This window comes from Nuphar pumila, chromosome 10 (genome assembly GCF_984573655.1).
Source record: "Nuphar pumila chromosome 10, dmNupPumi1.hap1.1, whole genome shotgun sequence".
Classification (NCBI taxonomy): domain Eukaryota; kingdom Viridiplantae; phylum Streptophyta; class Magnoliopsida; order Nymphaeales; family Nymphaeaceae; genus Nuphar; species Nuphar pumila.
The window spans coordinates 27,586,193-27,730,371 of NC_143258.1; positions in this window are offsets into that span (position 1 = coordinate 27,586,193).

Below are 144,179 nucleotides of genomic sequence, written 5' to 3' on the forward strand. Positions count from 1 at the left end.
ACCAGTTGAATGACATAATAATGTCCGTTGATGGAACGATGCCAGATCGGCTCGTATCCTTGTGCCTACTAGGGCACCTTGCTCGTAAGGGCCGTTGAGCCGGAGTAGAGGTTGCGCCTTGACTAGGTTTGGACTCGTTGCGTAAAAATACGCCGAGTAGCTGATCTATTTAGATCGAGTCATATGCATGCTCATTGAGAACGGTTATGCAACCAGACTCGTAAGGGTCGAAGAGCCAGAGTGTGTTGTTTCCACCCAAAGAGGTGTGATGCTCGTGGTGGCCGAAGTGCCAAGAGCGGTGTTCTGCATGCATATGAATAAGACTTAAGGTCGCACATGCCCCGCGTTTGAAAATCATGTTAGGGGTACCCCCTCAGTAATGACTGTGTTGGGGCGGACTGAATGGGGTCGGGTACATACTCCCGTAGTGCTGAGGCACGGGCTGCCTAAATGGCATGCAGATTCTGTCCAAGTAATTGTAAGACTGGCAGACCCCTTCAGGAATTATGCTCACTGTGGAATGACAGTGATGGTACAACCTTCAGTGACACGTATTTTACTTTAAATCTGATAGAGTCCACGATGGCCTCAGTCACTCATGGGTTTTGGGGTCCTGGTTATCCTTAAGATCTAAGGATTGAACCCAACTACTGCAAGTAGAAGATGCATCCGAATATGGGCCTAGTAGGGTTCTCCCAGTTGAAACACACTGCCCTACTATGGATAGGGTCAACAGGCCTCTGGGGTATCTAAAATACATAGAATAATCAACCCCCAGAACGTCGCGTTGATGCCCGGACAATAGCTCTACCTGCATACCAAAGGCGGGAGCGGTTAATTATCAAAACAATGCATTAGTTCTAGGTACAACGATGTTTTGAATGTATGAGTGGATGACGTGTTGAGTCAATTTTGCATAACCTTTGTGAAGGTGTCATGTTCGGTATACTACTGGACCGACTGGGCAAAGACCCGTGTTGTATCCGCACGACTAAGCGAAGCTCGAGGAGCTGTCCTTAGATGCGTGGGATACGGATGTGCCTAGTATGAAGCCTTGAGCTAGACATCACTTTGAGACTCGGAAGAGGTCAAGGCTAAGTCGTGAAGACTTGAGCGAATGTTTAACTCATAGCCCTGAGGAGGCTCTTGTGATATACGCTAAGTCTTGGAGGCTTGAGCGTCGTTATTACGAACTGCGACCCTAAGTGGTCATCGTATGTGCTTGAGTTGAATGGATGTATGATTGCTTGCTTACCAGACCATCAATGGTTCTGACCCCGTTTAATGGGGATTTCAGGTGTTGGACCTGCGTGGCGATATGCGGAGCATGGCGGCATCGAGTCCCAGGGTTTCTCTAGACAGAGTTGTATTACTTCCTTTTATTGAACCTACATTGCTTTTCCAAGCAGTAGTGTTGTAATAAACATGTGGTTTTCGATAAAATGGAACACTTTGGTGGTCAATGAGTTGCTTGGCCACATACCTGCAACGTGCTCAGAGTTTTCTAAAACTGACGACTCATTATCGTCTTATTCTGCTGCTAAAAGCTTTTGTAAGTTCCGCTGCAAAGAAAAAAAAAAGAAATTCATGAAAATTTTAACTTAGCTTTGTTTTGGAAATCCGGGGCGTTACAGAATTGGTATCAGAGCCTGTGTCTGAGAAACCTGGTTCAAGATCCGTCTTGTCACGATATCGCACTGTAAGTATATTTTATACTTGTGTTCTAATCTGGGTGCATCTTTGTATAGATGGCAACTCACGACTCCCGAGGGTACTGCTATCGTTGCGGGATCATGCACGATGAGTGGGTATGCCCATATGAGGTCCAAGACTGCCAGTTTTGTGGCGAAGAAGGGCATTCCGCCAACGAATGCCAAATGAAACATACCGCCGATATGGGTCGGCGGGGATCGCTTGGTCTTAGGGATGAGACCTCGCGTGTTAGTGGGCCACATTACTCCAGTAGAGGGAGTAGCCGTACCCCAGCAACTTCTGATGAACTACCGTCTCTGGTAGGTTTTGACTTGAACTTCCTTGAGGGATTCGGTCAATCGCAAGGCCATCAACAGGCATCATACAGATGATCGACAATGGTGGTAGGTCTTGCTTCTCTTGCCCCTCCCCTTGAGAGTTGCTGGAAAGCGATGAAGTGAAGGAGATGGATTGCAAAATGGATGTCCTGGAAAAAAAAAATGGATGGCCAGAAGACAGGAGCTGGCCTCTTCTTAAAGAGGAAATGGAAGCTTCGAGAGGGGAAAACCCGTTGAGGATTAAAAGTGGAGATGAAGGTAGGCTGTTGTAGATCGAACGGTGGTGAGAGAAGAAGAGGGAAGCGCGGGAGGAGTCCGTTGCAGCTTTTCCCTTTTTCAAAAAGGTGGTTCTCCTTTTAAGAATTTTCTGAAAATGGTTAAGGAGTGAGGTTTTTGGTAAAAATGGCTTCAAAAAGCTTGAAAATCATCTGTTTTCTTTGTAGCTTTCCTCGATTTTTTTGGTTTTTATGTTATTTTTCCATTTTTTGTAGTTTTAGAATAAGATCCTAAAGTTTTACGAGAAATCAAGGGTTAAAACTAATTTTTTTGTGTTTTTGCAAAAATATTTACAAAAGGGAATTTTTCTGAGGAGTTAAAAGCTATTTTGAGAAAATTTCTTCAGAAATGGGTTTGAATCCAGATTTCGAGGAAATATGGATTTAAAACACTAGGTTCAGACCCGGAGTTGAATTTGAATATATCAATGTGGAATTTAATTCAGAAAATCTGAAGAATGATCAAAATTTAGCTTTGGTTTTCTCAGAAAATGAAACCAGGGGCAAAAAGGTCATTTTTACAAATTTTTGAAAAATTTAGGGTGTTCACAGATGCCCCTCTTTGCTATTAAACCGGTTGAAAGCCGAGCTTAGTGGCAAAGATAACACTCCAAATTTTGAAAATGCCCCAGTCAGCAGATCTGAACTGGATGTGAAAGAATTTATTTGGAAAACATGGCTTCTCAGGCTTTGAAACCTTATCCTGAATGGTTTTGGGGAGACCAAATCCTCGAGGATGGTGTGATCAAATGATAGAAATGAGGAAATCGTGATGGGACTTTGGGTGAAAATCTCGAAATGGTGGGAAATGAGAATTTTGATCAGGTCTCATGGATGAGACAAGATACTCTTTTTGGAATGATTCAGGTTTAGCCCTTAACTTGGATGGGACGAAGATATATCAAAAAGTGTTTTGAATGAGGAAAGGAGTACATGAGAACCTTGATGGGACATTTTGAAAAATGCCTCGTGAAATGAAGCTCAAGTAGGAATCCTATACTGGATGGATATACAAAGCATGGATTCCTTGATGGGAAGAGTCATGATGGGACTGGAAGAAATCATCTCGTCCAACGAGGAATCTCGTTGGAACGAGACTCAGGTTTAACCCAAACCTGTAAGGAAGATACCTCGCGAAGCGAGGTTCCGGGTTAACTTTTAACCTGGATAGGAAATCTACCATACGGATTTCTCAAATGGAGAAACCATAATGGGACCTTCGGAATTTGGACGAACAAATCCGAAAGGGGGTTTGCGAAAGGAGGAAAATATAGGGTTCCCTAAAGCTTTCGAAAAAGAAATGATTTTGGGTGTCTCATTTGCTGAGATTGAAATAGTTTTTTGAAATCAATGACCTCTCGCAGAAAATTCAGGTTTTGACCCTTAACCTGAGTGGGAACACCATATGGAATCCTTGACTGAAGAAGCCGTGATGGGACAGGAAGAGATACTTCAACTGAATGAGACAACTCTTCTAGAAGATATAAACAATGCTAGGTTGCATCAGAATAGATATCGAATGTTTATTTCATTCTTGGAATAGCTAGAAAATTTTGCCAATAAGATAAAATTATAGCTGATTCAAATGCTTGAAAATGTGCACGTATGTGCGAAGATATTCCCTCTTTTACCTAGAGTATTTCCTCCAATGAGGTTAACTCCTCAGTTTTAAGAGTTAAATTCAAAATTTTAGCGCTGATGATTTTCTTCAAGGAAGCTATTTATTTCCTTGATATGAGAATAGAAGAAATATTCTTAATTTCATAATAGCAAGTAATGAAAAGATACTGATAAAAGAATTTTGCATGAGAAAAGATGACTTTTGGCAACTTTGGCAGTTTGATATCTGGGTGTTTTCCCTACGATGATCTTTTTGCACTCTTTTTGAGTCATTGCACTTTCTCGGGCTCTTACACCATCCTTCATTTGTATGTCCTGACTTTTCTCTCTTTTTCAGAGAAGGGTACGTCACAAACTCCTTCATCTTGGAGATGTTTCGATCCTTCTTTTATCTCAGGGATTCTATATGATATTGGCTCAAAAAGGTCTTTAGATGTAGCTGAAATCAAATATCTTTTAGGGTTTGTCGGTAGGTTCATCCCATCTGCCTTCATCTCGACAGTGATCCAAACTTTCCCTAGAAGGATCTGTCACAAACTCCGTCATCTTGGAGATGTTTCAAATCTTCTTTGGCCCCGAGGATCTACTCGCTTAATTCGCCTTCATCTTGACGACAATTGAGAGATCCCTTTTGCGGATATTTGATTGCAACTTTTAAACGAAAATGAGAAGAGATGGGTTGAGTGGATTCTTTTTATAGCTCAAGATATTTTCACTGCCTGATTGCCAGAAAGTTATTTAAAACATGCGCCATAGCCAAGATCAATATCAATTCGCTTCTGGCTTTTCAACATCATTGAAGATTTCTTTCATTGATCATATCGAGGACATTTCTTACATCCTTTTGGTTGATCAATCAGGCAAAGACTTGAATTTTACCTCTCTTTCGCAAAAAGTTTCACCTTTTTGGAAAGAAATACTGGAGGTAGTGTGAGGAAATCCTTTTGTGTAATCAGATTTTTAGAATCAACAAGTGTTTTTAGCAAATTGGCAAAATTTTCATGAATTCTGTGTGAAATACTCACTTGATATAGATTTTGATGTGACCTTCTGCTGTATCTTCAATTTTGGAAATACATGACCAGCAAAAGCTGGGACTTTTTGAAATACATGACCAGCGGAGGCTGAAACCTTTGAAATACATGACCAGCAGAAGTTGGAACATTTGTTTTTGAAATACATGACCAGTGAAAGCTGGAACCTTTGAAATACCTGACCAATAGATGTTTGAAATATTTAAAAATACCTGTCCAGCGAAAGCTGGAATGTTCGAAATACATGACCAGCAAAAAGCTGGAACCTTTGAAATACTTGACCAGCAAAACTGGGACGTTTGAAATACATGACCAGCGAAATGCTGGAACATTTTGGAAATACCTGACCAATGAGTGTTGGATCTTTTGGAAAATACATGACTGGTTATGAAAAACTGAATTTTAATAAAAAGGTTCTGCAGGTTTTGAGAATGATTGAAATTGAGAGATTATAACCCGAGGGTTGAGAAAATGGTGAATTTTTTGAAAACATTGTACCCAGAGGTTTGAAGAATTGAGAGATTTAGAGATATGAAGGTTTTGGAAATGATAGATTTTGAGAGATTGAAACCCGTAGGTTTGGTAATAAGAGAATGGAGAAATCACAACCTGAAGGTTTGATTTATGGAAATAGGTTGATTTTGGGAGCTCGACAATTGTGAGCTGGGACTTTTTGAAATACATGACCAGTGAGAATTGGGTCTTTTGGAAATACACGACCAAAAGCTGAGTCCTTTTTGGGAATGCATGACCAGCAAAGCTGGAACATTTGAAATGCATGACCAGCGAAAAGCTGGAACGTTTGAAATACCTGACCAGCGAAAAGCTGGAACGTTTGAAATACATGATCAACGAGTGTTGGATCTTTTTTTTTTTTTTTGAAATACCTGACCAGCAAAAGCTGGAACGTTCGAAATACATGACCAGCGAAATGCTGGAACATTTAGAATACATGCCCAACGAGTGTTGGATCTTTTGAAATACCTGACCAGCAAAAGCTGGGACGTTTGAAATACCTGACCAGCGAGAAGCCGGAACGTTTGAAATACATAACCAACGAGTGTTGGATCTGACCAGCAAAAAGCTGGAACGTTCGAAACATATGACCAACAAGGAGCTGGATAGCTTGAAATACATGCCCAACGAGTGTTGGATCTTTTGAAATACCTGACCAGCAAAAGCTGGGACGTTTGAAATACCTGACCAGCGAGAAGCTGGAACGTTTGAAATATATGACCAACGAGTGTTGGATCTTTTCGGAAATACCTGACCAGTAAAAAGCTGGAACGTTTGAAATACCTGACCAGCAAGAAGCTGGAACGTTTGAAATACATGCCCAACGAGTGTTGGATCTTTTGAAATACCTGACCAGCAAAAGCTGGGACGTTTGAAATACCTGACCAGCGAGAAGCTGGAATGTTTGAAATATATGACCAACGAGTGTTGAATCTTTTCGGAAATACCTGACCAGTAAAAAGCTGGAACGTTTGAAGTACCTGACCAGTAAAAACTGGGACGTTTGAAATACCTGACCAGTAAAACTAGGACGTTTGAAATACCTGACCAGTAAAACTGGGATGTTTGAAATACATCAGCTTCTGGGAGATTTTAAATCAGAACTTGAATTTTGTAGAAGAAAAGATTTTGATCAAAAGATTGAATGTATGTTTGAAGATTTTGGGAAATACCCTAGTGCGAGGACTGGGTTATAAAGATGAGCTAAACAAAGTGATTTTTTTCACAAAATAAAGATTCTTTGGTAAAAATTAATGGACCATTATAATTTAATTGCATGTGGTCGACTTTCAGGATTTTGTCCCCTTGTCCTGAACGGGGGAAATAAAAAGAGAATACCTCATTGACAGGAGGCATCAGGTTTATCCCTTAACCTAAAAGGGGTACATTTTAAAGATAAAGGTAGATGGAAATTTTAATAAGATTGAAAAATTTGTTAAAACTTGAGAGAGATGAGCAATAGCTTGATGAAAATTCGGTCAAACAACAAAGTAAACCAAATGAAATGAAAGGACCACAAGATCAATTGAGAATTAACAGAATTTGAGGAAAAGAGCTTTCGTCTAATCTTGCCTGCATATGATGAAAGAAGATGATTATAGATCAAAATAAAATGCCCCAATATCATGGAGAAGAATGTAAGAATTGATAGAAGATCATTATTTTATTGAAATGGCTCTTTTGAAGAGTACAAAGGCCTTAGAATGAACATTTCAGGTATAAAACTTCTTCAAATACAGAGCATTGATGGGATCTGGCATTTCCACTCCATCTGCGTTGATTAGACGATACGAATTGCGTGGAAGTGCTTCCTTAACCACATAAGGGCCTTCCCAATTGGGTGACCACTTGCCCCGTGGTCGATGCTTGAGATGAGCCATTGATCTGAGTACCAAATCGTTAACTCGAAATTTTCTCTCAATGACAGACTTGGCATAATGTCGAGCTATCCTCTGCCGATAAGCTTGAGCGTACTCTGCTGCTTTGAGCCTTTTTTCATCCAGTAAATCTAGCTGCACCAATCTCTGCTGCTGATACTGATCAAGTGGCAATTCTATAAGAGAAGCAAATTTGAGAGCGGGCTTTTGGACATGGAGAGGCAATACTACTTCAGTTCCGTAAACAAGTTCTGAAGGAATGGCATTAGTCGGAGTCCGAATGGTGGTCGGATATGCCCAAAGTGTGTCATGAATTTTCTCATGCCAATCTCGACCCGTCTTCACAGTCCTTTCCAAAATACGAATCAAGATCTTATTGGTAGCCTCTGCTTGGCCGTTCCCTTGAGGATAATAGGGAGCTGAGAAATGATGGAAAATTCTGAATTTAGAACAAAATGTTTTCATCCTCTCATTTTTAAAGTGGGTTCCATTGTCTGAGACAATATCATGTGGTATGCCGAAGCGACAAAGAATGTTCTTGTGAATGAAAGAAACCACATGGCGGCCTTCTACTGTGCGTAGAGTAACAGCTTCAACCCATTTTGTGAAATACTCTGTCGCAGCTAGGAAGTATTTGTGGCCGTTGGAAGCAGAAGGGGTAATTGGGCCGACGACATCAAAAGCCCACATAGAAAATGGCCAAGGAGAAACAACTGATTGTAGATATGCGGCCGGAGCATGAATGTAAGGCGCGTGTAATTGGCAGTTGATGCACTTCTTCACAAATCGATGACAGTCCTGTTGCATGGTATTCCAATAGTACCTTGCTCGAATGATCTGCTTGACGAGAGTCTGATAACCGACATGACCACCACAAATCCCTTCATGTGCCTCTTGGATAACTTCCATAGCTTCTTCTTTGTCTAAGCACCTTGAATACTCAGAACTGAACCCACGGCCGTAGAGGACATTGGCAAGAATGAAATATCGGGTAGACATACGCTGAATTGCACGTTGCTCCCTTTTTGGCATCTCTTGTGGAAATTCACCAGACTCAATGAAATTTTTGATACCAAGGCTTCTCCTTCTGATCGACCTGGTTTACTTGCATAACTAAAGCAAAAGCAGGTTGCTCAAGTCTGCCAACTTCGAAAGAACGACATGATTTGCTGCCCTTGAAGGATAAAATGGAGCCCAAGTTGGCTAAGCCATCAGCTATCTGATTGTGCTCTCTTCTTATGTGACTGAGCTGAAATTCTTCGAAGTTGTCCACAAGAGATAGGACGATCTTCTGATGCAGAATTAATTTGGAATCTTTCACTTGCCATTCAGTGTTAACTTGACTGACAACAAGTAAAGAGTCACCAAAGGCATGCACTCTCTTGACATTTAAACTTTGCAGAATTTTGAGGCCTTGTATTAAAGCTTCATACTCGGCCATGTTATGAGTGCACTGAAAACCAAGCTTGAGGGAATAAGGGATCATTTCTTTTTCTGGAGTGATTAACAAGACTCCCATCCCGATGCCAGACATATTTTTAGAACCATCGAAGAAAAGATTCCAAACTGGGGTCTGTTGGATATTACAGATGTGCTCATCAGGAAAATCATCTTCTGTTTAATTTCTTCCATCAAAGGGAAATCTGCCAACTGATCTGCGATCACTTGGCCTTTAATCGACTTTTGAGAAACATACTCTAAGTCATATTGCATCAGAAGGACTTGTCACTTCGCAATCCATCCATTAAGAAATGGTTACTCAAGGATATATCTGAACGGATTAAGTTTCGATAGGAACTTGATTTCAGAAGCTAACAAGTAATGTCTCAATTTCTGGCACATCCAGACCAGGGCTAGACAAGTTTTTTCCATTTGAGAATATTTTTTTTCATAATCAATGAAAGTTTTGCTGACGTAGTAAATGGCGTGCTCTATCAGGATGTCTTCTTCATACTGCACGAGGAATCCACCACAGGCATTCTGATTGACTAAAATATATAATAAGAGAGGCTTTCCTAGCTTTGGCGGCTTCAAAACTGGTGGATTAAGGAGACACTGCTTGATGCGCTCAAATGAGAGCTGACATTCTGATCCCCATTCAAATTTAACTCCTTTCCTTAGCAAATGATTAAAAGGCTCGCATCTCATGGCCAGATTAGAGATGAACCTGCGAATAGACTGAATACACCCTTGAAGACTTCGCAGTTCCCTGAGATTAGTTGGAGGCGGCATATCAATAATGGCTTTTGCCTTGGCCGGTTCCACCTCGATCCCTTTCTTGCTGATAATGAAGCCGAGTAATTTTCCAGACTCAACTCCGAAAACACATTTTTGAGGGTTAAGTCTTAATTTGTAAAGAATAAGTCTTTCAAAAACTTGACTAAGAGCATCGAGATTATCCTCTTCTTCTTTAGACTTAACCAGAATGTCATCCACATATGCATCCATATTTTTGTGCATTTGATCGTGGAAAATAACGGCCATTGCCCTCTGATAAGTTGCCCCGGCATTCTTGAGCCCAAATGGCATCACAGTATAGCAAAAGGTTCCCCATGGGGTAGTAAATGAAGTCTTCGACTGATCACGAACGGCCAATTTAATCTGATTATAACCTGAATATTCGTCCATGAAGGAAAACATGGCATGACCCGCTGTGCTATCGATCAACAGGTCCATATTGGGAAGCGACTAATCATCTTTCGGGGTGGCCTTATTGAGATCCCTGAAATCGATGCAAATCTGAACTTTTCCATTCTTTTTAGGGACTGCCACGATATTTGCTAACCAATTTGGGTAATCAATAGCCCGGACAAAGCCTGCTTTTAGCAAATCTTCAAGTCCTTCCTTGACTTGCTGCTCAATTCGAGGGTCTAACTTCCTCAGTTTCTGCTTGATTGGTCTGGCTTCTGGTTTCAACTTGAGTCGATGCTCAACCAGCTTGATATCCAATCCTGGCATATCTTCGTAAGTCCAGGCAAATACTTTTTGATGGTTTTCGAGGAATTGGATGAGTCTAGCTTTGTCAATTTTGCTTAGACTCGACCCGATTTTGAGAATTTTCGGATCATCTTCCGACCCAATGTTGATATCCTTGGTTGGATCTTGAACCAAAGATGAGGGTTTATCTTGCTTCTGAATGTGAGCAAATTCTGGCAATTCCTGAATGGTGGAATCAAACTCGGCTGACTCTTCGATCTGTTCTACTGCCTGACTGACCTCTGCTCTTTCTTTCATCTTAGAAAACCTTGCCAATTTCAGATATTTGGGATTGATAACGAATCTTGTCATTGATTCAGGAGTTAATAGTCCTAAAAATGTAAGAGAGGTTGTTTAAGAGAAAGTACGAGCCAAATCAAATTTTTGTATAAAGCAAAGAACAATGACATAGACAAAGTATAAGAAGGAAATGATAGATGCCCGAATATGAAGAAAAAGCTTGATCTTTCATTGATTGAAGTAAAGTATTTATAAGACTCTGACAAAAGATGGGACTGTATTGTCCCTACAAGATTTAAACAAAGAAATGAGAACAGAAAAGCAGGAAAAACTAAGGCATCATCTCTTCATTGGCTTCCTCTGACAAAAACTGTCTTGTTGCTGGAATCCTGACTGGTGAACCCCAACCCTGAACTGTCCGCATGCCGAACTGGAATGATGGGCTCTATCATGTCGTCTTCATCTTTCCCCATGCCTCGGAATGGCTGATATCCATGTTTGATCAACAGATCGAATCCCTTTCTTGCTTTAGAAAACTGAGAAAATAAGGGATGATCTTTGAAGGAAGTGTAATTAATGCATCCTCCTAGCTTGAAGAAACAAGGTCCCTGCCATTGGACCGTAGCTGCAACATTATCTTCGTCCATGACATCTTTTAATTTCACCATCTCTAGGCTGTCATGGAGATTGATTTCCTCTGCCTCTCGGATGCTGGGAATATCTGCTGTAAATGTCGGACGAGGAATCATAGGCTGCGGTAGCCTCTCTTCAGGGTCTTCGCCCAAAATAGTAGTAATCATTCCGCCCTTGGACCACTTTATGCATTGATGGAGGGTTGATGGGACGACATTGGCATTGTGAATCCATGTTCATCCCAACAACAAGTTGTAAGTAGGCGGTACGTTGACGACATGGAATAGCACCGTATGTACTGAGTAGTTAATGAAAATCTCTAAAAAGATTTTGCCTTTGGCAGTCTGCCCTTGATTATTAAAACCGTAAATGGTGATGGGATCAAGCACATATTCTTCCTCTTTCAATCCTAGTGCTTTCGCTGTCATCTCTGGGCAAATATTGAGGCTGCTGCCTCCATCAACGAGCACATGCGGGACAGTCATGCCCCTGGTCCTGACTATGATGTACAGTGCATTGTTGTGGAATGAATGAGTCTTAGGCAAGTCCTCATCAGAGAAGGTAATAGGTGCGTTAGTCATCGCCTGGTTCACAATCTGCGCCATATCTTCGAGCGTGGTGCCCGGCTTCACCTTGATCTTCCTCAATAAGTCATCTAACTTTTCTTGATGTTTAGGAGAATCATGGGTTAATTCAAAAATAGAGATATTATAGAGCATTGTAATAGGCTTTTGAAGGCTTTTGGCCCACTCTTCTGCTGCTTCTGAGGTTTCTGCTTCCTCTGTGCAGGCTTCCCTTTTCAAAAATCTCTTTGGAAAAACTTGGGTTTTTCCACTCTCAACTGACATGTTTCTTATGTTCAAAAATGAGAGAATATCCCCTCTCTGAGATGCAGGCTGATCCTGACGTAGAACCATTACCTGATGCTGCAAACTTATTTCCTCGCTGGAACAAGGATGTATGTGACTCTGTGGGAGGAGAGAATCTTCCGAAATGGTTGATGTTGAATGCTTTGGAAATGGGGCGGACAGGATGTCCATTTTGCCCTCTTCTTCATCCTCAATGAGGATGCTTTTATCAATGCAGTCCTGGATCAGATGCTTCAGGACGAAGCAATATTCAGTGTCATGGCCCATTGCTCTGTGGAACTTGCAATATTGTTCCTTAAATCTTCCCATGAGCACTGGCGGATCTGCAACTTTGGGAATTCTCACCATTCCGTGAGATAGCAAATATTCGAGAATTTTCTCCAGGGGCTGGTCGAGGGGACTGAATTTCCGATCCCTGTTCCAGTTTATATGTTTGGGTTTCTCTTGAAGGTCCCCTTTTTGTTGAGGACCGGTCGGGAGAGGTTTATCATTGTTTTTGAAGAATTTGCCCTTTCTGCCTCTATTCTGCTCAGGCTTCGTACCACTGCCGCTGCCCTGCTTGCTGCTACTGCCATGACTATCTTCGGAAACCTCGGCTGAGTAAGTAAAGTGTGTCTTCTTCTTCGAGTCTTGTACATTTTTGGCCAGAGTGACACCCTCATACATCCCGTTTTCCACCCCCATCTCGAGCCATTCTGCTCGCTCTGTCAGTTCGATAAAGGATTTGGAGTGGTATGGGAAGAGGAGGCTTTTTAAGGGCTGGGAGAAGTTATTGAGAATGACTTGAAGGGCATGCTCCTTAGAAATAGGGTTTCCATTTTGTTGCAAAGGCTCCTCCATTTGTGAATGAAGTCCCTCGCTTTCTCATTGGGCTCCTGCTTCAGGTTACACAGGTGGTTCAGGGTGGGCAGAGCTTCCGTGTTGAATAGGAAGCGTTCAAGTAAAACAAACATTTTTGGAAAGAGTTGGCCCCGTAGGGCGATTTTGTAAAAGGAAGATAGTTGAAATAGCTGACAAAAGGGCAAAATTTGAGATAAGGTGGCTGAAATCCATATTGAAAACTATCCAGACTTTTTCTTGAGGAAATATTTTGAAATTCAGAGTCCTGGGGGTAAAATGGGAAGAATTGATAATTTTAAAGACCCAGGGTTTTGAAATCAATTTTGAAAGTAGTTGAAATTCGAATCTGGATTGAAAATTTTGAAATCAAGAGTTCTGGACCTCGAAATGACATGCTGTGCAGTGCAGTGATATGAAATGCTCATGCAATGCTATGAAATGACATGTCATAAGAAATGTAATCCTGAATTGGGCTTTGGAGATTTCTGTCTCCTGTCAGGAGTAAAATTTTGAACATCTGAGCTAAAAACTAGAGAAATTTTGAAAGTTGCAGATGCAATTTAGACTTCTGCAAGGTCCGGGCTCAGAAAATGACCATTTTGCCCTCCGGCGATTTCAAAGGCTGGATGATGATGTTTGGTGAAAATGTCGGGGAGGTGAGTGAAAATTTGGGGTGTTTACAAGTGCCTATGTCAGGTAAGTGCGAAAGTGACAAGTACTAGTCAATTGAGAAGTAACATATATTAGAACACATAAATGGTTGTTTCAGTGTGACCGAATGGGCATGCTACACTCCTGTGTCCCGTCCAAATATTTCTCCAGATGATGTTACACTCTGAACTGAGTATAAATTTCCATAGTGTTATTCTACATTCGTTTTGTTATTGGTTTGTTTCGGGTGTAAGCCCCACTGTTTTTATGAAGAATTTTAAATGATATATACTTCATTGTTGGGAAAATTTCTTGTTTTGGCACGAGCAATACTCATAATTTTGGCAATTATTGCTTTCTGAGGTTCTGAATCGCGTAGATTTGCTCTACGAGGCGATTCAGGGCAAACCACGACAAATCAAACCTCAATATTTGTAGATTATATTTATATTGTATTCACATGGGTTCGCTCCGGATTTGGAGCCTAAACGAGAACAATATCTCATTATTTCATGAATTTTTGCGAAATAGGGGTATATCGCTAATTATGAGTCATACCGAGGCCCAATTTCGCCGTAATTGGGAAATTAAATATACTTTATGAAAGTTTAAATCTTAATTCACATAATGTAATTTAAAATTTTGATTTTTAAATTAGTTTAGATGAGTCCTTTTTAAATACTCATTATATTGAGTTTTTACAAAAAAAAAAGAAGTAAATTGCAAAATCCTCAAAACCTAGAATAGGGTTTTCGAAAACACTTTTACATGGGGTGGGTTTTGGTATTTAGAAAAGGTTTGGCATGAGCCCCACCTCAGCCCATGTCCTTTTTAGAGTTATGAAAAACATAATTTGCAAAAAACTCACCTTTCATAGACATTTTTGAAAAGTTTCAAAAACAACTAAATTTGGGTCTCAAAATGGAATTTTTATAAGTGGGTGGGCTCAGCCCACGTTTTGGGGAGAGTAGGCTGGGCACCCCTTAGGGGGTAGCCCCTAAACATTTCAAAAAAAAAAAGGAGGGGCGATTTTCTTGGGTGGCTTGACCTTGACCTTGAGAGGTCAAGGCCAACCACTCCCCTTAGATTAAGGGGAGTGGTTGGGAGGTACCTTGTACCTTAGACCCCCCCCCCCCCCCCCAAAAGGCTTTTAGAGTAGGGTGGGGCGTGGGAGAGGGAGACCACACATCTCCCCTCCTACACTCCCCACCATCCATCTCTCAACCCCCTCTTTTTAAGCAAGGGAAGGGAAGAGAGAGAGGGTCAACACCCTCTCTCTCCTTCCTCTCTTCTCTCTCTCTTCTTCCTCTTCTACTCTCTCTCCCTCCCCCTTGTGATGCTGCTTCAGCTAGGCCAACCTAGCACCAAGGTGAGCTCCTCCTTCCCTTTTTATTTTAGCTTTGGTTTCAAAAAAAAAAAATTCATGTCCATGCTCATTTTTTTTTTCAATAGTGGCGGAACGCCCCTTTGGGGCTGGTGCTTGGTAGGGCGCTGGGCTGGGCCTTTCCATGGCCAGCTCAGGTCCTTTTGATGACCTTGCTGAGCCCACAGCTGGTGGGCTGGGCCGTTGCAGGCCCTGCAATGAGCCCCGGACTGACCCAAAGTTGGTCAGTCCGACTCTTTCTCTTTTGGCTGGGCTGGCTGCAGCTCGTGCTGCAGCCCACGGTTGGCAGGGTGGTCTGGGCCATCCTGGACCTCGACCCACCCGACGTGGACCCATCCATGGGTGAGCCCACCAAGGGTGAGCCCCCCCCCCCCCTTTCCTTGGTTAGCCCCAAACGCACCACCCGGGTGCCTTAGCACCCGTAGGTGTTGGTTTAGGGTTTGACCTGCTTGGTCAAGGGCTACAGCCTCGGTTCGAGCCACCATTTGGCTCGAACCAGGGGCATGTATGGGCCCCTTTTTCTTTTTGTTTTGCCTCTGGCTAGCTGCCTAAAGGCAGCGGGAGGCTTGGTGCGCGTGGCACCCGGGCCACCTCCTTAACGCCCCCCCCCCCCCCCCCCCCCTCTTTTGCTAGGCGTGCCAGGTAGGTGCGGCCTGGCTCAGCCCAGAGTTGGGTTGAGCCAGATGCTATAGACCTAGGGTCTGTAGCAAGTGGCTAACCCCCCCCCCCCCCCCTTGACCTGGTTGGCTGCAGTGTAGCTTGGGGCCAGGTGCTTAGAGCACCCGGGCTTGATGCTGGGTGCGCCAGTTGGTGGCGCGCTGGCCCCTTGTGGGCCTGGTCTTGACCCATGGCTGGGTCAGACCAGGCGTGGCCTGCCCCCAGCAACCTCAGTTGCTGGGGTAGTCAGGCTGGGTCTGGACCCTCGGTGGTCCAGACCACCACCTTGGTATGGCGCCACCTAACCCGGGTGGGCACCCCACCATAGTCCTTCCTTTGGCGCCCCTTGAGGGCTGCTGCGCACCCAGCGGGTGCCTTGGTCTGGACCCACTTTTGGGCCAGACCAAGGGTGCCTGTGGGGCACGTCCCCTTGTGCCCTTGCCCCCTTGCAGTCGGCTGAGCCTGGGCCAATAGGGCCCAAGCCAGATCAGTGGGTCTGACCCACTTGGTGGTGTGGTTGGGTTAGCCGTACTCTCAAGGGTGTGGGCTAAGGCCCAACACTCTGGTCCGAACCCACGGTTGTGTTCAGACCAGGGGTTTTTGTGACCCAGCTAGGTCTGGTCACGTGTGGACCAGACCTCGCTTGAGGTCTTGGTTGGCCGTTGGGCCCTGGGCTAAGCCTAGCACCCTTGAAGGCGCTCTAGGCTTAGCCGGGTGTCGTCACACCCGGGGTTGCCAGCATGGGCTGAGGCCATTGTGGCTGTCAGCCCCACTTGGACTGCAGTTGGGCTTAGACAAGGATGGCAGAGCCCCCGTGGTCTGGCCACTTGTTCAGCCCCTTCGGGTTTTTGGTCCCCTGTTGGCGCCAAATCGGCACCGGGTGCCAAGACACCCGGCCACCTTGCCGCCAGTGTGAGTAGCCCTTGTTGGACTCCGGCATGGGGCCCGGACCATTGGCAGGCTTCGGCAAGATGGGCACGACCCCGTGGTGACGTTGGCTCATCCGTGCCGATAGGAAATGTTCGAGCCTTATAGCGGAACGCGTCGCTTGTTAGCAACGTACTTGCCACTTCAGGTTTTGGTTTCTCGTATCCCGCATCCCTGTAGGGGTGGCCATGCGGTTGAGCTCGCAAGCGGTGTCGTGACACGCGCTCGCGTGAGGTTGTCCGGTTCTATGGACCTTTCAGGTTGCGGTTTTGTTCGTGCCCCAGTCGTGCAGCCGCGCATCTGGATATGCCAATGTTATTCCCATTAGCATGGGATTAGGTTGGATTCTATCCCTTGACACTCGTGAGTGTCGGACTCACGAAGATCCCTGGCGGATGGCTTCGCTACGCGGGATTCTGCCGCGTTATGATAATTGTACGCGTTTTTGGACGAATTTACACCTGTGTGGGTTGTCCGGGTTTCGTACGTGCGAGCCGACCCGTTTTGACAAGTATGTCACTGGCCCAGATGTCGAGTGCATCCCTGTTTGACTTCTGTTCGTATATCAACGAACGTACACTGCACCAGAGGCGTGCTTTACACTCGACATGGCATATACTTGGAAAAGAAACTGGAATTATTGTAGGGTTTGACACTTTTGACCTATTGAGGTCTTGAGACTCGGATGGAGTCAACGGGCAATGGCCCGGGTTAGTGAGAATGTGCTCATCTGTTCGTGTCGCCCTAGGCATAAATAAAATGTTATATTATCGTCGTCAAGGCAATGTGCTCGTGGTGGCCGTGTGAGGCTGAGCAAGTGAATGGGCAGGCCAAGTCCTCGTTTGCGTACCCCACGGGGACCATGAGGCGCGACTACCTCGAGAGGAGGTATGACTGAAAGTTGAACCTAAATAAGATAAACCTGTCGCGCCCCATTCACAATTTGGTCACCCAGGGAGAGGGTGAATGGTACAGCCTCGAGTGACGTGTCGTTACTACGACTTTTTCTTTTGAGGAGCCGATGTGCCCTTTGACCTCCAGTCACTCGAAGTTAGGGAGATCAAGGTCGCCCTCTACAGGGACCTTTACTACTGCAGTAGTACAGATTGCAATCCTTTACCCCTGCGAAAGGTTTTTCCTGGTTGCGTATCGCCCGCAGGTGGTTTTCTCGTCCTGTAGCATCCCCGGTTACCACATTAGAAATTGAATAACAGACGCCGGGTGCATGTCTCAGAGAACTCGAGGGTTTTCCTTCGCGTACCCGAAGGAGGTAAAAAGATGAACATAAGGACTAACCAATCACACTGACTTACTGTAGTTGTTACTCCAGAGCCGTATGTACTTGTGTTCAGTTGCTACTTTCTGTTGGTTAGTTCCTACTCTGTTACTTTAGCTGCTACTTTCTGTTGTTCAATTCTTCTTTGTTACTTTAGTGGCTGCACTGTTAGTTACTTGTAGTTTTACAGTCTTGTGGCACGTGCACTTACCTGACACGCACTTGTACTTTTATTTCAAATGCTTCTAACTGTTCCATCATGATAGTTATAGTCTGATAGTTAGCATACTTGTATCATGCTGCCTACTTTCTATTTTTCCTTTAAAATGAAAATGTATGGATGGTTTGTCTCACCAGCTCGCAAGAGTACTGACCCCATTTTATGGGGATACATGTGACGAGTAGATGCAGCGCAATGCGACGGCGCACAGCAGGAGCCTTGAGACCCACACTTTGCAGCAGATTCTGGCTTCTTCTGGTTTTTGGGTTTGAGGGGTTGTACCTCTCCTTTTTGTGAGACTGTTCCCTTTTGTACCCAGTCTCGTTTTTGTATCATTGCAACTATTGTGGAAATGAAAAATATTTTACTTAGCTTGTGGTTGGTTTTCTCACTGTGGCTCGCTAGGACTTGCGGCCTTTGCTTTGCCCCTGTTTCCCTCCTTTTACTTCCGCTAGTGTTTTTCACCATGTATATCCCTTCAAAAAAAAATCCTCAAAAACCAAAGGTTTTTACAAGGTCGGGGTTTGGGGCGTCACAGAGATTGGTATCAGAGCTGCAGTTTATAAGTGTGGTCCAAGACTTCTGCGTGCATTGGCCATCGCACTGTAAGTATGTTCTGAATTATTACTTTCATTTGCTTCTTAATGATTTCTGTTGTATGTAGCTTTACATGCTTGATTAGTTACATAAATTGTTAGATGCCTGCTGATTCGAGAAATGAGCGAATGCTCGGAGCTCTTATTGACTTGATTCGAGGCACGGAGGCCCTCGATCAAGCGGTTCAGCGGATTGTGCGGAGTGCGCGGATACTTGCACAGCTGGCACCTCCTTGTGGGAGATGTGACCAGTATCACGCAGAACAGATTTGTCCTCGTGCCTTGAGCATATGCCCCTACTGTGGCTTTAGGGGGCATATTGAGATCGAGTGTCAGCGTAAGTTGAGCGACGAACTCATAATGGGTAACGCTGAGACCGAGGAGAATGAGGCTCCTGAGGGCGGTCAGACACAGTCAGTAGTTGACCCAGTGGGAGATGCACCAGTTGCACCAGGTTCTCCCGAGTACATGCCAGCTTCCTACTCACGCTCTGTTTCTCCCGAGTACATGCCAGCTTCACCTCCGTGGTCTCAGGCAGTGAGTCCCCTAAGTACACACCTTCTTCTCCTCCTCGTCCGATGTAGAGACGATACGGGAATCAGAACACCTACCGCAACTACTACACTCGTAGGCAGCGATGATTGTGTTTGTTCATATGTGAACATGTCTGGCTGGAACACTGAGTCAGTGTTCATTTTGTAGACTTGCTTTGTTTTTGCTTTTGTTGCAGAGGTTTATGTATGGTAACCCTGTTATAGAGGGTAATTTTGGCTTGTACTAAGAATATGTATGCATCTGCTTTTTAAGTAATGAAATTATGCTTTGACTTGTCTCATCGCTTACATGTATCTTCTTTTTGCACAAGATGGCTTGGCGCGAGCGATGTGACCGTATTATGGACACCGTGAGCAACCTGACTGAGGTTGTAGGCAGGCAGGCCGAGGCCATGCGTGCTATGGGAGAGAACATGCGGACCTCTCAGGAGCGAGAGACCCCAGTTCCTACTCCCTCTCCAGTTCCAGCGACAGCCGTGCCCTATAAGCAGTTCATGGTTATGAACCCTCCCTCCTTCGACGGAAAGTCTACACCTGAGGCAGCCAAGGATTAGATACGGGAGATCAAGTGGATCTTTCGTGTGCTGCAGGTCAGTGATGACAGGAAAGTAGACTTTGGCTCGTATCGGCTCCGGAAGGATGCCGAGAGGTGGTGGGCGACCACCTGGGATGTCAAGTTTGGAGGTGGAGCAGTTACGTGGGAGCAGTTCATGGAGGTCTTCTACGCGGCCTATTTTCCGACCCACGAGCGCAGCCGAAAGATGCAGGAGTTCCTCGACCTTCAGTAGGGGAACTCTACCTTGGCAGAGTACATCATGAAGTTCAGAAGCCTGGAGCGCTTCTGCCCTCATGTCTACATGACCGAGAAGGAACGAGCGATGAAGTTCGCTCGTGGATTGAAGTTAGCCCTACCCCTGAGAGTGTTCACGCGTTCTCCCTCGACTCTAGAGGAGGCCCTGGAGACGGCTACACTTCTGGAGCAGGAATAGACTGAATCCCAGAAGACCCCGCAGTCCAAAGGAAACCAGCAGCAAGGCCAAAAGAGTTGGCCTAAGAAGCGTTCATTTTAGCAGAATTCGGGTGGAAAGAAGTCCGCCCCGCCAGCAAAGAGGAATCACAACAACAACAACCGGCAGCGACAGAATTGCCAGCCCCAGCAGCAGCAGAGACAGATGGTGGCAACATCGTGTTGCCCAAAATGTCGGATGGATCATCCTAGCCGACCGTGTCCACGGGATCTCGGAGGATGTATCTATTGTGGCAAGATGGGCCACTACATCAAGGATTGTCGGAAGAAGCACTCCGACGATCTAACGAAGAAAACGCCAGGAACATCGCAGCCAGCACCTCAGCGACTTCCTCAGCAGCAGCAGCCGCAGCAGCAGCAGTCGTACCTGTCGCAACAATCTTCCCAGCAGAAGACGGGTAACCAGAGGACGGTGGCAGAGCGTGCCTACGCAGCCACTTTCGAGCAAGTGACCAAGGGAGAGTTGGTCCAAGGTACTATTTCAGTCGCGGGTCATGCAGCTTTTACCTTGTTTGACTGTGGTGCTTCGCATTCTTTCATAGCTTCAAGATTTGCTAGTTCTTTGCCTATGTCTACCGTGTTATTGAATTATCCGTTGGAAGTTCGTACGCCGACTGGTGATCAGTCCATGTGTACTTTATACATCCCAAGAGTAGTAGTGTCGGTGGCAAGTTAGAACTTGCCAGCGGACTTGATCCTGCTAGATATGACAGAGTTTGATGTCATTCTAGGCATGGATTGGTTATTTGAGTATCATGCTCAAGTTCTCTGCAGAGAAGGCAAAGTGGTTTTATACCCTCCTGGTCGTCCGGTTTTGGAGATCAGCCTAGCTCGACCTATTCGAGACAGTCGTATGATTTCGTCGTTTAAAGTTCAGAAGTATCTGCGGAATGGGGGTACTGCTTTCTTGGTCAGTATCGCCCCAGTTGACTCGGTGTTGACCCCTATAGAGGATCTTGAAGTAGTTCGGGAGTTTCTCGATGTGTTTCTTGAGGAACTACTTGGATTACCTCTGAAGCGTGAGATCGAGTTTTGTATTGAGTTGTTACCTGGAACAACTCCGATCTCAAAGGCACCGTATCGTATGGCTCCGGCAGAACTCGAAGAACTGAAGCGTCAGTTGGAAGAGTTGATGGAGCAAGGGTTTATTAGAAACAGTGCATCTCCGTGGGGTGCACCTGTTTTGTTCGTGAAGAAGAAAGACGGATCCCTGAGGTTGTGCATAGACTACAGAATGCTCAACCAAGCGACGATTAAGAACAAGTATCCTTTGCCGAGAATAGAAGATCTCTTTGATCAGTTGCAGAGAGCGAAGATATTCTCGAAGATCGACCTCAGATCGGGTTATCATCAACTCCGGATCAGAGAAGCAGATGTCTCGAAGATGGCTTTTCGAACTAGGTACGGATTGTACGAGTTCGTTGTGATGCCTTTTGGGCTCACAAATGCACCAGCAGCATTCATGGATTTGATGAATCGCATTTTTCGTCCGTTCGTGGATACGTTCGTGATCGTATTCATCGATGACATCTTGATCTACTCAGAGAACCCTGAGCAGCACCGAGAGCATCTGCGTATTGTGTTGGGAGTACTTCGGGAGCACAGACTGTTCGCCAAGTTCTCTAAGTGCGAGTTTTGGCTTCGACGCGTTATGTTTTTGGGTCATGTGATATCCAGTGATGGTGTGTCAGTTGATCCAGCAAAGGTCGAAGCGGTGCAGGACTGGAAGCAACCTCAGTCTGTTACCGATATTCGCAGTTTTCTCGGGTTAGCTGGTTACTACTGGCGTTTTATTCAGGACTTCTCCAGGATTGCGCTTCCTTTGACGAAGCTTCTGCGTAAGGGAGTCAAGTTCGAGTGGACCGACTCTTGCGAAGAGAGTTTCCAGATCCTAAAAACGAAGCTGACTACCTCTCCAGTGTTAGCTTTACCTTCTGGTAGAGGCGGTTTTGTAGTGTACACAGATGCCTCAGGTACAGGATTGGGATGCGTGCTCATGCAGCACGGTCGTGTCATTGCGTATGCTTCACGACAGTTGAAGATTCACGAAAGGAATTACCCGACTCATGACTTGGAGTTAGCGGCTGTGGTGTTCGCCTTGAAGTCCTGGCGACATTATATCTACGGAGATACATTCAAGGTCTTTTCTGACCACAAGAGTCTCAAGTATTTATTTTCCCAGAAGGAATTGAATATGAGACAACGTCGTTGGATCGAGTTTATCAAAGATTATGAGTTTACGTTGTCTTACCACCCTGGTAAGGCGAACGTCGTTGCAGATGTGCTTAGTCACAAATCGAGCAGTGTTCTGGCTAGTCTTGTGTGGGGCCAGAGGTTGATCGAAGATTTCGTGGCTTGGAAGCCATTCGTGATCGGAGGTGGAACGATCAGATTGTCTGGGTTGGCCATTCAATCAGAATTCTTACCTAAGGTTATCGAGGCGCAGAAGCGAAACGCTCAATATCAGAAGTTTGTTGACCGAGCTCGTGAAGAGGGCTCAGTCTTTCGCATAGACGATAGCTGTTGTATCCGCATGAAGGATCGAGTTTGGGTGCCAAATGACCCCGAGTTGAGGAAGGAGATTCTTGATGAGGCACATCTGTCGAAGTACACCGTCCATCCTGGTGGTACTAAGATGTTTAAGGACCTTCAGCGAAGGTATTGGTGGAACGGGATGAAGCGTGAAGTCGCAGCATATGTTTCGAGGTGTTTGACTTGTCAGCAAATCAAGATCGAGCACCAACGTCCCGGTGGTTTCATGCAGAGGATTGAGATTCCTGAGTGGAAATGGGAGGATATCACGATGGATTTTGTGGTAGGTTTTTTGCAAACCAGGCGAAAGCACAATGCGATATGGGTGATTCTGGACAGACTCACCAAGTCTGCTCACTTCTTACCTATCCGGATCAGTCAACCGCTTGAGAGCTTAGCAGACTTGTATATCCGAGTGATCGTACAATTACATGGTGTACCTACATCTATCATCTCGGATCGTGATCCCAGATTCACGTCGCGATTGTGGGGACAGTTGCAGTCAGCTTTGGGAACAAAGCTGAAGTTTAGTACAACTTTTCACCCTCAGACTGATGGCCAGTCGGAGAGGATGATTCAGACATTAGAAGATATGTTGCGGGCTTGTATGCTCGACTGGAAGGGTGAATGGGATTCACACTTGTGTCTGGTCGAGTTCGCCTACAACAACAGTTATCACGCTAGCATCGGTATGGCTCCATACGAAGCTTTGTACGGGAGGCCTTGCCGATCACCGTCATATTCGGACGATATCAGCGATCGATCCAATGAATCGCCGATTGTTCTTCAGCACTACACCCAGCAAGTGCAGAAGATTCGAGAGCGTCTGAAGGTAGCTCAAGACAGACAGAAGAGTTACGCTGATAAGAGGCGGCGAGAACTTCAGTTTGATGTTGACGACATGGTTTTCGTGAAAGTATCACCGACGAAGAGCGTCTTCCGTTTCGGAAAGAAAGGAAAGTTGAGTCCTAGATACGTTGGGCCGTTCAGGATTTTTGAGAGGATCGGTGGAGCAGCCTATCGAATTGAGCTACCGCAGCAGTATGCTCAAATTCATAATGTTTTTCACGTATCGATGCTGAGGAAGTCCATTCCGGACCCATCGCACGTCATCCGATACGAAGATGTCGAAGTACAAGAGAACTTAACGGTGACCGAAAGACCTGTTGAGATTGTCGATCATCGTGATCAAGTTCTGCATACAAGACCATTCCATTGGTTAAGGTACGGTGGCAACAACATGGCATCGAAGAATGCACATGGGAGCCAGAGGCCAGTAGGAGAGAGAAATACCCTGACCTTTTTGTGGCCTAGCATTCGTGATTTCGCAGACGAAATCCCTTTTTAGGAGGGAAGGATGTAAGCCCCACTGTTTTTCTGAAGAATTTTAAATGATATATACTTTATTGTTGGAAAAATTTCTTGTTTTGGCACGATCAATACTCATAATATTGGCAATTATCGTTTTCTGAGGTTCTGAATCGCGTAGATTTGCTCTACGAGGCGATTCGGGGCAAACCACGATGAATCAAACCTCAATATTTGTAGATTATATTTATATTGTATTCACATGGGTTCACTCCAGATTTGGAGCCTAAACGAGAACAATATCTCGTTATTTCACGAATTTTGGCGAAATAGGGGTATATCGGTAATTATGAGTCATACCGAGGCCCAATTTTGCCGTAATTGGGAAATTAAATATACTTTATGAAAGCTTAAATCTTAATTCACATAATGTAATTTAAAATTTTGATTTTTAAATTAGTTTAGATGAGTCCTTTTTAAATACTCATTATATTGAGTTTTTACAAAAAAGAAGAAGTAAATTGCAAAATCCTCAAAACCTAGAATAGGGTTTTCGAAAACACTTTTACATGGGGTGGGTTTTGGTATTTAGAAAAGGTTTGGCATGGGCCCCACCTCAGCCCATGTCCTTTTTAGAGTTATGAAAAACATAATTTGCAAAAAACTCACCATTCATAGACATTTTTGAAAAGTTTCAAAAACAACTAAATTGGGGTCTCAAAATGGAATTTTCATAAGTGGGTGGGCTCAGCCCACGTTTTGGGGAGAGTAGGCTGGGCGCCCCTTAGGGGGTAGCCCGTAAACATTTCAAAAAAAAAAAAGGAGGGGCGATTTTCTTGGGTGGCTTGACCTTGACCTTGAATGGTCAAGGCCAACCACTCCCCTTAGATTAAGGGGAGTGGTTGGGAGGTACCTTGTACCTTATACCCCCCCCCCCCCCCCAAAGGCTTTTAGAGTAGGGTGGGGCATGGGAGAAGGAGACCACACATCTCCCCTCCTACACTCCCCACCATCCATCTCTCAACCCCCTCTTTTTAAGCAAGGGAAGGGAAGAGAGAGAGAGTTGACACCCTCTCTCTCCTTCCTCTCTTCTCTCTCTCTTCTTCCTCTTCTACTCTCTCTCCCTCCCCCTTGTGCTGTTGCTTCAGCTTGGCCAACCTAGCACCAAGGTGAGCTCCTCCTTCCCTTTTCATTTTAGCTTTGGTTTAAAAAAAAAAAATCATGTCCATGCTCATTTTTTTTTTCAATAGTGGTGGAACGCCCCTTTGGGGCTGGTGCTTGGTAGGGCGCTGGGCTGGGCCTTTCCATGGCCAGCTCAGGTCTTTTTGATGACCTTGCTGAGCCCACAGCTGGTGGGCTGGGCCGTTGCAGGCCCTGCAATGAGCCCCGGACTGACCCAAAGTTGGTCAATCCGGCTCTATCTCTTTTGGCTGGGCTGGCTGCAGCCCACGGTTGGCAAGGTGGTCTAGGCCATCCTGGACCCCGACCCACCCGACGTGGACCCATCCATGGGTGAGCCCACCACGGGTGAGCCCCCCCCCCTCCCCCCCTTTCCTTGGTTAGCCCCAAATGCACCACCCGGGTGCCTTAGCACCCGGGGGTGTTGGTTTAGGGTTTGACATGCTTGGTCAAGGGCTACAACCCTGGTTCGAGCCACCATTTGGCTCGAACTAGGGGCCTGTATGGGCCTTTTTTTCTTTTTGTTTTGCCCCTGGCTAGCTGCCTAAAGGCAGCGGGAGGCCTGGTGCGCGTGGCACCCGTGCCACCTCCTTAGCGCCCCCCCCCCCTTTTTTTGCTATGCGTGCCAAGTATGTGCGGCCTGGCTCAGCCCAGGGTTGTGTTGAGAGATGCTACAGACCTAGGGTCTATACCAGGTGGCTCAACCCCCCCCCCCCTGACCTGGTTGGCTGCTGTGCAGCTTGCGGCCGGGTGCTTAGAGCACCCGGGCTTGATGCTAGGCGCGCTGGCCCCTTATGGGCCTCGTGTGGACCCTTGGTTGGGTCAGACCAGGCGTGGCCTGCCCCCAGCAACCTCAGTTGCTGGGGTAGTCAGGCTGGGTCTCGACCCTCGGTGGTCCAGACCACCACCTTGGTATGGCGCTAATTAACCCGGGTGGGTGCCCCACCATAGTCCCCCCTTTGGCGCCCCTTGAGGGTTGCTGCGCACCCAGCGGGTGCCTTGGTCTGGACCCACTCTTAGGCCAGACTAGGGGTGCTTGTGGGGCACGTCCCCTTGTGCCCCTGCCCCCTTGCAGTCGGCTGAGCCTGGGCCAACAGGTCCCAGGCCAGATCAGTGGGTCTGACCCACTTGGTGGTGTGGTTGGGTTAGCTGTACTCTCAAGGGTGTGGGCTAAGGCCCAACACTCTGGTCCGAACCCACGGTTGGGTTCAGACCAGGGATTTTCGTGACCCAGCTAGGTCTGGTCACGTGTGGACCAGACCTCGCTTGTGGTCTTGGTTGGCCGTTGGGCCCTGGGCTAAGCCTCGCACCCTTGCGGGTGCTCTAGGCTTAGCCGGGTGTTGTCACACCCGGAGTTGCCATCGTGGGCTGAGGCCATTGTGGCTGTCAGCCCCACTTGGACTGCCGCTGGGCTTAGACAAGGATGGCAAGGCCCCCGTGGCCTGGCCACTTGTTCAGCCCCTTCGGGTTTTTGGTCTCCTGTTGGCGCCAAATCGGCACCGGGTGCCAAGGCACCCGGCCACCTTCCCGCCAGTGTGAGCAGACCTTGTTGGACTCCGGCATGGGGCCTGAACCATTGGCAGGCTTCGACAAGATGGGCACGACCCCGTGGTGACGTTGGCTCATCCGTGCCGATAGGAAATGTTCGAGCCTTATAGCAGAACACATCGCTTGTTAGCAATGTACTTGCCGCTTCAGGTTTTGGTTTCTCGTATCCCACATCCCCGTAGGGGTGGCCATGCGGTTGAGCTCGCAAGCGGTGTCGTGACACGCGCTTGCGTGAGGTTGTCTGGTTCTACGGACCTTTCAGGTTGCGGTCTTGTTCGTGTCCCAGTCGTGCAGCCGTGCATCTGGATATGCCAATGTTATTCCGATTAGCATGGGATTAGGTTGGATTCTATCCCTTGACACTTGTGAGTGTCGGACTCGCGAAGATCCCTGGCGGATGGCTTAGCTACACGAGATTCTGCCGCGTTATGATAATTATACATGTTTTTGGACGAATTTACACCTGTGTGGGTTGTCCGAGTTTCGTACGTGCAAGCCGACACGTTTTGACAAGTATGTCACTGGCCCAGATGTCGAGTGCTTCCCTGTTTGACTTCCGTTCGTATATCGACAAACGTACACTGCACCAGAGGCGTGCTTTACACTCGACATGGCATACACTTGGAAAAGAAACTGGAATTATTGTAGGGTTTGACACTTTTGACCTATTGAGGTCTTGAGACTCGGATGGAGTCAATGGGCAATGGCTCGGGTTAGTGAGAATGTGCTCACCTATTCATGTCGCCCTAGGCATAAATAAAATGTTATATTATCATCGTCACAGGCGATGTGCTCGTGGTGGCCGTGTGAGGCAGAGCACGTGAATGGGCAGGCCAAGTCCTCCTTTGCGTACCCCGCGGGGACCATGAGGCGCGACTACCTCGAGAGGAGGTATGAGTGAAAGTTGAACCTAAATAAGATAAACTTGCCATGCCCCATTCACAATTTGGTCACCCAGGGAGAGGGTGAATGGTACAGCCTCGAGTAACGTGTCGTTACTACGACTTTTTCTTTTAAGGAGCCGATGTGCCCTCTGACATCCAGTCACTCGGAGTTAGGGAGGTCAAGGTCACCCTCTACATGGACCTTTACTACTGCAGTAGTACGGATTGCAATCCTTTACCCCTGCGAAAGGTTTCTCCTGGCTGCGTGTCGCCCGCGGGTGGTTTTCTTGTCCTGTAGCATCCCCGGTTACCACATTAGAAATTGAATAACAGACGTCGGGTGCATGTCTCACAGATCTCGAGGGTTTTCCTTTGCGTACCCGAAGGAGGTAAAAAGATGAACATAAAGACTAACCAATCACACTGACTTACTGTAGTTGTTACTCCAGAGTCGTATGTATTTGTGTTCAGTTGCTACTTTCTGTTGGTTAGTTCCTACTCTGTTACTTTAGCTGCTACTTTCTGTTGTTCAGTTCTGCTTTGTTACTTTAGTGGCTGCATTGTTACTTACTTGTAGTTTTACAGTCTTGTTGCACGTGCACCTACCTGACACACACTTGTACTTTTATTTCAAATGCTTCTAACTGTTCGATCATGATAGTTATAGTCTGATACTTAGCATACTTGTATCATGCTGCCTACTTTCTGTTTTTCCTTTAAAATGAAAATGTATAGATGGTTTGTCTCCCCAGCTCGCAAGAGTACTGACCCCGTTTTATGGGGATACAGGTGACGAGTAGATGCAGCGCGATGCGACGGCGCACAGCAGGAGCCTTGAGACCCACACTTTACAGCAAATTTTGGCTTCTTCTGGTTTTGGGGTTTGAGGGGTTGTACCTCTCCTATTTGTGAGACTGTTCCCTTTTGTACCCAGTCTCATTTTTGTATCATTGCAACTATTGTGGAAATAAAAAATATTTTACTTAGCTTGTGGTTGGTTTTCTCACTGTGGCTCGCTCAGACTTGCGGCCTTTGCTTTGCCCCTGTTTCCCTCCTTTTACTGCCGCTAGTGTTTTTCACTCTGTATATCTCTTAAAAAAAAAATTCCTCAAAAACCAAAGGTTTTTACAAGGTCGGGGTTTGGGGCGTCACATCGGGTCCGCAGTCGCGACACCCCGAATTGTGGTAATGCCAATGTAATACCCATTAAATGGGTTAATTTCAGAAATAACCTTCGACACGTGTGTGTGTCGTACTACGTAAGGAAAACCCTTATGCCTTGGGTTATGTTCGACAGAATAGTAAAATAAACAGACGAACACTATTGCAAATCTATATACTTAGAAACTACGTTGAATCACAAGTGTTGTTCAGTATCTCTGTTTCAGGTCCGCAGGCGGGAATATCCCAGATTTCACCATAAACATGTAAGTATGTTAAACCACGTATGAGAACATCGTTAAATGAAATCTTAACACTTAAGTAAGCAAATTAATGCATTTATAATGTGAGAATTATTGCATGTTATGAAAAGTAATTTAGAGACAGCTTCTTGAATGATAGAAATTAATGAGATGTCACATGTATGAGAATGTGTATTTGATGGCACGTTTACTTGTCTCTCAGAAATAAATTCATGCAATGCCTCTGTTGTTTATACTTATGCAAAAGTTAGTAAACATGAGGTACTTTTACACTTTGCACGTGGCACATCCTGACATTGTTACTGAGTAGTGCGTACCTTGAGGAGGTACATTGCTTGAGGTATTGGTGAGCGCACCAGGTGCACTTACTCCAAGAAAGAAAAGAATGAAATTTGAACACCATAGGGTATGAATAAATATGACCTGTTTTGGGCTCAGTTGGAGTCCTTGGGCAGTGTCCCTTGTGTTGTGGATGGACTCTTATGTGATATACCCTGAATCAGAAATTAATAATATGATGTTGTGACTGCTTTCACGAGCAATGTGCTCTGTTGGCCGCGTGAGGCTGAGCACGTGAATGGGCAGGCCAAGTCCTCATTTTGCATACCCCACGGGGACCACGAGGTAAATTCTTCGTTGAGAGGTATGACTGAACATGAGCCTAAGAAAGATAAACCTGCTTCGCCCCATTCACAAAATGATTCACCTTGGAGAGGGTGGATGGTACAACCCTGAGTGACTTGTCGTTACTACGACACGTGTTTTGACAGGAGCTGTAGCATCCTTTGGCCTCCATTCACTCAAAGTCACGGAGGTCGAGGTTACCTTTTTAGGACCTCACTACTGCAGTAGTATGGATTGCAATCCTTGCCTATGCGAGTGTTTTCTCTCAGTTGTGTGCTGCTTGCATAAAACTGACTCGGTCTGTAGCTTCCTCGGTTACCACACTAGAACTTGAATAACAGACGCCGGGTGCATGTCTCACAGAATGCGAGGTTCCTTCGCGTACTCGAAGAAGTAATCAGAAGAACTTAAAGACTAACCAAATAGCTGACTTACTGTAGTTGCTACTTTACTAGTTCAGTAGTTTTTACTTCAGTTACTGTACTTGTTTCGGCTGCTAGTTAGTTACTTTACTGGCTCAGCACTTGTTATCGTCTGTTACTGCTTTGAGTGCTTGCTTTATTGTTACTTCAGCTTGTTATAGTTCACAGTACTTTACCGATCCTGGATGATATTGGTTTGTTATGTTCTTTGATGCATACCTCTATATAAATGTTATAAATTGTGCAAATGGACTGTTTGGTTGATTTCTCACCAGCTCGAAAGAGTACTGACCCCATTTTATGGGGATACAGGTGTTTGCTTAAGCGTGCGATGGAGCTCGATGTGCGGCAGTGGACATGAACCCACACTTCTGAACCTTCAAGGATCTTGGCAGTGTTTTTGTAAAGAGATTGGTTGTACGATTTGTAATTTATAAATAATAAAAGTTGTTTCTTTCACTGTTGTTTCACTCCTGCGACTCGCCCCGGGGTTCGCCGCTTGTTTTCCTTTTCAGTACTTCCGAACTTGCGCAATGGATTTCAAAAAAAAAAAATTACTGCTAAATCCAAAGGATTTCAAAGGATTTTACAAGTCGGGAATTCTGGGGGATCACACCACCTCTCTCTATTTAAGCTTGAAGAAGAGAGGAGAGAGACAGGGCTGACCCTTTCTTCTCCCTCTCTCTTTCTTCCCTCTTCTTCCCCTCCTTCCTCACTGAGTGAGTGTGTGGCAGCCCCTTGCAGCTGAGAAGAACTCCAGCTGAGCAGCCCCTCCATCCTCTCCAACTGCAGCCAGGTGAGACACACCCATTCCCTTCATTCGTTTTATGGGAATAGCATGGGCTTCAAGCTATGGGGTTCAAAAACATTTTATGAACGGTTTGCACTTGTGAGTGCCAGCCATTTCAAAATGGTTGCAAGTGCAAACCATTTCGAAATGGAGATGCTATAACTCTTTTCCTAATTTCATGTTATGATGCTCATTTTTTTTAACTTGGTACGAGTGGTGGTTCATCTCTCTTTAAATCGTCATATTCTCGTTTTTCCGAGTTGTCAGGAAACCCTTCGAAAAATGAGCGTATCTCCCTGGATACGAGTTGGATTGGAGAGTTCTTAGGCATTTCAGAAAGCCCAGACAGAGATCCACAACTTAGTGGTTGCTCATTTTTTATGATTCGGCATGAAAAGCAGACAAAACCCGTGTCATTGGCTGACACGTTTTTCCGTCAGCAACCCAGGAACGTCTCAAGGGACGACTGGTTTTTCGGTAATATCTCCCGAACCGTTTGTCGGATCTCGAATTTATTGGTTTCTGTGGAGAGATAACAAAACTCTCTATGAGTTTCATGTTTGAAATTTTGGCCGGTACAACTCAAAGACTGCCAGAAAATGGCAGCCTCTCCGCTGTGATTTTTTAAAAAAAATAGTTATAAAAATATATATATAAGTACATCAGCATGTTTCGTTTTAGCAGCGCCCCTTGAGGTAGGCTGGGCTTGGCTCTTCCACAGCCAGCCCAGGACCTTGTGGGGTCATCCCCCCCCCCCCCCCGAAGGTCGTTGTGTCACTTAGGCAAACCGGGTGCTTTTGGCACCCGGGTCCAGTTTTGGTGCACCCACTTGGTGGGGCGCGGGTCAGCCATGACCTGGTTTGGACCCAGGATCTGGGTCATACCAGGGGGTACAGACCAACGTCTGTAGCCCCTCTCCATCCCTTTTGGTCCTCTGGTGCTGGACAGCACCTTTGAACCGAGTGCTCAAGGCACCCGGGTAGGTCGGGTTGGGCGCACCAACTTGGTGGTGCTCTGGGCCCCATTCGAGCCTAGTCTGGACCCACTGCTGGGTCAGACCAGGGGACTACAGACCTTTGGTCTGTAGCCCTCCCTTGACTCTGCATGGTCTGGACCTGTATGGTCCAAACCATGCAGTTTGGTCGGCATCACCCAATCGGGCGATGCCCCAAACCGTGGGCGCCCTTGATGCAGGGGTGAGCCCAGCTGGCTCCCTGGTCTGGGTTCAGACCAAGGGCTCTCCCGTGATCCTAGTTGGGTCTGGCCCCTGTTGGATCAGACCCGCTGAGCGGTCTTGGCCCGGCCCATTGGACCTAGTTTCGCCGAGCCCGTTAAGGGGGTTCCCTTGGCGCTTAGCCGGGTGCGGGTGCACCCGGGTGAGCTCGGTGCTGGCCTTGGCCAGTGCTGCAGCCTAGAAGCACATGGTCTGAACATAGGGTGCAGACCATGGTGGTTATGGGGCCAAGTGGCCCGTTGGCAGCGGGCCCCTATGGGCTCGGTTTTCCCTTAGGCGCCAAGTTCGGCACCGTGCGCTAAGGCACCCGGTCACCTTGGCACCTTTGGGCAGCCTTGGTGCTGGACCCCGGCTCCTGGTCCAAGTTGTGGCGGGCCCCATATGGATCATCAGGACGCCCATTAGAGTTCCCCACAGAAGTCCTTCAGTGGCGACAATCGTTTTTCTCATCGCCGCCAAGCAAAATTTAGCCGTTTAGCGAGAGTGTGCGGTTTCGAGCAACGATGTCATTGCGGTCACACACTTTGCATGCTCACACTTCGCTGACCACTTTGGCAGTGAGGTGATTGGGTTGTGACTTACATGATGGTACATGATTGCGTGTACCTCGCTTGTTTTCGTCAGACGCTTCCGGTGATTTGCATTTTCGTGCCTCGATTTCGCGGGCAAAGTGCGACTACGTTTTTGGAGCGACAAGGTAATTCTCAGTCGGATGGGATTGAGTTAGATCTCACTCTCGACACACTTGGGTGTCGATTCCATGATAGTCCTTCGCCGAAGGCTTCGCTATGCGAGATTTGTCATAATGTGAGGATTGAAATACGAGTATTAGAAAAATACATACGCCAAGCCCTGATCACTCCTCGCTTATATAGTGAGCATCGTATATGCATTCTGAGCCTTGTGTCACTCAAATTTAGTGGTTTGTGTCATCTTATATATATTATTGTATCGTTGTGCATTTTACGATATGTGTGCGAGTTTGAGACTTTGCAAGTTTTCCTTGTTCTCGCACGTACACTGTGGCACATCCTGACACATAGGTCACTAGTTTTGATTTATCGAGTACTGTTGGTTTAGCTTACTTTTTCATATTGATGAATATGTGATGCACCAAAGGCCTGCTATACACTCGATGTGACCTACACTTAGAAAAAAATGAAACACCATAGGGTATGACACATTTGACCTGTTGAGGTTTTGGGACTCAGTTGTTGTCTTCAAGCAATGGCCCGTGTTCATGAGAGGGAGTGCTCACGTGTTGTGTTACCCTAGGCATAAAATGAAAATGGTGTTGGATATCGTCTTCACAGGCGATGTGCTCTTACGGTCGGGTGAGGCTGAGCACGTGAATGGGCAGGCCAAGTCCTCGTTTGCGTACCCGCTGGGACCACAAGGCACAGTACCTTGGGAGGAGGTACGACATGAAAACTAAGCCTAAATAAGAAAAACCCGTCGCGCCCCATTCACAAATTTGGCCACCTAGGGAGAGGGTGGACAGTACAACCCCGAGTGACATGTCATTATTACGACCCGTTCGTTGAGGAGCCACAGATTCCTCTGACCTCCAGTCACTCGGAGTTAGGGAGGTCGAGGTTGCCGTCTTCAGGGACCTCTGCTACTACAGTAGTACATATTGCAATCCTTTGCCTCTGTGCGAGATTTCTCTTAGCTGCGCACTACCCACATGTGGTTTTTTCGGTCTGTAGCATCCCCAGTTACCACACTAGAAATTAAATAACAGACGTCGGGTGCATGTCTCACAAAACTCAAGGGTCTTTCCTTCGCGTACCTGAATGAGGTTAAAAAGAAGAACATAAAGACTAACCAAACATACTAACATGTTGTAGCTATTACTTGTTACTTTAGCATTGCCTGTACTTTTATAGTTGTTGCACCCTACTGCTTAGTTTTAGTTCTGTTGTTCTGTACTTGCACTTGTTACCTCTTCGTAGTTGCACAGTCTTGTAGCACATGCACTTACCTGACACACACATATACTGTTATTTAAATGTTTCTAATTGCTCCATCATGCTAATTGTAGTTGCTACTTAGTATAGCTGTGACATGTTGTTACCTTCTGCTTTTCCATAGAAATGATTATGCATGAATGGTTTGTCTCACCAACTCGCAAGAGTACTGACCCTGTTTTATGGGGATACAGGTGACGAGTAGACGCAGCACGATGCGACGGCGCACAACAGGAGCCTTGAGACCCACACTTTGCAGCAGATCCTGGCTTCTTCTGGTTTTAGGGTTTGAGGGATTGTTCCTCTCCTTTTTGTGAGACTGTTCCTTTTTGTACTCAGTCTCCTTTTTGTATCATTGTAAATATTGTGGAAATAAAAAGTACTTTACTTGTTTTGTGGTTTGGTTTTCTCACTGTGGCTCACTCAGACTTGTGGCCTTTGTGTTACCCCTGCTTTCAAAAAACCCTTTACTTTTGCTAGTTGCTTTTCACTCTGTATATCCTTTCAAAAAAAAAATTTCTCAAAAACCAAGGGTTTTTACAAGGTCGGGGTTTGGGGCGTCACACAGTTGGTCGCATTAGGACTTGAGAGATGAGAATAGATTAAGGTTGTTCAGGACGAAGAGTCTGTTAGAATGGTGATTCTCTAACATTTGTCATCTAGAACGGTGATTTTCTAGCGATAGAGGCCTTGTATGGTGTCGCTTGAGTCCGTTCGTGGAACGTGCTTATTTGTCGTGTTGTTGCTGCACGATTGAGCTGTGAAGTGGTTTTTGTCTGAATTATGTATTCTTATGATTTTTGTTTGATTGTTGAGATTATCGTTTACCGAGCATGGTTGTCAGACCTATCGATTGATTATTGTGTCTTTTTGTCATGATAGATGACTTGTAAGACTAGATGCAACGATATTATGGGGGTTGTGAACAACCTTGCAGAGGTTGTGCAACAGCAAGCTGTTGCAATGCAACAGATGGGAGTGAATCTTCAACACGTAGCCCAAGGTGGGCATATCACGAGCACAGTTACCTATAAGCGATTCATGGAATTGGATCCTCCTGCTTTTAAGGGTAAGACAGACCCTGAGACTGCCAAATCGTGGATATGTGAGAGAGAGCGGAAGCGTCAGAAAGTATCTCAGCACCGCCAGCAAAGGCGATCCCAGCGATCGAATGTCCAGCGAAAGTGTCGACGATGCGACGAAGATCATGCTTTTGGAGCTTGTCCTCGTTACGATGACAAGTGTTTCAAGTGTGGACAACCAGGGCATATTGACAAGTTTTGTCCAAAGAAGTCTACGGGAGACTTAGTTGTGGCCAATTAGGCATTGTCAAACGAGATCTGACCATTTTGTTGTTGTTTGATGTTTTGTGATGTCGCGGACAAAATCCCTTTTAAGGAGGGTAGGATGTAAGACCCATGAAATTTTTTGAGGAATTACTGCTTACTTTGAGTTGATATGTATGCTTTCATATGGTTATGAGGTTGAATCGCGTAATTAGCCATAAACTGACTATGTTTTATACTTTAGCTTTGTGCGCGTGACTCAAAAATTGCGTAAATACACTGTGTAAGTAAGAAGAGCCTAATTCTGGATGAATTAGCTTCTAAAAATTTAAGGGTAAATTTATAATGTATTCGTATAGCTTGTCCCCAAATTTGGGACCCATACGACAGTGCATGTTAATTACGAGATTTGCTTAACGATTGTACGCGAGTCGTGATAAGCCTATTTCTTGCAAACGAAGGAGAATTTTCTTAAGAAGCATTGAGCATTCCATGTTAATTGAGATTATGAAAATAACTAAATGGTTTATTGAAGTCGAATTTTATTTTGAAAGCATTAAATAAGCATTATTTTAAAAGCATTGCAATTGGCGATTTTGGATTTGGATCTGGGTCAACTAGAGGTGTCCCAAACCCAATGTGCGCCCCTCTAGGGGGACGATTTTGGTCATGGTGGACCAGCTGGTCAGCAGTTGACCAGATGGATGGCATTGTTGCAAGGTTTTGCATGGCTTGAGAAAAGAGGGCCATGATTGGCCATTCTCTAGTCTCAAGGCCTCATGATGAGGCTTGGAGCTCATCATGAGGGACGTTTTTCCATAAAGGGGAGCATGGGGCTGGCGCCCCATGGTCTTTTTGAAACTAATTTGAAAGTTTTCAAATGATAAAAAAATGATAGGATGAGTTGGGCAGCTAGCCTTGGGCAGCCCATGTAATTTCTACAAACTTTAATGGCTTTTGTAAAACCAACTCAATGGCATTTTTGTAAACCTTTTTAAAAGTTTCAAAAGAGAGACATGCATTGGACATGGAGGGGCGTGTTTCACCCCAGCCCTCCATCTCCTCTCTTTAAATCTCCACCATCCATTCTCTTTAACCTAGATATTTAAACTTTCAAAGAAGGAGAGAGAAGGCATTCTTGAGGGGCGATTTTCTTGTAGACTCTCTTTCCTCTCTTGTTCTTCTCTCCCTCTCATTCCCTTCTTCTCCAAACCGGGTATGTGTTGTGGTGTGGGTGTCTAGCTGAAAAACCGTAGCTTCCATCTTCTTCCATTGATCAAAGCCTCGAAGGTGAGACACTCCTACACAAGACCATGAACATGGGTTACGGTTGAGCATTTCAATCTTTTTTATTTCTAATTTATGTATTTAACGAAACGGGCTGCATGCATTGTGAATGAGCTTTCGGTTGAGCATGCCATCACCAAATGGTTTTCCTACGTTAAGCAAGTAGTTGCACAAAGGGTTGAGACCCTTCCATATTTTTGTGTTTTCCTTGGTGTGATTGCATGTTCTTCTTTATTGGTGGCTTGATGCATGATATCCAAGATTTTTCCAAGGCTTGGTTCGGTTGGCAAGGAGGCCACGTTTTGGCACAAGCCCAGCAAACCTTTTTACTTGGGTTAGCCCCTCTTTGGGTGTTGTTGGCATAGGCTAAACGGGACGAGCCACAGTGGGAGGCATCAGTCTCCCCTTGTTTTGATCTCTCGTTTCAGTTTGGGTCGGCCATGAATCCATGGCCTTTTTTTATTTCCTGTTTTGCTCGGCCCTTATTTCTACTTGTTGTTCGGTTGGACTAGTCCAACCAGCTGGAAGTGTCCAGCAGGGTGCGTCCCAGGTCGACCACAAATGGGTCAGCCTGGGCGCTGTAAACACCCCAAATTTTCACTCACCTCCCTGACATCGCCATCAATCATAACATTTTGGTTCCCCGAGATGAGTAAAGGGCAAAATGGTTATTTTTTTTAGATTGAACCTTGCAGAAAGTCCTAAATTCCATTCTTGAGTCTCAAAATTTCTATATTCAGGCTCAGAAATACCTTCAAAACTGCAAACTTTCAAAATTTTACTCTCGACAAAAAACTAGTATTTCTCATTTCTGATTCAGAGTAGTATTTCTTGAAACATGTCCTTGCATAGCATTGCATAGCATTGCATAGCATTGCATGAGCATTTCATATCATTTCATTGCACAACATGTCACTTTGAGGTCCAGAACTCTCGATTTCAAATATGTCAATCCAGATTTGAGTTTTAAACTTTTCAAAATTGATTTCAAAACCCTGGGTTTTCTAAATTGCCAATTCTTCCCATTTTACCCCCAGGACTCTGAATTACAAAAAGTTTTTCTCAGGAAAACAATCTGGATATTTTAATATTGATTTTCAAATTTCGTCAGGAGACACAATTTTATATTTAGAAGATTTTATCTCAAAAACTTTTTTTTTTTGCAAAAAGACATTAAATCTCTTTACAAAAATTTTTGTATTTTCTTTATACATATTTTGCTCTGAAAACCCATTTTCTTCCAAATTCTTGAAAAAAAAAGACATAGTTTTATCTCATATTATAAAATTCCAAAAAGAAGTTATTTCTTCTGCTTTTTATTTTCAAATAAATGGTGTTGGACTTGCCTTTGAACTAGCATCACACTCAGATTCTCAAGTAAGTTTCTTATTCTCAAGCGAGACCCACCCGAAGATGGCACCAATTTTGCAAAATGCTATTTATATTTGTTTTTTATGTTAGTCATCTTATAAAACAGTTAGTGGGCCCACACACAGGTGGCGCCCCACTGGAGCTCCCTGCAGGAAAATTTAGGAAAATTTTTCAATCAAAAACGAAACTTATGTCAAAAAGATTTTAAAACTGATTATGGTAGAATTACCATAAAAAAAAAACTCTCGTTTATCTTATTTTTATAACAGCAGCCTTAGATGGCGCCGTAGACAAACATTACTAAAAAAAAAAATCATTTTACCTAAACCTTAGGTAAATGAACCCAAATTTTTTTAAAAACCTAAGATTTCGTCCCCCTCCAAAACAGTCGATTTTCAAAATTTCAGTTTCAAAAGTTTCAAAAACTGTAACGGAACTCCTAAAGGAAAATGCGATTTTGTAGAAAGAGGTTCAAAAATCTTTAAAAAAGGGATTTGGGTATGGAAAGGAGGGAGGCCGATTGAAAATTTTCTTTTGTTCTTATCACAGGGGATTCACAGAGAGTTTTGGACCCATTTTCCTTCAGCCCAAGAGAAGAGGAAACTACTCTGTCGTGGAGCTCTTTCCCCTTTGGGGATTTCATCTCCTCTATCTAGCGTGAAGAGGATCTTCCTTCAACCCATCAACAGAAAATCGACCTGCTGTAGTGCATTTGACGCAAAAAATCCAACAGGCTGCCCATCTTCCTTCAGCTCAGCAGCAGGGAATCGATCCTTGCTTGTTGGATACAAGGGCATTCGGTGCAGAGAAGGGAGCAGGTTCCTTTCTCCATCTTCCTTCAGCCCAACAACAGAAATCGACCCCTTTTCTGCTGTATATAAGTCGTGTGGTGCAGGGGATCCACAAGGTAATAGGAGGTGGCATTATGTTATTTTTTTTTAGCTTCATTAAATCAAACCTTGTTGTAATCTGAATCAATATAAGATAAAGATATATCTATGGCTTCATTTCAGCCTAGTGGATGGGTTTTGAAATGGTCATTTAAAAAGATTTCATATGAAGACTGAATGGATGAGACGGTTCATCCTTTTCATGGACTGAACCCCATTTCAGTAGCCTACACACATTCAGCCATGGTTATTAGTTTTCTCTCTTTTGTCATGCATTTCAGCTGCATCATATCTATTGTTACATACATTTCATTTATTAATTTGTTGTAGCCTATGTGTTCATGTCCTGCTACTTGCATATCCATTGCAGCAATCATAGTAATTGGATCTGGAAATGAAATAGCAGATTGATCATTTTCCTACACTTGTAAAACAAATAGCAGAAGTTGTATGACATAGGCTCTGCATATTGTCACCTCATTTTGCATCGTTATTGCATATCCTCATGACAAAACTCCATTATTGCACATGATTTGCCATTTCTTTTATTATTTTCTTTTTTTTAACACTTTCGTGTCACCATACACATTCATTTAGCTCCCAAACCACTTGTTGTATACATGCCATTATCTCCAGTTTTGGCTGATTGAAGTGAGCTTAGGTAAAACTGATCCTATTAGCTTAAGTGATACTTTGTTGCATTGCATTATGACAGATCATATGCTTATCATGATTAGTTCCTGCACTTATTCTAATTTTTTTTTTTGTATTTTTTATTTCACTCTATCTTGATCATCTGTATATTATCCAATAGTTAGCAGTTTAAACACCATGTGTAATTTAGCCTATGGCTTTATTTTTGTTACATTTTTATCTTAGGACTTTTCTTTTGCTGTTGTACAACTGTTGACATTGCCCGTTCGTGCATCTGTATTCATATTCTATCGTTATATGTTAATATTTCTACACTAGCTGCGAAAAGGAAAATCATTTTCCCTCTTCTATTACTGAGTTTTATCAAATAGATTTTGTTGATATCATGATCCCTAAACTGTTGGAAATCGATTAGTCAACAGCAAGTCTGAAATTCAGCTAGGTTCAATGGAGTTTTGTATGTTACCGGTATGTGTAGATCATAATAGATGAAAGGAATCGGTTTTGCAGGAAGTAATGGGTGGTCAACAGCCCATTGGAGTGATATTCATCAGTCATTTAAGTGTTCCACAGCAGTTTCGTTATTGTATATCTCCCACATGACAGCATGTCTACCTTTGATAAAATCATATACTGTCATAGCTATGTACCTTCACATTACTGTTTTATATTAACTCTTTGCTACAACCATTCCTATTCATATGTGTATTTGCTGAATTATATACTGTCATAGCTATGTACCTTCAACATAAAATTTCTGTAGGTTAGGTTATATCAGTTTTGCACAGTTGTTTGTCGCACCTCTACCCACTTGCTATCCCCAAAGTCGTCTCTCATTTTGTACTTGTCATGGTCAATTCCCTGCAACTTTATAGCATTTGTCCATACATATAGCCTTTCATTTACTGCATATGCATTGATTTCCTTGTGCCTTCCATGGCAACTCAATTGTTATGCATATTTTCCCTTTATAAGCATATATATCTATATATGTATCTATATATATACATATATATATATATACCTGTATATATATATATTATATATATATACATATATATATGGACCTCTTCATATGCATTTGTTTTTCATGCATAAGCATTTAGGTAGATATTTTCTCTTGTAAATACATCACCATTACTACATTTCATTTAACATAAATTTAAGCATTTAGAGATATACGTATATATTTCTCATTTAAGTTTAAAGCATGGTACCTAGATATTATCATAGACATTTCAGTCATGTTTGAGCCATTGTATTGTATATTCTAGCGTAATCAAAGTGTAATTACTTAGGCATTGTCCTTCATGTGAAATTTGTAAATTTATCTTTTGTATGCCGTATTCCTTGTACTAATTCACTTTTGCAGGAAAATCTGGAGGATGCTGATTCTTTTACACTCTGTATTTTTGTATTTCATTTATTTTGCTTTATGTCAGATATGTAATAATCAAACTTGAAATAATATTTACTTTTACTGCTTAGATTAAGATGCATTTCATATAGTTTAACTTCCTGCAATATCCTGAATATGTGATTCATACATTATATTTCAAAATCACTATGGATGGACACAAATGACACGTGCACCAACTCTTAGGGAGTGGATGAACTCGGTAGAGTCCATATTTACGGCCCTAGTCAGAATATGGACGAGACCCAGATTCAGCATCTTTCTACTAGTCACACTGAGCCTACACTCTTAGGCTATCTTCAAAATTGCACATCATATTTCTAATTTTGCAAAATATTGTGAATTAACTCAATTAAACTCTGAACATGTTCATGGCCACAGTCAGAATATGTGAAGAATTTACTTTGGCTTAATACACATTTTTCCAATAAATTTCTCAGAAAATCTTTTCAAAGTGCATTCATTCATTCAAATCATCTGCATCATGGCATCATCTGCTTTTCTCATTGATTTTCTCAAGAAAATGTCATTCTATGGAAATCGATTTCTCAAGGAACTCTGAAAATTTTCAAAATTGGATTTTCCAAATCAAGTTCTCCATGATTTTCCCTGGAAAATATTTTTTTTAGATTCATCTTCAAAAGGAGTTTCTCATCTTTCTCAAGAATCAAAATCGATTTTCAAATATTTCAAGTCTAACACTATCAGGATTTCAGTTTCCTGAGTTTTGCTTTTCCTGCTCCTAAGAGTTTTTCGACGAATTTCAATCATTTTCCAAAGAATATTTTCAAAGTCAGAGTTTTCCTGACAAATATTTTCCTTTTCAAATATTCCTCTTTTCTCAAGAATTCTCTCCATTTTCTCAGGATTCTCTCACATCCTCATAAACTTTCTGGTGATTTCTAAATCCTTTCATTTGAGTCTTCTGAGAGATTGATTTCCATTTTTTTCCTGAGAAATGCTTTTCAACTCCAAATGTTTTCTACGCATACATCATATTTTTCCAACTTACAAAATCTTATAGCACATGCCTGAATTCTCTGTGCATTTAGGATAGAACACTATTTCGATGATTTAACTAAGTCAAACACATTTTGGTCCTTGGTTCGATTACCCCTGTTAAAGGCGGCAGGAACGCTCGAACCTTGTACCGACAGGTCGAGCCCCATCCCATGGATTTTTCCGCTATTTTCAAAACGGAGGTGAGTATTTCAAAACAATTTCCAAAATTCGGTCAAGTTTGACGCGCGAAAGCATTTTCCTCTTTCTCTCCCGCAGAGAAGGGAAGACGGAAAAATTTTGCGACGATAACAGGTTTAGCTACCGTGATGGGACATGTCCTTTTCTGATCAAAATTGTGCTTGACTTAGTTCAATTATCGAAATTGTGTTCACAAAATGTCAACTCTTTTACTTTTGATATCATGTGAACCTAGGAGCCTAGATTCTGACCTAGCTGACATTGATTGCATATAGCTTAGGCATGGTTTGGTAGGACCAAATTGAGGAGATAATTTCGTGCTCACATAGACTTAGGTCTAAATACAACTCTCTTCAATTTAGGATCTGAATGCAAACAATGTATGCTTCTTCAAAGATTTTCAAAAGTCTATCTCTTTAGGTTTTAGAGCCATCTATTTCTTACATGTGATTGATGTCTTCTTTTAAATCGTTGTAATTTTGAAAAGATTTTTATATGAAAAACATGTGAAAACCAGACATCAAATAATAAAAACCGGTTCTCACTAGTGGATGAGACTGGGTCGAACTCAGGGAACGGGAATATTTTGTATTCAAGTACACAAATCTAAACTATTCTTTATTGCCGAATTATTGAAATGTAAAATGTACGAGAAAATTAAAAACAACTAACTATTACAACAAATGAATACCCTTCGCAGAGGGCGTAAAGTGCAATATTTACAAACCCAATTAAATTCCTAATTCTAAACTGAAAAGTAAAAAGAAGCTTTATTCTTCATACTTCGTGTCACGCAATCACTTCCGTTCCATTCCCTTGCAATTCTGCACAATTCAAACAAAACACGAGCAGTACACAAGAATAAAACTATACTAAACAAAATAGACTAACTAAATACTAAGAATACGAAAGAAATCATTAACGAAATCTAATTGACTAATTACAATTGACAACTAATTCTACTTAAATCTAATAACAACTAACTAATTCCAAAACACTTAACTAACAATTTACTAATAACTACTACTTACTTAGCAAAAGTAACTAAGCTAACAATTACACATTACTTGACTACTTCAAACAAAAATTTTATACTAATCACTAATGATTTAGTAAACTAACAGCTAAATACTCAATAAACTAATAGCTAACTAATTTTTTCAATTAACTAACATTACAAGTTTTAGAGAAAACCAGCAGTTAAAAACAGTAGAAATTTCAGTGAAAATCAGTTTTAAAATCAACACAACCGTGAGAATCAGTTTTTTTTTCTTTCTTTAATCAATAGACTGTGAAAATCAAAAACATATTATCGTGAAACTGATTTTTCACATTTGAATCACAATGCTCAATCTCACACAGGTAAGATTGGTTCTCACAGTGGCTCAGTGAGAGGAGTTGCCGGAGAACTGGAAAATGATCGGAAGTTGTGAAGGTGCCGACAAACAAAGAAATCTGGCAGATCTAGAGATGAGGATTTCATCTAGTAGAAGAATCCGGCAGAGCAAGAAATGAAATCCAGTGGATAGAAAACTTGCGGACAATGTAAAGGCATTCCAAAAAATGATTCCAGCAGCTAACAGGGAAGATCTGTAATTTCACAGGGAATTCCGACAGGATGACAGCAGAAGAAGGATCCACCGGAAGAGGCAATGGCGATTCTAGCAGATCTTACAGATCTGAAACTTCTCGGCAAGCTAAAGACGAGTTCTGGCGGCTGAAGATAAGCTCCGGCGGCTGAAGGTAAGCTCCAGCGGCTGAAGTTATTCCAGTTCTCTGATTAATACAGGAAATCAGTTTGATCGATCCATGCTCACACATGCCATGTTTCAATCATCGGAAGTCAGATGATTTTATTCCATCGTGAGACAAATTTTCACGGTGACTGGAAAAATTATTGTGAAAAAGAGTGGATTTCGGTTAGCTGGAATGGATCCCGATTTTTGCTCAATATCAGATTACGATTCCGGTAGATGGAGTTCCGTTGATCATCAATCAAATGCTCAAATGAAGTTCAAGCTTATCAAAACCAGAATCAATTGGATGTAATCGATCAGATGATCGATTTTTGTTTTTTTTTTTTTTTTCAAATTGCTATCGATCATAAGAAAAAGAAGAAAAACAGTAAATCGAAATCAAGAAAAACTGGAATCAAATGCAATAGATCAAATTCAATAAAACCTGCAGAAAAAAATATTAAACAATGCAATCTGGAAATTTCTGAATCTACATACAGTAAATCAAAACATGAAATATGAATTCCAAAACATGAGTTCAAATGAAAATTCAGAGAGGAGAAAAGAAGAAGAAGAAGAAGAAGAAGAAGAAGAAGAAGAAGAAGATAAGAAAAACTCACCGGAGGGGTTAGAAGAGAGGTGGAATCCTCTCTCTTGCTTCAGCCTTTGTTGGAATTCTCCACCGGAAAGAAGATGAGAAAAAGAGGGGAAAATAGGGAGAAGGAGAAGAAGAGGTAAGAAGAGGTGGAGAGGAAGGGGAAGAAGAGAGGGCTTGGGCAAAAGAGAGAAGACAAGCCTCTCTTCCCTCTACGTATCATATTTAAAGATTTGAACTTTTCTCCATAAGTCCCTCTTCTTTGTAAAATTGCATTTCAAAAACCTCTCTTCAAAAAGTTATTTACAAAACAACTCAAAATGACTATGTTTTAGAAAATACAAAACTAAGTCTATTTTAACTCTAATTTTTTATGATTTTCAAAAACTAAACTAATACAATTATGTCAAACACTAAAATAGGCATTAAAATGTAAAATAAAACTATTTTTTATGCATTTTCTATTTTTAAATCATTTTATCACATTTACTCGAAAACTAACATAAAATTGGGTTTTTAAATCATTTTTTCATGAAATCATGCATATTTTTATATGAAAAATCCCTAAAATATATGCATGATCAAATACCCCCATGCTTATGTTTTGCTAGTCCTCGAGCAAACTAGAAAAATGTACGAAATCAAACTATCACCTAACTCACTTTCGTAGGAATCACGGTTGCATTTAGCTCATGCAACAAGCCCTTTCAACCCCTGGGTTACCCCAGTGGACGAGTAAGGTCTCGTGAGGGTTTGCAGTGATGCTACCCACAAACATCTCTGTCATGTATGCATAATATTACACATCCTCACGATCAGTAGGTAATCAAAGACTTTATTTTCACCAATATTTCCTGTTATTTCAAAATCAAACATAATTAGAGTCTTTTATATACCACCACAGAAAAGAATTTCTTTCACTTTTCTAAATATCACAATTATTTATGTTTTATTCTTAGAAAATCCAATAAAAACATATTATTATTTACTTATCCTCACTCATTTGTTTTCTGCACAGGTTTTCTCAATCGCACTTCTAAGCACTGAACTTTTCTTTCTTTTTAAGCTCTTTTCTCTCTTTTTTTCTTTTCACGCCTTTTCTTTCTTTTTTTTTTTTGCGCACTTATTCTTCTCTTATAGCTTGCGTGTGGTCTGCTTTTATGCCTTGTGCAATGTCAATATCTTCTATACTTTTTCAATGCATACCAAAAGATATCAACTAAGACATAAAAGTGACTTCCTTCATTCACCCTTATAACATGAGAGTCAAACATTTCAACTTGTATCTGTTCTCAGTTACTTAGGATCACAAAGTTTCTCACTCTCCTTTTCGAAAATGGAATTAAAAGTTTCAACTTACATCTAAGTTCCATCTACTAAGGATTGTGGAATTATCCAAACAACCTAACGCATGCTATTTTTTTTCTTTTGAGCTCATTTTTTTACGCTTTTGTTCATTTGCTTAGTTTTTCAAAAATAGAACTGTGCATATTCATATTTATGATTCAAAATAAATTCTAACATGTATCTATCATCATTTCTTTGAAATCCACATAAACAACCATAATTTTTAGATCTATGTCAGAAAAAAATTTCGTGGGGCTTAAAATCCTCTAAAAATATTAGATTTGAAATAACATTCATATAAGTTCAAACTCTTTCTTTAAAAATCTACTTTTCATGAGATATGTGTAAACATGTGCAAGAACGTAAACAGAAATATCAAGGTGTGAAAACTACACCCACCCCCATGCTTGAATGAAACAAAGTGAATGCACATGAGAGGAAATAAATGAGGGAAAAGAATAGAATAACCTGACATGAATTAAAAATATACGTTCTATGAATGTAATAAATGCAATGTATACATGACAAAACATGAAACCATGAATGAAACAAAAAGAATATGAAAAACTCATGAAGAAAACTAAAAAGTAAAAACAAAATAAAATCTATAAATTCTAAGTAAACCTAATAATGTACAAGATATGGGTTGCCTCCCATAAAGCGCTAAGTTTCACGTCCCCAGCCAGACGGATCCTTGGAAAACCCTTCATCGTCCATGAGATCAATGGACATGAAGTCAGACTCAACTGGGCTCTATGAAGAAAAGAGTGTCATCTGTGACACTACGCACTGTGTTTCCATCCCTTCTACCTCCAAATGTAGTATCATGACTCTCTCGACGTGAAGAATAGAGATTAGTCTCATCTGAGAGACTGGTCAAGGAATGAGAGTCTAGGACGGACCGACTATCAATGAATGCAACTTCAAACAAGTGGTGAATATGATCAGGCTTGACTTGGTCAAGCACCTTCTGTATTTGAACCTCTTGCTTACTAAAAATTGGTGATCCTAAAGGCTGAGAAAATGGGGCTTTATGTGAAGACTGTAACAATTGAGGGCCTTGCCCCTTCTGCTGAGGAAAAATGGAAATCGACTCGTCAGTAGAAGTGATATGGGGCTCATGAGTCGATTCCTGAGTGGAGTGACACGCCTTCCCATACTGAAGGGATGTAACAGATTTGACTTGCTCATGATGTGAATCAGTGGGTTGCAAGTCAAATGACATGGAATCCTCTCCCTTTGAGACAACAGACTGACTATGAAGGTTCCCCTGGCTTTGCCTAGTGAAAGTCTCAACCAACTATCCCATTTGAGTCTCTAGCTTGGCTATTGACTGCGTATGGGAGCTCAAAAGTTGTAATATCCTATCTTGGAAGGATTGACTAAATGAAGGCTCATGAGGATGGGGTTGAGTATAAGCATGTTGGGCTGGGGGATGAACCTGTGGAAAAATGGGGTGCGAGTAACCTTGTGAAGGGTTACTGGGTCTATACTGTGTCTGGGAGGGTTGATGGGATGGAGAAATAAACTGGTTTCGCCAACCTGGGTTATATGAGGATGTAAATGAATCAGGCATGGGTTTAGCGAAACCTTGGGTAGCATTCACTTGCTCCTGAACGAATTCAGGATATAATGGAGCTGCCGGACAATCAGAAACACAGTGTGCAGGGCTAGCACATAGCTCGCACACTCTTTCTATTGGACTTCTCGAAGAATTGAATAGGAATTGATCTAACTTCCTAGTCAACTGGTCAACCTTGATACGCAATTCTAACTCGGACCCAACTTCGGAAATCCCTGTTTTCCTAGGACCACTAGACAGAGATGTAGTCCTATCAAGCCGTAAATACAAAGCATGATGCATCATGTTTTCACTCAAGGTCTCGAATAGAGACCACACCTCGTCCTCACTCTTGAGCATAAAAGTGCCCCCACAAGACGAATCAACCATTTGACGATGCTTCTCAGTAAGCCCGTCATAAAAATACTGCACCAACTGCCAACGAGGCACCTGGTGATGGGGACACTTGCGGAGAAGATCTTTCAATCTCTCCCAAGACTCATGAAATTGTTCTCCCTCAATTTGAGAAAAACTGGTTATAGCTTTACGAAACTGGTTCGTCTTACCAATTGGAAAATATTTTTTTAAAAATTCTTTTTGCATTCCTTCCCAAGTAGTAATACGAACCGTCTCAAGAGATTTTAGCCAGTGCTTGGCTTTATCTTTAAGAGAGAACGAAAATAAAGTCAACCGCATAGCATCATCTCCAAAGTTATTGATTCGCACAGTCGAGCAAATCTCAAGGAATTCGTCGAGATGACGATATGGGTCCTCATTGCTAAGGCCATAAAACAAAGGTAACATTTGAATCACACTGGCCTTAATCTCAAAATGGCTCGCTCCTACATCAGGTCTCGTGATGCAGGAGGTGGGAGTATACGTATTTGGCATGAAGTACTCCCTCAAAGGATGGATCAATTGATGATCGTCAGTCATTGCGTACACCTTAGAGTAGACCAGTGTAGCACACGTCCTAACTTTGGGTTTTCTACCTAACTAACGCACTAAGCGGCCAAACCACGCAAACCACAAAAGCGAGTAAACTAAAAACAACAAAAACTAAACAAACACCACGCAGTTACACATAACAGAGATTATGCAAAGAAATATGAAATCTATGTGTACGGTACCAACCGTACACAGTCACCTCTAAGGGGGTTCTAGTAGGTGGGCTGTGTAGAAAAGTAAGCTCTTCTCTAAGATATGGACATACGTGGTTCTAAACCTAAATGCAACACAAACACTAGGCAATAAAGTGAATACTAATATTACGCCGTTCCCCGGCAACGGCGCCAAAAATTTGATGTCTTCTTTTAAATCGTTGTAATTTTGAAAAGATTTTTATATGAAAAACATGTGAAAACCAGACATCAAATAATAAAAACTGGTTCTCACTAGTGGATGAGACTGGGTCGAAGTCAGGGAATGGGAATATTTTGTATTCAAGTACACAAATCTAAATTATTCTTTATTGCCGAATTATTGAAATGTAAAATGTACGAGAAAATTAAAAACAACTAACTATTACAACAAATGAATACCCTTCGCAGAGGGAGTAAAGTGCAATATTTACAAACCCAATTAAATTCCTAATTCTAAACTGAAAAGTAAAAAGAAGCTTTATTCTTCGTACTTCGTGTCACGCAATCACTTCCGTTCCATACCTTGCAATCCTGCACAATTCAAACAAAACACGAGCAGTACACAAGAATAAAACTATACTAAACAAAATAGACTAACTAAATACTAAGAATACGAAAGAAATCATTAACGAAATCTAATTGACTAATTACAATTGACAACTAATTCTACTTACATCTAATAACAACTAACTAATTCCAAAACACTTAACTAACAATTTACTAATAACTACTACTTACTTAGCAAAAGTAACTAAGCTAACAATTACACATTACTTGACTACTTCAAACAAAAATTTTATACTAATCACTAATGATTTAGTAAACTAACAGCTAACTACTCAATAAACTAATAGCTAACTAATTTTTTCAATTAACTAACATTACAAGTTTTAGTGAAAACCAGAAGTTAAAAACAGTAGAAATTTCAGTGAAAATCAGTTTTAAAATCAACACAACCGTGAGAATCAGTTTTTTTTTTTCTTTAATCAATAGACTGTGAAAATCAAAAACATATTATCGTGAAACTGATTTTTCACATTTGAATCACAATGCTCAATCTCACACAGGTAAGATTGGTTCTTACAGTGGCTCAGTGAGAGGAGTTGCCGGAGAACTGGAAAATGATCGGAAGTTGTGAAGGTGCCGGCAAACAAAGAAATCTGGCAGATCTAGAGAAGAGGATTTCATCTAGTAGAAGAATTCGGCAGAGCAAGAAATGAAATCCAGTGGATAGAAAACTTGCGGACAATGTAAAGGCATTCCAAAAAATGATTCCAGCAGCTAACAGGGAAGATCTGTAATTTCACAGGGAATTCCGGCAGAATGACAGCGGAAGAAGGATCCACCGGAAGAGGCAATGGCGATTCTAGCAGATCTTACAGATCTGGAACTTCTCGGCAAGCTAAAGACGAGTTCTGGCGGCTGAAGATAAGCTCCGGTGGCTGAAGGTAAGCTCCAACGGCTGAAGTTATTCCAGTTCTCTGATTAATACAGGAAATCAGTTTGATCGATCCATGCTCACACATGCCATGTTTCAATCATCGGAAGTCAGATGATTTTATTCCATCGCCAGACAAATTTTCACGGTGACTGGAAAAATTATTGTGAAAAAGAGTGGATTCTGGTTAGCTGGAATGGATCCCGATTTTTGCTCAATATCAGATTACGATTCCGGTAGATGGAGTTTCGTTGATCATCAATCAAATGCTCAAATGAAGTTCAAGCTTATCAAAACCAGAATCAATTGGATGTAATCGATCAGATGATCGATTTTTGTTTTTGTTTTTTTTTTTTCAAATTGCTATCGATCATAAGAAAAAGAAGAAAAACAGTAAATCGAAATCAAGAAAAACTGGAATCAAATGCAATAAAACCTGCAGAAAAAAATATTAAACAATGCAATCTCGAAATTTCTGAATCTACATACAGAAAATCAAAACATGAAATATGAATTCCAAAACATGAGTTCAAATGAAAATTCAGAGAGGTAAGAAGAGGTGGAGAGGAAGGGGATGAAGAGAGGGCTTGGGCAAAAGAGAGAAGACAAGCCTCTCTTCCCTCTACGTATCATATTTAAAGATTTGAACTTTTCTCCATAAGTCCCTCTTCTTTGTAAAATTGCATTTCAAAAACCTGTCTTCAAAAAGTTATTTACAAAACAACTCAAAATGACTATGTTTTAGAAAATACAAAACTAAGTCTATTTTAACTCTAATTTTTTATGATTTTCAAAAACTAAACTAATACAATTATGTCAAACACTAAAATAGGCATTAAAATGTAAAATAAAACTATTTTTTATGCATTTTCTATTTTTAAATCATTTTAGCACATTTACTCGAAAACTAACATAAAATTGGGTTTTTAAATCATTTTTTCATGAAATCATGCATATTTTTATATGAAAAATCCCTAAAATATATGCATGATCAGTGATCATTTTTTCAAACCTCCCTTACCTAATTTTACCCTGTCTTCATGTTGCTGGGCTCTCTTTCAGAACCCTAGTTCGGGACAGAACCTCACAACTGGGCCACTTATTTCGGTTAACACCCCCCTACCACGTACCGCAGGCCACAGTCCGAAGTATATCGGTAGGTGCTCAAGGATGTTGGAAAACCTTACCTTAGAACCGGAGTTGAAATTATATGCCACATACCTCGGATTTCGGTTCGGGTATATCGGCATAACTGGATTGGACAAAGATGATCTGAACCTAGAGTTAGGATTAGGGTCCTACAGTTGTTTTCGAAATGATGCATCTAGAGTCAGCCGTTTAAGGAGTGTTGTATGTGCATAAATGTTTGTGCAGGATGTGATTGTTTGTATGTTACCTTTATTCCTCTCATATTCCCCAAAATATTTTTCCTAATATCCATATTCTCATCTTTTCCCTTTATTTTCTCAAACCCTGGATGATTTTCCCAAATATCCAATTTCTTTCAAAACTCCAGGTGATTTTCCATCCCACCTTTCTATTGGATCTCGAATTTTCAGCTGCATTTTATATCCTACCTGCAAATTTTTCAAAATTTCCATAATTTTCCTAAGTCTGATTCTGAGTCTTTCTATGTTTTCAGTCTGATGGCATCCAGTCAAATCGATCTTATTTTTCCAGAAGGTGACATCTTCTACGAGGTGCGACAAGGTTGTCCTGAACATCGAGCCCTTAGCACCAGAACTTTCATTCCCCGGTGGTATTATTCATGGCTCAAAAGCTTTTCTCGCATGTTCCTGGACCATTTGAGCGAGTGCGGATTAGAAGTAGCGTTAGCAGTCGGAAAGCAGACCATCAATGGCAACCTGATCCACGCAATGGCAGAGCGATGGAATCTATGAACCTGTACCTTCTGGTTCCCATGGGGAGAGATGACCATTTTAATAGATGAATTTCCAGAAATTATGGGATTACCAGAACCAGCTGGTCAACCAGAAGATTCGTTAGAGCATCAATTCCTGATCAATGTTAAGGGTTTGGAACCCCGAGACTCCTTAGCTCGCATGACAGGCCGCAGATCTTGGCCCCTGATCCAGTTGGACGGAAATGAATATGTCAACCTGCTCGAGTTGTACCGCCAGTACGGGACCTTCATTGAAGTCAGGTCACTATCAAGGACAACTAGAGAAAGGATCCAGAATGCAATGGTTCTATGCACTGTAGGATTAGCTCTCTTCCCAGATGGACAAAACTACATGAATATCAGAATAATCTAGCTCATGAGAAGATGGGGAAGTCGACAGACCAACCGTCTCTCCATAGCCATGACAACGCTTGCTTTCCTGTATCGGGGTTTGACTCAATTTTCACTTGGAGAATCCATCTTAGTTGAAGGATGCATTTACGCGCTTCAATCCTGGTTCTTTTAGCACATTCCAGCCTGAGCAAATTCTTTCAGATACAATGGTCAAGAACTCCTTCCAGTAGCACAATATCGGTCCATGATTGACAGCATCCAAGAAGGTGACTTAGTCTGGGACTACTTTGATCGACAATTATCCCCTCCCAGATACACATATGCTTATCACAAGCGATTCAAGTTGTTGGGACCATTCTTCTGCACTTACTACCAACCAGAGCGATGTGTTCGACAGTTCTCCCAGAAACAACAGTATGTTGAAGCCCGATTGTTATCAGAAGCTATGGCAGAATTCGATCTCACTTCCGCACAATGGTCCAGGGCATATCATTCTGCCCGCTACGGCTGGGATTCCTTTGTCACTCTCAAATTCTTTCCTGGTCCTAAAGTGTCTTTTGATTATCATGAATAGTGGAAAATTGTTTGTCCTTCACCTCTTTGTCAAGATCAATAAAATCATATTTTTCTCATTTCAATAAAATCTCCTTTCTTTCTATTGTGGTTTGACGACCTCGCCTAAGTAACAAGGCACATTTTCCGTTGTTTATTTCTCTTTCAAAGAATGACAATACAATTGTCGCGATCCCCGCGATGACTCAATCCCTAGTAATGGGATAACTTTTTCAAATTGTCTACCATATTTCCAGCAAATATTTCTTCCAAAAACCAATTCCTTTAGAATCTAATCAGGTCTTTGCTTTGCAGAGAGCATCCACAACATTTAATGGTTCGAACAAGATCAGGAAGAAGAACCACATCACCCCAACACTCCTCAGCCTTAGAAGGAGAAATGGATCCCCCCAAAAACCAAGATCAACAGCAAGAGGACGATGGCATAGATCCACAGATGTACGCCATGTTCTACAAAATGATGAACAAGATGATGAGCGAACAGGCTGGGACCAGTGCAGAGAAGAATCTGTTTAGACAGAAGTTTCATGGTCACAAGAATAAGAAGAATTCCAAGAAGCAGGTTCAGACAGAGGAAATTTCAGATGAATCAGAATCAGCGGAAGACACCGATGAAGAATATGAGGTGCCTCCGAAAGTTCAAAAACGTGGCCGAGAACAAAGGAGGAACCACAAACCAAAGAGTCAGGCCGCAGAAGAGCCTCTGCAAGTACAATTCACAGAAATGGCCAGAGTTGTTAAAGACCTGCAAGCCCGCGATAAGGTCAAGAAAGTCTTCACTAGCGAAGATTTCTATGATGGCCTAGAAGGGGATGATGATCTCGAAAACCTTCCCCGAAAATTCATCAAGTTCGATGATTCTGGCAATCCGAAAGCCCATCTCGCCACGTTCTTCGCAGAGTGCTCAAGGTTCAAGAGGGACAACAGAGCACTATTTCTATGTTTCCCCCGCAGCTTGGAAGAAGTTGCAGCTAAATGGTATGCTGAGCATATCAATCCCATCAAGCTCAAGGAGTTCGATAAAGTGGTAAATTTTTTTATTGAACACTTCATGTTCAATACGGAGGCGCTCCCGACACTAAGCCATCTCTGCAATCTAAGGCAAAACGAAAATGAAAAAGCAAGGGATTTCATTCATAGATGGAGATCAACCTGCAATAAAATGAGGGATCCTATATCAGAAAGACATGCTTTATCATTGATCCTCAACAACTTTTCGCAACCTCTGAGAGGATTAATCTCCACCGCACCATCCCGTACTTTCATTGAATTGACTGAACGAGCCGAATGGCTCGAGCTAAGCGTGGAGAATGGAGTCTATGAAGGCTTCACATTTTCCAAGAATAACCCTCAATGTGAACAAAATAAGAAAGCTCACTTCACCTATTCTGCCGACAGCAACAACAGCCGAAACCATTATAAAGGGCAGAAGAAAGATTACTGCTACGGCGCAGGAAATTCAAATAACAAAGGTGATCAGAAAGGAAAGCTTGCTCCTTAATACAACAAACCTCTTCAGCAAGATCAAGGGCCAAAACTGTGTGAAAAGGTTAAACATGAAGGATGGAGCTACGACAGAAAACTCACTCCCCTCGATCAATCACTCGAAGATGTGCTCGAGTGTATGCTGACGAAGGAAATGGTCAAATTGCCAAGAATGGTCGATCCCCCTGGGCCTATGGGAAAATGGAAAGACCAATTTTGCAAGTTCCACGGGACAGTGGGACACAACATTGAGAACTGCTTCGTTCTCAAGAACATTGTGCAGGATCTTATTGACAAGAATCTATTGGTGGAAGGAGAAGAAGAAGAGAAAATGGACATTCTTAATCAGCCATTTCCTCCGCACACCACCGCAGTGATATCTGAACAGCCCTTCCAACCTCAAAAACACATCAAGCCATGTTCTTCTCAAGATCCTTAAGTTCAGCATCAAGTTTTGGTGTTGCGACAAGCAACACCAGCCACCAAGAAGATGGACTTAATCTCAGCATTTGGCAAGATGAAAGTGTCTGAAGAACCCGCAAGATCGTCCCCCAAATTAAAAGGAATCCCGGAATTCCTTAATCAGTTTATCAATCCCAGGCCGGAAAATGAAAGGCAAAAGCCTTTGACTGCTCTGTCCAATGTCTCAATTTTGGACTTAGCCAAGAGTTCCTACAAGCATCAGCAAGTACAGGATGATTTGCTCAGAAAGATTAAAGTCAAACCCAGTACCACACCTGAAGACATGGCACAAATTGTGAATTCAGCCATGACAAATGCGCCGATCACCTTCTCGGATGAGGACCTTCCAAAGCCTCACTCTTTTCACAATAATGCCTTGTACATTGTCGTTCGAGTAAGATGAATGACAGTACCCCATGTGTTAGTTGATGGAGGCAGCAACCTCAATATATGTCCTGAAATGACTGCAAAGGCGCTAGGCATTAAGGAAGAAGAGTACATTCCAGATCTTATCACCATCTACGGATTTGATAATCATGGTCAAACGGCCAAAGGCAAGATATTTCTGAAAGTGTTCATTAATTATTCAGTACATTCAGTGCTTTTTCATGTGGTCAATGTGCCACCCACCTACAATCTGCTGCTCGGAAGGACATGGATCCACAATGCAAATGCGGTACCTTTCACTCTTCATCAATGTGTAAAATGGTCCAAAGGTGGAATGATTACAACAGTACTGGGAGAAGACCCAAAAGAAAGGCTTCCGCAGCCCATGATCCCTCGACCGTCATTCACAGCAGATATCCCTAGCATTAGGGAAAGTGAAGAAATCAGTCTCGAAGAAAGTCAGGAAATACTCCAGACAACATCAAAATTATCTCTGCACACTGTGGCCATGACCCAATGGAGAGGTCCTGAATTCTTCAAGATTGGAGGCCAGATCAACTACAGCACTATCAAAGATCATCCGTTGTTTCCAAAGTTCATGAAAGCAAGAAAGGGATTTGATTTACTTCTGAAGCATGGTTATCAACCCTTCAAAGGACTGGGTAAAAATGAAGACGGTCGCATAGAGCCAATGATTCAAAAGCATCATCCCCACAGAGCAGGACTAGGGTTTTATGGCGAAAGCTCACCAAAGAAGATTGTTTTTGTTAAAGGGACACATTGAGAATCGTTGTTGCATTTCCTTTATATTCCTTTCAAAATAAATGTCTCCATGTTTTTGATCAAGTCAAATCAATAAAATGTCAAGTTTCTTTGTCTATCTGGATGCCATATATTTCCTTCCTCTATCTCCTAATTTTATAATTCCAATGTCATTTATGCATGGTTCTTTTCAAATGATTGTTTGTCTTATGATAGACAATTTTACCTGAACCAAATTTCTTATCCAAAATTTTAGAATGTCTTCTCGAGTAATCAAGAAGCTCGTTCTCAATCCAAAGGCTTTCCAGAAATCGACAGCAATTCACTGAGTCAAAGTGAGCACAGAAGATGGCAAGGTTGCAGAGCAGTCAGATCATTATGCAGAATTTGATCAGTCTCTTCAAGAATTACCAGAGTTCACCTCAGTTCAGAAGCAAGACGAACCATCTGCTCTAGTACAAGATCCGACTAAAGATGTCAATATCGGTTCAAAGGACAATCCCAAGATTCTCAAGATCAGTACCAGTCTGAGCCTGGAAGAGAAAGAAAGGCTCACTAACTTTCTCAAGCAACATGAAGAAGTGTTCTCATGGACATATGAAGATATGTCGGGCTTAGACCACAAATTGGTCGAACACCGACTCGTTTTGAAGCCAGATGCTAAGCCAGTTAAGCAGAAGCTGAGAAAAATGAATCCCAGAATAGAACAACAAGTCAAGGAAGGACTTGAAGATTTGCTCAAAGCAGGATTTATCCGAACTATTGACTACCCGGATTGGTTAGCCAATATTGTTGTTGTTCTAAAGAAAAGTGGCAAAGTGAGAATTTGCATAGACTTCAGAGACCTCAATAAAGCAACCCCGAAAGATGATTATCCACTTCCAAGCATTGATCTCCTAATTGACAGCACGATAGAACATGCCATGTTCTCTTTCATGGACGGATATTCTGGCTATAATCAGATTAAGTTGGCCACCCGCGACCAATCAAAAACTTCCTTCACTACGCCTTGGGGCACTTTTTGTTATACAGTCATGCCATTTGGGCTTAAGAATGCGGGAGCAACATATCAACGGGCAATGGCCGTCATCCTTCACGATCAGATATGCAAAATCATGGATGCTTATGTTGATGATATCCTTGTGAAATCCAAAGAGGAAGAAGATCACCTTGAAGCCCTTGATCAAGTTTTTAAGTGACTCATTCTCTATAAGTTAAGGCTTGACCCTCAAAAGTGTATTTTTGGAGTTGAATCAGGCAAATTGTTGGGTTTTCTGGTCAGCAAAAAGGGAATTGAAGTTGACCCAGCCAAAGCAAAGGCTATCATTGATATGCCACCCCCGACAAATCTCAAAGAATTGCGTAGCCTTCAGGGACGCATGCAATCAATTCGGTGATTCATTTCCAACTTGGCAATAAGATGCGAGCCTTTCAATCACTTACTCAGAAAAGGAGTGAAGTTTGAATAGGGACCAGAATGTCAGCAATCATTCGATCGGATCAAAAAGTATCTTCTCAATCCTCCCATCTTAAAGCCTCCAGAATTGGAAAAACCACTTTTACTATATATATCAGTCAATTAAGTCGCATGCGTCGGATTCTTGGCGCAATACAAAGAAGGCAGCTTGATAGAGCACACCATTTATTATGTGAGTAAGACTTTCATAGACTATGAAAAGAAATACTCTCAAATAGAGAAGACCTGCCTAGCTCTGGTATGGATGTGTCAGAAGCTAAGACACTACCTGCTGGCATCTAAAGTCAAAATCTTGTCTAAACTCAATCCTCTCAAGTACATCTTAGAGCAACCTTTTCTCAGCAGACGAGTCGCCAAATGGCAAGTCTTATTGATGCAGTATGACTTAGAATATGTCTCACAGCAATCAATCAAAGGCCAAGCAATTGCAGATCAATTGGCATATTTTCGTCTGGCAAAAGAGGTGAAAGCTAAAGATGATTTTCCGGACAAGCAAATTTGCAATATTCAGCAATATCCAATCTGGAATTTATTTTTCGATGGTTCCAAGAATATGGCTGGAATAGGCATTGGAATCTTATTAATCACTCCTGAGAAGGAGATGATTCCATTTTCTCTCAAATTAGATTTTTAATGTACCCACAATATGGCTGAGTATGAAGCCCTTATTCAAGGTCTAAAGATTCTACTAGACTTCAATGTTAAGAGAGTGCATGCCTATGGCGACTCATTACTCGTCGTCAATCAAGTCCGAGCCGAATGGCACGTCAAAGATCAGAAGCTATTTCCTTACCAGAAAATCGTTTAAGCTCTTATCAGCAAATTCGAAGAATTTCAGTTCTTCCATATCAAGAGAGATTTTAATCAAGTGGCTGATAGTCTGACCAGTTTAGGCTCCATTATGGCATTCAAGAATGGAGAATCTTGTCGCTCTTTTGAAATTGGCAGGCTTGACCAACCGGCCTTCCTTCCAACAAAACAAGTATATCAAGCTGAGCAAAAGAAGAAGCCTTGGTAGTACAACATCAAGAACTTCATAGAAACCGGTGAATTTCCTCCAAAGCTCTCAAAGAAAGAGCAGCGAGCAATCCAACGTATGTCTACTCGATATTTCATTCTGGCCAATGTCCTCTATCGTCGTGGATTCAGTTCAGAATATTCCAAATGCTTAGAAGAAAACGAAGCCAAAGAAGTCGTGCGAGAAGCACACGAAGGCATCTGTGGTGGCCACGTCGGCTACCAAACCCTTGTCAAGCAAATCATCAGAGCAGGTTATTATTGGAAGACTATGCAGCAAGACTGTTATCATTTTGTGAAGAAGTGTGTTCAATGCCAGATACATGCACCTTTTATTCATGCTCCAGCAACATATCTGCAATCTGTTGTTTCTCCATGGTCGTTCTCTATGTGGGTGTTTGATGTCGTAGGTCCCATCACTCCTTCTGCTTCAAATGGCCACAAATACTTCTTTGCCGCAACAGAATATTTCACCAAGTGGGTAGAAGCCATCACTCTTCGCACAGTAGAAGGCCGACACGTGGTCTCTTTCATCCACAAGAGCATTCTTTGTTGTTTCAGCATCCCACATGACATTGTGTTAGATAATGGCAGTCATTTTAAGAATGAAAGAATAAAGACATTCTGCTCAAAGTTCAAAATCTATCATCATTTTTCTGCTCCCTACTATCCTCAAGGAAATGGTCAGGCAGAAGCTACCAACAAGATCCAAATCTGTATTTTGAAGCGAACTGTAGAAACAGGCCGTGACTGGCATGAGAAGATCCACGATGCACTATGGGCCTATCGGACCACCATTTGCACTCCAACAAATGCTACTCCATCAGAGTTGGTCTATGGAACAGAAGTAGTATTGCTGCTACATGTTCAGAAGCCCGCTTTGAAATTTGCTTCACTTCTATAATTACTCCTTGATTAATACCAACAGCAGCGATTGGGACAACTAGACTTGCTCGACGAGAGACGGCTAAAAGCAGCAGAGCATGCTCAATGCTATCGCCAAAGAATAGCTAGGCAGTACGCGAAGTCTGTCATCGAAAGGAGATTCAAAGTCAATGATTTAGTACTTCGATCCACAACTTATCTCAAACATTATCCTGGCGGGAAATGGTCGCCAAATTGGGAAGGTCCCTATGTCGTCAAAGAAGCATTACCTCGCAACTCATATCAGCTCATCAATGCCGATGGGGTAGAATTACCAGATCCCATTAATGCGCGACACTGGAAAAAGTTCTATACTTGAAACATCTATTCTTCCCTTGTAATCCTCCTATTTTCTTCAAATAATGATCAAACTTTCTTTTCCCAGTTACACTGGGGCATTTTTAAATTTTTATTCTGTATGCAGGCAGGATAAACAAATCTCGCATTTTACACACTCGTGCATTCATGTGCATCAATTTGCATTCATTTGCATTCAACTGCATTAATAACAATCTGGTCAGTATTGGGATTTCAACAAACAGTCCCATCACAATTCCTAATGATTCAAAATTGAAAGACAATCACCAGTACTGAACCAAAATATTGCACTCGAACTGGTATTATTTCAAAATCTAGTGCTCGAACTGGGGTATTTTCAAAAGTCCAGTGCTCAAACTAGTACATTCCCAAAATTCAGTGCTCGAACTGGTACATTTTCAAAATCCAACTTTCAAGTTGGTCTATATTTTCCTTTGAAGATCTGAGTTCCGACTCAGGTTTTTCCTCAAAATTGTTTTCCTTTGAAAAATCAAGTTCCGACTCGGGTTTTCCTTCAAGTTATTCTCCTTTGAAAATCGAGTTTCGACTCGGATTTTCCTTTAAATTATTTTTCCTTTCTTTAAAAAAAAAAACAAGTTCCGACTTGGGTTTTCCCTTCAAATTATCTTTCCTTTGTTGATCTGAGTTCCGACTCATGATCCCTTTACTTTATTCGAGCTCTGACTTAAGCTCTTCATTCTTCTTTGTTGATCTGAGTTTCGACTCGGGTTTTCTTTCAAATTATTTTTCTTTGAAAAACCGAGTTCTGACTCGGGTTTTCTTTCAAATTATTTTTCTTTGAAAAACCGAGTTCCGACTCGGGTTTTCTTTCAAATTATTTTCTTTGAAAAACCCGAGTTTTGACTCGGGTCTTTTCTCAAATTATCTTTCCTTTGTTGATCTGAGTTCCGACTCATGATCTCTTTACTTTATTCGAGCTCTGACTCGAGCTCTTCATTCTCCTTTGTTGATCCGGGTTCCGACTCGTGATCTCTTCACTCGAGCCATTTTCCTATGTTGATCCAAGTCACTTCGACCCTCAGGGTCAATCAATTTCTCAAATTTGATATTTTGCCCACCAATTTCCAGTTTAAATCTTTGGATCATTCAATTCTCCAATTTTGATTCTCGGGTCATTCAATTCTCCAATTTTTCAAATTCAATTCCCAATTTCAACCTTTGGGTCACTCAATTCTCAAGTCCGACCTCCGGGTCACCCAATTTCCAACAATCAAAATTCCAAATTTGACCTTTGGGTCAATCAATACCAATATCCAATTTCAAACATTTTCTCTTGCGAAAGACCCTTTTTAGGGAGAGTTAGAGGGAGCTCGTTCTTTTCGCATGCTATCCAGTTCGTTCACTTAGCTCCGTTTCAGGGAGAGTTTGAAGGGACTCGCGCCTTCGTGAACCGTTTGCAAAACAATTTCCAATTTCACACAAGAAACCCTTTTAAAGGGAGAGGCTCGACGGAAACTCACTTTTTTTGTGGCCCCCAATTTTCCTACTAGGCCATTGGTCGTCATGGAGGACCCTCTTTTCAGGGAGAGTGTGATAGACTCGTTCCTTCATGACCCAATTTTCCGACCTCACTACTATCAGCCCCCTTTTCACAAGAGAAGCCTAATATTAGGGAGCTTTGACAAAAGCCTAATTTCTCTTCGAAAGTTCATTTTGCAAACACCTCCTCTTCAGGGAAGAGATGAGTAATTTTCATTTCCCATTCAGGTAAGGGCTAAGCCCGAGTCTCTCTTTTTGGGGAAAAAGAGAGGAGAATTTTTGTCACGGATGTGCTAAGCCGGACCTCAAATGGTCTCTTTCACCAAGGATTTCAAGAAAATTTTGTCAATTTGTCAACAAAATTATTTGTTGATTCCAAAAACTTTGTCTTACAAATCTTTACCTCAGTTTACCTTCAGCATTACTTCCAAAAGAGTGAATCTTTTACGAAGAGAGATTCCAAAATCCAAATTATTTCCGTTGGCCAACCAAAAGGATGAAGGATAAATCCTCGATATGACCAAAAAAAGAAGATTTAATGTTATTGCAAAGCCAGAAATGATTGATATTGATCGCAGTCAATGGCACACCTCTAAAGATTATTCTTGTAAAGATGAGGCAGTGAAAATATCCTGAGCGCTACAAAAAGAGAGAATTCACCCAAGCCCTGTCTCCTCAAAATCACCCAAGCTGCAATTAAATATCCACAAAAGGGATCTCTCAATTGTCGTCAAGATGAAGGCAAATTAAGCGAGTAGACCCCGGGGCCAAAGAAGATTTGAAACATCTCCAAGATGACGGAGTTTGTGATGGATCCTTCCAGGGAGAGTTCAAAGCACTGTCGAGATGAAGGCAGATGCGATGAACCTCCCGACAATCCCCAAAAGATATTTAATTTCAGTTATCGTCCAAAGATCTCCAACCCAAGAGCTAGTATCATCAACATGACCCCTAGAGCAAAGAAGGATCGAAACATCTTCAAGTTGAAGGAGTTTGTGATGTACCCTTTCAAAAATAGAGAGAGAGGAAAAAGAAAGAAAGAAAAGTCAAGACATCTCCAAAATGAAGGAGAATGTAACCGAAACCCAAGAGAGCCAAAAGAGTGCAGAAAGATTATCATGAGAGAAGCTCCCAGGATATCAAACTGCCAAATCTATCAAGAATCTTCTTTAAACTTGTGAAATTTTATTATCAATATCCTTTCATCAATTGCTTTCATAATATCAAATTCTCTTTCCTGTCCATATCAAGAAAATTGATAGCTTCCTTGAAGAAGGCCAATCACAAGTAATTTGGGTTCCCAATCTTGATTCTATGAAGTGAATCTCGTTTGGAGGTAATGCTTCAGGTAGAACAGAATGAATATTTTTGCAACAATATGCATCATTTTCAAAGAGTTTGAATCAACAACATAATTCCCAATAGTTTGACAATATTTTCTAGCTATTCTGGCGTGAAGTGAGAGCTTGATGTCCGTTTTCGATACATCCAGACACCAATTCTTAAATCCCTCTTAAGGACTTGATTCCTTCCCTTCTTTTTATAATCTGAGCGCTTGAGCTTTCAGATTCGCACACTTCCCTGTGTCCCCACTGTCCTATCATAGACAGTCCCATTTCGGTTCGAGGTCGAACCACCAATCATTTTCTTGCAAAAGGCAATTTCATAAGCTATGTAGTCTCGGCAATGAGACGCCCAAGATCGACCCCTTTTCAAGCTTTAGGGACCCTATTTTTCTTCCTTTTGCAAAACCTCTGTCGGATTTATTGTGCAAATTCCGAAGGTTCCATCATGGTCTCTTCTTTTAAGGATTCCATCCATTTTTCACCCGATCAGGATAAGGGTACAAACCTAAGCCTCCTTTGATGAGGTATTTCATTTTCCGCCCAATCAGGATAAGGGTATAAACTTGAGCCTCCTTTGATAAGGTATTCCATTTTTCGCCCAATCAGGATAAGGGTATAAACCTGAGCCTCATTTAATGAGGTATTCCATTTTCCGCCCAATCAGGATAAGGGTTTAAACCTGAGCCTCACTCAATGAGGTATTCTATTTTCCGCCCAATCAGAATAAGGGTATAAACCTGAGCCTCATTCAAAGAGGTACTCCATTTTCCGCCCGATCAGGTTAAGGGTACAAACCTGAGTCTCATTTCGATGAGATATTTCATTCCCCAATCAGGTCAAGGGTTAAAACCTAAGCTTCTTTCCATACGAGGTATTTCTGTCCCATCGAGGATAAGGGCAAAAACCTGAACTTCACCGCCATAGAGCGAATCTTTCTCTTCATTCTCTGTTTCATATCTATCATCTTCAATGGGCTAATTTCCTCATACCCAGTCGGATCATTTCAACTGGGGCATTTTATATATAGTCCAAATTTGGTGTGTATTTCTTTGCCACTAAGCTCGGCCACAAGCCGACTTAGTAGCAAAGAGGGGAATCTGTAAACACCCCAAATTTTCACTCACCTCCCTGACATCGCCATCAATCATCACATTTCGGTTCCCCGAGATCAGTAAAGGGCAAAATGGTCATTTTTTTGAGATTGAACCTTGCAGAAAGTCCTAAATTCCATTCTTGTGTCTCAAATTTTCTATATTTAGGCTCAGAAATACCTTCAAAACTGCAAACTTTCAAAATTTTACTCTTGACAAAAAACTAGAATTTCACATTTCTGATTCAGAGTAGTATTTCTTGAAACATGTCCTTGCATAGCATTGCATGAGAATTTCATATCATTTCATTGCACAGCATGTCACTTCGAGGTCCAAAACTCTCGATTTCAAAATTGTCAATCCAGATTTGAGTTTTAAACTTTTCAAAATTGATTTCAAAACCCTAGGTTTTCTAAATTGCCAATTCTTCCCATTTTACCCCCGAAACTCTGAATTACAAAAAGTTTTTCTCAGGAAAACAATCTAGATATTTTAATATTGATTTTTAAATTTCTTCAGGAGACACAATTTTATATTTAGAAGATTTTATCTCAAAAACTTTTTTTTTGCAAAAAGACTTTAAATCTCTTTACAAAAATTTTTGTATTTTCTTTATACATATTTTGCCCTGAAAAACCATTTTCTTCTAAATTCTTGAAAAAAAAGACAAAGTTTTATCTCGTATTATAAAATTCCAAAAAGAAGTTATTTCTTCTGCTTTTTATTTTCAAATAAATGGTGTGGGACCTGTCTTTGAACTAGCATCACACTCAGATTCTCAGGTAAGTTTCTTATTCTCAAGCGGGACCCACTCGGAGATGGCACCAATTTTGCAAAATCCTATTTGTATTTTTTTTAGGTTAGTCATCTTATAAAACAGTTAGTGGGCCCACACACAGGTGGCACCCCACTGGAGCTCCTTGCAGGAAAATTTAGGAAAATTTGCCAATCAAAAATGAAACTTATGTCAAAAAGATTTTAAAACCGATTGTCCTAGCATTACCATAAAAAAAAAACTCCCATTTATCTTATTTTTATAACAGCATCCTTAGATGGCGCTGTAGACAAACATTACTGAAAAAAAAATCATTTTACCTAAACCTTAGGTAAATGAACCCAATTTTTTTTAAAAACCTAAGATTTCGTCCCCCTCCAAAACGGCGAATTTTCAAAATTTCAGTTTCAAAAGTTTCAAAAACTGTAACGGAACTCCCAAAGGAAAATGCAATTTTTTAGAAAGAGGTTCAAAACTCTTTAAAAAGGGGATTTGGGTATGGAAAAGAGGGAGGCCGATTGAAATTTTTCTTTTGTTCTTATCACAGGGGATTCACAGAGAGCTTTGAACCCATTTTCCTTCAGCCCAAAAGAAGAGGAAACTACTCTATCATGGAGCACTTTCCCCTTTGGGGATTTCATCTCCTCCATCTAGCATGAAGAGGATCTTCCTTTAACCCATCAACAGAAAATCGACCTGCTGTAGTGCATTTGACACAGGAAATCCAGCAGGCTGCCCATCTTTTTTCAGCTCAGCAGCAGGGAATTGATCCTTGCTTGTTGGATACAAGGGGCATTCGGTGCAGAGAAGGTAGCAGGTTCCTTTCTCCATCTTCCTTCAGCCCAGCAACAGAAATCGACCCCTTTTCTGTTGTATATAGGTCATGTGGTGCAGGGGATCCACAAGGTAATAGGAGGTGGCATTATGTTATTTTTTTTTTAGCTTCATTAAATCAAACCTTGTTGTAATCTGAATCAATATAAGATAAAGATATATCTATGGCTTCATTTCAGCCTAGTGGATGGGTTTTGAAATGGTCATTTGAAAAGATTTCATATGCAGACTGAATGGATGAGACGGTTCATCCTTTTCATGGACTGAACCATATTTTAGTAGCCTACACACATTCAGACATGGTTATTAGTTTTCTCTCTTTTGTCGTGCATTTCAGCTGCATCATATCTATTGTTACATACATTTCGTTTATTAATTTCCTGTAGCCTATGTGTTCATGTCCTGCTACTTGCATATCCATTGCAGCAATCATACTAATTGGATCTGGAAATGAAATAGCAGATTGATCATTTTCCTGCACTTGTAAAACAAATAGCAGAAGTTGTATGACATAGGATCTGCATAATGTCACCTCATTTTGCATCGTTATTGCATATCCTCATGACAAAACTCCATTACTGCACATGATTTGCCCTTTCTTTTATTATTTTCTTTTTTTTTAACACTTTTGTGTCACCATACACATTCATTTAGCTCCCAGGCCACCTGTTGTATACATGCCATTATCTCCAGTTTTGGCTGATTGAAGTGAGCTTAGGTAAAACTGATCTTATTAGCTTACGTGATACTTTGTTGCATTGCATTATGACAGATCATATGCTTATCATGATTAGTTCCTGCACTTTTTTTTTTTTTTTTTGTATTTGTGATTTCACTCTATCTTGATCATCTGTATATTATCCAATAGTTAGCAGTTTAAACACCATGTGTAATTTAGCCTATGGCTTTATTTTTGTTACATTTTCATCTTAGGACTTTTCTTTTGCTGTTGTACAACTGTTGACATTGCCCTTTCGTGCATCTGTATTCATATTCTATCGTTATATGTTAATATTTCTACACTAGATGCTAAAAGGAAAATCATTTTTCCTCTTCTATTACTGAGTTTTATCAAATTGATTTTGTTGATATCATGATCCCTAAACTGATGGAAATCGATTAGTCAACAACAAGTCTGAAATTCAGCTAGGTTCAATGGAGTTTTGTATGTTACCGGTATGTGTAGATCATAATAGAGGAAAGGAATCAGTTTTGCAGGAAGTAATGGGCGGTCAACAGCCTATTGGAGTGATATTCATCAGTCATTTGAGTGTTCCACATCAGTCTCGTTATTGTATATCTCCCACACGACAGCATGTCTACCTTTGATAAAATCATATACTGTCATAGCTATGTACCTTTACATTACTGTTTTATATTAACTCTTTGCTACAACCATTCCTATTAATATGTGTATTTGCTGAATTATATATTGTCATAGCTATGTACCTTCAGCATAAAATTTCTATAGGTTAGGATATATCAGTTTTGCACAGTCGTTTGTCGCACCTCTACCCACTTGCTATCCCCAAAGTTGTCTCTCATTGTTGTACCTGTCATGGTCAATTCCCTGCAACTTTATAGCATTTGTCCATACATATAGCCTTTCATTTACTGCATATGCATTGATTTCCTTGTGCCTTCCATGGCAACTCAATTGTTATGCATATTTTCCCTTTATAAGCATATATATCTATATATGTATCTATATATATATATACATATATATATATATATATATATATATATGGTCCTCTTCATATGCATTTGTTTTTCATGCATAAGCATTTAGGTAGATATTTTCTCCTGTAAATACATCTCCATTACTACATTTCATTTAGCATAAATTTAAGCATTTAGGGATATACGTATATATTTATCATTTAAGTTTAAAGCATGGTACCTAGATATTATCATAGACATTTCAGTCATGTTTTAGCCATTGTATTGTATATTCTAGCGTAATCCAAGTGTAATTACTTAGGCATTGTCCTTCATGTGAAATTTGTAAATTTCTCTTTTGTATGACGTATTCCTTGTACTAATTCACTTTTGCAGGAAAATCTGGAGGATGCTGATTCTTTTACACTCTGTATTTTTTTATTTTATTTATTTTGCTTTATGTCAGAGATTTAATAATCAAACTTGGAATAATATTTACTTTTACTGCTTAGATTAAGATGCATTTCATATAGTTTAACTTCCTGCAATATCCTGAATATGTGATTCATGCATTATATTTCAAAATCACTATGGATGGACACGAATGGCACGTGCACCAACTCTTAGGGAGTTGATGAACTCGGTGGAGTCCATATTTACGGCCCTAGTCGGAATATGGATGAGACCCTGTGAACACCCCAAATTTTTCAAAAATTTGTAAAAATGACCTTTTTGCCCCTGGTTTCATTTTCTGAGAAAACCAAAGCTAAATTTTGATCATTCTTCAGATTTTCTGAATTAAATTCCACATTGATATATTCAAATTCAACTCCGGGTCTGAACCCAATGTTTTAAATCCATATTTCTTCGAAATCTGGATTCAAACCCATTTCTGAAGAAATTTTCTCAAAATAGCTTTTAACTCCTCAGAAAAATTCCCTTTTGTAAATACTTTTGCAAAAACACAAAAAAATTAGTTCTAACCCTTGATTTCTTGTAAAACTTTAGGATCTTATTCTAAAACTACAAAAAATGGAAAAATAACATAAAAACCAAAAAAATCGAGGAAAGCTACAAAGAAAACAGATGATTTTCAAGCTTTTTGAAGCCATTTTTACCAAAAACCTCACTCCTTAACCATTTTTAGAAAATTCTTAAAAGGGGAACCACCTTTTTGAAATAGGGAAAAGCTGCAACGGACTCCTCCCGCGCTTCCCTCTTCTTCTCTCACCACCGTCCGATCTACAACAGCCTACCTTCATCTCCACCTTCAATCCTCAATGGGTTTTCCCCTCTCGAAGCTTCCATTTCCTCTTTAAGAAGAGGCCAGCTCCTGTCTTCTGGCCATCCATTTTTTTTTCCTGGACATCCATTTTGCAATCCATCTCCTTCACTTCATCGCTTTCCAGCAACTCTCAAGGGGGGGGGGCAAGAGAAGCAAGACCTACCACCATTGTCGATCATCTGATACCCATCGCCCACCTCCATCGGCCTTCTGCTGGAGCATCCATCCATCCAAGATCAAAATATATCTTTCAGTCGGATTCCTTTTTTTTAAAACCCCTGCAAACCAGGTAAGGATCTTCCTCTTTTATCATCCCTGAATCTGTCTTGATTTTCATGAAATATTAGTGCTGGCTTAGAATTCGATCCTTTCTATTTTATCTATAATTCTATGTTTTAGTGTTCAATGTTTGTCTCCATTCTGCATCTATGGAGATTTTCGACTTTCTTTCACTTTGATGTCTTCCCTTTCACACTGATATCCGACGATGCCTCGCAATGGCATCGTCGGTTCATTTGAATTTCAAACTTTATTTTTATCTTCACCTTTTGTTTACTTTTTTTTTATTATTGGCGTTATGACTCTATTTCAAAGCCTCTTGGTGATGTCAAAATTGCTTATGGCAACGATTGATCCACCAATGTGCAATAACAACGGAGGAATCACCTCCAACATCATTTTTCTTTTATCCAAATTTCTAGAGTATGTTTAAATTTTTTTTTCTTCGGTAGCTGTGTTTAATGATTTTGTCAAGCGAGAAGTGGTATAGAGCCTGCTCAGAAAAGCTCTGTCCCCTTTTCTTTTTGCCGGCCTTTCACCTTAGTCTGCTTAAAAAAATTTCTGCTGGAAGCATCAGAACCTGGTACCGTTAAGTAGTTGTGATAGCCCCCAAATAATTCGCTGGATCCGACATGCTAGGATGTAACATTTTTTTACCAGATGGTGGTAAAGGGATATCTTGTGTTAATGCTGTCATTGCAAATAAAACAGAACTTCAGCAGGTGTCTGTTCTTCATGAGTTAGAACAGCAATGGTGTTAAAACCATTTGATCCAACAGTTCATTCATCCAAACCACTTATTACATTATTTTGATTTCATTTTTTTTTTTTGGGCTTATCAATCAAACCCTCATCTATTTTGATGGTTCCCTTTTATCCTCTTTCCTCTACGTGATCTTAAATTTCCTAGTCGCATTATTTTGATCCCTTGTTTTTTGTTGGCTTAAGCATCTATCATATATAATCTCTTGTTAATCTCGTCAATTTCTAATCTCTAGCTCATCCTCAATTTCTGATCTCATGTAATACAGTCACCTTGCACATATGTGATGAATAGTGGTGTCTTTCTAAAAACTGCTGGATATCAATGATGGGTTTCATAGCATCCATCTCATGGCAATGCATATTTCTGAAGAGCTTTGCAGTTCAGGGCTTGTATGTATGGAGTAATGTTTGCATGAATTACATTTACCAACTATTGTGCATCTTTCATGTCAATTAAGTATGATTTATTCCCTGCTAGGCATCCAGTTTTGACAATCAACATAAATCGCACCATTGCAGGGATTCATTTTGACCTCCATCCAACTATGTACATGCATACAGCTCAGGCTGAGCAATGCACCATATTTTGATGCCTATTGTTGTTTACATAACTGTTGCTTTCGCAGGAAATCATAATTATTACAGCAGTTCTTGAAAGATTGGCCAAATGTTAGGGTGACATGATTATCAAAAACGTGGTTCGGAGCCAGACTGAGGCTATCTTTCAATTCTTTTTTTTTTAGCATGTATATATATCATCACCAACCTCTGTTAAGTCCCTGTTAATGCATAGCATTCATCATCATTTTTTTACTACACTATTTATATATTACCTATCACTTTGTAAAACCCACCAAGAGATCTTTTGATGCCCCATCTATAGGTGTGATTTCAACACCACGTTAGAACCCAGACCTCCTTATTCAGCACTATCTTCATCAGTGGCATTTCACTGTTTACCCATCTCAACATATCATAATGGTTGTTAGAATAACATCCACCTGTGTTTTCCTGCATAACCATATCACCTTTCATCTCACCTTTCCCAATACCCTTCAGCCATCTAAATATTTATATCAAAGGAAGCTTCTGACAGCAAGTGTTTGGCCTTGCTGTAAGCAATTACAGCAAATACCTTAAATCGTTGTTGGTATTCATGACCATGTCTTCTATTGTTGTGACATCTACAGCGATATTTTGGCATCACCCTCAACACTTCCCATATCCTTTGTATGTTCGACACACCCTGCACATCATCAGCACTTCCTACAGCCTTTTGCATGTTTCCTATTACTTCATACCCCACAACATCACCACCTGTGTTTTCAATATCACATCTCTACTTAGCCCCACAGTTAGTTACACTTAGCATTGCTTGCAAAATGCTCGGTCCATACCCTTGGTGCTCCCAGCCCTTACATATCTACCTATTACTACCCTGGATTGGCACTCCACAACCTCTTCCACACGGCTGTCCCTACAGTGATATTACTGTACAACAAGTACCATGGATGTTATGATCTCCTGTGTGCTTATGACACAATGAGTTAAGAGACTATTGTGATCCCCCGCCACATAATGCACAGCCCTCGTAGTTATCTCTCAGATTCTTCTCTATTACTGTTGCACATTCCCATCTAAATCTTTATTAGGACTTCCAAAATCACTGATTCCTACACTTAAACACCTATACTCCACATTACCTATTGCCACTATCACTTCCTCACAGCACTCCCAAAACATACCAGTTTTGCCTTTCCCATACAGCAGCAATTTTCCATCGATTTTTTTTCGTTTCTTGTTGCATTTGTCCACTGTTAGCTCTAACAAACCTTCATTTCATCCACCAGCTTCTACCACAGCAGCAAATTCTGCATTTCTGCTGAATTCCATAGCCCACCATGCACCTTCTTTTCTTCCCCATGCATAGGATGCGCATCATATGCATAGCCCAACAAGACTTTCTCATATAGCATGTGTGTATTATAATAGGCATTTCCCCATTAAAGTAGCATATCATATGCACATTCTATCAGGCATCGTGAACATATGTATCTCATCATTTTTATTACTTACCTTCTTGATCCCGGGTGATATTTCTTTTCATCCCTCTTTGTATTTTGCCTATTATGCTAACCCCTTTTTGCAGGAAAATGTATGAAAAATTGTCATTTTTGTTTTAGAAAATGTAATTTCAATTCAAACTCCATGTTGTAATAGCTAGATTTGAATGAGAATTTACATATCCTGCTTTAGGTAGAATGAATGAGCATTATAAAACATTACAAATTGCTTGTTTTCATGCAATTTTTCCTTTATTTCTCAAAATTCTCACAATGGTGAAATACGAATGGCACGTGCACCATTTCGTAAGAGGTAATTGATACTAAGTTGATGATCCACATCAATGGCCATAGTCAGGGTGTGGACAAAACTTAGCATTTTTATCTTTTACAAAATAACACTGGATCCACACTGGATCCATTTTCAAAATCCATCATATTTTCCTAAAATATTTTCTTCTTTTATCAGAATTTAACTTAAAATTAACTCAAAACATATACCAATGGCCATAGTCAGGGTATATTGAGGGTTAATTTCATTTTAAATTCTATAAAAGCACCAAAAAAGTATTTCATTCTCCATTTGAATTTAGATATGACTATTATATAATACATTCAATGACCATAGTCAGGAGTGTATTATATCACTAATCTTATTTAAATTCATTTGAAGAATGAAATATGATCTTCAAATCCAATTTCAAACTTATTCAAATTCATTCATCATTTAGGGTAGAATTGCATCATATTTTCAAAATTCCTTTCAAAAACCCAAGTGATTGTGAATATCCCTTCTTCAAAATTCTATTTCAAATTCCAAATTTATCTCAATTTCAAAGTCCAATTTGACTTTGGAATTTCAAAATCATTTCATATTCAAACTCCAAAATTCCAACCCAAATTCAAAATTCAATTTCAAAGTTCAAATTAAAATTTAAAGTTTCTGATTCATTCCCAAAATCAAAAATCAAGTTTATCTTCTTATCTTCAATCACAGTTTGAGATTGATTTTGAATCTCAAAATCTGAATCTTCCTAAAGTTTTGAAATTTAAATCTGGGTTTCTAAAAACCCAGATCCATCTTTAAAGGTCCTATTTGGACTTTTCATAATCCGAATCCAAAGTTAAATCCTAATCTCAACTTGGATCCAGACTTCCAAGTATGAATCCAACTTCACTTTGGATCTCAGGCTTAAGATCCAAATTCCATTTTAGGATCTAGATCCCAATTCTACATTTGGATCTCAGATTACATATCAAAATTTCATTTAGGATCCAGAACCCAGTTCCAACTTGGATCTCAGATTCAGATCCAAAATCCATTTTTAGGATCCAGAACCCAATTCACCTCGGATCTCAGATTCAGATCCAAAATCCATTCTAGGATCCAGAATCCAATTATACTTTGGATCTTAGACTTCAGATCCAAATCTATTCTAGGATCCAAAACCCAATTCTACTTTGGATCTCAGACTTCAGATCCAAAATCCGTTCTAGGATCCAGAATCCAATCTCATCTTGGATCTCAGATTTCAGATCCAAAATCCATTTCTAGGTTTCAGTATCCAAATTCCATCTCAGATCTCAAATTCCAAAAATCCAATTCCACTTTCATTTCAGATTTCAAATCCAAATTCCTATTTTTCCAGGTTCTAAAATCCAGAATTCAATTTTGAATCTCCAACTCTATTTAGAATCCAGACTTTGGATTCAAATTCCATCTTGAATTCCAACTTTCAAATCAATTCTATTTAGATTTCCACATTTCATTTTGATTTCAAACTTCAAAGATAGAATTCAATTCCATTCCAAATATTCATCCAGGTTCAAACTTCTAATTCAAAGTCCATTTATGACTTTGAAATTTCCTTTCTTCTCTTTTTCTTTTATCTCAGTTTCAAGATCATTTCTCTCAAAATCCAAATTTATTTTCCCAAGCTTTGATTATTCTAAAAACTTAGAACTTCAAATCCTAAGTTCTGAGTTAGAAATCATTTCTTCACTCCATTATCAGATTCATCTCAGAAACACTTGGGATTTCTTCAAATCATTTTTTAAGAGGAGCATACATCTTTGCATTTGCACAAGCATGATTCTTTGTGCATTTAGATTTAGAATAAATTCTTAGATGATATTTAGGCAAAGCAAAAGGCATAAATTCGACCCTTGGTTCGATTACCCCTGGTAAAGGCGCCAGGAACGGTCGAACCTCGTACCGACGAGCGGATCCCGTCTCCCAGTTTTCCCGCAAGTATTTCAAAACGGAGGCGAGTTATTTCAAATATTTTCAAAATTAAGGTCAAGTGAGACCCGCAAAAGAGTTCCTCTCTTCTCTTCTCTTCTCTTCTCTTCTTTTCTTTTCTTTTCTCTCCTCTCTTTCTTTCCATCTTCTATTTTTTCCCTTCAAAAAGGAGGACATAGAGGTAGGAAAGGAAAAAGAGAAGGAAGAGAGAGAATATTACGAGAGGAAAAATTTTGCGATGATCACAGTTTTGGCGATCGAGATGGGACTCGTCTCCGTCCGGTCGAATTTAATGCCTTTTCTTTTGCTTTGATATTATCTAAGTCTTTATTCTACATATGTTAGCTTCATTTCCATGCAAACCTTAGGAGCCTAGACTCTGTCCTAAAGCTGACATCATTGCATATAGGATTTAAGTATGGTTTGGTAGGACCATATTGAGGAGATTATTCTATGCTCACATTAGACTTAGGTCTAAAATACAACTCTCCTTAATTTTAGGGATTGAATGCAAAACAATGTATGCAAGTGTATGCTTCTCTTCATTTTAAGCTATCTCTTTAAGACTTGCATTAAAGCCATCTGATTTCTTGCATGTTGAGCATATTTTGAAAACCTCCTTACCTACATTGTCCCGGTCTTCACGTTGCTGGGCTGTCTCACTGAACCATAGTTCGGGAGAGAGCCTCACAACTGGGCCACTTATTTGGGTTCGCGCCCCCCTACCACGTACCTAAGGGCCATAGTCCGAGGTATATCGGTAGGTGCTCAAGGATGTTGGGAAGCCATTACCTTTGAACCGGAGAAATATTTCTACGCCACGTACTTCAAGCTTTGGCTTGGGTATATCGGCATATCTTGATTGGAATCAGATGATCTGAACCCTAGAGTTAGGATTAAGGTCCTACAAGCCATTTCAAATATTGCATTTAGAGTCAGCCTTTAGAGAGTGTTGTGTGTGCATCCTTGTTTGTGCGGCTTTAGTTGTATGATAATTCTCTTATTTCTTTCATATATATGTATCAAACCCCTTTTTTTCAAAACCCTGGGGGTATTATTCAAAACTTACCCTTATTTTCAAAAACCCCAGGTATATATTTCTCTCTACCTACATTTCTTTTCTCTTTTAGATCAAATTTTTCTTCAAAACCCTGGAAAATTCCTTTAAAATTTCATCAACCTTTTCAAAATTTCCAGGTTTGATTCTTTAATGAGTCTATCCATAAGTCCTGCATTCTATCTAATTCTCCTTATTTCTTGTTTACCCCAGTATCATCTCAATGGCGTCCAATTCTCTCGATGCGGTCTTTCCCCGAGATCATGTCTTCTATCAGATTCAGGATGGATCCCCGGATCTGCGGGTCATCCAGTCTCGTCCTTTCTTCCCTCGGTGGTATTATTCTTGGTTCGCCACCTTCTCACGTATGTTCCCAGACCACTTGGATGACTGTGGGTTGGAGATGGCATCAGCGGTAGGCAAGCGAACCATCAATGGAGCTTTGATTCAGGCCATGGCAGAACGGTGGAATCCACGTACCTGCACATTCTGGTTTCCTTGGGGAGAGATGACTCTACTGATGGATGAGTTCAATGACATTATGGGATTGCCCGAACCAGCTGGTCAGCCAGATGATCCTGTCGAGCAGCAGTTTTTGATCAACATCAAAGGGGTAGATGTTCGAGAAGCCTTGGTCAGAGCAACAGAGAGCAGATCTTGGCCTCTCATTGAAATTGGTGGAAATCAATTCATCGACCTATTCGAACTATATCACAAGTACGGAGCCTACAAAGAGGTTGACACTCTGTCTCGAGCAGCGAAAGACAGAATTCAGCATGCCATGATCCTGTGCACAGTGGGGTTAGCTTTCTTCCAAGATGGTCAGAATTTCATAGATATCAGAGTCGCCCAGCTCTTTCGAAGATGGGGAAGCAAGCAGACCCGTCAACTTTCAGTCTCCATGGCCGCATTAGCCTTTCTTTACAGAGGCTTGGATCGATTTGCTCTGGGGGAGACCATTCTGGTAGAAGGATGCACTTACGCCCTGCAGTCGTGGTTCCTGCGCCGCGTTCCCTCGAAGGCCAGTTCTTTCAGATTCAACAACAAGCAGCCGAAGTCAGCCATTCAGTGCTGAGCTTTGATCGAGAAACTGCATCAGGAGGAGATTACTTGGGACTTCTTTGACAGAAGAGAGATTGTTTCTCGATACACCTATGCACGTGACAAGCGCTACAAGTTGATGGGCCCTTTCTTTTGTGTTGATTATCAGCTGGAACGATGTCTGAGGCAGTTTTCGCATCGGCAGGTTCGTGCCAACACCCGCTTCCCGACGGGCAACATGCCAGAATTCAACCTGCAGTCGGATCAGTGGTCTGGGGCATACCATGTCACAAAATATACCTGGGACTCCTTCATTTATCTGTCTGTATTTCCTGGACCAAATGTATCATCTGAATATCGAGAGTGGTGGCAAACTATCTGCCCACCCTCTCTTTGTCTTTGAATATTGGAAATATCAATAAAATTTACTTTTTGGCCAAAATTTTATTATAGCACAAATAGTCACAAATTTTGGGTGACGACCTCATCCCAGGTAAATGGGACATTCCTCCTACATTTTCTTCAAATATATTTTCTCATGGTTGATGACCTCGCCTAGGTAACAAGGCACATTTCTCTGTTATCATCAAATGGTAACACAATTATCACAAATTGTGTGATGACCCAATCCCGGGTAATGGGATAATCTCTTGAAATTGTCTACCGAAATCCTTTATTCTTTTTCTTCAAAAGTTATAATTTTCGAAAAATCTCCTCCATACTCTAACCATTCCCATTATGCTACAGGAAAACTTTGGCATCTGAAAATGGTTCAGACAAGGGCTGGTAAGCAGGCTGCTCAAAGGCACAGTAACAGCGAGCCAGAGAAGATGAATTCTCCCCGATTATCCAAAAAGCATGACTCGGGGGATGAGAGCGATGTAGATCCGGCCATGTACCGGGTTTTCCATAAAATGATGACCAAGATGATGGCCGAGCAGGCTAAGGCGGCTCCAAAGAAGGCAACTTCTAAGAGCAAAGCTAAGAAGAAACCCATAAAGAAGCCGGTCAAAATCAGCAAGCAGAAAGTACAGCGTGACAGTACTTCTGAAGATTCCGGGTCAGCAGAAGAAGTCTCTGAGGAAGAAGAGCAGCTGATCTATATCCCGAAACATCTGCGGCAATCCAAGAAGCCTGTAGAAGAGCCAGTGTCAGTGAACAAACCCAAGTATGGGCCCCCCGCAGAGGATTCAATCCAGGCACTGACCAAATTTGTTAAAGACCTACAAGTCCGAAATAAAGGAAAAAGGTCATACACTAGACAGGATTTTTACCTTGGCTTGGAAGGGGACATCAATCTGGAGAACCTCCCCAGAAAGTTCATTAAGTTTGATGGATCCGGGGATCCTAAGGCTCACCTTGCCATGTTCTTTGCGGAATGCGCCCGATTCAGCGAAGACAACCGTGCTCTATTTCTCTGTTTTCCCCGCAGTCTGGAGGGGATAGCTGCCAAATGGTACGCCGAGCACGTCAATCCCATTGAACTAAGGGATTTTGACAAAGTTGTCAACATGTTCGTTGAACGCTTCCTATTAAAATTCCAAAAAGAAGTTGTTTTATCCCTATTGAAATAAAGAAGCAATGTGGGACCCACATTGAGGTGGTGTCACACAGGCTTTTCTTTTGAAAAATATAAATTTTGAAAAACCCAAAAATATAGGAGCCTTGTCCTCTGGATTGGTGCCACTTGTCTTTTCTCTCTCCTCCTATTTATCTGCCAAGTGTCAGTGTGGGGCTACCTTAAGAAGCCGCCACATGTCATCCCATTTATCTGCCATGTGTCAGTATCCAACATATCCATCCAGAGCCATGTGTCATTCCACAGATCACCAGGGGATGCCAAGTGTCATGTGTTGTCCTGTCCAGAAAAAGCAAAACTTGTCTCCTCTGAGGTGGTGCCATTTGAAGAGTGTCTCCTGCAGAGGACACGTGTCAACCTCTCCTTCTTTCAGAAAAGTAGACTGACACATGTCTCTTCCTACTTTTCTCAGAAAAGTAGGAGACACATGTCACTCCTAGCTTCCTCCAGAAAAGTAGGCTTGTCTCTTCTGAGGTGGCGCCATTTGAAGAGTGTCTCCTGCAGAGGACACATGTCAATCTCTCATCTCCTCAGAAAAAGCAAATGCCAGGTGTCATCCTCTACTCTTTTCAGAAAAAGCAGGTGACATGTGTCATTCTCTGCTCTTCTCAGAAAAAGTAGATGCCATGTGTCATTTCCTGCTCTCTTTATAAAAGCTAGAATTCAAATCTCTCCAAAGGTGGCGCAAATACTGAACTTCTACCTTTTTCATTTTGTCTGAGATGGCGCCACATGGCTTGGACCTCCTTCTCTCCACTCTGCCACGTGTCATTCTCTGCTTCTTTCAGAAAAAGCAGGTGACACATGTCTCCTTCTACCTCCTTCAGAAAAAGTAGAGGACACATGTCACTCTTGGCTTCTTTCAGAAAAAGCAACGATTCAAAAATTTTCAGACAAGAGCTAGGTGGCAAAAATCCTGGAGTTCTACCTTTTTCTACTTGGCCTAAGATGGCGCCACATGTTCCTTGCCTTTCCCAACTGCCACATGGCATCGTAGGATCCATCCTGAGGTGGCGCCACATGTCCACCCTCCATTCCTCCAGGGCCAACCTCCATTTGAAATTCAAATCTCCTTCTGAGGTGGCGCCACATGGCAGGCTCTCCTTTCCTGCAGAAAAGTAGAATTTGAATTCTTCTGAGGTGGCACAGTCTGCTTCCTCCACTCCTGTCCTTCTGACACATGTCAAGAGCCTCCAGAGATGGCGCCACATGGCATGCTCCTATTGTTTCCAGCTTTACACCTCAAATCACCTTTTGAGGTGGCGCCAATCCAGAGTCCCACTTGGCTTCAAATTTTATTTTTTATTTATTTTTAATAAAAGTAGCCCACCATGAGGTGGCGCCACCTGAGGACTCCCTACAAAAGGCGATTTTGAATTTCAAACTCCAAGAGAGCACCCTCTGAGGTGGCGCCATCTGGGAGCTTCCTGCAGAGAAAATCAAGCAAGCCTTTTGAAAAATTCCAAATTCCTCTGCTGAGGTGTCTCACCCACAAATTTCTCATTTTATTTTCTCAAAAAAATCAAAATAGCACCCCCTGAGATGGCGCCACATGGAGGGCTCAGATTGAGCCTGTTTGAAATTCAAATTTTTTCAGAAAATCTATAAAAACAAGGCTCCACGCCCAGCATAGGGAGACCATTTTTTGAAGAGCTTCTTTTGGACTTGAAAATTTGATCTAGCCTTCTTGAGAACCCGATTTTGCACTTTGGAATTCAAGCCCCCTTTGGCTCAGTGAAGAAGGTGTAGTGGGTCGATTTTGGTGAATCATCCGAAGCCCGGATCGGAGGACGAACGAAGCTCATGATAGCCGTCCCTTTCAAGAGCTTCAACGCTGCCTAACGAAGCAAGGTGCACCTCTTTTCCTCTTGATTTGATTTCTTAATTCGATTCGGGAGTCGTTTGAAGAAAGAGCTCATCCGAGAGATGGATTAAGCTATTCTCATAAAACGACACATATAAAAATACATAATTATGATTCCTTGATGATTTTAGCATTCATGCATTTAGCTAGATTTAATTTGTATTTTATTTCATCAATTTAGCATGTTTCATGAATTAATTAGGATTAATTTAGCATTTATTTCAATTCTGCTCATTTTCAGTAGTTCTCTGTTTTTGTCAGTCAGTCTACACGTCATTTCATGCGTGTAATTTTTGTTAAAAAATACAAAAAAATCATGAAATGCGCCCTTAGGTGTCCCTAAAAATGTGCCAAAAATTCGGAAGCATTTGAATTTGTTTACTGCGGTAAACATTCAAAATGGCAAGTCGGGTTTTGTTACCCGGGATGCGTTCTAAAAACTCTTTTCTGAATTCTAAAATCGAGATCGCCCTTATGAGATATTTGATTTTCGATCCAAAAGATGTTCTGAACTCGGGAGAATGTATAGTTTTAAACATGATTGTCTCAGATTTTTATGATTTTTTTTAATATCTGACAAAAATCCAAGAGCTCGGGACACATGTCAGAGCCTGATTTGGGCCTCTGAGATGTTGGATCGACTTAGGGCTACGGGTTCTCTTTGTGTGTTGCTCCAAATCTAAAACGGTAAAAAGTGAAAGTTATGCCTGAGGTGTCTTATGTTTGCATATGGAATCCTGTGATTTTTAAAACATCTGTGATACCTGTTTTGGATTTTTTTTGTAAGTCCTCTGTTTTGTCACATTTGTCTGTCTTGTTGATTTAGGCAGAAAAAGTTATATTTTTATCTGTGTTTATGTTGATCCAATGCCAAAGTCATGAAAATGAAAGTTTTTCATATAGGTGTCGTGAGAATCTCTGTTAAATATTAAAAATTTCTATGACTGTTTTTTATTTATTTAGCATTTTATGTTAGATCAGGTCGATTTTTACCTCTGTCAGAACCAAATCCATGTTACCAAACTCACCATGGCTCAAATCCCGAGGCTGTAAAAACCAAAAATGTTCCATTTCGGGTACTATAGCAGTCTGCAAAATATCAGAAGTTTTCATGGTGTAAATCTTGCATTACCATATTAAGAATTGCATTTGGTTCGGATCCATAGGCAAAATCCACCATTTTTAGGATTTTCTTCAAATTTTAGCATTTAAATCATATCATTTCGTGAATTTTAGAATTCTAGGCTGTTTATAAAAGTCTTAATATGCTTTATACCGAATTTGGTGTAATTTAGAATCCATTTGAGGTTCGGTTTGGCCATATCATCAAAACAGGGCCCCGCGGGACCCGAATCCAAGCGAAAAACAAGCGAAATTCGTTATTTTGGATAAATTGCAAAGTGTCAAATTCTGATTTTACAGTCTTAATATGTTTATCAGCATGTCATCATATCTCATTATGCATTTCATCATCATTTGATTCAATTTGAATTTCGAAATATCAATTTTACCAAAATTTCTTTTAAAAAACCCTGATTTTAAAGGTATAACTTTAATATTAGGGGTATTTTGGTCATTTTGACCACCATTTCGAATTTCAAACTGTTTTCTACTGAATTTCTTGCATTTTCATCATTTCAAATATCAAGGAAGCATGAAAATAGGGTTTATATCCAATTAAATTCAATAATTTCATAATATTATTGGAAAATCTTGGAGAAACCCACATATTTGAGCTAACCCCATTTCAAGTTTGGTAGGGACATTCAAAAGAAGGAGCTGAAGTCTGCAATTTCCATTTACTTCATTTATTTAGTGATGTAATAATGTAAATTTTGGAATAAGAGATTTAATCTTCTGCTTAGACTAGGATGCATATCATATAGTTTGAATTTATGCAATATCCTGTTTATGTGATTCATGCACATTATTTCAAAAGCACTATGGATGTTCATGAATGGCACGCGCACCAACTCTTAGGGAGTTGATGAACTCGATGGAGTCCATATTTACGGCCCTAGTCGGAATATGGACGAGACCCAGATCCATCATCTTTCTACTAGTCACATTGAGCCTACACTCTTAGGCTATCTTAAAATGCACATCATATTTCCAATATTTTCAAAGCATTGTGCATTAAATCAATTAAACTCTGAACATATTTATGGCCACAGTCAGGATATGCGAAGGATTTATTTTGACTTAATGCACATTTTTCCAACAAATTTCTTAGAAAATCTTTCAAAGTGCATTCATTCACTCATATCATTTGCATCATGAAATCATTGGTTTTCTCAGAATTTTCACAAGAAAATTTCATTCTCAAGAAATCGATTTCTTAAGAAACTCTGAGGATTTTCCAAAATCGGTTTTCCCAAGTCAAGTGTTCACAGTTTTCCATGAAAACTAGTCTCTCAAGAAACTTCTAAGTTGGATTTCCAAAATCAAAGTTTTCCCTCGATTTTCCTTGGAAAATGTTATTTTCTTAAGATTTTCAAAAGGAGTCTTCCAACCTTTCTCGAGAATCAAAAATCAATTTTCAAAGGGGTTTATGGCTAAGATTCCCGGGATTTCAATTTCCCAAGTTTGGTTTTTCTTCTCAAATGAGTTTTTCTATAAATTTTTCATCATTTTCCTAAGAAAATCCTCAAAGTTAGAGTTTTCCTGAGAAGTGTTTCCCTTTTTCAAATGTTCACCTTTTTCTCAAAGAATCACTTCTATTTTCCCAAGATTTTCAACTATTTCTGATTTTCCCACATCTTTATGAACTTTCCCGTGATTTCAAAAACCCTTTTTCATCTGAGTTTCCTGAGAAATTGACCTTTTCCCTGAGAAATATCTTTTAACTCCAAAGGTTTTCTGAGCATACATCATGTTTTCCAACTTACATTTTCCAAAGTCTCATAGCACATGCCTGAATTCTCTGTGCATTTAGGATAGAACACGATTTCGATGATTTAACTATGTCAAGCACAATTTTTGTCCTTGGTTCGATTACCCCTGTTAAAGGCGGCAGGAACGGTCGAACCTCGTACCGACAGGTCGAGCCCCATCCCATGGATTTTCCCACAATTTTCAAAAACGGAGGTGAGTATTTCAAAACAATTGCCAAAATCCGGTCAAGTTTGAAGCGCGAAAGCGTTTCCCTCTCTCTTCCGCAAGGAAGGGAAGACGGGGAAAAATTTCGCGACGAAAACAGGTTTGGCGACCGTGATGGGACCTGTCCTTGTCTGATCAAAGTTATGCTTGACTTAGTTCAAATATTGAAATTATGTTCACAAAATGTCAGCTCTTCTACTTTTTATATCATGTGAGCCTAGGAGCCTAGATTCTGACCTAGCTGACATTGACTGCATATAGCCTAGGCATGGTTTGGTAGGACCAGATTGAGGAGATATTTTCATGCTCACATAGACTTAGGTCTAAATACAACTCTCCTCAATTTAGGATCTGAATGCAAACAATGTATGCTTCTTCAAAGTTTTCAAAATCTATCTCTCTAGGATTTAGAGCCCTCTATTTCTTGCATGTGATCATTTTTCAAAATCTCCATTACCTATCATTACCCGGTCTTCACGTTGCTGGGCTCTCTTCCAGAACCCTAGTTCGGGACAGAGCCTCACAATTGGGCCAACTATTTGGGTTAACACCCCCTACCACGTACCGCGGGCCACAGTCCGAAGTATATCAGTAGGCGCTCAAGGATGTTGGAAAACCTTACCTTAGAACTAGAGTTGAGATTATATGCCACGTACCTCGGATTTCAATTTGGGTATATCGGCATAACTGGATTGGACAAAGATGATCTGAACCTAGAGTTAGGATTAGGGTCCTACAGCTGTTTTCAAAATGATGCATCTAGAGTCAGCCTTTTAGGGAGTGCTGAATGTGCATGAATGTTTGTGCAGGATGTGATTGTTTGTATATTACCTCTATTTCCTTACATTTTCCCAAAATATTTTCAAATATCCATATTTCTCATCTTTTCCCTTTATTTTCTCAAACCCTGGAAGATTTTCCCAAATATCCAATTTCTTTAAAAACTCCAGGTGATTTTTCTTTCTTCCGTTCTACTGGATCTCGAATTTCCAGTTGCATTTTCATCCTGTCTGCAATTTTTCAAAATCATATGTTTTCTCTTATTGAATTTTCAATCATTTTGTCTATTTGCAAAATTCTTCATCTTATTTTCCTCAGGCATACCTTGATTGTTGTGGTGAAAATTGTTTACTCACTTGCCTTCTCCTTATTCTAAATCCGTTTGCGGATTGTTTTTCTAAATATCTCTTTCCTTCAAAATGGTGTTTTCCTCGTGGTTGACGACCTCGCCTAGGTAACAAGGCACATTTTTTGTTGTTTATTTCCCTTGCAAAAGGATGACAACACAATTGTCGTAATCCTTACGACGACTCAATCCCTAGTAATGGGATAATCTTCCAATGGTCTACCATATTTTTCTCAAAATCTAAAAATTTGATCCTATCTTTGCCCTGCAGAGTCCTGCAGAGAGCCTTCTTTAAATTTTATTCCCTCTTCCCAGTTACACTGGGGCATCTTTTGAAAATTCATTTTCAAACATTCTGTATGCAGGCAGGATAAACCAATCTCTCATTTTGCTTGTATATGCACCCACTTGCATTAATTTGGCATTCATTTACATTTCATGTGCATTTGCATTTCATTTTGCATTAAATCTGCATCCTTTTTTTTTTCCCCTTCAGGTTAAGGGATAAACCTGAGATTTCCCCTTCAGGTTAAGGGGTAAACCTGAATCATTTTCCATGATTTTCCAATTTCTATTCATATCCCCGTTCAGGATAAGGGGTTAATCCTGAAAATCTGACCACATACATCTGAATATGATGGTCTTTTTCATTGCAAATCAAGTAATCCAGTCCTCGAACTGGTCATTCTCAAAACTTTCAATCCCAGTCCTCGCGCTATCGATTTTCAAAAACCAATCTTCTGATTAAAGATTTTCCTTTAAGATTCAGGCCTTGACTCGAACTTTCCAGCTTTCCTTTGAAGATTTGAGTTTTAACTCAAGTTTTCTTTCCTTCAAAATCTGAACTTCCCAGTTTTTCTTTGAGATTCGAGCCCCGACTCGAAATTTCCAACTTTCCTCTGAATATTTGAGTTTTGACTCAAAAATCTGAATTGGCCTAGTTTTTCCTTTTAAGATTTGGGTTTCAACCCGAACTTTATCTCCTTAGAAACCAAAATTCCTAGCTTTCCTTAGAAGGCTCGAGTTTTGACTCAAATCTTCTATCTTTCCTTTTAAACCTGAGTTTTGATTTGGATGGTATTTCAAAACCAGCTTTTGAGTTAGGCTTACCTTCAAAGTCCAGCATTATGCTAGGGCTTACCTTCAAAATTCCAACTTCGTATTGGATTTACCTTTGAAATTGAGTATCATCGTCATGGATGTGTCAACTCGGATGTCAAGCGATCTCTTTTACTAAGGATTTCAAGAACACTTTGTCAATTTGTCAATCAATTATCTGTTGATTTCAGAATTTTACTTCACAAAATTTTACCTCAGTTTACCTTCAGTATTACTTCCAAAAAGGCAAAACTTTTGTGAATAAGGATTCAAAATCCAATTTCTTTCTATTGGCCAACCAAAAGGATGAAGGATAAATCCTCGATATGGCCAGCAAAGAAGATTCAATGTTTTGCAAAGCCATAGATGATTGATATTGATTGCAGTCAATGGCACATTTTTAAAGACTATTCTTGTAAAGATGAGGCAGTGGAAATATCCTGAGCGCTAGAAAAAGAGAGAATTCATCCAAGCCCTGTCTCCTCAAAATCACCTAAGCTGCAATTAAATATCTACAAAAGGGATCTCTCACTTGTCGTCAAGATGAAGGCGAACTAAGCGAGTAGACCCTCAGGGCCAAAGAAGATTTGAAACATCTCCAAGATGACGGAGTTTGCGACGGATCCTTCCAGGGAAAGTCCAAAGCACTGTCGAGATGAAGGCAGATGTGATGAACCTCCCAACAATCCCCAAAAGATATTTAATTTCCGCTATCATCCTAAGATCTCTAACCCATAAGCCAATACCGTCAAAGAAGGATCGAAACATCTCCAAGTTGACGGAGTTTGTGACGTACCCTTTTCAAAAAGAGAGCAAGAGAGGAAAAAGAAAGAGAGGAAAAGCCGGAACACCTTCAAAATGAAGGAGAATGTAACCAAAGCCCAAAAGAGCCCAAAAGAGTGCAGAAAGATTATCATGAGAGAAGCTCCCAGGATATCAAACTGTCCCATTTATCAAGAATCTTCTTTAAATTTGTGAATTTCTATTATCAATATCCTTTCATCGATTGCTTTCATAATATCAAATTCTCTTTCTTGTTCATATCAAGGAAATTGATAATTTCTTTGAAGAAGGTCAATCGCGAGCAATTTGGATTCCAAATCTTGATTCTATGAAGTCAATCCTGTTTGGAGGTATTACTTCAGGTAGAAAAGAAGGAATATTTTCATGAGCATCATTTTCAATTACTTTGAATCAACAAAATTTTCAACATTTTGACAATATTTTCTAGCTATCCTGACGTTAAGTGAGAGCTTGATGTCCATATTGATGTATCTTGACCCCTTCGAGAGATTTTCCTTTGTCATCTTTCACGTTGTTGAAAGATTAGTTTTATCTCCGAAAGGATAGCCTTTATCATCTTTCACGTTGTTGAAAGATTAACCTTCTCTCCGAAAGGATTACCTTTGTCATCTTTCGCATTGTCGAGAGAATTGCCTTGCTTATTTGGATTACCTTTGTCACCTTTCGCATTGTCGAAAGAATCGCCTTGTTCCTTTGGATCGCCTTTATCATCTTTCGTGACGTCGAAAGAATCGCCTTGTTCCTTTGGATTTCCTTTGTCATCTTTCGTGTTGTCGAAAGAATCGCCTTATTCCTTTGGATTGCCTTGTCATCTTTCGCGTTGTCGAAAGAATCGCCTTATTCCTTTGGATTGCCTTATCATCTTTCGCATTGTCAAAAGAATTGCCTTATTCCTTCGGATTACCTTTGTCATCTTTCGTGTTGTCGAAAGAATCGCCTTATTCCTTTGGATTACCTTTTGTCATCTTTCGCGTTGTCGAAAGAATCGCCTTGTTCCTTTGGATTGCCTTTGTCATCTTTCGTGTTGTCGAAAGAATCGCCTTGTTCCTTTGGATTACCTTTGTCATCTTTCGTGTTGTCGAAAGAATCGCCTTATTCCTTTGGATTACCTTTGTCATCTTTCGCGTTGTCGAAAGAATCGCCTTATTCCTTTGGATTGCCTTTGTCATCTTTCGCGTTGTCGAAAGAATCGCCTTGTTCCTTTGGATTTCCTTTGTCATCTTTCGCGTTATCGAAAGAATCGCCTTGTTTCTTTAAATCGCCAGCGTTCATCTTTCGCATTGCCGAAAGAGTTGCCTTATTCTTCGTTGAAAAAAAAATTGCCTTATTCATCTTTTGCGTTGTCAAAAGAGTTGCCTTACACTTCTCTGAAAGAGTTTGCCTTGTCTGTCTTTCGCGTTGCCGAAAGAGTTACCTTATTCTCGTCAAAGGATTGCCTTTGTCATCTTTTGCATTGTTGAAAGAATCGCCTTATTTCCTTTGGATTGCCTTTGTCATCTTTCGCATTATCGAAAGAATCGCCTTGTTCCTTTGGATTACCTTTGTCATTTTTCGCGTTGTCGAAAGAATGGCCTTACTCCTTTGGATTGCCTTATCATCTTTCGCGTTGTCGAAAGAATCGCCTTGCTCCTTTGGATTGCCTTTGTTATCTTTCGCGTTGTCGAAAGAATCGCCTTGTTCCTTCGGATTACCTTTTGTCATCTTTCGCGTTGTCGAAAGAATTGCCTTGTTCCTTTGGATCGCCTGCGTTCATCTTTCGCATTGCCGAAAGAGTTGCCTTATTCTTCGTTGGAAAAATTGCCTTATTCATCTTTTGCGTTGTCAAAAGAGTTGCCTTACTCTTCTCTGAAAGAGCTTGCCTTGTTTGTCTTTCGCGTTGCCGAAAGAGTTACCTTATTCTTGTCAAAGGATTGCCATGTCCATCTTTCGCGTTGTCGAAAGAGTCGTCTTACTCCTTACCTTACTCATATTTCACAATGATGAAAAAATCACCGAATCGTCTTGATCATTTTCCAAGATTGCCTCTTACAATCCCATTTCCATCGCATCGTTCCTCTTCAAGAAAAGTTGTCTTATTCACCTTCCAAATATTCCATTTTTCGCTCGATCAGGTTAAGGGTACAAACCTGAGTCTCATTTCGATGAGATATTCTATTCCCCAATCAGATTAAGGGTCAAACCTGAGCTTCGTTCCATGCGAGGTATTTCTGTCCCATCCAGGTTAAGGGCATAAACCTGAACTTTGCTCTCATAGAGCAAATCTTTCCTATTTATTCTTCGTTCTATATCTACCATCTTCCTCGGGCTAATTTCTTCACACCCAGTCAGATCCTTCTAACTGGAGCATTTTTTTTATGTATAGCCCAAATTTGGTGTGTTTTTCTTTGCCACTAAGCTCGGCCATGAGCCGGCTTAGTAGCAAAGAGGGGCATCTGTAAACACCCCAAATTTTCACTCACCTCCCTGACATTTTCACCAAACATCATCATCCAGCCTCTGAAATCGTCGGAGGGCAAAATGGTCATTTTCTGAGCCCGGACCTTACAGAAGTCTAAATTGCATCTGCAACTTTCAAAATTTCTCTATTTTTAGCTCAGATGTTCAAAATTTTACTCCTGACAGGAGACGGAAATCTCCAAAGCCCAATTCAGGATTACTTTTCTTATGACATGTCATTTCATAGCATTGCATGAGCATTTCATATCACTGCACTGCACAACATGTCATTTCGAGGTCCAGAACTCTTGATTTCAAAATTTTTAATCCAGATTCGAATTTCAACTACTTTCAAAATTGATTTCAAAACCCTGGTTCTTTAAAATTATCAATTCTTCCCATTTTACCCCCAGGACTCTGAATTTCAAAATATTTCCTCAAGAAAAAGTCTGGATAGTTTTCAATATGGATTTCAGCCACCTTATCTCAAATTTTGCCCTTTTGTCAGTTATTTCAACTATCTTCCTTTTACAAAATCGCCCTACAGGGCCAACTCTTTGCAAAAAATTTTGTTTTACCAATTAGTCCAGATTTTATGAAAATTCCAAAAAGAAGTTGTTTTATCCCTATTGAAATAAAGAAGCAATGTGGGACCCACATTGAGGTAGTGTCACACAGGATTTTCTTTTGAAAAATATAAATTTTGAAAAACCCAAAAATATAGGAGCCTTGTCCCCTTGATTGGTGCCACTTGTCTTTTCTCTCTCCTCCTATTTATCTGCCAAGTGTCAGTGTGGGGCTACCTTAAGAAGCCGCCGCATGTCATCCCATTTATCTGCCATGTGTCAGTATCCAACATATGCATCCTGCACCATGTTTCATTCCACAGATCACCAGGGGATGCCAAGTGTCATGTGTTGTCCTGTCCAGAAAAAGCAAAACTTGTCTCCTCTGAGGTGGCGCCATTTGAAGAGTGTCTCCTGCAGAGGACACGTGTCAACCTCTCCTTCTTTCAGAAAAGTAGACTGACACATGTCTCTTCCTACTTTTCTCAGAAAAGTAGGAGACACATGTCACTCCTAACTTCCTCCAGAAAAGTAGGCTTGTCTCCTCTAAGGTGGCGCCATTTAAAGAGTGTCTCCTGCAGAGGACACATGTCAATCTCTCATCTCCTCAGAAAAAGCAAATGACAGGTGTCATCCTCTACTCTTTTCAGAAAAAGCAGGTGACATGTGTCATTCTCTGCTCTTCTCAGAAAAAGTAGATGCCATGTGTCATTTCCTGCTCTCTTCAGAAAAGATAGAATTCAAATATTCAAATCTTTCCAGAGGTGGCGCAAATCCTGAACTTCTACCTTTTTCATTTTGTCTGAGATGGCGCCACATGGCTTGGACCTCCTTCTCTCCCCTCTACCACGTGTCATTCTCTGCTTCTTTCAGAAAAAGCAGGTGACACATGTCTCCTTCTACCTCCTTCAGAAAATGTAGAGGACATATGTCACTCTTGGCTTCTTTCAGAAAAAGCAACAATTCAAAAATTTTCAGACAAGAGCTAGGTGGCGAAAATTCTTGAGTTCTACCTTTTTCTACTTGGCCTAAGATGGCGCCACATGTTCCTTGCCTTTCCCAAATGCCACATGGCATCGTAGGAGACATCCTGAGGTGGCGCCACATGTCCACCCTCCATTCCTCCAGGGCCAACATGCATTTGAAATTCAAATCTCCTTCTGAGGTGGCACCACATGGCAGCCTCTCCTTTCCTGCAGAAAAGTAGAATTTGAATTCTTCTGAGGTGGCACAGTCTGCTTCCTCCACTCCTGTCCTTCTGACACATGTCAAGAGTCTCCAGAGATGGCGCCCCATGGCATGCTCCTATTGTTTCCAGCTTTACACCTCAAATCACCTTTTGAGGTGGCGCCAATCCAGAGTCCCACTTGGCTTCAAATTTTATTTTTTATTTATTTTTAATAAAAGTAGCCCACCATGAGGTGGCGCCACCTGAGGACTCCCTACAAAAGGCGATTTTGAATTTCAAACTCCAAGAGAGCACCCTCTGAGGTGGCACCATCTAGGAGCTTCCTGCAGAGAAAATCAAGCAAGCCTTTTGAAAAATTTCAAATTCCCCTGCTGAGGTGTCTCACCCACAAATTTCCCATTTTATTTTCTCAAAAAAATCAAAATAGCACCCCCTGAGATGGCGCCACATGGAGGGCTCAAATTGAGCATGTTTGAAATTCAAATTTTTTCAGAAAATCTATAAAAACAAGGCTCCACGCCCAGCATAGGGAGACCATTTTTTGAAGAGCTTCTTTTGGACTTGAAAATTTGACCTAGCCTTCTTGAGAACTCGATTTTGCACTTTGGAATTCAAGCCCCCTTTGGCTCAGTGAAGAAGGTGCAGTGGGTCGATTTTTGGTGAATCATCCGAAGCCCGAATCGGAGGACGAACGAAGCTCTTGATAGCCGTCCCTTTCAAGAGATTCAACGCTGCCTAACGAAGCAAGGTGCAGCTCTTTTCCTCTTGATTTGATTTCTTAATTCGATTCGGGAGTCGTTTGAAGAAAGAGCTCATCCGAGAGATGAATTAAGCTATTCTCATAAAATGACACATATAAAAATACATGATTATGATTCCTTGATGATTTTAGCATTCATGCATTTAGCTAGATTTAATTTGCATTTTATTTCATCAATTTAGCATGTTTCATAAATTAATTAGGATTAATTTAGCATTTATTTCAATTCTTCTCATTTTCAGTAGTTCTCTGTTTTTGTCAGTCAGTCCACACGTCATTTCATGCATGTAATTTTTGTTAAAAAATACAAAAAAATCACGAAATGCGCCCCTAGGTGTCTCTAGAAATGTGCCAAAAATTCGGAAGCATTTGAATTTGTTTACTTTGGTAAACATTCAAAATGGCAAGTCGGGTTTTGTTACCCGGGATGCATTTTAAAAACTCTTTTCCGAATTGTAAAATCGAGATCGCCCTCATGAGAGATCCGATTTTCGATCCGAAAGATGTTCTGAACTCAAGAGAATGTCTAGTTTTTAACATGATTGTCTCAGATTTTTATGATTTTTTTTAATATCTGACACAAATCCAAAAGATTGGGACACGTGTCAGAGCCTGATTTGGGCCTCTGAGATGTTGGATCGACTTAGGGCTACGGGTTCTCTTTGTGTGTTGCTCCAAATCCAAAACGATAAAAAATGAAAGTTATGCCCGAGGTGTCTTATGTTTGCATCTGGACGCCTGTGATTTTTAGAACATTTGTGATACCTGTTTCAGATTTTTCTTGTCAGTCCTCTGTTTTGTCACATTTGTCTGTCTTGTTGATTTAGGCAGAAAAAGTTATATTGTTATATGTATTTTTGTTGATCCAATGTCGAAGTCATGAACATAAAAGTTGTCTATATAGGTGTGGTGAGAATCTCTGTTAAATATTAGAAATTTCCATGGCTGTTTTTTATTTATTTAGCATTTTATGTTAGATCAGGTCGATTTTTACCTCTCTCAGAACCAAATCCATGTTACCGAACTCACCATGGCTCAAATCCCGAGGCTGTAAAAACCAAAAATGTTCCATTTCGGGTCTTTTAGTAGTCTACAAAATATCATAAGTTTTCATGGTGTAAATCTTGCATTATCATATTAAGCATTGCATTTGGTTCGAATCCATAGGCAAAATCCACCATTTTTAGGATTTTCTTCAAATTTTAGCATTTAAATCATATCATTTCATGAATTTTAGAATTCTAGGCTGTTTATCAGAGTAGTAATATGATTCATACCGAATTTGGTGTAATTTATAATCCATTTGAGGTTCGGTTTGGCCATATCATCAAAACAGGGCCCCGGGGGACCCGAATCCAAGCGAAAAACAAGCAAAATTCGTTATTTTGGATAAATTGCAAAGTGTCAAATTCTGATTTTACTGTCTTAATATGTTTATCAGCATATCATCATATCTCATTATGCATTTCATCATCATTTGATTCAATTTGAATTTTGAAATATCAATTTTACCAAAATTTCTTTTAAAAAACCCTGATTTTAAAGGTATAATTTAAATATTAGGGGTATTTTGGTCATTTTGACCACCATTTCGAATTTCAAACTATTTTCTACTGAATTTCTTGCATTTTCATCATTTCAAATATCAAGGAAGCATGAAAATAGGGTTTATATCCAATTAAATCCAATAATTTCATAATATTATTGGAAAATCTTGGAGAAACCCACATATTTGAGCTAACTCCATTTCAAGTTTGGCAGGGACATTCAAAAGAAGGAGCTGAAGTCTGCAATTTCCATTTATTTCATTTTTTTAGTGATGTAATAATGTAAATTTTGGAATAAGAGATTTAATCTTCTGCTTAGACTAGGATGCATATCATATAGTTTGAATTTATGCAATATCCTGTTTATGTGATTCATGCACATTATTTCAAAAGCACTTTGGATGTTCACGAATGGCACGCGCACCAACTCTTAGGGAGTTGATGAACTCGGTGGAGTCCATATTTACGGCCCTAGTCGGAATATGGACGAGACCCAGATCCATCATCTTTCTACTAGTCACATTGAGCCTACACTCTTAGGCTATCTTAAAATGCACAACATATTTCCAATATTTTCAAAGCATTGTGCATTAAATCAATTAAACTCTGAACATATTTATGGCCACAGTCAGGATATGCGAAGGATTTATTTTGACTTAATGCACATTTTTCCAACAAATTTCTTAGAAAATCTTTCAAAGTGCATTCATTCACTCATATCATTTGCATCATGAAATCATTGGTTTTCTCCGGATTTTCACAAGAAAATTTCATTCTCAAGAAATCGATTTCTTAAGAAACTCTGAGGATTTTCCAAAATCGGTTTTCCCAAGTCAAGTGTTCACAGTTTTCCATGGAAACTAGTCTCTCAAGAAACTTCTAAGTTGGATTTCCAAAATCAAAGTTTTCCCTCGATTTTCCTTGGAAAATGTTATTTTCTTAAGATTTTCAAAAGGAGTCTTCCAACCTTTCTCGAGAATCAAAAATCAATTTTCAAAGGGGTTTAAGGCTAAGATTCTCAGGATTTCAATTTCCCAAGTTCAGTTTTTCTTCTCAAATGAGTTTTCCTATAAATTTTCCATCATTTTCCTAAGAAAATCCTGAAAGTTAGAGTTTCCCTGAGAAGTGTTTCCCTTTTTCAAATGTTCACCTTTTTCTCAAAGAATCACTTCTATTTTCCCAAGATTTTCAAATATTTCTGATTTTCCCACATCTTTATGAACTTTCTCGTGATTTCAAAAACCCTTTTTCATCTGAGTTTCCTGAGAAATTGACCTTTTCCCTGAGAAATATCTTTTAACTCCAAAGGTTTTATGAGCATACATCATGTTTTCCAACTTACATTTTCCAAAGTCTCATAGCACATGCCTGAATTCTCTGTGCATTTAGGATAGAACACGATTTCGATGATTTAACTATGTCAAGCACAATTTTGGTCCTTGGTTCGATTACCCCTGTTAAAGGCGGCAGGAATGGTCGAACCTCGTACCGACAGGTCGAGCCCCATCCCATGGATTTTCCTGCAATTTTCAAAAACGGAGGCGAGTATTTCAAAACAATTTCCAAAATCCGGTCAAGTTTGAAGCGCGAAAGCGTTTCCCTCTCTCTTTCGCAAGGAAGGGAAGACGGGGAAAAATTTCGTGATGAAAACAGCACTTACACTTGTTAGTTTAGTTCCTACTTTTCCTTGTCAAAATTGATATATATATATGCTTGTGGTTGTTTCTTCACCACCTCGCAAGAGGCCTGACTACGTTTTATGGAGATACATGTGTTTGCTTAGGCATGTGATTGAGCTCGATGTGCGGTAGCGGACGTGAACCCACACTTCTGAACCTTCAAGGATCTTGGCAGTTGTTGTTTTGTAAAAGGGATTTGGTTATACTATTTATAAATGTATTAAATAAAAGTTGTTTCCTTCACTGTTGTTTCACTCCTGCGACCCGCCCCGGGGTTCGCCGCTTGTTTTCCTTTTCAGTACTTCCGCACTTACGCAATGGTTTTCAAAAAAAAAAAGTTTACTGCTAAATCCAAAGGATTTCAAAGGATTTTACAAGTCGGGAATTCTGGGGGCGTCGCAGAAGGGGTTAGGTAGAGATGAAGGGTGGGGAGAGGAAGAGAGGGATGGAGGGTCCTCCATAGTCCCCTCCCTAGGTCCTATGGGGTCAAAGGTGAGGGTCAAAGGGCTGGCCCTCAATCACTCCTCTTGATTCAAGGGGAGTGGTTGGCTTTGACTTTTCAAAGCCAACCCCTCCAAGCAAAACACGTTTTTTTTTCAAATTCAATTTTTTTTTTAATGTAATAAATGTGGGGGGAGGGGGGGGGGTAGGGGATACCCCCTAAGGGGAGTCCAGCCAAAAATTCATGGTCCTAAGCCCACCTACCTTTAAAATTTCCATTTTAAGGCTCCAATTTAGCCTTTTTTGAAACTTTTTAAAAATGCCTTTGAAAGGTGATTTTTTTTGAAAAGTTGACTTATAATATATTTCTTTTTTTGTTAAATTATATGGGCTGAGGTGTGGCCCATGCTAACCACCTCTTATAATTCCCTAGACAAACCTCCATTTAAATATTTTTGGAAAACCTCTTTTTAAGTTTTATAATATTTCAAATTCACTTCATTATAAAACCCTATTTTGTTTTCTTAATTAAAAGCTAGATTTAAATAATTCAAATGTTTTATTTCCAAAGTATATGTCATGAATTTAGAACTAAATTTTGATATTACATATTTAGGTTTTCAATTCCAATGAATTTGGACCTTGTTATGATTCATATTTACCGATATACCCTTTTTTCGCCAATTTCCATGAAATAATGAGGAATTTTTCTTGTTTATGTTCCAAATTCGGGGTGAACCTAATAAAATACAATATAAATCTAATTTACAATTATCAGTGATCAACTCATCGCGGTTTGCCCTGAATGGCCTCATAAGGCAATCTTTTGCGATTCAGAACTTCAGAAAACCAATAAATGCCAGATTTACGAGAAATGCTTATGTCGAAACAAGAAATTTCCCCACAATGGAATATATATCAATTAAAATTCTTCAGAAAAATAGTGGGTCTTACATCCTTCCCTCCTAAAAAGGGATTTCGTCCACGAAATCATGAATGCTAGGCCACAAAAAGATCAGGGTATTTCTCCCTCATGTTGACCTCTGGCTCCCATGTGCATTCTTCAATGCCATGGTGTTGCCACCGTACCTTAACCAACGGAATGGTCTTGGTATGCAGAACTTGATCACGACGATCAACGATCTCAACAGGTCTCTCGGCTACAGTTAAGTCCTCTTGTACTTCGACATCTTCGTATCGGATGACGTGTGATGGGTCCGAAATGTACTTCCTCAGTATCGATACGTGAAAAACATTATGAATTTGAGCATAATGTTGCGGTAGCTCAATCCGATAGGCTGCTCCACCGATCCTATCAAAAATCCTGAACGGCCCAACGTATCTAGGACTAAACTTTCCTTTCTTTCTGAAATGAAAGACGCTCTTCGTCGGTGATACTTTCACGAAAACCATGTCGTCAACATCAAACTGAAGCTCTCGCCTCCTCTTATCGGCGTAACTCTTCTATTTGTCCTGAGCTGCCTTCAGACGCTCTCGGATCTTCTACACTTGCTGAGTGTAGTGCTGAAGAACAATCGACGATTCACTGGATCGATCGCTGATATCGTCCCAATATGACGGTGATCGGCAAGGCCTCCCATACAGAGCCTCGTACGGAGTCATCCCGATACTAGCGTGATAACTGTTGTTGTAGGCAAACTCGACCAAACACAAGTGTGAATCCCAATCACCTTTCCAGTCGAGCATACAAGCTCGCAACATATCTTCTAGCGTCTGAATCGTTCTCTCTGACCATCAGTCTGAGGGTGAAAAGTTGTACTAAACTTCAGCTTCGTCCCCAAAGCTGATTGTAATTATCCCCACAGTCGCAACATGAATCGGGGATCACGATCCGAAATGATAGACGTAAGTACCTCGTGTAGTTGTACGATCTCTCAGATGTACATGTCTGCTAAGCTCTCAAGCGGCTGACCAATCCGGATAGGTAAAAAGTGAGCAGACTTGGTGAGTCTATCCACAATCACCCATATCGCATCGTGCTTTTGCCTGGTTTGCGGTAAACCTACCACAAAATCCATTGTGATATCTTCCTATTTCCATTGAGGAATCTCGATCCTCTACATGGACCCACCGGGACGTTGGTGCTCGATCTTGATTTGCTGACAAGTCAAACACCTCGAAACATACGCTGCGACTTCACGCTTCATCCTGTTCCACCAAAACCTTCGTTGAAGATCCTTAAACATCTTAGTACCACCAGGATGGATGGTGTACTTCGACAGATGTGCCTCATCAAGAATCTCCTTCCTCAACTCAGGGTCATTTGGCACCCAAAGTCGATCCTTCATGCGGATACAACCGTTGTCATCAATGCGAAAGACTAAGCCCTCTTCACGGGCTCAGTCGACAAACTTCTGATATTGAGCGTTTCGCTTCTGCGCCTCGATAACCTTAGGCAAGAACTCTGATCGAATGGCCAACCCAGACAATCTAATCGTTCCCCCTCCGATCGCGAATGGCTTCCAAGCCACAAAATCTTCAATCAACTTTTGGCTCCACACAAGACTAGCCAGAACACTGCTCGATTTGCGATTAAGCGCATCTGCAACGACATTCGCCTTACCAGGGTGGTAAGACAACGTAAACTCATAATCTTTGATGAACTCGAGCCAACAACGCTGTCTCATATTTAATTCTTTCTGGGAGAATAAATATTTGAGGCTCTTATGGTCAGAAAAGACCTCGAAAGTATCTCCGTACAGATAGTGTCGCCAGGACTTCAAGGCGAACACCATAGCTACTAACTCCAAGTCATGAGTCAGATAATTCCTTTCATGAATCTTCAGCTGTCGCGAAGCATAGACAATAACATGACTGTGATGTATGAGCACGCATCCCAACCCTGTACCTGAGGAGTCTGTGTACACCACAAAACCGGCTCTACCAGAAGGTAAAGCTAACACCAAAGACGTAGTCAGCTTCGTCTTCAGGATCTAGAAACTCTCTTCGCAAGAGTCAGTCCACTCGAACTTGACTCCCTTACGCAAAAGCTTCGTCAATGGAAGCGCAATCCTGGAGAAGTCCTGAATGAAACGCCGGTAGTAACCAGCTAACCCAAGAAAACTGCGGATGTCTGTAACCGACTGAGGCTGCTTCCAGTCCAACACTGCTTCGACCTTCGCTGGATCAACTGACACACCATCACTGGATATCACATGACCCAAAAACATGACTCGTCGAAGCCAAAACTCACACTTGGAGAACTTGGCGAACAATCTGTGCTCCCGAAGTACTTCCAACACAATACACAGATGCTCTCAGTGCTGCTCAGGGGTCTCTGAGTAGATCAAGATGTCATCGATGAATACGATCACGAACGTATCCATAAACGGACGGAAAATATGATTCATCAAATCCATGAATGCTGCTGGTGCATTCGTGAGCCCAAAAGGCATCACCACGAACTCGTAGAATCCATATCTAGTTTGAAAAGCTGTCTTCGAGACATCTTCTTCTCTGATCCAGAGTTGATGATAACCCGATCTGAGGTCAATCTTTGAGAATATCCTTGCCCTCTGCAACTGATCAAAGAGATCTTCTATTCTCGGCAACAGATACTTGTTCTTAATCGTCGCTTGGTTGAGCATTCTGTAGTCAATGCACAACCTCAGGGATCCGTCTTTCTTCTTTACGAACAAAACAGGTGCACCCCACGGCGATGCACTGTTTCAGATAAACCCTTGGTCCATCAACTCTTCCAACTGACGCTTCAGTTTTTCGAGTTCTGCTGGAGCCATACGATACGGTGCCTTAGAGATCAGAGTCGTTCCAGGTAACAACTCGATACAAAACTCGATCTCATGCTTCGGAGGTAATCCAGGCAGTTCCTCAAGAAACACATCGGGAAACTCCCAAACTACGTCAAGATCCTCGATAGGGGTTAACACCGGTTCAACTGGGGTGATACTAACTAAGAACAAATACCCCCATTCCATAGATACTTCTGAACCTTAAAAGATGAAATCAAGCGACTATCTTGAATAGGTCGAGCAAGGCTTATCTCCAAAACTGGACGATCAGGAGGGTACAAAACCACCTTGCCTTCTCTGCACAGGACTTGAGCGTGATACTCAAACAACCAATCCATGCCTAGAATGACATCAAACTCCATCATATTTAGCAGGATCAAGTCAGCTGGCAAGTTCTGACTTGCCATTGACACCTCTTTTCCCGGAATATACAAAGTACACAAAGACTGATCACCAGTCGGTATACACACTTCCAACGGATAATTCAACAATATAGCAGACATAGGTAAAGAACTAGCAAATCTCAAAGCTATGAAAGAATGCAAAGCACCACAGTCAAACAAGGTAAAAGCTGCATGACCAACAACTGGAATAGTACCTTGGACCAACTCTCCCTTGCTCACTTGCTCGATAGTGGCTGCGTAGGCACGCCCTGCCACCATCCTCTGGTTACCCGTCTTCTGCTGGGAAGGTTACTGCGGCGGGTACAATTGTTGTTGCTGCTGCTGTTGTTGAGGAGGTCGCTGAGGTGCTGGCTGCGACGTTCCTGGCGTGTTCCTCCTTAGATCATCGGACTGCTTCTGCCCACAATCCTTGATGTAGTGGCCCATCTTGCCACAGTAGATACATCCTCCGAGGTCCTGGGGACACGGTCGACCAGGATGACCCATCCGACATTTTGGGAAACTTGATGTTGCCACCACCTGTCTCTGCTGCTGCTGGGGCTGACGGTTGTTGTGGCACCCTAAACCCTGACCTTGGAATTTTCAGAGATTTTTTTTTTGCAAGGGTTTAAGTAGAAAACCAGCGGAAAGCAAGGGTGGGGAAAACAACAAAGCCGCAAGTCTGGGCAGCCACCACAGATAGGTGCAACAAGTGGAAACAGTGTAACCAACGGTGTGTACAAAAAGTGTAGCTGTAAGGTAAAAAGAAAAGGGGAAACACCCCAACAGTCTAAAGAGTTTACAGAATGTGGGTATAAAAGTACAAAACAGGGAATACATCCCAATAAACAACCAAAACCCTAAAAGAGACCACCAGGTACAGGATCTGCAGATCAAGTGTGTGTGTGTGGGTCCTTAGAGCCTCCACCGTGTATCACCACATCCGCACTATACCTGTTCGTCACCTACATCCCCATAAAATGGGGTCAGTCCTCTTGCAAGGTGGTGAAGAAACAACCACAAGCAGGCACATATATATATCATGTACACAGGAAAAGCAGGAAAACTAACAAGTGTGAGTGCCTGTGTCAGGTGAGTGCAAAGTGAGAAGTACCAGTCAACAGGCTACAGTAGCAAGGTAAACAAGTAGCTAAAACGACGAACTGAGCAGCAAGTAACTAGAGAAGCAACAATAATTGTAAGGCAAGTGCTCAAGGTAGTAACAACAGTAACCAGTGCTGAACATCAAGTAACCAAGTAACAACTGAAGTAAGTAAGGCAACTGGTGTGAAATCCACAGAACAAGTAAAGTGGCAACTACAGTAAGTCAGCTGTTTGGTTAGTCTTTAAGTTCTTCTGATTACTCCTTTGGGTACGCGAAGGAAACCTCGCATTCTGTGAGACATGCACCCGACGTCTGTTATTCAAATTATAGTGTGGTAACTGGGGAAGCTACAGACCGAGTCAACCTTATGCGAGCAGCACACGGCTAGGAGAAAACACTCGCATAGGCAAGGATTGCAATCCATACTACTGCAGTAGTGAGGTCCTAAGAAGGCAACCTCGATCTCCCTGACTCTGAGTGATTGGAGGCCAAAGGGCGCTACAGCTCCTGTCAAACACGTGTCTTAGCAACGACGAGTCACTCAAGGTTGTACCATCCACCCTCTCCCAAGGTGAACCATTTTGTGAATGGGGCGAAGCAGGTTTATCTTTCTTTAGGCTTAAGTTCAATCATACCTCACAACGAGGAATCTGCCTCATGGTCCCTACAGGGTACGCAAGACGAGGACTTGGCCTGCCCATCCACGTGCTCAGCCTCACACGGCCAACGGAGCACACTGCTCGTGAAAGCAGCCAAAACACCATATTATTTCATTTTCTGTTTAGGGTATAACACACAAGAGTCCACTCCACACAAGGGCGACTGCCCGAAGACTCCAACTGAGCCCACAATGAATCATTTCAACATTCATACCCTATGGTGTTCAATTTCTATCTTTTCATCACATAAGGTAAGTGCACCTAATGCGCTTAACAATGCCTCAAGCAATGTACCTCCTTAGGGTACGCGCTACTTACAACCGTGTCAGGATGTGCCAAGTGCAAAGTGTAAAAGTAACACAAGTTCTATCTTTTGCACAAATATAAACACAGAGGCATTGCAAGATATTAAACTGCACTATATTTCATACTTCAAGGTTATGATTACATTTATCGACATTTTTGTACTCTAGGGCTTGAAATCGAATTTAACCAATCATCCTGTCTAATGGGAATAACATTGGTTTCCCCTAGGTGGATCGTTGCTCTTGCAGGGAAGATGCAATTGAGACCCAAACGACCATTACACGTTGTTCAACATACTTACATGTTTTATGAAGAAATCTGGGATATTCCCGACTTATGGGAACAATAGTAGCTATTTCCACGGTAAGGGGAGCCGCGCCTGCGGTCCCGAAGCAAAGCTAATTAACAACACTTGTAATTCAACGTAGCTTCCTAGTATGTGGATTTACAGTAGTGTTCGTCTGTATACTTAACTAAGTCGTTGCACGTAAATCAAGACATAAGAATTTACGTTACGCAGTACGACACACTTACGTGTCGAAGATGATTTCTGAACTTAACTCATCTAATGGGTATTACATTGGCTTTACCACAATTCGGGGTGCCGCACCCGCGTACCCGAAACAACCAGTTTGTCAAACATGAAAGGAGGACCACAACATGTAATTCATACCTAGTTCAGAATATGGAACATCTAAGGAAAATACTAGGACAGGACACCGGAATGTCGCATGTCCATTCGGTAGTTCTGCAGTCATCATTAAGTGTTTTCAACAAGTATGTGCATACTTGGCTATACCTATGTGTATAGGTATTTATGTACATGCTTACCATTTCATTTGTACTCAATAAGATACGACCTTACATATACATGTACGCGTACATATCTTTTCATTTGCACCACAATACATATACACACACACACACACACATATATATATATATATATATCGGACTCTTTCAACCAGAGGCATGAACACCCATGCCAAACCTTATCCGACTAACAAAAAGGGTGCAGGGTAAGTCAAAGGCTGACCCAAACCCACTAAGGTTCGGTTCTAAGTAGGTGCAGACTGATTTGATAGGGTAACGTGCTATCAGCCACCAATAATGGCATAACGTGGCTGCGAGTGTGTAAAAATGAAGATTCGCACACTTGCCGCCAACAGGCTCTAATAAAAGTGCTGGTCTGGTCCTACGGACCAGACTGTCGCGCACACTAATGAGACCTGGTCCGACACAAGGTTCGGACCAGACTATCTCAAGGGTTTGGTCGGGCCGGTACCAGCCCTTAACAAGGGTAGACTGATAGTTTTAATGAAAAGAGGCACTAAGGCCAACCAAAAAGAAATATACCCAAGGCATCGAGGGTGCAAGACACGGGGAAAAAGGCTGGTCCACAGGACCCTGCTGCCCACAACCACGAACAGGTCTGAACCACTTGGTTCAGGCCTGGACCCCAAATAGGGTTGCCAAACATAGCCCGGACACACACAGGTCTGAACCTTGGGTTCAGACTTGCCTACATTCGAAACACTATAGTACGAAAGAATGTATAACTTATGTAATAATAATAAAATTTTTTTTTTGAAAAGGGCTGGGCGTGCGGAACGACCTCATGGCGCCCAGCTCCGAAGTGAGGCCAAAAGGGACTTGCCGAAGGGTTCAGTCCATTGGACCAGACCGTGCAACCCACAAACGAGAGAAACCAGAATCCATGGGCTCGGTTTACCAATACCAAAGGGGATGCTGGGCACGGCACAAGGCCGGCCCACCCGCCTAGGTACTAGGATGCCTTAAAAACCGAAAGGAAAAAAAAAAAAGAAAGAAGAGAAAAGGGGAGTGAACGGGTCCAACGAACAATGAAAAGAGGGAAGAAGAGAGCCCCCAAAAGAGAGGCCTGGTCACGCCGTGACCCAAACCAAGAGAGTGACTGTAGCCCCAGTCCAAAGTTTGGGACTAAGTTGAACCCAACACCCGAACAAAACCCAAAGGGGAAGAGTCTCACGGCTGCAGCGTGGACTCGGCTAAATGCATGCGTTCCAAACAGGCCCAAAGGGACTGGGTACAGGCTGGGCGAGCCCAGCTCTGTCCCGCGCACCCCAACTGCTCAACCTGTCCGGCACTAAGAAGTAACAGAAACAAATACACTTCAAAGTCGAAGTTTCAGCAATACTAAGAACAAAGGCAAAACAAGAAGAGGATACATTGTGCATTAAAATCAAGTATAGGATCATGCGTTCAAGGGAAAAGAACATGGAGGAAATAGCGAAAATTCTTACATGTAAATCAATATGGACAATAACACAAAGAAAAATCTTGGAAAAAAGATTATCATTCTAATCCGCCAAAGGGGCACACACATATAGGTGCGTTGCAACTTTGGCTTCATGTTTTGACGCTAAGAGCATGGTGCAAAGTTTCTTCACCTTTGCTATGTTTAAGAGGATGGAAGAGGGGTAATGCACTGCAACTAATCACGCCCAAGAGAAACCCACGGCTGGAGTGAGGAAGCTTGAGTGAAGAGAAGGATTTTAGGAGAAAGAGAGAGAGAGAGTGAAGGAGATAGAAAAAAAATCACCCACTAGAGAAGGGGCCCAATTTTTTTTTCCTAGAGTTTTATAGAACGTGCTTTAGGGATGGACGGCTGGGGTTGTCCCCTCCAAGATGGAGGGTTGGGGATCTCCACGCCCTCCAACAACCAATGCATGTTGGTCTCTCAAAAAGTTTTATAAATCTTTCAAAAACGCCATTTTGAAAAGCCTTTAAAACTTTGAAATTTTACAAGGGGGCGCCCTTGGCTGCCACCCCACAAGCCCAATCGATTTTGAGCATTTGAATATTTTTAAAAGACTTACAAATTTGCCTTGGGGTGCCAGCCCCATGGCTCCCTTTTGGAATTGACGCCCCTCATAATGGAGCCTAGGCTTTATCATGAGAGTTTTAGAAAAGATGCATGTCCAATGAAGTCTTTCTTTAAAACCCATGCAAGATTTACTTCAGAAATGCCATCCAGCTGGTCAGCCCTTGACCAGATGGTCATCCATGGCCATGGACGTCCACTATGGGGGTCGTCCAGGGGTCTTGGATCCACTAGGTGTTCCAGATCAAAACCAAAACCCGCATATGATGTATATCATAAAGAAATGTCTATTCATTGCATTAAAATAATAATTTAATTCTAATAAATTATTTTGTTCTCTTTATGACCTTAATTATCGTAGAATGGTGGATGCCTCTTGAGGAAATCACCTTCCGTTCGCTAGAATTAAGCGTTCCAAGATTCGGGTCCAAAATTAGGTCAAAACTCGTAATTCACATGCACTGACGAGGTTTCTTCGTCATCCAGATCTCAAATTTAGGGTGTATCACTACAACCCTATACCAAACTTACCCTAAAAGTTTCGGAGGTTAATCCGCTCTAGATTTTCCAAAATCGCTCTATTTACATAAAATCATGCGATTTAACCCTGTTCTCAAAATGAGCAAATCTTCAGAAATTGCCAAAACATAAAAATTCATCGATTTCTATATAATTACACAATATACATAAAAATGAAAATCGTGGATCTTACATCCTCCCCTCCAAAAAAAAAGATTTCGTCTGCCAAATCGCTCTTAGGAGGTTACAAAAAGTTTTGGATAAGTCCCCTTCATGATTGCTTCTGGTTCCCACATGCATTCTTTGATGCCATGATGCTGCCACCGTACCTTAACTAACAGAATAGTCTTGGTACGCAAAACTTGATCTCGTCGATCAACAATCTCGATAGGTCTTTCTAACAAGGTCAGATCTTCTCGCACGTCCACATCTTCGTATTGAATGATATGCGATGGGTCAGGAATGTACTTCCTGAGCATCGACACGTGAAACACATTGTGAATGTGAGCATATTGTGGAGGCAACTCGACACGATATGCCACTTCACCAATCCTTGCCACGATCTCGAACGGTCCAACATACCTCGGACTCAACTTTCCTTTTTCTCAAAATGAAACACGCTCTTCGTCGGCGAAACTCTAACAAAAACCATGTTTCCAACATCAAAAGACAATTCACGATGTCTCTTATCGGCGTAACTCTTCTGTCTATCTTGCGCTGCCTTCAAATGTTCACGAATCTTCTGCACTTGCTGTGTGTAGTGCTGAAGAACAATCGGTGCTTTTCTTGCTCTATCGCTGATGTCATCCCAGAAAGATGGCGACCGACAAGGCCTACCATACAATGCTTCGTAAGGGGCCATCCCGATACTAGCGTGGTAACTGTTGTTATAAGCAAACTCTACCAAACATAGGTGTGAATCCCATTAACTCTTCCAATCAAGCATACAAGCACACAACATGTCTTCCAACGTTTGAATCGTCCGCTCGGACTGCCCATCCGTCTGAGGATGAAAGGCTGTACTAAACTTCAATCTCGTCCCTAAAAAAGATTGCAACTGACCCCACAGTCGCGAAGTAAATCAGGGATCATGATCAGAAATGATAGATCTCAGCACACCATGAAGTCGAACGATCTCTCCAATGTACAAGTCGGCTAAACTCTCAAGCGATTGACTGATCCTGATTGACAGAAAGTGGGCAGACTTCGTGAGTCTGTCCACGACTACCCAAATCGCATCGTGTTTTCGCCTAGACAGTGGTAAACCTACCACAAAATCCATCATAACATCCTCCCATTTCCACTGAGGAATCTTAATCCTCTGCAAGGTACCACCGGGACGCTGATGTTTCGCTTTGACTTGCTGACAAGTCAAACACCTTGCAACGTAAGCCGCTATCTCTCGCTTTATGCCATGCCACCAATACTTCCATTGTAAGTCCTTGAACATCATCGTTCCTCCCGGATGAATGGTGTACTTCGACATATGAGCTTCGTCAAGAATATCTTTCTTCAACTCTGGGTTGTTTGGAACCCAAAGGCGATCTCTCATACGAACGCTGCCATCTTCAAACACTCTAAAAGAAGAGTCTGCTTGCTCAGCCAAGGCTAGATACTTGCCATGTCGTCAAGCTTCTGAGCCACTACGATCTTTGGTAAAAACTCGGATCGAATGGTCAGACCAGACAATCTGATCAAACCATCACCAACAAAAAAAGGTTTCTAGGCTATGAACTCTTCAACAAGCTTCTAGATCCATACAAGACTAGCTAGAACACCACTCGTTTTGTGACTAAGCGCATCCGCCACCATGTTCGCCTTACCAGGATGATAAGACAACGTGAAATCGTAGTCCTTGATAAACTCAAGCCATCGTCGCTGCCTCATGTTAAGCTCCTTCTGAGAGAACAAATACTTGAGGCTCTTGTGGTCTGAAAAGACCTTAAACGATTCCCCATACAGGTAATGTCACCATGATTTCAAAGCGAACACAACTGCTGCCAACTCTAAATCGTGCGTCAGATAATTCCGCTCATGAGTCTTCAGCTGTCTGGAGGCATAGGCAATCACTCATCCATGCTGCATAAGCACACAACCTAAACCGGTACCAGAGGCGTCTGTGTATACCATAAAACCACCTCTACCAGAAGATAACACTAACACCAGCGAGGTTGTCAACTTTGTCTTCAGGATCTCGAAACTGTCCTCATAGGCACTGTTCCATACGAACTCAACACCCTTACGTAATAGCTTAATCAAAGGTAATGCGATCCTTGAAAAGTCTTGGATAAAACGTCGATAGTAACCGGCCAACCCAAGAAAACTACGAATCTCAGACACATTCTGAGGTTGCTTCCAGCCCAGAACTGCTTTAACTTTCGCTGGATCGACGGATACTTCGTCCTTCGATATCACATGGCCAAGAAACATGACGCGCTCAAGCCAAAACTCACACTTAGAGAATTTGGCGAACAACTGATGCTCGCGAAGAGTGCTCAACACAATTCGTAGATGCTCTTGATGCTGCTCCAGACTCTCCAAATAGACCAAGATGTCGTCGATGAATACTATCACAAACAAGTCCACATATGGATGAAAGACCCGATTCATCAAATCCATGAACGCTGCTGGAGCATTCGTGAGACCAAAAGGCATCACCACGAACTCATACAACCCGTATCGTGTCCTGAAAGTTGTCTTCGCAATATCATCCTCTCGGATATAAAGCTGATGGTAATCCGATCTGAGATCAATCTTCGAGAAAACCTTCGCTTTCTGCAACTGATCGAAAAGATCTTCGATCCTGGGCAACAGATACTTGTTCTTAATTGTCGCTTGGTTGAGCATTCGATAATCGATGCACAACCTCAAGGATCCATCCTTCTTCCGTACAAACAGCACTGGTGCTCCCCACGGTAAAGCACTAGGTCGAATAAAACCCTGATCGAGAAGTTCTTCCAATTGATGCTTCAACTCCTCAAGTTCCGCTGGGGCCATACGGTATGGTGCCTTGGAAATCGGTGTTGTTCCAGGCAGCAACTTGATTCCAAATTCGATCTCTTGCCTCGGAGGTAACCCAGGTAGCTCCTCAGGAAACACATCGACAAAATCTCAGACCACGTCCAAGTCATCGATCAAAATCATCTTGGGTTCAACTGGGGCAATACTGACTAAGAAGGCAGTACCCCCGTTTCGCAGATACTTCTGAGCCTTGAAAGAAGATATCATGCGGCTATCGCGCAGAGGTCGAGGAAGCTTGATCTCCAAAATAGGACGATTAGGCCGAAAAAGAACGATCTTGCCTTCCCGACAAAAGACTTTGAGCATGGTACTCGAAAAGCCAGTCCATGCCCAAAATCACATCGTACTCGGTCATATCTAACAGGATAACATTAACAGACAGGTTGTGTCCTGCCACTGACACCTCAATGTTCGGGATATACGAGTCATAAAAAGACTGCTCTCCAGTTGGAGTGCGAACCTCCAACAGAAAATTCAGAGACTCGATGGACAAAGGCAAGGTACGAGCAAATCTAGCTGCTATAAACGAATGAGTAGCTCCACAATCAAACAAAGTAAATGCTTTATGTCCGGCTAACGAGATCGTACCTTGGACCAACTCTGCCTTGGTCACTTGGTCAACCGTTGCCGCGTATGCTCGACCAACAATAACCTTCTGGTTCGCTGGCCACGGTGGATACGACTGCGGTTGCTGCTGCTGCTGTGTCGAAGGTTGTCACTGCTGTGCTGGCTGGGATGTACTCGGCGTATTCCTACGCTGGTCATCCGCTTGCTTCTTTCTGCAATCCTGGATATAATGACCCATCTTCCCGCAATATAAGCATCCGCCTGTATCCCGTGGGCAAGGTCGCCCTGGATGATCTGTGGTACACTTCGAATAACTGGCTACGGTAAGTTGCTTCTGTTGTGGCTGTTGGCGTTGCTGGTACTGGGGTCTACGGTTCTGATGCTGAATCTGGCGGGTGTTGCTGTTGTTGTTGTTGTTTCGTTGCTTCTTTGACTGAGGATGGAACTTCCTTCCACCCTGGTTTCTCTGGAATTGTCTTTTCCTCAGCCAACTCCTTTGGCTAGGATTCTGCTGCTGCTGATGTGGTGCAGGAGTCTTCTGCGATTCGGTTCAGTCATACTCAAGCAAGGAGGCCGTCTCTAAAGCCTCATCGACTGTCGTAGGTGCACGTGTGTACACCTTCATACGTAGCACCGGCTTCAACCCCCGAGCAAACTTAAGAGCTCGCTCCTTTTCTGTCGTGTATAAGTTCAGACAAAACCTCTCCAGGCTGCGAAAACGTGTGACATATTCAGAGAGAGAAGAACTACCCTGTTGGAGGTCAAGAAACTCCTGCATTTTTCGGCTCCTCTCGTGAGCTGGAAAGTAAGCTGCGTAGAATGCCTCTACAAACTGCTCCCACTCAACTGGTTGATTGTCGAATTTAATCTCCCAGGTGGTCGCCCACCACCTCTCTGCATCCTTACTAAGACGATATGTCCCAAAATCCACTTTTCGATCATCACCAACTTGTAACACACGAAAGATGCGCTCTATTTCTCTGATTCAATCTTCGGTTGCTTCTGGCGACGATTTCCCATCAAACGAGGGAGGGTTCAAGCTCATGAATTGCTTGTACGAGACTGCTGTAAGAGGAATCTGGGCAGGTGTTCCCTGTCCCTGGGCGGCCTGCTGGAGGTGCTCGCCCATGTTCCTCATGGTCTCAGCCTGTCGACCCACAACCTCTGTAAGGTTGTTCAGAGTCCCCATAAGGTCATCACATCTGGTGCGCCACGCCATCTAAATATGTAAAAATCTATGCATAAGCAACCAACAGAGACACAAAGATGGGAAAATTTCCATCTAGTTAATAAGAAGTTGCAACATTACAGAAGTACCCTTCATCAAGATAGGGTTGAACATGCACTACCAACAACTTACGCACGACAAAACCAAAAAAATGAAACACTGACTCAGTGCTTCTAACATCAAAACAACACATCACAAATTTATGATTTGCTGGTGTAGAAGTCCCTGTAGTCCTTCCGACTACCACAACGCCTCGACCTAATACATGGAGGAGAAACAACATTCCTCAGCGGCGTGTCAGATATCTCTTGAACTTCCCTTAGAATCGGTGGCACATATGCTGAAGAAACGGTATAGGGGTAGGACTCGGAAGAATATTGGAGAGAATCAATTGCTCCACGCCTTTCTCCGTCCTGGCTATCCACTTCCACAACCAATAGTCCAGAGACCGAAGAAACGTCCTCGATGTCTTCCGCATTGCTCATCCAAAGTTCATCCCTCTGCTTCGTCTGGCATCCCTTTTCGACATGCCCACGAAGACTACAGTAGGGGCACTCAACCAACTCACGGGGACAGATCTGCCCCGCGTGATCTTCTAAACACCTGGCACATGGAGGTGCCAACATATGCACATTACGTGCCAAATGTCGCACAACTCCGCTCAGGGCCTCTTCGCCTCGAGTCAGGTTTTGGAGAATCTCCAAAATCTTGCCGTAGGTAGGGTTTGTCGACATCTATTACATACACAGAACCACAAACACAACCCATCTAAGAAAGCAGGAAATAAAGAAAATAAAGAAGCTTAACTTATACTTACAGTGAGATGGATAATGCACGATGAAGCTCTGACCACACACTTAACATTGCTCTGATACCAAACACTGTGGCGCCCCAAACCCCGACTTTGGAATTTTCAGAGAAATTTTTTTTTACAAGGGTTTAAGTAGAAAACCAGCGGAAATCAAGGGTGGGGAAAACAACAAAGCCGCAAGTCTGGGCGGCCACCACAGATAGGTGCAACAAGTGGAAATAGTGTAACCAACGGTGTGTACAAAAAGTGTAGCTGTAAGGTAAAAAGAAAAGGGGAAACACCCCAACAGTCTAAAGAGTTTACAGAATATAGGTACAAAAGTACAAAACAGGGAATACATCCCAATAAACAACCAAAACCCCAAAAGAGACCACTAGGTATAGGATCTGCAGATCAAGTGTATGTGTGTGTGGGTCCTTAGAGCCTCCACCGTGTATCACCGCATCCGCACTATACCTGTTCGTCACCTACATCCCCATAAAACGGGGTCAGTCCTCTTGCGAGGTGGTGAAGAAACAACCACAAGCAGGCACATATATGTATCATGTACACAGGAAAAGCAGGAAAACTAACAAGTGTGAGTGCCTGTGTCAGGTGAGTGCAAAGTGACAAGTACCAGTCAACAGGCTACAGTAGCAAGGTAAACAAGTAGCTAAAATGACGAACTGAGCAACAAGTAACTAGAGAAGCAACAGTAACTGTAAGGCAAGTGCGCAAGGTAGTAACAACAGTAACCAGTGCTGAACAACAAGTAACCAAGTAACAGCTGAAGTAAGTAAGGCAACTGATGTGACATCCACAAAACAAGTAAAGTGGCAACTACAGTAAGTCAGTTGTTTGGTTAGTCTTTAAGTTCTTCTGATTACTCCTTCGGGTACGCGAAGGAAACCTCGCATTCTGTGAGACACGCACCCAGCATATGTTATTCAAATTATAGTGTGGTAACCGGAGAAGCTACAGACCGAGTCAACCTTATGCGAGCAGCACACGGCTAGGAGAAAACACTCGCATAGGCAAGGATTGCAATCCATACTACTACAGTAGTGAGGTCCTAAGAAGGCAACCTCGACCTCCCTGACTCTGAGTGACTGGAGGCCAAAGGGCGCTACAGCTTCTGTCAAACACGTGTCGTAGCAACGACAAGTCACTCAGGGTTGTACCATCCACCCTCTCCCAAGGTGAACCATTTTGTGAAAGGGGTGAAGCAGGTTTATCTTTCTTAAGGCTTAAGTTCAATCATACCTCACAACGAGGAATCTGCCTCGTGGTCCCTGCAGGGTACGCAAGACGAGGACTTGGCCTGCCCATCCACGTGCTCAGCCTCACACGGCCAACGGAGCACACTGCTCGTGAAAGCAACCAAAACACCATATTATTTCCTTTTCTGTTTAGGGTATAACACACAAGAGTCCACTCCACACAAGGGCCACTGCCCGAAGACTCCAACTGAGCCCACAATGAATCATTTCAACATTCATACCCTATGGTGTTCAATTTCTATCTTTTCATCACATAAGGTAAGTGCACCTAATGCGCTTAACAATGCTTCAAGCAATGTACCTCCTTAGGGTACGCGCTACTCACAACCGTGTCAGGATGTGCCAAGTGCAAAGTGTAAAAGTAACACAAGTTCTATCTTTTGCACAAATATAAACACAGAGGCATTGCAAGATATTAAACTGCACTATATTTTATACTTGAAGGTTATGATTACATTTATCGACATTTTTGTACTCTAGGGTTTGAAATCGAATTTAACCAATCATTCTGTCTAATGAGAATAACATTGGTTTCCCCAAGGTGGATCGTTGCTCTTGCAGGGAAGATGCAATTGCGACCCAAAAGACCATTACACGTGGTTCAACACACTTACATGTTTTATGAAGAAATCTGGGATATTCCCGACTTATGGGAACAACAGTAGCTATTTCCACGGTATGGGGAGCCGCGCCTGCGGTCCCAAAGAAAAGCTAATTAACAACACTTGTAATTCAACGTAGCTTCCAAGTATGTGGATTTACAGTAGTGTTCGTCTGTATACTTAACTAAGTCGTTGCACGTAAATCAAGACATAAGAATTTACCTTACGCAGTACGACACACTTACGTGTCGAAGATGACTTCTGAACTTAACCCATCTAATGGGTATTACACTGGCTTTACTACGGTTCGGGGTGCCGCGCCCGCGTACCCGAAACAACCAGTTTGTCAAACCTGAAAGGAGGACCACAACATGTAATTCATACCTAGTTCAGAATATGGAACATCTAAGGAAAATACTAGGACAGGACACCGGAATGTCGCATGTCCATTCGGTAATTGTGAACACCCCAAATTTTTCAAAATCTTTTAAATATTCCCTTCTTGCCCCTAAATTCATTTTTTGAGCAAATGTGTCATTTTTAAATATAAATTCCAGTTCATTTCTCAAGTTTTATTGAGATTAAATTCATTTCATATGTTTAAATTGATTTAGGATCTGGATCCATTGTCCATATCCAAATCTGAATCTCCTTGTTCAAATTTTAAATTAAAATTATAGAAAATACCAAAAATAGCCTTTAAATAGCTCGGATAGTTCATTCGACATCCGTTTGGATCCATCACATTGTATTTCTCGATTCGAGCATCAAAACTCGAATATTTTTTTTTCTTCTTTTAAACCTGGGTCCAAACTCATTCTTCTGAAGAAATTTCCCCAAAATGGTCAGAAATTCTTAGAAGAATACTTTTGTAAATATTTCTCAGAAAAATACAAAAAATATAGAAATACCGAGAAAAGAAACAAAAAATTAATTATTGAAAAACCTCTTTTTGAAAACACTTTTGTTGAAAATCGAGCCCCTCTTTGTGAAATTTTAAAAATAAAAGGGGCCCATTATAAAACTTCCTTTTAGGGTTTTCAAAGGAGGAAAACAACGCCCCTCTCTTTCATCTGCGAAACCCTTCACACCGAACCCTCCAGAGGATCCTCCCTAAGCCCTCCATCGCCAACCGAATCACCTTCTCGGTTCTTCCCTCTTCTCCTATTTTAACAAATCCCATTGTTCCTCCAAGGCCACCGCTTCTTCACCCCCGCACCCCTCTTTCACGAAGTTTTTTTTTTCTTTCTTCAATTTCTTTGATCCTTTACCTTTTTTTCCGCGGTTTCCCTCTTCCTCCTCTTTCCCCTTTGCTTCCTCCTCCCTTCTAAACCATCGAAGGAACGATCCTCCAAAGCATCAACACTCCCAGTGAAAGGTTTTCACGGTGGAACAAAGGGAAAATCCCCTTTCTAGTTTCATCATCCCTGTAAAGAAACAAAGTAAGAGTCTCTCTTGTTTACCCTCTCAAATTTATTTCTGATTTTCTCATTTTGGCACCATTAATACACAACTTGTAATCCCGATTTGCCTATCGCAATATCGATTTACACAGTGTAACATCAACGGAATGATCGATTCCTACATATTTTCTGGTTTTTTTTTTATTTATATATTTTGATTATTTTGTTTACGATTCTAGTCTATAGCGGACTTTATTTTCCAATCTCATGTTATTCTGATGTCAATTCATGCTTCAGTCTCCGATTTGCCTTCGTTCCCCTTTCTTTGAGTTATTTCTTTCCTATTTTGATTTTCTTTCAATTTTTGCTTATGCTCTATTTTAACTTATATTCTATGCAGTATTTTGCTTTTGATCCACGCTCTGTCTCTTGTATTGGAGGTTGCGTGATTTTTTTTTATCCTGATTCTAATCGCTATTTTATTCTATCTACTTTGATTCCTGTTCATATTTCTCTCGTTTTTTTTAACTTTGATTCTTGTTTTTATTTGTATTTCCTGCCATTTCGCTTTCTCTGCGTCATCGCTTGGTGATTCCTGATTATCGTTGTTCTCTCCTTCGCTGGATTATTCTGCATTATCTGTACCCTCTGGATATTATAAGTCTGTGTTAGATCTTCTCTCTAAACTTTAAGTTTACCTTAAATCCTGTCTTCCATATTTGCTTTACCTGTTTAGATTCATTACATTTCAGCTTCTGGTTTATATTGGATTATGTTCGATCGTTTCTTTTTTTTTCCCCATCTGTTTCCTATCTGCATACTAATTTTCTATTTAGATTCCTCACTTCCCTTTTATACCTAGCATCATAATCAGCATCCTCTCCTCTACACCCCATACATACTGTCATTGTTTTCCTGTTATAGCATCATCCAATTTCCCAATCTAACACTACAGTCACTATCTCCTCTCCTTACAATTGGATGTTTGGCTGAGTCCATAACTCTGCTATTTATTTGCCGTGAGCCAACGTTGATGGCTTAAGCAAGTTCTCGATGTTGGTTTAATTTGAGAGGATGTTTGCCATAATATCTTTTCTGTTGAATTTTTTTTTTTTGGGTTGTGAAAAGCATGTAAACTATAAAGTGAAGTATCAAGTTCATTGTGACCAGTGATATTTAAAGACTTTCTCGAGTGCGGAGTGATTCTTGATTCACTGATGTTATCCATCAATGGTAGATGTGGTTAAAACTAAATGCTGACATTCAGGTAACAACTGCAGTCATTACTGCTTGCAGTAATGGCGACTATTGCTATCAATTTGTCAACATGAATGGTTGAGTATTTTTTTCCAATTTTCTGTCATAACACCTTGTACTGACTAATTTTTTTTTTTACACAGGGAAAATTCTCATGTACATATCTACCGTATACATGTTTCTTCTGCAAATAATTTTGTTCATCATGGCTATATACCCACTGTATGCCATACACAGCACACGCACATCTGCTGAAGTCTCTCCAGGGGGTGTGGTTATATGTTTGGATTACTGTCTAACGCAATCCATCTCTTGCACCCATTCCCGATTTCACCTTGATAGTTAGATCTGTAGCATCCTTTTTTTATATATATATATATATCATTAGTTCCCTTTTTTTTTTTTGGTTTGACTTACACCTTTTATGTAGTTTATATCGTTTGTTTGATTCTCTTTTATTTGGATAGCTTTGGATACATCGAGTGTGTAGAGTGAATGTATCTGATCATCATAAGTCACCTTTACATCTGCAAGAGTTCTTATGCCTCTCAGCAAATGATAGAAGTCAGCAAGAATCGGTCTGGATAAATTAGAAAAATCCAATTCAGGCTCAGGTCGAGTTGGCGGATCCACCTTCGGAGAGGGTGGAGCAAAAGTTAGCATACCCAAATCTAACAACGTCAAGGTTCATACCAGTCGTTCCAAGATCAAAAGAAAATGGATTTGGAGGTGGCTTGCTAAAAGCAAACCAAATCCTGATCCAATTTCTCAAGAATGGTATGTTAAATTATTCTGTGTTTGATCTTATCGTGAAACCAGAGCTGCATAATCGGGATATGTCTGGAAGGTAGCATCCCCAGATTTGAGAATGAGAATAAGCACATTCAAAGATATGTTTTATTTTCAATTAGAGTGATTGTTTTTTTCTCACTGCTATAGCTGATGTCAAGATTATCCAAAGTGTTTGTTCCTTCAGAATTTTCCAACTTCAAGGAGTTGCCCGAAGGATACAGACTTCTATGATAGTGCCTCCCAGCTAATACAAATGTTCTAGTGTGCTAAAGAACAGAATTGTCCGGCGACGAAATCTGCAAAGAGTAAATCAGTCTCATAGCAGCTGAAAGCAAGTTACAACATCACTGAATGCAGTAGATCAAGCCACCTTGCAATCTTCATCATGAGCAACTGGCGAACTGGCATCTCAAATGACTGACGGGATACCATCATCTGCAGCAAGAATTACCAGCCGATCAGTGGTGGAAAGGTCTTCATCAAAGGTCACAGATCTGTTTCATCACAAGTCCAAAATTGCTTCATTGCAAAATCAATTACCAGTCCATTGATGAGAACCTGGCGATACAGAATACCTTTCCTTTTACCATCAATGACAGTCTGGTTCTTCGACTTCTCCTTTGCAAATTCATGGCTCATACGTGAGACAGGGAGATATGATGAGCTCTTAGAAACTTTTGAGAACATAACAGATAGGTCGGTATTGTCACTGAAAGAGGAACATAGGTCGTTCCTTGCTCTTATCCTGTTTTGTAAATTTTAGATCTGTGTCATAAATTGATGAAAGATGTCCAATCTCCTGCTGGTATTTCCTAACGTTGAGGACGTCAACCTGGATATTGCTAGCACTGATTATGCGCTTGAGTGTACACAAGAATGAGAACTCCTGATATTTCTGAAGCTTCCAGGAGAAGCTATGACGAGCATGCAACATATGGCATGCTTCCTTGGTGCAATTCAAGTTGCATGTTAAAGTTGTCCTCTTACAGGTGGAAGCTTAATATAGCTAACCGAAAACAAAATGAAAAGACTGGAAGCCCAGATCTCTGTTGAAGCAGAAGAATAAAAAATGAAGCTATGCCTCTCCACACCCCTTTTGCAGCGATCCCTACAACAGATCTCACCTATGCTGCACATCCTACCATGGAAGGTAACGTTCATACTCCATTTCCCTTTACATCTATTAACCATCTTTGTACATCTCACCAATGATATACAACCCCTGCTCTTGCCACATGCACCTCCATTCACACAGCCAAGATCCCCTGCTGTACCCACCTGTGAATAGTTTTAGTATAACTGCCTACTTCAATCGCTGTTATGAACCACCATTGTTGTAGTTATTCAATTCCTGTATTTTCCCTCAACGTATATACTGTGACACTGTACTCATGCTCACATTTGTTGCAATTCAATATAGGTTTACATCATCCCTTGCTATCTTTTCTTACATATTGCTTGCACAAAATGTATATGAATCATGCAGTTTGCCCAATCATCATGTATTTAGGCATATAAAACCATCCATATGTCAACCTTTTTCAATATATTAATATAATTTCAGCAATGTTTCTGCAAAATCATGTGACATTCACCTTATAAGCGATAAATGTATTGATCTCATTCATTGTGTCCTTTATACATGCCATCTTCATTTCGTTCCCCATTTTCTCTTTGTTAATATTTTAGTGTCTTAGTTCCATGTTATATATGTTATAGTCTCATTCATTTAGCATCTCATTCAGATAGGATATTTTGCATTTTTAACCTAGATATGACCATATGTTTGTTGGTCTTTGATACCTCTTTTTCATATTGCTTGTGTTAACTAGAATTTTGCGGGAAATATGTAGAAATCATTGAATTCCTTTTTAAATTTCAAATTCCAAGTATGTAGTAATCAGATATACTGAAATTTTTCACTTCTTGCAGTAAATTAGGATGTATAAAATATGCATATTTCTAGAAAAGTTTGCTTTCATATCATTTGCCTCCTTTTCCGCAAAGATACACTATTGGTGAAACACGAATGGCACGTGCACCATTTCGTAAGAGGTAAATTAATCCTAAGTTGATGATCCATATCAATGGCCATAGTCAGGGTGTGGACAAAACTTAGTATTTTTATCTTTTACGAAATAATACTGGATCCACACTGGATCCATTTTTCAAAATTCATCATATTTACTCAAATATTTTCTTCTTTTATCAGAATTTAACTTAAAATTAATTCAAAATATATACCAATGGCCATAGTCAGGGTATATTGAGAATTAATTTCATTTTAAATTCTATAAAAGCACCAAATGCGTTTCATTCTTCACCTGAGCTTAAATATAGATTATTATATAATACATTCAATGACCATAGTCAAGGATGAATTATATCTTCAATCTTATTTTAACTCATTTAAAGAATGGAATAGCTTTTCAAAAACCAATTTCAAAATTCTTCAAATCCATTCATCATTTATGATAGAATTTCATCATATTTCCGAAATTTCGTTTTTCAAAAACTCCAAGTGATGTAAATATCTTCCTCAATCTATCTTCAATCCTTATAAAATCCAATTCATCCTTTCATTTTCAAATTCAAATTCATTTTCAATCTCAAAGTTCAAATTCAAATTCAAATCAGATTTCAAAGTTCAATTCGACTTTGAAATTCCAAATTCATTTTATATTCAATACTCTAAATCAAAATCAAAGTTCAATTTCAAATTTTGAGACTCTTGATTCATCTGTTAAATTCCAAATTCCGAAAATTCAAGGTCTAATTTGACTTTGAAATTCGTTTGTATATTCAAATTCTAAATTTCAAGTTCAATTTAATCTTCTGAATTTAACTCCAAATCCATTTTTAGGATCCAGGATTCAACACTCAAATTGGATCTCAGATTTTAGATCCAATCCCTTTTTAGGATCCAGACTCCAATTTCACTTTGGATCTTAAACTTCAGATCCAAATCTATTTTAGGATCCAGAACTCAATTTCACTTTTGGATCTCAGCTTTCAGATCCAAAATCCATTTTAGGATCCAGATTCCACTTCTACTTTGGACCTCAGATTCAGATCCAAACTCTATCTTAGGATCCAGAGTTCAAATCCACCTTTGGATCTCATATTACAAATCCAAAATCCATTCTAGGATCTAGATCCCCATTCTACATTGGATCTCAGACTACAGATCCAAAATCCATTCTAGGATCTAGAACTCAATTTTACATGGATCTCAGATTACAGATCCAGAATCCATTCTAGGATCCAGAACCCAATTCACATTTGGATCTCAGATTTCAAATCCACTCTATTTCAGGATTCAGAATTCAAAGTCCATCTTGGATGCCAAATCTCGGACCCCATTCTGTTTAGGATCCAAAATCCAATTCCAAATTCTAGATTTCAAATCCTATTCCCAGATCTAATCTGAAATCTCCTAAATCCATTTCTATCCTTAAATATCATTTGATTTCCTCATACCCATCTTGATTTTAAATTCTAAATGTCGAATTCAATATCACTTCAAAATTTCATCTTCTTCTCCTATATCCATGATTAAATTCAAAATCCATCTCTGACTTTGAAATTTCATTTTCTTTCATTTCAAAGCTTCAAATCATTCTTTCTCAAAATCAAGATTTATTCTTTCAACTCTGATTATTTCAAAGACTTAGAACTTCTCTGATCTATCTCAAGTTCTAAAGTTAGATTCAATCATTTCTTCACTCCTTTACCAAGTTCATCTCAAAATACTTGGAAATTTTCAAAACATCTTTTAAAAGGAGCATACATCCTTGCATTGCACAAGTATGATTCTTTGTGCATTTAGAGTTAGAATAAATTCTTCGATTATATTTAGGCAAAGCAAAAGGCATAGATTCGATCCTTGGTTCGATTACCTCTGGTAAAGGCGCCAGGAACGGTCGAACCTCGTACCGACGAGCGAATCCCGTCTCTCCATCTTTCCCGCAATATTTTCAAAAACGGAGGCGAGTTAAAATTTCTAAATTCTTTTCAAATCAAGGTCAAGTGAGACCGCGCGAAATAGTTCCTCTTCTCTCTTTCTTTCTTTCTTTTTCTCTTCTCTTTCTCTTTTCTTTCTTTTATTCTTCTCCCTTCAAAAAGGAGGAAAATAGAGGATAGAAAAGGAAAAGAGAAGGAAGAGAGAGAATATTACGAGAGGAAAAATTTTGCGATGATCACAGTTTTGGCGACCGAGATGGGACCTCGTCTTCGTCTGGTTGAATCTATGCCTTTGCTTTGCCTTTATATAACCTAAGTCTTTATTCTAACATATGTCAGCTATATTTCCATGCAAACCGTAGGAACCTAGACTCTGTCCTAAAGCTGACATCATTGCATATAGGATCTAAGTATGGTTTGGTAGGACTATATTGAGGAGATTATTCCATGCTCACATTAGACTTAGGTCTTAAATACAACTCTCCTCAATTCTAGGGATTGAATGCAAACAATATATGCAAGTGTATGCTTCTCTTTATTTAAATCTATCTCTTTAAGACTTGCATTAGAGCCTTCTGATTTTATTGCATGTTGATCATATTTTGAAAACATCCCTACCTATATTGTCCCGGTCTTCACGTTGCTGGGCTGTCTCACTGAACCATAGTTCGGGAGAGCGCCTCACAACTGGACCACTTATTTGGGTTCGCGCCCCCCTACCACGTACCTAAGGGCCATAGTCCGAGGTATATCGGTAGGTGCTCAAGGATGTTGGGAAGCCATTACCTTAGAACCGAAGAGATATCTTATATGCCACGTACTTCGAGCTTCGGCTTGAGTATATCGGCGTACCTTGATTGGAATCAGATGATATAAATCTTAGAGTTAGGATTAAGGTCCTATCAGCCATTTCAAATATTGCATATAGAGTCAGCTTTAGGGAGTGCTATTTGTGCATCCTTGCTTGTATATTTGTGATTGTATGATATTTTATATATATATCTTCCTTATATTTTCCAAAACCCTGGGTATATATTATTCAAAATTTCCTCCTTTAAAACCCCAGGTGTATTTTCTTTTCTTTCTGATTTCTTCAAAATCTTTTTGATCCTGCCTGCTATTTTTCAAAAATTTTAAATCCTTGTCATTTATTTTTCAAAACTTGTTTTTCTCCATCATGAGAGAAATGATATTACCTATGAGGATTTTCAAAATCATAAAATTTCTGCAAAATTCTTCAAAAATTTAAATATTTTGATCTAAATCCCTTTTAAATAAACTAACATGTTGATTTTCCTTCTCCAAATTAGGTTTTGCAAAACCATTTGTCTTCAATTCATCACCTCGTATTTGTTTTCTCTCTTAAAATTGGCTTTTAAAACCTCTATCCTCAAAATCAAACCTCATGATGATTCCCTTTTTAAAGGATCAGATCTTGCGCTGATCATTCTTCTTACAAATGATTTTTCCTCCCAAAAATGATTTTTCACCTATCTTTTAAATAAACATTTTTTTCTAAAGATCCCATATGCAGGTAGGATCAGAAAAACTCATTTTCTCAAATCTTGTAAATCTTCAGTTAATTTTGATATCTTCATCAATTTCATTCATTTTATTCATATTTTTATCAAGTTTACATCAAATTTTAAGTTTATCAATATTTCCTCAATTCTATTAAATTTTATCCATTCTTTACCCTTTCAGGTTAAGGGATAAACCTGATGCCTCTTTTCAATGAGGTATTCTTTTTATATCTGCCCCTTTCAGGTTAAGGGATAAACCTGACCCTCGTTGTCCGAGGTGCGCCCCTTTCAGGTTAAGGGATAAACCTGACCCTCGTTGTCCGAGGTGTTCCCGCTCAGGTTAAGGGATAAACCTGACTCTCGTTGTCTGAGGTGCTCCCATTCAGGATAAGGGAAAATCCTGAAACCCCTCGTAGGAGCAACAACGCTACCTATGAGGATTCTTTTGTAAATACAAGTTTTATTAATCTTTGTTGATTTTCTAGATTTATATCAATTTTCCTTCATTAAATATCTTTAAATTCTATTGTTGTTCCCATTCAGGATAAGGGATAATCCTGAAAACCCCTCGTAGGAGCAATAACGCTACCTATGAGGATTCTTTTCTAAATACAAGTTTTGTCAATTTTTGTTGATTTTCTAGATTTATATCAATTTCCCTACATTAAATCTCTTTAAATTCTATTCCTTTCCTCATTCAGGATAAGGGATAATCCTGAGATCACTCATAGGGGCAACCATGCTACCTGTGAGAATTCTTTTACAAAAATAAAATCAAATTTTTCCTCAAATGTTCTACATTTTTTTTCAAAGTTCTATATCCTTTTGTCTTCTCAAAGTTTATTCTTTTTATATTCCCCGTCACATACCAGGTCCATCTAAATCATAGATCATAAATTCTAAATCTTGTCATATCCCTTCTAAATTCAAGTCTCAGGTTATCTCTTCATAAAATCTTCTATTTCCCCTTCAGGTTAAGGGATAAACCTGAATCCTTCTTTTCCAAAATTCTCATCAAATGTCTATTTCATTTCCCCTTCAGGTTAAGGGATAAACCTGAATCATTCTTTTTCTAAATTCTCTTCAAAAATGTCTATTCTATTTTCCCTTCAGGATAAGGGATAATCTTGAAACCCCGGCCATTCTTCTTGCTTCGATCTCTAAATATCTTAAATAGGCCGATCTCCTTCCCGACTCTCAGTTGGAAAACCTAGTGTTCGCACTGGTTATTTTGCTAAATTTTCAAATCTAAAGATCAAGTTCAGTCCTCGTGCTGTTTGTTCCTCAGAAAGTCTCAATCTTAGATCAAATCATTAAATCAAAGGTCGTTAAATGAAATGTCCTAGCTACTTCGCTGGTCGTTAAATGATTAAATGAAATGTCCCAGCTACTTCGCTGGTCGTTAAATGATTAAATGAAATGTCCCAGCTACTTCGCTGGTCGTTAAATGATTAAATGAATTATTCCAGCTACTTCGTTGGTCGTTAAATGATTAAATGAAATGTTCCAGCTACTTCGTTGGTCGTTAAATGATTAAATGAAATGTCCCAGCTACTTCGCTGGTCGTTAAATGATTAAATGAAATGTCCCAGCTACTTCGCTGGTCGTTAAATAATTAAATGAAATGTCCCAGCTACTTCACTGGTCGTTAAATGATTAAATGAAATGTCCCAGCTACTTCGCTGGTCGTTAAATGATTAAATGAAATGTCCCAACTACTTCGCTGGTCGTTAAATGATTAAATGAAATGTCCCAGCTACTTCGCTGGTCGTTAAATGATTAAATGAAATGTCCCAGCTACTTCGCTGGTCGTTAAATGATTAAATGAAATGTCCCAGCTACTTCACTGGTCGTTAAATGATTAAATGAAATGTCCCAGCTACTTCGCTGGTCGTTAAATGAAATGTCCCAGCTACTTCGCTGGTCGTTAAATGAAATGTCCCAGTTACTTCGCTGGTCGTTAAATGATTAAATGAAATGTCCCAGCTACTTCGTTGGTCGTTAAATGAAATGTCCCAACTACTTCGTTGGTCGTTAAATGAAATGTTCCAGCTACTTCGCTGGTCGTTAAATGAAATGTCTCAACTACTTCGTTGGTCGTTAAATGAAATGTCCCAGCTACTTCGTTGGTCGCTAAATGAAAGGTTCCAGCTACTTTGCTGGTCGTTAAATGAAAGGTCCAAGTTTTTACTGGTCATTAAATGAAATGTCCCAGCTACTTCGCTGGTCGCTAAATGAAAGGTTCCAGCTACTTCGCTGGTCGTTAAATGAAAGGTCCCAGTTTTTACTGGTCGTTAAATAAAATGTCCCAACTACTTCGTTGGTCATGTCCCAACTACTTCGCTGGTTGTTAAATGAAAGGGCCCAGTTTTTACTGGTCATTAAATGAAATGTTCCAACTCCTTCGTTGGTCGTTAAATGAAAGGTCCCAGTTTTTACTGGTCGCTAAATGAAATGTCCCAGCTACTTCGCTGGTCATTAAATAAAAGGTTCCAGCTACTTCGCTGGTCGTTAAATGAAAGGTCCTAGTTTTTACTGGTCATTAAATAAAAGGTTCCAGCTACTTTGCTGGTCGTTAAATGAAAGGTCCCAGTTTTTACTGGTCATTAAATAAAAGGTTTCAGCTCCTTCGCTGGTCGTTAAATGAAAGGTTCCAGTTTTACTGGTCAGGATGTCCAAAATCATAAATTGCAACTAAAGGTCGCATCAAAATCTATATTGAGTAAATATTTCACACAGAAGTCATGAAAAATTCGCCAATTTGCTAAAAATATTTGTTGATCCCAATATTCTTAAATGCACAAAAGAATCACCTCAAATTACCTTTAGTATTCTTTCCAAAAAGGTGAAACTTTTTGCGAAAAAGAGGTAAAATTCAAATCTTTTCCCTGTTTGATCAACCAAAAGGATGAAAGAAATATCCTCGGTATGATTAGTGAAATAAATATTCGATGACATTGAAAAGCCAGAAGCGAATTGATATTGATCATAGCTATGGGGCTTGTTTTAAGACGATTTTCTGGCAATTAGGCAGTGGAAATATCCTGAGCCATAAAAGAATCCACTTAATCCTTATCTTCTCATTTCTAAAGTTGCAATCAAATATCTGCAAAAGGGATCTCTCAATTGTCGTCAAGATGAAGGCGAATTAAGCGAGTAGACCCCCGGGGCCAAAGAAGATTTGAAACATCTCCAAGATGACAGAGTTTGTGACATATCCTTCCAGGGAAAGTTCGGATCACCGTCGAGATGAAGGCGGATGTGATAGACCTACAGACAAACCCTAAATGATATTTTCTTTCTGCTATCATCTAAAAGACCTTTGAGCCAATACCATCATATATAATCCCTGAGAAAATGAAGGATCGAAACATCTCCAAGATGAAGGAGTTTGTGACGTACCCTTCCCTGGAAAAGAGAGAAAAGTCAGGAACATCCAAAATGAAGGATGATGTAAAAGCCAGAAAAAGCTCAATAACTCAAAAAGAGTGCAAGAAGATCATCATGGGAAAAACTCCCAGATATCAAACAACCTAAATTGCCAGAAATCATCTTTTCTTATGCGAAATTCTTTTATCAATATCTCTTCACCACTTGCTTTTATGAAATTAAGAATATATCTTCTCTTCTCATATCAAGGAAATGGATAGCTTCCTTGAAGAAAATCATCAGCGCTGAAGTTTTGAATTTGACTCTTAAAGACCGAGAGGTTAACTTCCTTGGAGGAAATACTCTAGGTAAAAGAGGGAATATCTTTGCACACATGCGCACGTTTTCAAGCATTGAAGTCAACTATAAATTTATCTTATTTGGCAAAAATTTTCTAGATATTCTAAGAATGAAATAAATATTCAATATCCATTTTGGTGCAACCCAGTGTTGTTTATATCTTCCAGGAGAATTACCCCATTCAGTTGAAGTATCTCTCCTGTCCCATCACGGTTTCGAGAAATCCGTATGGTTGTTCCCACTCAGGTTAAGGGTCAAAACCTGTACTCCCTGCGAGAGGTCATTAAATTCAAAAGTTGATTTAGTCTCAGCAATGAGACGTCCAAGTTCATCCCTTTTTTTTAAAAAAACTTTAGGGAACCCCATTTCCTTCCTCCTTTCGCAACCCCCTTTCGGATTTGTTCGTCCAAACTCCGAAGGTCCCGTCATGGTCTCTTCACTCGAGATTCCATATGGTTGTCCCCTTTAGGTTATGGTTAAACCTGAATCTCATTCCAATGAGTTTCCCTCGTGTTGAAGAGGTGTTTTCCTTCCAAGTCCCATCATTGTTCTTCCCATAGAGAAAACCATGCTTTGTATATCCCTCCAGAATAAAATCCTACTTTAGCTTCATCTCGTGAAACATTTGCCAAAATGTCCCATCAAGGTCCTTGGTCCCATCCAGGCTAAGGGCTAAACCTGCGTCATTCTGAAAAATTGATCTTGTCTCACCCATAAGACTTGATCAAAATTCTTATCTTTCATCATGCTGGGATCTTCGCCCAAAGTCCCATCACGATTCCCTCATCTCTATCATTCAGTCATATCATTGTCGAGGATTTCGTCTCCCCAAGCCATTCAGAACAAAGCTTTAAGCCTGACAAGCCATAATTCTTCCACACCCAGTTTAGATCTGCTGACTGGGCATTTTCAAAATTTGGAGTGTTTTCTTTGCCACTAAGCTCGGCTTTCAACCGGCTTAGTAGCAAAGAGGGGCATCTGTGAACACCCCAAATTTTTCAAAATCTTTTAAATATTCCCTTCTTGCCCCTAAATTCATTTTTTGAGCAAATGTGTCATTTTTAAATATAAATTCCAGTTCATTTCTCAAGTTTTATTGAGCTTAAATTCATTTCATATGTTTAAATTGATTTAGGATCTGGATCCATTGTCCATATCCAAATCTGAATCTCCTTGTTCAAATTTTAAATTAAAATTATAGAAAATACCAAAAATAGCCTTTAAATAGCTCGGATAGTTCATTCGACATCCGTTTGGATCCATCACATTGTATTTCTCGATTCGAGCATCAAAACTCGAATATTTTTTTTTCTTCTTTTAAACCTGGGTCCAAACTCATTCTTCTGAAGAAATTTCCCCAAAATGGTCAGAAATTCTTAGAAGAATACTTTTGTAAATATTTCTCAGAAAAAATACAAAAAATATAGAAATACCGAGAAAAGAAACAAAAAATTAATTATTGAAAAACCTCTTTTTGAAAACACTTTTGTTGAAAATCGAGCCCCTCTTTGTGAAATTTTAAAAATAAAAGGGGCCCATTATAAAACTTCCTTTTAGGGTTTTCAAAGGAGGAAAACAACGCCCCTCTCTTTCATCTGCGAAACCCTTCACACCGAACCCTCCAGAGGATCCTCCCTAAGCCCTCCATCGCCAACCGAATCACCTTCTCGGTTCTTCCCTCTTCTCCTATTTTAACAAATCCCATTGTTCCTCCAAGGCCACCGCTTCTTCACCCCCGCACCCCTCTTTCACGAAGTTTTTTTTTTCTTTCTTCAATTTCTTTGATCCTTTACCTTTTTTTCCGCGGTTTCCCTCTTCCTCCTCTTTCCCCTTTGCTTCCTCCTCCCTTCTAAACCATCGAAGGAACGATCCTCCAAAGCATCAACACTCCCAGTGAAAGGTTTTCACGGTGGAACAAAGGGAAAATCCCCTTTCTAGTTTCATCATCCCTGTAAAGAAACAAAGTAAGAGTCTCTCTTGTTTACCCTCTCAAATTTATTTCTGATTTTCTCATTTTGGCACCATTAATACACAACTTGTAATCCCGATTTGCCTATCGCAATATCGATTTACACAGTGTAACATCAACGGAATGATCGATTCCTACATATTTTCTGGTTTTTTTTTTTATTTATATATTTTGATTATTTTGTTTACGATTCTAGTCTATAGCGGACTTTATTTTCCAATCTCATGTTATTCTGATGTCAATTCATGCTTCAGTCTCCGATTTGCCTTCGTTCCCCTTTCTTTGAGTTATTTCTTTCCTATTTTGATTTTCTTTCAATTTTTGCTTATGCTCTATTTTAACTTATATTCTATGCAGTATTTTGCTTTTGATCCACGCTCTGTCTCTTGTATTGGAGATTGCGTGATTTTTTTTTATCCTGATTCTAATCGCTATTTTATTCTATCTACTTTGATTCCTGTTCATATTTCTCTCGTTTTTTTTAACTTTGATTCTTGTTTTTATTTGTATTTCCTGCCATTTCGCTTTCTCTGCGTCATCGCTTGGTGATTCCTGATTATCGTTGTTCTCTCCTTCGCTGGATTATTCTGCATTATCTGTACCCTCTGGATATTATAAGTCTGTGTTAGATCTTCTCTCTAAACTTTAAGTTTACCTTAAATCCTGTCTTCCATATTTGCTTTACCTGTTTAGATTCATTACATTTCAGCTTCTGGTTTATATTGGATTATGTTCGATCGTTTCTTTTTTTTTTCTTTTTTTTTCCCCATCTGTTTCCTATCTGCATACTAATTTTCTATTTAGATTCCTCACTCCCCTTTTATACCTAGCATCATAATCAGCATCCTCTCCTCTACACCCCATACATACTGTCATTGTTTTCCTGTTATAGCATCATCCAATTTCCCAATCTAACACTACAGTCACTATCTCCTCTCCTTACAATTGGATGTTTGGCTGAGTCCATAACTCTGCTATTTATTTGCCGTGAGCCAACGTTGATGGCTTAAGCAAGTTCTCGATGTTGGTTTAATTTGAGAGGATGTTTGCCATAATATCTTTTCTGTTGATTTTTTTTTTTTTGGGTTGTGAAAAGCATGTAAACTATAAAGTGAAGTATCAAGTTCATTGTGACCAGTGATATTTAAAGACTTTCTCGAGTGCGGAGTGATTCTTGATTCACTGATGTTATCCATCAATGGTAGATGTGGTTAAAACTAAATGCTGACATTCAGGTAACAACTGCAGTCATTACTGCTTGCAGTAATGGCGACTATTGCTATCAATTTGTCAACATGAATGGTTGAGTATTTTTTTCCAATTTTCTGTCATAACACCTTGTACTGACTAATTTTTTTTTTTACACAGGGAAAATTCTCATGTACATATCTACCGTATACATGTTTCTTCTGCAAATAATTTTGTTCATCATGGCTATATACCCACTGTATGCCATACACAGCACACGCACATCTGCTGAAGTCTCTCCAGGGGGTGTGGTTATATGTTTGGATTACTGTCTAACGCAATCCATCTCTTGCACCCATTCCCGATTTCACCTTGATAGTTAGACCTGTAGCATCCTTTTTTTATATATATATATATCATTAGTTCCCTTTTTTTTTTTTGGTTTGACTTACACCTTTTATGTAGTTTATATCGTTTGTTTGATTCTCTTTTATTTGGATAGCTTTGGATACATCGAGTGTGTAGAGTGAATGTATCTGATCATCATAAGTCACCTTTACATCTGCAAGAGTTCTTATGCCTCTCAGCAAATGATAGAAGTCAGCAAGAATCAGTCTGGATAAATTAGAAAAATCCAATTCAGGCTCTGGTCGAGTTGGCGGATCCACCTTCGGAGAGGGTGGAGCAAAAGTTAGCATACCCAAATCTAACAACGTCAAGGTTCATACCAGTCGTTCCAAGATCAAAAGAAAATGGATTTGGAGGTGGCTTGCTAAAAGCAAACCAAATCCTGATCCAATTTCTCAAGAATGGTATGTTAAATTATTCTGTGTTTGATCTTATCGTGAAACCAGAGCTGCATAATCGGGATATGTATGGAAGGTAGCATCCCCAGATTTGAGAATGAGAATAAGCACATTCAAAGATATGTTTTATTTTCAATTAGAGTGATTGTTTTTTTCTCACTGCTATAGCTGATGTCAAGATTATCCAAAGTGTTTGTTCCTTCAGAATTTTCCAACTTCAAGGAGTTGCCCGAAGGATACAGACTTCTATGATAGTGCCTCCCAGCTAATACAAATGTTCTAGTGTGCTAAAGAACAGAATTGTCCGGCGACGAAATCTGCAAAGAGTAAATCAGTCTCATAGCAGCTGAAAGCAAGTTACAACATCACTGAATGCAGTAGATCAAGCCACCTTGCAATCTTCATCATGAGCAACTGGTGAACTGGCATCTCAAATGACTGACGGGATACCATCATCTGCAGCAAGAATTACCAGCCGATCAGTGGTGGAAAGGTCTTCATCAAAGGTCACAGATCTGTTTCATCACTGGTCCAAAATTGCTTCACTGCAAAATCAATTACCAGTCCATTGAGGAGAACCTGGCGATACAGAATACCTTTCCTTTTACCATCAATGACAGTCTGGTTCTTCGACTTCTCCTTTGCAAATTCATGGCTCATACGTGAGACAGGGAGATATGATGAGCTCTTAGAAACTTTTTAGAACATAACAGATAGGTCGGTATTGTCACTGAAAGAGGAACATAGGTCGTTCCTTGCACTTATCCTGTTTTGCAAATTTTAGATCTGTGTCATAAATTGATGAAAGATGTCCAATCTCCTGCTGGTATTTCCTAACGTTGAGGACGTCAACCTGGATATTGCTAGCACTGATTATGTGCTTGAGTGTACACAAGAATGAGAACTCCTGATATTTCTGAAGCTTCCAGGAGAAGCTATGACGAGCATGCGACATATGGCTTGCTTCCTGGGTGCAATTCAAGTTGCATGTTAAAGTTGTCCTCTTACAGGTGGAAGCTTAATATAGCTAACCGAAAACAAAATGAAAAGACTGGAAGCCTAGATCTCTGTTGAAGCAGAAGAATAAAAAATGAAGCTATGCCTCTCCACACCCCTTTTGCAGCGATCCCTACAGCAGATCTCACCTATGCTGCACATCCTACCATGGAAGGTAACGTTCATACTCCATTTCCCTTTACATCTATTAACCATCTTTGTACATCTCACCAATGATATACAACCCCTGCTCTTGCCACATGCACCTCCATTCATACAGCCAAGATCCCCTGCTGTACCCACCTGTGAATAATTTTAGTATAACTGCCTACTTCAATCGCTGTTATGAACCACCATTGTTGTAGTTATTCAATTCCTGTATTTTCCCTCAACGTATATACTGTGACACTGTACTCATGCTCACATTTGTTGCGATTCAATATAGGTTTACATCATCCCTTGCTATCTTTTCTCACATATTGCTTGCACAAAATGTATATGAATCATGCAGTTTGCCCAATCATCATGTATTTAGGCATATAAAACCATCCATATGTCAACCTTTTTCAATATATTAATATAATTTCAGCAATGTTTCTGCAAAATCATGTGACATTCACCTTATAAGCGATAAATGTATTGATCTCATTCATTGTGTCCTTTATACATGCCATCTTCATTTCGTTCCCCATTTTCTCTTTGTTAATATTTTAGTGTCTTAGTTCCATGTTATATATGTTATAGTCTCATTCATTTAGCATCTCATTCAGATAGGATATTTTGCATTTTTAACCTAGATATGACCATATGTTTGTTGGTCTTTGATACCTCTTTTTCATATTGCTTGTGTTAACTAGAATTTTGCGGGAAATATGTAGAAATCATTGAATTCCTTTTTAAATTTCAAATTCCAAGTATGTAGTAATCAGATATAATGAAAATTTTCACTTCTTGCAGTAAATTAGGATGTATAAAATATGCATATTTCTAGAAAAGTTTGCTTTCATATCATTTTCCTCCTTTTCCGCAATGATACACTATTGGTGAAACAAGAATGGCACGTGCACCATTTCGTAAGAGGTAAATTAATCCTAAGTTGATGATCCATATCAATGGCCATAGTCAGGGTGTGGACAAAACTTAGTATTTTTATCTTTTACGAAATAATACTGGATCCACACTGGATCCATTTTTCAAAATTCATCATATTTACTCAAATATTTTCTTCTTTTATCAGAATTTAACTTAAAATTAATTCAAAATATATACCAATGGCCATAGTCAGGGTATATTGAGAATTAATTTCATTTTAAATTCTATAAAAGCACCAAATGCGTTTCATTCTTCACCTGAGCTTAAATATAGATTATTATATAATACATTCAATGACCATAGTCAAGGATGAATTATATCTTCAATCTTATTTTAACTCATTTAAAGAATGGAATAGCTTTTCAAAAACCAATTTCAAAATTCTTCAAATCCATTCATCATTTATGATAGAATTTCATCATATTTCCGAAATTTCGTTTTTCAAAAACTCCAAGTGATGTAAATATCTTCCTCAATCTATCTTCAATCCTTATAAAATCCAATTCATCCTTTCATTTTCAAATTCAAATTCATTTTCAATCTCAAAGTTCAAATTCAAATTCAAATCAGATTTCAAAGTTCAATTCGACTTTGAAATTCCAAATTCATTTTATATTCAATACTCTAAATCAAAGTTCAATTTCAAATTTTGAGACTCTTGATTCATCTGTTAAATTCCAAATTCCAAAAAATTCAAGGTCTAATTTGACTTTGAAATTCGTTTGTATATTCAAATTCTAAATTTCAAGTTCAATTTAATCTTCTGAATTTAACTCCAAATCCATTTTTAGGATCCAGGATTCAACACTCAAATTGGATCTCAGATTTCAGATCCAATCCCTCTTTAGGATCCAGACTCCAATTTCACTTGGGATCTTAAACTTCAGATCCAAATCTATTTTAGGATCCAGAACTCAATTTCACTTTTGGATCTCAGCTTTCAGATCCAAAATCCATTTTAGGATCCAGATTCCACTTCTACTTTGGACCTCAGATTCAGATCCAAACTCTATCTTAGGATCCAGAGTTCAAATCCACCTTTGGATCTCATATTACAAATCCAAAATCCATTCTAGGATCTAGATCCCCATTCTACATTGGATCTCAGACTACAGATCCAAAATCCATTCTAGGATCTAGAACTCAATTTTACATGGATCTTAGATTACAGATCCAGAATCCATTCTAGGATCCAGAACCCAATTCACATTTGGATCTCAGATTTCAAATCCACTCAATTTCAGGATTCAGAATTCAAAGTCCATCTTGGATTCCAAATCTCAGACCCCATTTTGTTTAGGATCCAAAATCCAATTCCAAATTCTAGATTTCAAATCCTATTCCCGGATCTAATCTGAAATCTCCTAAATCCATTTCTATCCTTAAATATCATTTGATTTCCTCATACCCATCTTGATTTCAAATTCTAAATTTCGAATTCAATATCACTTCAAAATTTCATCTTCTTCTCCTATATCCATGATTAAATTCAAAATCCATCTCTAACTTTGAAATTTCATTTTCTTTCATTTCAAAGCTTCAAATCATTCTTTCTCAAAATCAAGATTTATTCTTTCAACTTTGATTATTTCAAAGACTTAGAACTTCTCTGATCTATCTCAAGTTCTAAAGTTAGATTCAATCATTTCTTCACTCCTTTACCAAGTTCATCTCAAAATACTTAGAAATTTTCAAAACATCTTTTAAAAGGAGCATACATCCTTGCATTGCACAAGTATGATTCTTTGTGCATTTAAAGTTAGAATAAATTCTTCGATTATATTTAGGCAAAGCAAAAGGCATAGATTCGATCCTTGGTTTGATTACTTCTGGTAAAGGCGCCAGGAACGGTCGAACCTCGTACCGACGAGCGAATCCCGTCTCTCCATCTTTCCCGTAATATTTTCAAAAACGAAGGCCAGTTAAAATTTCTAAATTCTTTTCAAATCAAGGTCAAGTGAGACTGCGCGAAATAGTTCCTCTTCTCTCTTTCTTTCTTTCTTTTTCTCTTCTCTTTCTCTTTTCTTTCTTTTATTCTTCTCCCTTCAAAAAGGAGGAAAATAGAGGATAGAAAAGGAAAAGAGAAGGAAGAGAGAGAATATTACGAGAGGAAAAATTTTGCGATGATCACAGTAATACTGCAGTCATCATTAAGTGTTTTCAACAAGTATGTGCATACTTGGCTATACCTATGTGTATAGGTATTTATGTACATGCTTACCATTTCATTTGTACTCAATAAGATACGACCTTACATATACATGTACACGTACATATATTTTCATTTCCACCACAATACATATATACACATATGTATACATATATATATACACATATGTATACATATATATATATATATATATATATATATATATATATCAGATTCTTTCAACCAGAGGCATGAACACCCATGCCAAACCTTATCCGACTAACGAAAAGGGTGCAGGGTAAGTCAAAGGCTGATCTGAACCCACTAAGGTTCGGTTCTAAGTAGGTGAGAACTGATTTGATAGAGTAACGTGCTATCAGCCACCAATAATGGCGTAACGTGGCTGCGAGTGTGTAAAAACGAAGATTCGCACACTTGCCGCCAACAGGCTTTAAAAACCGAAAGGAAAAAAAAAAGAATGAAGAGAAATGGGGAGTGAACGGGTCCAACGAACAATGAAAAGAGGGAAGAAGAGAGCCCCCAAAAGAGAGGCCTGGTCACGCCGTGACCCAAACCAAGAGAGTGACTGTAGCCTCAGTCCAAAGTTTGGGACTCAGTCGAACCCAACACCCGAACAAAACCCAAAGGGGAAGAGTCTCACAACTGCAGCGTGGACTCGGCTAAATGCATGCGTTCCAAACAGGCCCAAAGGGACGGGGTACAGGATGGGCGAGCCCAGCTCTGTCCCGTGCACCCCAACTGCTGAACCTGTCCGGCACTAAGAAGTAACAGAAACAAATACACTTCGAAGTCGAAGTTTCAGCAATACTAAGAACAAAGGCAAAACAAGAAGATGATACATTGTGCATTGAAATCAAGTATTGGATCATGCGTTCAAGGGAAAAGAACATGGAGGAAATATCGAAAATTCTTACATGTAAATCAATATGGACAATAACACAAAGGAAAATCTTGGAAAGAAGATTATCATTCTAATCCGCCAAAGGGGCACGCACGTATAGGTGCGTTGCAACTTTGGCTTCATGTTTTGACGCTAAGAGCATGGTGCAACGTTTCTTTACCTTTGCTATGTTTAAGAGGATGGAACAGGGGTAATGCACTGCAACTAATCACGCCCAAGAGAGACCCACAGCTGGAGTGAGGAATCTTGTGAGAAGAGAAGGATTTTAGGAGAAAGAGAGAGAGAGTGAAGGAGATAGAAAAAAAATCGCCCACTAGAGAAGGGGCCCAATTTTTTTTCCTAGAGTTTTATAGAACGTGCTTTAGGGATGGACGGCTGGGGTTGTCCCCTCCAAGATGGAGGGTTGGGGATCTCCACGCCCCCCAACAACCAATGCATGTTGGTCTCTTAAAAAGTTTTATAAATCTTTCAAAAACGCCATTTTGAAAAGCCTTTAAAACTTTGAAATTTTACAAGGGGGCGCCCTTGGCTGCCACCCCACAAGCCCAATCGATTTTGAGCATTTGAATATTTTTAAAAGACTTACAAATTTGCCATGGGGTGCCAGCCCCATGGCTCCCTTTTGGAATTGACGCCCCTCATGATGGAGCCTAGGCTTCATCATGAGAGTTTTAGAAAAGATGCATGGCCAATGAAGGCCTTCTTTAAAACCCATGCAAGATTTACTTCAGAAATGCCATCCAGCTGGTCAGCCCTTGACCATCTGGTCATCCATGGCCATGGACATCCACTATGGGGGTCGTCCATGGGTCTTAGATCCACTAGCTGTTTCGGATCAAAACCAAAACCCGCATATGATGTATATTATAAAGAAACATCTATTCATCACATTAAAATAATAATTTAATTCTAATAAATTATTTTGTTCTCTTTATGACCTTAATTATCGTAGAATGGTGGATGCCTCTTGAAGAAATCACCTTCCGTTCGCTAGAATTAAGCGTTCCAAGATTCGGGTCCAAAATTAGGTCAAAACTCGTAATTCACATGCACTGACGAGGTTTCTTCATCATCCAGATCTCAAATTTGGGGTGTATCACTACCACCCTATACCAAACTTACCCTAAACGTTTCGGAGGTTGATCCGCTCTAGATTTCCCAAAATCGCTCTATTTACATAAAATCATGCGATTTAACCCTGTTCTCAAAATGAGCAAATCTTTAGAAATTGCCAAAACATAAAAATTCATCAATTTCTATATAATTACACAATATACATAAAAATGAAAATCGTGGATCTTACAGTTGTTGTTGTTGCGGTTCCTCTTTGCTGGCGGGGCAGACTTCTTTCCACCCAAATTCTGCTAGAACGAACGCTTCTTAAGCCAACTCTTTTGGCCTTGTTGTTGCTGGTTCCCTTTAGACTGCAGAGCCTTCTGAGATTCTGTCTATTCCTGCTCCAGGAGTGTAGCCGTCTTCAGTGCTTCCTCAAGAGTCGAGGGAGCACACGTGAACACTCTCAGACGCAAGGCTAACTTCACACCGCGAGCGAACTTCATCGCTCATTCCTTCTCATTGACGTACACGTGAGGGCAAAAGCGCTCCAGGCTTCTGAACTTCGTTATATAGTTCGCCAAAGTAGAATTCCCCTGCTGAAGGTCAAGGAACTCCTGCATCTTTCGGCTGCGCTCATGGGTCGGGAAGTAGGCCGCGTAGAAAACCTCTACGAACTGCTCCCACGTGACTGCTCCGCCTGCGAACTTGATATCCAAGGTGGTCGCCCACCACCTCTCGGCATCCTGTCAAAGCCTATGCGTGCCGAAGTCCACCTTCCAGTCATCACTGACTTGCACCACACGAAAGATACGCTCAATCTCTCGTATCCAGTCCTCGACTGCCTCAGGTGTAGACTTCCCATCAAATGACGGAGGGTTCATAGCCATGAACTGCTTGTAGGGCACGACTATCGCTGGAACTAGAGAGGGAGTAGGAACTGGAGTCTCTCGTCCCTGAGAGGCTTGCAAGTTCTCACCCATAGCACACATGGCCTCGGCCTTCCTGCCAACAACCTCTGCCAGGTTGTTCAAAGTGTCCATGATACGATCACAACGTTCGCGCCAAGCCATCTAAAAAAAAAACTCATATAAGCAAAGAGACAAGTTAAAGCATAATTTCATTACTTGAATAGCAGATACATACATATATTCAGTACAAGCCAAAATTACCCTTCTACAACAAGGTCACAATGCACAAACCTCCGCAATAAAAGCAAAAACAAGGCAGTTCTACAAAATGAACATTGACTCAGTGTTCCAACCACACATGTTCAGATCTGAACAAACACAATCATCGTTGCCTACGAGTATAGTAGTTGCGGTAGGTGTTCTGATTCCCGTATCGTCTCTGTATCGGATGAGGAGGAGAAGAAGGTGTGTACTCATGAGGACTCACTGCCTGAGACCACAGAGGTGAATCTGGCGTGTACTCAGGAGAAACAGAGCGTGAGTAGGAAGTTGGCGCGTACTTGGGAGAACCTGGTGCAACCTGTGCATCTTCCACTGGGTCGACTGCTGATTGTGCCTGACCGCCCTCAAAAGCCTCGTTCTCTTCAGTCTCAGCGTTACCCATTGCGAGTTCATCGCCCAGCTTATGCTGACACTCAATCTCAATATGCCCCCTGAGACCACAGTAGGGGCATATGCTTAAAGCATGAGGACAAATCTGTCCCATGTGATACTGGTCACATCTCCCACAAGGAGGTGCCGGATGTGCAAGTATCCGGGCACTCTGCACAATCTGCTGAACCACTTGATCGAGGGCCTCTGTGCCACGGATCAAATCGATAAGAGCTCTGAGCATTCGCTCATTTCTCGAATCAGCAGGCACCTAAGAAGTTATATAACTAATCAAGCATGCAAAACTAAATACCACAGAATCATTAAGAAATAATGAAAGCAATTATTCAGAACATACAGTGCGATGGACGAAGCACGCAGAAGTCTTGGACCACAGTTATAAACTGCATCTCTGATACCAATCTCTGTGACGCCCCAAACCCCGACCTTGTAAAAACCCTTGGTTTTTGAGATTTTTTTTTTTGAAAGGATATACAGAGTGAAAAGCAACTAGCGGAAGTAAAGGAGAGAAAGCAGGGGTAACACAAAGGCCACAAGTCTGAGCGAGCCACAGTGAGAAAACTAAACCATAAAACAAGTAAAGTACTTTTCATTTCCACAATACTTACAATGATACAAAAAGGAGACTGAGTACAAAAAGGAACAGTCTCACAAAAAGGAGAGGAACAATCCCTCAAACCCCAAAACCAGAAGAAGCCAGGATCTGCTGCAAAGTGTGGGTCTCAAGGCTCCTGTTGTGCCTCATCGCATCGCGCTGCGTCTACTCGTCACCTGTATCTCCATAAAACGGGGTCAGTACTGTTGCGAGTTGGTGAGACAAACCATCCATGCATAATCATTTCTATGGAAAAGCAAAAGGTAACAGCATGCCACAACTATACTAAGTAGCAACTACAACTAGCATGATGGAGTAGTTAGAAACATTTAAATAACAGTATATGTGTGTGTCAGGTAAGTGCATGTGCTACAAGACTGTACAACTACGAAGAGGTAACAAGTGCAAGTACAGAATAACAGAACTAAAACTAAGCAGTAGGGTGCAACAACTATAAAAGTACAAGCAGTGCTAAAGTAACAAGTAACAGCTACAGTATGTTAGTCTGTTTGGTTAGTCTTTTTGTTCTTCTTTTTAACCTCGTTCGGGTACGCGAAAGAAAGACCCTCAAGTTCTGTGAGACATGCACCCAGCTTCTGTTATTCAATTTCTAGTGTGATAACCGGGGATGCTACAGACCGAGAAAACCACCTGTGGGCAGCGCGCAGCTAGGAGAAATCTCTCACAGGGGCAAAGGATTGCAATCCGTACTACTGCAGTAGCAGAGGTCCCTGAAGAGGGCAACCTCAACCTCCCTAACTCCGAGTGACTGGAGGTCAGAGGGCTCTGTGGCTCCTCAAAGAATGGGTCGTAATAACGACATGTCACTCGGGGCTCTACCGTCCACCCTCTCCCTAGGTGGCCAAATTTGTGAATGGGGCGCGATGGGTTTTTCTTATTTAGGCTTAGTTTTCATGTCGTACCTCCTCCCAAGGTACTGTGCCTCGTGGTCCCAGCGGGTACACAAACGAGGACTTAGCCTGCCCATTCACGTGCTCAGCCTCACCCGATCGTAAGAGCACATCGCCTGTGAAGACGATATCCAACACCATTTTCATTTTATGCCTAGGGTAACACAACACGTGAGCACTCCCTCTCATGAACACGGGCCATTGCCCGAAGACTCCAACCGAGTCCCAAAACCTCAACAGGTCAAATGTGTCATACCCTATGGTGTTTCATTTTTTTTCTAAGTGTAGGTCACATCGAGTGTATAGCACGCCTTTGGTGCATCGCATATTCATCAATATGCAAAAGTAAGCTAAACCAGCAATACTCGATAAATCAAAACTAGTGACCTATGTGTCAGGATGTGCCACAGTGTATGTGCGAGAACAAGAAAAACTTGCAAAGTCTCAAACTCGCACATGTATCGTAAAATGCACAACGATACAACAATATATATATATATATATATATATATATATATATATATATATATATATATATATATATATATATATATATATATATATATATATATATAAGATGGCACAAACCACTAAATTTGAGTGACACAAGGCTCAGAATGCATATACGATGCCCACTGTATAAGCGAGGAGTGATCAAGGCTTGGAGTACGTATTTTTCTAATACTCGTATTCCAATCCTCACATTATGACAAATCTCGCATAGCGAAGCCTTCGGCGAAGGACTATCGCGGAATCGACACCCAAGTATGTCGAGAGTGAGATCTAACTCAATCCCATCAGACTGAGAATTACCTTGTCGCTCCAAAAACATAGTCGCACTTTGCCCACGAAATCGGGGCACGAAAACGCAAATCGTCGAAAGCGTCCGATGAAAACAAGCAAGGTACAGGCAATCGTGTACCGTCACGTAAGTCACAACCCAATCACCTCACTGCCAAAGTGGTCAGCGGGGTGTGAGCATGCAAAGTGCGTGACCGCAATGACATCGTTGCTCGAAACCGCACACTCTCGCTAAACGGCTAAATTTCGCTTGGCGGCGATGAGAAAGACGATTGCCGCCACTGGAGGACTTCCGCGAGGAACTCTAATGGGCATCGTGATGACCCATATGGGGCCCGCCACAACTCGGACCAGGAGCCGGGGTCCAGCACCAAGGCTGCTCAAAGGTGCCAAGGCGATCGGGTGCCTTAGCGCCCGATGCCGAACTTGGCGCCTAAGGAAAAACTGAGCCCATAGGGCCCCCCTGCCAACGGGCCACCCGGCCTCATAACCACCATGGTCTGCACCCTATGTGCAGACCATGTGCTTCTAGGCTGCAGCACTGGCCAAGGCCAGCACCGAGCTTACCCGGGTGCACCCGCACCCGGCTAAGCGCCAAGGGAGCCCCATTAGCGGGCTCGACGAAACTAGGCCCAATGGGCCGTGTAAGCCCCACTATTTTTCCAAAGGATTTCAATTGAAATATATTTTCCATTGTGGTGAAAATTCTTGTTTCGGCACGAGCAATACTCGTAATTTTGGCAATTATCATTTTCTGAGGTTCTGAATCACGTAGATTTGCTCTACGAGGTGATTCAGGGCAAACCGCGATAAATCAAACCTCAATACTTGGGGATTCTATTTATATTGTTTTCATAAGGGTTCGCTCCAAATATGGAGCCTAAACGAGGAAATTATCTCATTATTTCAAGTATTGGGCGAAACAGGGGTACATCGGTAATTATGAGTCATACCGAGGCCCAATTTCGCCGTAGTGGGGGAATTAAATATACTTTATGAAAGTTTAAATCTTAATTCACAAAATGTAATTTAAAATTTTGATTTTTAAATTAGTTTAGATGAGTCCATTTAAATACTCATTATATTGAGTTTTTACAAAACAAAAGAGAAGTAAATCGCAATTAGTAAAAAACCTAGAAGAGGGTTTATGAAAATATTTTAAAGGAGGTTGGTTTTGGGCATTAGGGAAGGTGGTTGGCATTGGCCCCACCTCAGCCCATGGACTCTAAAATAAATAAAATACTTTTTTTTCAAAAAGACTCACTTCCAAAAGAGAGTTTTTGAAAAGCACCAAATAAGTTTGGTAGGGGCCTTAAAAAGACATTTTGCAAAGTGGGTGGGCTCAGCCCACGTTTTGGGGAGTAGGCTGGGCACCCCTTAGGGGGTAGCCCCTACTTATTTAAAAAAAAAAAGAAAAAAAAATATATATCAATAAGAAGGGGCGATTTTTTTTGGTGGCTTGACCTTGAAAGGTCAAGGCCAACCACTCCCCTTAGTTTAAGGGGAGTGGTTGGAAGGTACTTTGTACCTTAGACCCCCCCCCCCCCCCCAAAGGTCTTTAGAGTAGGGTGGGGCGTGGGAGAGGGAGACCACACATCTCCCCTCCTTCACTCCCCACCATCCATCTCCCAACTCCCTCGTTTTAAGCAAGGGAAGGGACGAGGGAGAGGGTCGATGCCCTCTCTCTCTTCTTCCTCTCTTCTCTCTCTCCCTCTCTCATTCTCTCCCCCTTGTGCTGTTGCTTCAGCTGGGCCAACCCAGCACTAAGGTGAGCTCTCCCTTTTCATGCTTTTCATTTGAGTTTTTATTTTTTTTTTGTGATGCATTTTTTTGTTTTCACTATTGGTTTTATGCCCTTTAGGGCTGGCTCTTCGTTGGGCGTTGGGCTGAGCCTTCCATGGCCAGCCCTGGTCCCTTGGTGGCTAGGTGGGTCCGTTGCAAGCCTTGCAACTGGCTCACAGACTAACCCCAGGTCGGTCAGTCCGCCCCCCCCCCCCCCTGTCTTTTTTTTTTAGCCATGCGCCAGCCATGGCTGAGGCGTGCAACAATCCTAGTCGAACTGCTGCAGCCCACTGGCTGGCAGGGTGGTCTGGGCCACTCTGGACCCAAACCTAACCGAGGTGGACTCACCTGTAGGGTGAGCCCACCATTGGTGAGCTCCCGCCCTTAGTTGGCTCAATCGAACCACCCGGGTGCCTTAGCACCCGGTGGTTTTTGCGTGGGACTGACCTGCATGGTCAATGGGGCCACAGCCCTAGTCTGAGCCATCCTTTGGCTCGAACCAGAGGTATATGTGGCCCTCCCCCCCTTTTTTTTGCCCTTTTTCTCGCTGCCTAGGAGCAGCTGAGGGCCCGGTGCGGGTGGCACCTGGGCCACCTCCTTGGCGCACCCACTTGGTAGGCGCGCCAGGTAGGTGTGGCCTGGCAGCCCCGGGCTGGGTTAATCCAGGTGCTACAAACCTAGGGTCTGCAGCAGATGGCTAAACCCCCCCCCCCCCCCCCCCCCTTACTGGTTTAGCTACTGTACAGCTTGAGGCCAGGTGCTTAGAGCACCCGGGCTTGTGCTGGGCGCACCCCATGGTGGTGCGCTGCCAAAAGAGAGGCCTGGTCACGCCGTGACCCAAACCAAGAGAGTGACTGTAGCCTCAGTCCAAAGTTTGGGACTCAGTCGAACCCAACACCCGAACAAAACCCAAAGGGGAAGAGTCTCACAACTGCAGCGTGGACTCGGCTAAATGCATGCGTTCCAAACAGGCCCAAAGGGACGGAGTACAGGCTGGGCGAGCCCAGCTCTGTCCCGTGCACCCCAACTGCTGAACCTGTCCGGCACTAAGAAGTAACAGAAACAAATACACTTCGAAGTCGAAGTTTCAGCAATACTAAGAACAAAGGCAAAACAAGAAGATGATACATTGTGCATTGAAATCAAGTATTGGATCATGCGTTCAAGGGAAAAGAACATGGAGGAAATATCGAAAATTCTTACATGTAAATCAATATGGACAATAACACAAAGGAAAATCTTGGAAAGAAGATTATCATTCTAATCCGCCAAAGGGGCACGCACGTATAGGTGCGTTGCAACTTTGGCTTCATGTTTTGACGCTAAGAGCATGGTGCAACGTTTCTTTACCTTTGCTATGTTTAAGAGGATGGAACAGGGGTAATGCACTGCAACTAATCACGCCCAAGAGAGACCCACAGCTGGAGTGAGGAATCTTGTGAGAAGAGAAGGATTTTAGGAGAAAGAGAGAGAGAGTGAAGGAGATAGAAAAAAAATCGCCCACTAGAGAAGGGGCCCAATTTTTTTTCCTAGAGTTTTATAGAACGTGCTTTAGGGATGGACGGCTGGGGTTGTCCCCTCCAAGATGGAGGGTTGGGGATCTCCACGCCCCCCAACAACCAATGCATGTTGGTCTCTTAAAAAGTTTTATAAATCTTTCAAAAACGCCATTTTGAAAAGCCTTTAAAACTTTGAAATTTTACAAGGGGGCGCCCTTGGCTGCCACCCCACAAGCCCAATCGATTTTGAGCATTTGAATATTTTTAAAAGACTTACAAATTTGCCATGGGGTGCCAGCCCCATGGCTCCCTTTTGGAATTGACGCCCCTCATGATGGAGCCTAGGCTTCATCATGAGAGTTTTAGAAAAGATGCATGGCCAATGAAGGCCTTCTTTAAAACCCATGCAAGATTTACTTCAGAAATGCCATCCAGCTGGTCAGCCCTTGACCATCTGGTCATCCATGGCCATGGACATCCACTATGGGGGTCGTCCATGGGTCTTAGATCCACTAGCTGTTTCGGATCAAAACCAAAACCCGCATATGATGTATATTATAAAGAAACATCTATTCATCACATTAAAATAATAATTTAATTCTAATAAATTATTTTGTTCTCTTTATGACCTTAATTATCGTAGAATGGTGGATGCCTCTTGAAGAAATCACCTTCCGTTCGCTAGAATTAAGCGTTCCAAGATTCGGGTCCAAAATTAGGTCAAAACTCGTAATTCACATGCACTGACGAGGTTTCTTCATCATCCAGATCTCAAATTTGGGGTGTATCACTACCACCCTATACCAAACTTACCCTAAACGTTTCGGAGGTTGATCCGCTCTAGATTTCCCAAAATCGCTCTATTTACATAAAATCATGCGATTTAACCCTGTTCTCAAAATGAGCAAATCTTTAGAAATTGCCAAAACATAAAAATTCATCAATTTCTATATAATTACACAATATACATAAAAATGAAAATCGTGGATCTTACAGTTGTTGTTGTTGCGGTTCCTCTTTGCTGGCGGGGCAGACTTCTTTCCACCCAAATTCTGCTAGAACGAACGCTTCTTAAGCCAACTCTTTTGGCCTTGTTGTTGCTGGTTCCCTTTAGACTGCAGAGCCTTCTGAGATTCTGTCTATTCCTGCTCCAGGAGTGTAGCCGTCTTCAGTGCTTCCTCAAGAGTCGAGGGAGCACACGTGAACACTCTCAGACGCAAGGCTAACTTCACACCGCGAGCGAACTTCATCGCTCATTCCTTCTCATTGACGTACACGTGAGGGCAAAAGCGCTCCAGGCTTCTGAACTTCGTTATATAGTTCGCCAAAGTAGAATTCCCCTGCTGAAGGTCAAGGAACTCCTGCATCTTTCGGCTGCGCTCATGGGTCGGGAAGTAGGCCGCGTAGAAAACCTCTACGAACTGCTCCCACGTGACTGCTCCGCCTGCGAACTTGATATCCAAGGTGGTCGCCCACCACCTCTCGGCATCCTGTCAAAGCCTATGCGTGCCGAAGTCCACCTTCCAGTCATCACTGACTTGCACCACACGAAAGATACGCTCAATCTCTCGTATCCAGTCCTCGACTGCCTCAGGTGTAGACTTCCCATCAAATGACGGAGGGTTCATAGCCATGAACTGCTTGTAGGGCACGACTATCGCTGGAACTAGAGAGGGAGTAGGAACTGGAGTCTCTCGTCCCTGAGAGGCTTGCAAGTTCTCACCCATAGCACACATGGCCTCGGCCTTCCTGCCAACAACCTCTGCCAGGTTGTTCAAAGTGTCCATGATACGATCACAACGTTCGCGCCAAGCCATCTAAAAAAAAAACTCATATAAGCAAAGAGACAAGTTAAAGCATAATTTCATTACTTGAATAGCAGATACATACATATATTCAGTACAAGCCAAAATTACCCTTCTACAACAAGGTCACAATGCACAAACCTCCGCAATAAAAGCAAAAACAAGGCAGTTCTACAAAATGAACATTGACTCAGTGTTCCAACCACACATGTTCAGATCTGAACAAACACAATCATCGTTGCCTACGAGTATAGTAGTTGCGGTAGGTGTTCTGATTCCCGTATCGTCTCTGTATCGGATGAGGAGGAGAAGAAGGTGTGTACTCATGAGGACTCACTGCCTGAGACCACAGAGGTGAATCTGGCGTGTACTCAGGAGAAACAGAGCGTGAGTAGGAAGTTGGCGCGTACTTGGGAGAACCTGGTGCAACCTGTGCATCTTCCACTGGGTCGACTGCTGATTGTGCCTGACCGCCCTCAAAAGCCTCGTTCTCTTCAGTCTCAGCGTTACCCATTGCGAGTTCATCGCCCAGCTTATGCTGACACTCAATCTCAATATGCCCCCTGAGACCACAGTAGGGGCATATGCTTAAAGCATGAGGACAAATCTGTCCCATGTGATACTGGTCACATCTCCCACAAGGAGGTGCCGGATGTGCAAGTATCCGGGCACTCTGCACAATCTGCTGAACCACTTGATCGAGGGCCTCTGTGCCACGGATCAAATCGATAAGAGCTCTGAGCATTCGCTCATTTCTCGAATCAGCAGGCACCTAAGAAGTTATATAACTAATCAAGCATGCAAAACTAAATACCACAGAATCATTAAGAAATAATGAAAGCAATTATTCAGAACATACAGTGCGATGGACGAAGCACGCAGAAGTCTTGGACCACAGTTATAAACTGCATCTCTGATACCAATCTCTGTGACGCCCCAAACCCCGACCTTGTAAAAACCCTTGGTTTTTGAGATTTTTTTTTTTGAAAGGATATACAGAGTGAAAAGCAACTAGCGGAAGTAAAGGAGAGAAAGCAGGGGTAACACAAAGGCCACAAGTCTGAGCGAGCCACAGTGAGAAAACTAAACCATAAAACAAGTAAAGTACTTTTCATTTCCACAATACTTACAATGATACAAAAAGGAGACTGAGTACAAAAAGGAACAGTCTCACAAAAAGGAGAGGAACAATCCCTCAAACCCCAAAACCAGAAGAAGCCAGGATCTGCTGCAAAGTGTGGGTCTCAAGGCTCCTGTTGTGCCTCATCGCATCGCGCTGCGTCTACTCGTCACCTGTATCTCCATAAAACGGGGTCAGTACTGTTGCGAGTTGGTGAGACAAACCATCCATGCATAATCATTTCTATGGAAAAGCAAAAGGTAACAGCATGCCACAACTATACTAAGTAGCAACTACAACTAGCATGATGGAGTAGT